The sequence below is a fragment of the Ranitomeya variabilis genome, chromosome 4 (assembly GCF_051348905.1).
Source record: "Ranitomeya variabilis isolate aRanVar5 chromosome 4, aRanVar5.hap1, whole genome shotgun sequence".
NCBI lineage: Eukaryota > Metazoa > Chordata > Amphibia > Anura > Dendrobatidae > Ranitomeya > Ranitomeya variabilis.
This window is the reverse complement of record NC_135235.1, coordinates 703,778,938-703,923,116: the sequence shown is the minus strand read 5'-3', so window position 1 is coordinate 703,923,116 and position 144,179 is coordinate 703,778,938. Positions and strand designations below refer to the sequence as shown.

The 144,179-nt window shown below is 45.8% G+C and overlaps 2 protein-coding genes across 8 annotated transcripts in view; both read left to right on the top strand.

Annotated features, from left to right (window-relative positions):
- Positions 1-21,268, top strand: part of LOC143766431 (uncharacterized) — a 22,331-nt gene extending 1,063 nt beyond the window's left edge. The window contains exons 1-7 of one of the 4 annotated variants that reach the window (XM_077254112.1): positions 3,846-4,224; positions 12,137-12,286; positions 12,404-12,583; positions 12,667-12,790; positions 12,874-12,971; positions 13,167-13,257; positions 18,340-21,268. In XM_077254112.1, the coding sequence (XP_077110227.1) occupies positions 12,209-12,286; positions 12,404-12,583; positions 12,667-12,790; positions 12,874-12,971; positions 13,167-13,257; positions 18,340-20,204 (2,436 nt within the window). In that variant the 5' untranslated portion in view covers positions 3,846-4,224; positions 12,137-12,208 and the 3' untranslated portion in view covers positions 20,205-21,268. Of the gene's footprint in view, positions 1-3,845; positions 4,225-12,136; positions 12,287-12,403; positions 12,584-12,666; positions 12,791-12,873; positions 12,972-13,166; positions 13,258-18,339 lie in introns of those variants that run through there. The other 3 variants (XM_077254114.1, XM_077254115.1, XM_077254113.1) reach the window with 3 other exon arrangements.
- Positions 21,269-49,848: 28,580 nt separating this feature from the next.
- Positions 49,849-113,153, top strand: LOC143766430 (uncharacterized). Of its 4 annotated transcripts, none has more exons than XM_077254108.1 (8): positions 49,849-50,011; positions 79,247-79,397; positions 81,497-81,601; positions 81,731-81,910; positions 81,993-82,116; positions 82,200-82,294; positions 82,493-82,583; positions 110,936-113,153. In XM_077254108.1, the coding sequence occupies exons 3-8, from the start codon at positions 81,524-81,526 to the stop codon at positions 112,957-112,959; spliced, it is 2,592 nt and encodes an 863-aa protein (XP_077110223.1). In that variant the 5' UTR covers positions 49,849-50,011; positions 79,247-79,397; positions 81,497-81,523; the 3' UTR covers positions 112,960-113,153. The 4 variants fall into 4 exon arrangements, with proteins under 4 accessions (XP_077110223.1, XP_077110222.1, XP_077110226.1 ...); XM_077254107.1 differs by lacking the exon at positions 49,849-50,011 and adding an exon at positions 55,997-56,133; XM_077254110.1 differs by lacking the exons at positions 49,849-50,011; positions 79,247-79,397 and adding an exon at positions 79,456-80,470.
- Positions 113,154-144,179: the final 31,026 nt, after the last annotated feature.

Here is a 144,179-nt window from a genome sequence, read left to right as displayed (position 1 = left end):
AGCCCTACAGAACATATAACAGATCACAGCACAGTTACAGATAATGACTTACCGCTGATGTTCTCTCTGATGGAATCATTCACATTTCTTGTCTTTTCCATCTGGCCCAGACCGACATGACAACTTCTTCCAGCCAGGACTCGTCTGCAGAGAATACAACAAAGACACATTTCACTTCTCATATTTCAGCCCCATCACCATCTATTCCCAACCTGCACCAACTCCTCATCCTGCTGAAACCCCAATACTGAGCCGCTGCTGCCATATGTGTCCCTATTACTGCCCCTGATACCCCAATACTGAGCCGCTGCTGCCGTATGTGTCCCTATTACTGCACCTGATACCCCAATACTGAGCCGCTGCTGCCGTATGTGTCCCTATTGCTGCCCCTGATACCTCAATACTGAGCCGCTGCTGCCGTATGTGTCCCTATTACTGCAACTGATACCCTAATACTGAGCCGCTGCTGCCGTATGTGTCCCTATTACTGCACCTGATACCCCAATACTGAGCCGCTGCTGCCGTATGTGTCCCTATTACTGCCCCTGATACCCCAATACTGAGCCGCTGCTGCCGTATGTGTCCCTATTACTGCACCTGATACCCCAATACTGAGCCGCTGCTGCCGTATGTGTCTTTATTACTGCCCCTGATACCCCAATACTGAGCTGCTGCTGTATGTGTCCCTATTACTGCACCTGACACCCCAATACTGAGCCGCTGCTGCCGTATGTGTCCCTATTACTGCCCCTGATACCCCAATACTGAGCCGCTGCTGCCGTATGTGTCCCTATTACTGCACCTGATACCCCAATACTGAGCCGCTGCTGCCATATGTGACCCTATTACTGCCCCTGATACCCCAATACTGAGCCTCTGCTGCCATATGTGTCCCTATTGCTGCCCCTGATACCTCAATACTGAGCCGCTGCTGCCGTATGTGTCCCTATTACTGCAACTGATACCCTAATACTGAGCCGCTGCTGCCGTATGTGTCCCTATTACTGCACCTGATACCCCAATACTGAGCCGCTGCTGCCGTATGTGTCCCTATTACTGCCCCTGATACCCCAATACTGAGCCGCTGCTGCCGTATGTGACTTTATTACTGCCCCTGATACCCCAATACTGAGCCGCTGCTGCCGTATGTGTCCCTATTACTGCCCCTGATACCTCAATACTGAGCCGCTGCTGCCGTATGTGTCCCTATTACTGCACCTGATACCCCAATACTGAGCCGCTGCTGCCGTATGTGTCCCTATTACTGCCCCTGATACCCCAATACTGAGCCGCTGCTGCCGTATGTGACTTTATTACTGCCCCTGATACCCCAATACTGAGCCACTGCTGCCGTATGTGTCCCTATTACTGCACTTGATACCCCAATACTGAGCCGCTGCTGCCGTATGTGTCCCTATTACTGCACCTGATACCCCAATACTGAGCCGCTGCTGCCGTATGTGTCCCTATTACTGCACCTGATACCCCAATACTGAGCCCCTGCTGCCGTATGTGTCCCTATTACTGCCCCTGCTGTGTGGTTCTCTGTGCCTTCTAAATTCTAAAGCAACCCTCTAGAATATAGTAATGCCAGGTGCAAGTGCCCTAGAAAACAGTGCCCATATTTTGCCCCCTATAAAGTAATAATTCCCCCTGTGTGCCCCTTTGACAGTCACAGTAACCTGAGTTCCCCTATAACAATAAGTGTCCACTTTACATTTTATAATGTTCCTAGTTTTCCCCTGTACAGCTCCCCTATGCAGTATGATGCTCTTATACACAGTATAATGCCACCTCACTGTATATACTGACCCCTTAGTATCCTCCAAACGGTTTGATAACTCCAACAGTGTAATCTCCACACTGTATGATGGCAATCTAAATAGCCTCCATATAGTATAATGCACCAGACAATCCTCAATATAGTATAATGTACTCCCCATAGGCCTCCATATAGTATAATGCACTCCCAATAGGCAGACTCTATTGTATAATGCAGCTCTCCATTAGGAAGACTCTATATAGTATAACACACTTTCATAGGCAGATTCTATATAGTATAATATACTCCCCATAGGCAGACTCTATAGTATATTGCAGCCCTTAAAGGGAACCTGTCACCAGTTTTGGCCTATATAAATTATGGCCATCACCATTCAGGGCTGATATAAAGCATTCTATAATGCTGTATATCTGCCCCCAAGCCGACCTGTAAGAGAAGAAAAAGACCTTTTATTATAATCATTTGTATGGCAGGCCAGTCTGAGGGATGTCGCAGGTCAAAGAGCCCCGGCATCTGCGCACTGCAGTACTTTGCTCTGCCCTCAACACGGCAGATAAGTACGCCTTGCCAGGAGCGTGATGCCGAGGAGCCTGTGTGGATGATGCAATGACGCATCATCCACATGAAGCAAACAGGAGGACGGTGATCATAAGAAGATGGGAGGCGCTGGACCAAGAAGAGCGACACCCCTCGGACCAGACCACCCCACAGGTGAGTATAATAAAAGTTATTTTTCTTCTCTTACAGGACGGGTAGGGGGGAGATATACAGCATTATAGAATGCTGTAGATAAGCCCAGAAAGGTGATGGCCGTATCTCATTGGCCAAACCTGGTGACAGATTCCCTTTAATATAATGCACCCCCATAGGCCACCTCTATAGTATATTGCAGCCCCAAATATAATGCACCCTCATAGGCAGCCTCTACAGCATATTACAGCCCCTAATATAATGCACCTCAATAGGCAGCCTTTACAGCAGTGTTTCCCAACTCCAGTCATCAAGAGCCACCAACAGGTCGTGTTTTTAGGATTTCCTTAGTATGGCCCAGGTGATGGAATTGTTGCCTGTCTAGATTATGGAGTTCTCACCTGGGCATTACTAAGGAAATCCTGAAAACATGACCCATTGGTGGCTCTTGAGGACCGAACTTGGGGAACACTGCTCTATAGCATAATGCAGCCCCTAATGCACCCCCATAGGCAGCCTCTATAGCATAATTCAGCCCCTAATATAATTCACCACATAGACAGCCTCTATAGCATAATGCAGCTTTTACTATAAAGCACCCCCATAGGCAGCCTCTGTAGTACAATGCAGCCCCCATGGGCAGCCTCTTTAGTATAATTCAGCCCCTTATATAATGCACCCCCACAGGCAGCCACTATAGCATAATTTAGCCCCCAATATAATGCAGCCCCTAATGCACCCCCATAGGCAGCCTCTATAGTATAATTCAGCCCCTAATATAATTCACCACATAGACAGCCTCTATAGCATAATGCAGCTTTTACTATAAAGCACCCCCATAGGCAGCCTCTATAGTATAATGCAGCCCTTAATATAATGCACTCCCATAGGCAGCCTCTATAACATAATGCAGCCTTTAATATAATGCACCCCCATAGTCAGCCTCTAGCATAATGCAGCCATTAATATATTGCACCCCCATAGGCAGCCTCTATAGCATAAAGCAGCAACTAATATAATGCACCCCCATAGGTAGCCTCTATAGTATAATTGAGCCCCTAATATAATGCACCCCCATAGGCAGCCTCTAGCATAATTCAGCCACTAATATAATGCACCCCCATAGGTAGACTCTATAGCATAATGCAGCCCCTAATATAATGCACCCCCATAGGCAGCCTCTATAGTATAATGCAGCCCTTAATATAATGCACTCCCATAGGCAGCCTCTATAACATAATGCAACCTTTAATATAATGCACCCCCATAGTCAGCCTCTAGCATAATGCAGCCATTAATATAATGCACCCCCTTAGGCAGCCTCTATAGTATAATGCAGCCCTTAATATAATGCATCCCCATAGGCAGCCTGTATAGTATAATGCAACCTTTAAAATAATGCACCCTGTGACACAGTGAACCCTGTTACAGCTAGTGGGCGCTGTGTGTGCGCTTCAGGATGAGCTTGGAGGCACAATTATGATGTTGAATTAGGGACTGGCATTATTGTTGTAGGTGTTGTAGGTCCTGAAAGAGGTCAGGTCTGTCTTGGAAGCTCCGGCGAGTGGAGACTTCCTGAAGAGGACGTGGAGAGACTGTGGACCTGGATGGTCGGTGTTGGAAGCTCCTGTGAGTGGAGACTTCCTGGAAGCACCTGGTGAGACCATGTACCTGCAGAGCCTGGGATGGCTTCTTTGTTTGCGAATCCAAGACTGACAAGGAGTCAGCTTGTGGAGCAGAGCTCCTGAGAGGTAACCCCAGGTATGGGGAAAGAACTATGTGCACTGACAAAGGTCATTTACTGAACTGCGCCATCGCCCAGTGACTGGAGAGAGACAGGCTTGACTAGTGAATGCTTTGTAAAGCCATACGTGATGAAGTAATGGACTATGTGTAAGCCGGTGATAAGCAACCTGGCTTACGGAGGGGTTTATGACGTTTCAATAAACCATATGGACTGTTTTGTGTGAAAGAACTGTGCCTGACTACGTTAATCCGCTGCCAAGCGAGTGTTCCCCAACACAAACAGTAGGTGCAACACCACAACCCCCATAGGCAGCCTCTATAGTATAATGCAGCCCTTAATATAATGCAACCCCATAGGCAGCCTCTATAGTATAGTGCAGCCCTTAATATAATGCACCCCCATAGGCAGCCTTTATAGCATAATTCAGCCCCACTAAAAAAAATTAAACCAATACTCCCCTATCTTCCAGGTTCCTCCGCTGCTCTGAGCGCACGCACATCTCCAGACAGCGGGCGCCAGGTAGTGATGTCACCGTGACCCCCTGTCAGTGTCGGCGTTGGTGATATCAGACGCTGAAAGGGGGATAATGGAAGAGGGAGCATAACACTCCTCTCATTATTGTGGTTAGCTCTATCGGAATCTAGCCGATACAGTTGAACTTGCGATGATGGGCGGGGGGCACACTGCTGGCACCAGGCCCCCCCCCGTCTGCTTTAAGGGCCCCATAGCGGCCGGGCAGCAGAGCTGGGAGATCTATTGCCCCTGCACTGCTGCAGAATGTAACTGTATGGGCACACTGTGCACGCCGATACAGTTACAGTAGCATAGCTTCGGGTGGGCCCCTTCAGAGCACAGGGCCTGGGGCGACCACCCCCTCTGCCCCCCCGGTAGCTACACTGCTGCAAAACAGCTGTGGACAGGTTGCAGCTTAGCTGGATCCCAAGCCCACATTAGATCCATTCAAACAACTGCAGGATGAGAGGACAGAAGTCCAAAGAAGTTCTCACAAAATGCAATTATTTCTCTCCTAATTCCAGCACAATAATGTAGATACAAGTGATGAGTGAGCCGCTCTCCACTACTCGATCAGACATCGGGAGCTCAGACAAGCTTGTTACTGGAGTGAGTATCGCAGGTGATGGAGCGCCATACTCGAGTTCCCAGCCAATAAACACGCTGGGATTGCCTGCCATACACGGTAATGCCGTAGCCATGTTGGCTACTGGCGTTACTGTGACTGTCCGGCTGCATCTCGACATCTATACAATGTGCACAGCCAATTTTTTTGTACCATACTTTGGCTTTTCTCATGGCACTGTAGGGTTTGGGGACCTGATCTGAGAGTTCTGAACCACCCATGTACCGATTGTAATCCAAGTTACAATCTGGCTTTGGGACTTGTATTGTGGTACCACGAACAGTGACAAGGGACCTGTTGTCACAGTGTATAGTGGTGAAGATAAGGACATCCCTTTTGTCCTTATAATTGACCACCAGCATGTTGTCGATGCACTGGGCTCGGCTTTTGCCTTTTCTCTGCGTTTTCCCAATTAGTGGCTTATGCAGGCCTCTCTGAATTTTTCGCATGGCGCCGCAGGCAACTTTACCTCTCGCAGAAAGGGTCTTGAAGAGGGGGATGCTGGTGTGAAAGTTATCAATGTAGTGATGATAACCCTTATCCAGCAGTGGGTGCATCAATTCCCACACAATTTTCCTACTCACCCCCAGGACAGGGTGGCATTCAGGGGGGTAATCTGGGTGTCTTTTCCCTTGTAGACCCTAGATCTGTTTACCGTATGGTACTCTCGTACAGTTTAATTCCATACCTGGCCCTCTTACTGGGCAGGTATTGTTGAAATTTTAGCCTCCCTTTGAAATGAACCAGAGATTCATCTATAGTGATGTCCCTTTGGAGGTTGTACGCCTCAGCAATTTTTCTGCTGAAGTGTTCAACCACTGGCCAGATTTTATATAGACGATTAAAGTTCGGATCATCTCGGGGAGGACACTGCGCATTATCACTATAATGCAATCATTTTTGGATCTCTTCAAATCGTGTCCTTGTTATGGCCATACAGAATATTGGTACTGTAGAGTATATCGTACTCCAGTATCGCCAAAGCTCTGGTTTTTGGATTATTCCCATATGCAGCACAATTCCCCAAAAGGTCATCATCTCTGCTGCATTTACTTGGGTCCATCTGGCATATGATGACGTGGGATTTTGGGTGAAAAATAGATTGGCATACAAGTTTGTCTGGGCCAACATAAGATTTATTATTTCCTCACTGAAAAAGAATTTAAAGAATTCACTTTCAGTGAGGCCAGTGGTGTCAAACTGGATTCCTTAACTGCTGATCAAATCCGGAATGACGGGCTGATAATTTTCGGGAGATGCAATCTATATAGGATCGATTGTTGGAGGGGTTGCCTGGGTCCTAGGGTGCCTTGTTGGGGTTCATTCCTAACTAGATGAGGAGGACTAAATGAATGTGGGATCTTCCTCACTGGCTGAATCCGTCTTGGAGGCAAGGAAAGCGTATGCCTCCTCTGGTGAATACCATCTTGACGAATGGGCCATTTTTATTTTATCTTTCAAAACCCTGGGGATGTTTGTGCAAGTGGTGCTTTACATGTGTAATATGTGGAGCTTATGTATAGGATACTATTTATTAAATAACAGCAGGTTAAGACCCCAATATCCACAGGTGTCCCTTCTAATTGGGGGAAACTATCACCTCTAATAATCCTCGGACAGTTCTGACAAACACGGAAAAGTGCCCCTTTATGGAGGTGACAGAAAGTCTGTTTAGTCACTTTAGCTTCATAGTATCAGCTCTAATCCAATGGTGAGAGAGCGATTTACCCTGAAGAGTCACAGATTGTGGGGTTGTTATAAAATGTTATATTTAGGTTTTTTCTGTTGTCTCCTTATAAGAATCACAATGGTTTTGTTGCTTTTCAACTCATAGATACAAACGACCCAACTATGAAAGACGGGAACCAAGGAAACATGTATTACTCTCATTGTATGGTGCCCCTTTTTTGGTCCCCACACACAGTATAATGTTCCCACAGTACCACCATCCTCAATATTATTTTTGTATTCAAGATAACAGAATGGAGAAAGTCAGCACTCACCCCTTTTAGAAGATGCTTCAGTTCTTCTACTGGTCCATGCTCATAGTCCAGTGGAACATGCACAAGTAGAAGTGCAAATTAAGTCTGAACCGTTCATTGTTCGTCAGGTCTTTTTTTTATTTAAATCACTGAACCTGCCGCCACGCTGCTAGCACTGTTGCACATTTTGTCATTGTCCTGAATCAAATGAAAATTAGAAAGGACTGAAGTATCTTCTAAAATGGGTGAGTGCTGATTTTCTTCATTCCATTGTCTTGATTATAAATAGCCTCACGGATATGAACCACCCTGAAGATTTAATATACTGGAGGTTGTAACATTGGTTCAATGTGTCCATATACTGGGAAAAAACTTTCTATTTGGTGCCTCGACACTTCACTATAGTTATTTAAGGAGTATTTTCACACCTTTTTTTGAAGTTTTTCATGTAATATATGGAAGCTTACATGGAGACTTTGGCATCAAATAACTCCTGTCTTGGTGTTTTTATAAAAAAGCTTTTTAACCCCTTCACCCCCAAGGGTGGTTTGCACGTTTATGACCAGGCCAATTTTTACAATTCTGACCACTGTCCCTTTATGAGGTTATAACTCTGGAATGCTTCAACGGATCTTGGCAATTCTTACATTGTTTTCTCGTGACATATTGTACTTCATGATAGTGGTAAAATTTCTTCGATATAACTTGCGTTTATTTGTGAAAAAAACGGATATTTGTCGAAAATTTTGAAAATTTTGCAATTTTCCATCTTTGAATTTTTATGCCCTTAAATCACAGACATATGTCATGCAAAATACTTAATAAGTAACATTTTCCACATGTCTACTTTACATCAGCACAATTTTGGAACCAAATTTTTTTTGTTAGGGAGTTATAAGGGTTAAAAGTTGACCAGAAATTTCTCATTTTTACAACACCATTTTTTTTTAGGGACCGCATCTCATTTGAAGTCATTTTGAGGGGTCTATATGACAGAAAATACCCAAGTGTGACACCATTCTAAAAACTGCACCCCTCAAGGTGCTCAAAACCACATTCAAGAAATGTATTAACCCTTCAGGTGTTTCACAGGAATTTTTGGAATGTTTAAATAAAAATGAACATTTAACTTTTTTTCACACAAAATTTATTTCAGCTCCAATTTGTTTTATTTTACCAAGGGTAACATTAGAAAATGGACCCCAAAAGTTGTTGTACAATTTGTCCTGAGTACGCTGATACCCCATATGTGGGGGTAAACCACTGTTTGGGCGCATGGCAGAGCTCGGAAGGAAAGGAGCGCCATTTGACTTTTCAATGCAAAATTGACTGGAATTGACATGGGACGCCATGTTGCATTTGGAGAGCCCCTGATGTGCCTAAACATTGAAACCCCCCACACGTGACACCATTTTGGAGAGTAGACGCCCTAAGGAACTTATCTAGATGTGTGGTGAGCACTTTGACCCAACAAGTGCTTCACAGAAGTTTATAATGCAGAGCCGTAAAAATAAAAAATCATATTTTTTCACAAAAATGGTCTTTTCGCCCCCATTTTTTTATTTTCCCAAGGGTAAGAGGACAAATTGCACAACAACTTTTGTGGTCTAATTTCTTCTGAGTACGACGATACCCCATATGTGGGTGTAAACCATTGTTTGGGCGCAGGGCAGAGCTCGGAAGGGAAGGAGCGCCATTTGACTTTTCAATGCAAAATTGACTGGAATTGAGATGGGACGCCATGTTGCGTTTTGAGAGCCCCTGATGTGCCTAAACACTGAAACCCCCCACAAGTGACACCATTTTGGAAAGTAGACCCCTTAAGGAACTTATCTAAATGTGTTGTGAGAGCTTTGAACCCCCAAGTGTTTCACTACAGTTTATAACGCAGAGCCGTAAAAATAAAAATTCTTTTTTTTTTCACAAAAATGATTTTTTAGCCCCCAGTTTTGTATTTTCACAAGGGTAACAGGATAAATTGGACACCAAAAGTTGTTGTACAATTTGTCCTGTGTACGCTGATACCCCATATGTGGGGGTAAACCACTGTTTGGGCGCATGGCAGAGCTCGGAAGGGAAGGAGCGCCATTTGGAATGCAGACTTAAATGGATTGGTCTGCAGGCGTTACGTTGCATTTGCAGAGCCCCTGATGTATACAAACAGTAGAAACCCCCCACAAGTGACCCCAAATTGGAAACTAGACCTCCCAAGGAACTTATCTAGATGTGTTGTGAGAATTTTGAACCCCCAAGTGTTTCACTACAGTTTACAACGCAGAGCCGTGAAAATAAAAAATCCTTTTTTTTCCTACAAAACTTATTTTTAGCCCCCAGTTTTGTATTTTCCCAAGGGTAACAGGAGAAATTGGACCCCAAAAGATGTCGTCCAATTTGTCATGAGTACGCCGATACCCCATATGTTGGGGTAAACCCCTGTTTGGGCACATGGGAGAGCTCTGAAGGGAAGGAGCACTGTTTTACTTTTTCAACGCAGAATTGTCTGGAATTGAGATCGGATGCTATGTCCCGTTTGGAGAGCCCCTGGTGTGCCTGAACAGTGGAAACCCCCCAATTATAACTGAAACCCTAATCCAAACACACCCCTTACCCTAATCCCAACGGTAACCCTAACCACACCCCTAACCCTGACACACCCCTAATCCCAACCCTATTCCCAACCGTAAATGTAATCCAAACCCTAACTCTAGCCCCAACCCTAACTGTAGCCTTAACCCTAGCCTTAACCCTAGCCCTAACCCTAGCCCTAACCATAGCAATAACCCTAGCCCTAACCCTAGCAATAACCCTAGCCCTAACCCTAGCAATAACCCTAGCAATAACCCTAGCCCTAACCCTAATGGGAAAATGGAAATAAATACATTTTTTTTTTTTTTCCCTAACTAAGGGGGTGATGAAGGGGGGGTTTTATAGCGGGTTATTTAGCAGACTTTTATGATTGGCAGCCGTCACACACTGAAAGACGCTTTTTATTGCAAAAAATATTTTTTGCGTTACCACATTTTGAGAGCTATAATTTTTCCATATTTGAGTCCACAGAGTCATGTGAGGTCTTGTTTTTTGCGGGACGAGTTGACTTTTTTATTGGTAACATTTTCGGGCACATGACATTTTTTGATCGCTTTTTATTCCGATTTTTGTGAGGCAGAATGACCAAAAACCAGCTATTCATGAATTTCTTTTGGGGGAGGCGTTTATACCGTTCCGCGTTTGGTAAAATTGATAAAGCAGTTTTATTCTTCGGGTCAGTACGATTACAGCGATACCTCATTTATATCATTTTTTTATGTTTTGTCGCTTTTATACGATAAAAGCTATTTTATAGAAAAAATAATTATTTTGGCATCGCTTTATTCTCAGGACTATAACTTTTTTATTTTTTTGCTGATGATTCTGTATTGCGGCTCGTTTTTTGCGGGACAGGATGCCGTTTTCAGCGGTACCATGGTTATTTATATCTGTCCTTTTGATCGCGTGTTATTCCACTTTTTGTTCGGCGGTATGGTAATAAAGCGTTGTTTTTTGCCTCGTTTTTTTTTTTTTCTTACGGTGTTTACTAAAGGGGTTAACTAGTGGGGTAGTTTTATAGGTGGGGTCGTTACGGACGCGGAGATACTAAATATGTGTACTTTTATTGTTTTTTTTTTAATTTAGATAAAGAAATGTATTTATGGGAATAATATATTTTTTTTTCTTTATTTAGGAATTTATTTTTTATTTATTTTTTTACACATGTGGAAAAAATTTTTTTTTACTTTGTCCCAGGGGGGGACATTACAGATCGGTGATCTGACAGTGTGCACAGCACTCTGTCAGATCACCGATCTCACTTAGAGTGCAGCAGGCTTACCAGCGCCTGCTCTGAGCAGGCACTCGGTAAGCCACCTCCCTCCCTGCAGGACCCGGATGCCGCGGCCATCTTGGATCCGGGACCTGCGGCGAGGAGGGAGGTAGGAGACCCTCGGAGCAACGCGATCACATCGCGTTGCTGCGGGGGTCTCGGGGAAGCCCGCAGGGAGCCCCCTCCCTGCGCGATGCTTCCCTATACCGCCGGTACACCGCGATCATGTTTGATCGCGGTGTGCCGGGGGTTAATGTGCCGGGGGCGGTCCGTGACCGCTCCTGGCACATAGTGCCGGATGTCAGCTGCGATATGCAGCTGACACTCGGCCGCGCTCCCCCCGTGAGCGCGGCCGATCGTTTATGACGTACTATCCCGTCGGTGGTCATACGGGCCCACCCCACCTCGACGGGATAGTACGTCAGATGTCAGAAAGGGGTTAAAAGCCTCAAACTTCTGTGTGTGGATCAGACATGAGATCTAACGTGATAGAAGATTACAGCACAGAGAAGATGGGAAACATTCATATAGACGGCCGGTGGTGATGGAGTCAGTGACAGACTCTGGCCAAATATGTTTTTGGAGCCATAGTAGAAGATGAAGATGTCGTCCTCATCATGAAGTCGTTATTTCTCCTGTCCCGTGTAATGAATATCTCCTGCAGTATTACTAATGCCGATTCCAATGTCGGTAAATGAGACGAGAATTAGCGTTATGGAAGATGAGTCTATGAGGAACGTATTCAGCTGCCGACTCTGAGGAAGAAGCTGCTTGTTGTCTGTGGCCTAAATATATAGGTTTTATTAGTAGATGTAAAGAAGGAAACTAAATACTGTAAAATAACAAATCTCATATGTTTCCCTTATTATCTCCAGTAATTGTATTATTACACAGGATTCTTTATGATGTTACATCGGCTCATCTTCTTCTTATTCAGATCTCTACAATATCGGATCCTCTCAGTGAAGATCTTCTATAAAAGAGAATTTTCCTCATTTACCCATCAAAGATGGATATGGACAGAGACAAGAAGGCGGAGAGGATATTACACCTCACCCTAGAGATCCTCTTCCGGCTTACTGGAGAGGTGAGAGATTCTGATGATGTCACATTACATCATTCTTATGGGAATAACAGATGGACAGAACTGGAGAGGTGAGGACTCTCTGTAGTGAGAATTATTAATGTGTCTCTCCATAACCAGGATTACACAGTAGTGAAGAAGACCTCTAGTGAACGCTGTCAGGACCCTGTGTTTGAGGGATGCGGAAAACCCCTCAACCCAATCACGGGACCTCCACCTCACCCGCTGATACATGAGGACATCAATGACGAGAAGATCCTAGACCTCACCTACAAGATGATTGAGCTGCTGACTGGAGAGGTGACACTGCTGGGAATGCTGGGACATTGTACAGTAACACTATGAAGGGATTGGGGAGATGACAGTATCACTGTATGTGTCAGGTTCCTATAAGGTGTCAGGATGTCGCTGTTTATTTCTCCATGGAGGAGTGGGAGTATTTAGAAGGACACAGAGATCTGTACAAGAACGTCATAATGGAAGTTCCCCAGCCCCTCACATCTCCAGGTAATAGACAGGACTAAATACACACGGCCTATAATTATCTGTATGTAAAGAATGAATTTACTGCCTGTATGTGTTTCCTCCAGATCTATCCAGTAAGAGGACAACACCAGAGAGATGTCCCCGTCCTCTTTTTCCACAGGACTGTAAACAAGAAGATCCCAATGTTCCTCAGGATCATCAGGTAGATGAGAGGGTGTCATGAGATCTCCCCTATGATGTGTAGACGGCTGTGAAGGTCTTGTGCTCAGTCTTGTTTTATCCACCAGTATTATATGTTTTATACTTGTGTAATGAGAACGGTGGAGATGGCAGGATTAGAGCTGACCATAGATGGGACTTCTCCATCTTTCTGTGACTTTTACTATATTTGTTTCAGGACAAAGATCTGACCCATATTAATACTACAGAGACATATGTGAGGAGTGATAAGCGGTGTAAAGAGGAGATTCCCACATATGACTACTCAGGTGAGTGGTAACCATTAAATACAGAGAAGTCACAGATTCTTCTGAGACATCGGCTGTGGCTGCTTTATCGGTAGTATAGTCCGTCCGTATTACCATGGTCACCATTTTGCCTTTAGACCACAGCCCTTTTCTATATAACTTACAACCTGGAGGATCCACAAACCCCCCAGGATTAGAAGACCGTTTCTTGCCAAGATCTGTAAATCACAAAGTCAAACAGCATACGTAGAATTTGCTGATAAAAACAGAAATCGGAGGATAATGATGCTGTTGGCTTCCTAGAACCCTGATATCTTATTGGATGAATCTTCCTTCTCTCCCTTCTGTGCTGCTGAATGTGCTCATATGGTCCCTACAAGACCAGGTCCAGTCTTTCTGATCAAACTTCACTTTTATGATCGACAACATTAAATGTGCAGTAAGGCCGGGACCCGTAGAAGCGCTGTTGAGCGCGAAACGGCCGTCGTCAGCACTGGCTCACACACTCCTTCATCTGTTCTCCTGGCCATGATGCTTTATACGTTGAAATAAAGCAAGATTTTTAAGTATCGGTGAGTGCTATCCATCCTTACTATTTTTTGCTTACTCATTGTTGATAATGCCTATAATATTGTGGCTATTGTGAGGCTTAGAAAAAAAAAATTAACATCCAGCAAAATGACACTGGTGGCGCCTGTCCAGTTGCATCTGTCTCTTACTTATAGGTGCTACTGCGCAGGTGCCGCCACCGCCGGTGATATTTTGCTGGCTGTAATTTTTTTTCTAAGCCTCAGAATAGCCACAATATTTTAGGCATTATCAACACTATTATATGCATTATATAAAAATGGGGGGCAGGTCACTGAAGGATCAGTGACCTGCCATAAGCCAATACAGATGAATATGTAATCAGGGCACCATATAAAGCCCCACCTACAGCCCCACCCCAAAGCACGAGAATCTCATTAACTGAAAACTATGAATACAGATTAAGCAACAACCACAAGAAGAATTTAATCTACCAAGGTATCATTGAAATCAGTATAATGGTGCCGACCTGACAGTGTCTGTAGGTTACTGTGCACAATCCTGCTGACAGGTTCCCTTTTAGACATCTCAGCTCTGCACTATTATACACAGTTCTGTTTTAAATGTGTAATATTTCTTCTTGAAACTCATCTGACCGAAAATATTGACCCTTACAGTAGTTTACAAAAATGGGGAAAAAGGAAAAAATGGGAATAAAATAAGTCAGCTCACCAATCCCTCAACAGTGCAATGATGTCCACGCACGGAGCCGCCTTGGTCAAGGGCGGTCCAGAGCCAGCAATGAAAAAGAAAAAATAATCTCCAGCATGGATCTTCTAAAAAAGTCAATTTATTAGCAACACTTTAAAATGCAAACATTTGCAAAAAAGAGATGGGGGTCCCAGGTGGTCAACGCCGACGCGTTTCGACCATCAGGTCTTAGCCATTGCATGAAAATGGAACCACATATTAACATTTTATACAACACAGAACACTAAAACAACAAGTGCTTAGATTTAAACTCAGGTGGGCAATCAGAACATTCATTATATTAACCCCCTGTGATCCGCAAAAGAGAAAGACATGTCCATGGAAAAAGAACCACATCGGTGTATCAAAAAATTGTATTAGCCGGAATAATAGACCCAATTCACAGTGTGTAATATTAAATATCACCTTCTTATGGAAAAAAAAAATTATATTAAATACAGACATGAGATTATTACATTAATCTAACTGCAAAATGAGGTCAAGACGTTTGTTCAGCCCTAAGGACACCCTTAACTGCGGAGAAAATATCCAAAAGGATTCATGATTTAATATCTTACGTCTATGATCACCACCTCTAGGGGGTTTATGCACTTTTTCAATAGCAGTCACTTTAATCATGCTGGTGTTACCTGCATGGATTGTTTTGCAGTGGTGAGAGACTGCAGAAATGTTATGTGATGTATTATTAAGTGCAGATTCTGAGAGATGCTTACAAAACCTTCTTTTTAGAGGGCCCACTGTGTAGCCCACATATTGCAGTTTACATAAATCGCATTCTATCAAGTAAATGACACCTTCTGAGTTGCAATTCATGTGCGTTCGAATCGGGTAAGTAATGCCTGTCACACTAGAGGTGAAACTAGTAGTTTTTCTTACGAAATTACACGTTTTACACGGGTGGTGACCACATTTAAAAAAACCCTTATATGTCAACCAGGCACTATTTCCTGCAGTCAATTTACTATTGAGATAGAGACTAGGAGATAGGATGTCACGTAAGGAAGGTGCTTTTTTGGCAAGATATCGTATGTGAGTACGATCTAAAATATGTGCTAGCTTCACATCACTGTATAAAATGGGAACATACTTTTTCACAATTTGAATTATTTCTGCATACTGCTGACTATAAACTGTGGAAAAATTTATCGTACTCAGTGAGAGGCAGACTGTGTGTTTATTCTCATTAAACCTTTTTCTTTTAATTTTTTTAATTTTATTTTTGTTGGGGTTCATAGAAACAGGCCCTGAATCCTCATTATCACTCCATAATAAAGACTTCCTATCAATGTCTTTTGTCACTGATTTTGCTCTGTGTAGCATCCAATTAGGATAACCGCGATCTTTAAGTCTGAAAACTGCAGACTCAGTTTCCTGTGTGAATTGTGCAGCTGAACTACAATTTTGAGCCTGATAAATTCACCCACTGGTATATTCTTAATGACATGTTTTGGGTGACAAGAGTGTGCCTCCAAAATTGAGTTGCTGTCAGTAGATTTTCTATAAGGGGAAACAGCAACTAAGTTAGTATTTTCATTTACTGATAAGGAAATATCCAAATAGTTAATAGAAATCTTGGAGGTATTAGAAGAAAAGGAGAGATTAAAATTATTATTATTCACGTATTTTATGAAGTCTGTAATCAGCATATCATCCCCCTTCCAAATTATAATCAAATCGTCGATATAGCGACCAAAAAATACAATGTTGTTAGAAAAGGGATTATTCTCATTGAAAATATATTTTTCTTCCCAAACCGCTACTGTAATATTGGCTAATGAAGGGGAACATTTCCCTCCCATACTAACGCCCATTTTTTGGAATAAAAAACAACCTGTCAAATGAAAAATAATTATGGGTCAACAAAAAAGAAGCTGAATCTATAATAAAAAATTGAATCTCCTGTTTGTACGTGCTGTACTTATTGAGAAAATATGACAGGCTGGTTAGAATTATATATATAAATATATTATGTGGTATGGAAGGATTACAAGGATTACAGTAGTTTAGATTGTGAATAGTGATGAGCGAGTATGCTTGTTACTCGAGTTTCTCCGAGCACGCTCGGGTGGTCTCCAAGTATTTGGGAGTGCTCGGAGATTTAATTTATGTCGATACAACTGCATGATTTGTGGCTGCTAGACAGCTTGAATCCCCAATACTCGGAGACCACCCGAGCATGCTTGGAGAAACTCAAGTAACGAGCATACTCGCTCATCACTAATTGCGAAGTCACCGAGCCCCATACTCTAATTACCCTAGAGAGGTTTCACCACTAGTTACTCATTTATTACTGATGATGACTGTTGAATTTCATCATTTCAGTAGATGTGTTATTGTCTTTAGTCACAGTTTTCAACTACAGTAGTGTGCAAAATGCTCTGATTTAACCTCTTCCCGCAGCCAGTTTTGTGTTCCTAATCAGGCTCCATTTTTAGAATCTGACGTGTGTCACTTTATGTTGTGATAACTTTGGAATTATTCACAAAGGATAATGGAAAACAAATGGATCTTACAAATTATATTCCAAATTCGCACAATACCCTATATACGGTTGTACACTACTGTCTGGGAGAATGGCAGTGTTCAGAAGGGAAGGAGCGCTATTTGAATGCAGATCTAACTGGAATAGTTTGAAAGCACTGTTCGTGGTCACCTGGCATCTCAAAAGATGTCCACTATGAACATGCTTGGCACTATCTTCTCTGCTTTCCATATCCCAAGCATTGCCTTGCTCATTGCCCTTTAACACACTTACATGGATCTGGACTTACACAGAGACCCCAAGGCTTGGAGGTGTTACCTGCTGTTCTGTGGTGTTAGATGTCAAGAAGAATAGTCAGGCAGCTGAGTCAGAACCAGAAGGACAGAATACAGAATCAGAAGACACAAGAGTAGTCAGTAAACAGTCCATGGTCACATCAGAAAACAAAAACACAAGCCGCAAGCTGAGCACAAATAACGGGTCCAGAGGAGAACAATGCTGTATCTGGCAAATTGCGGCAATATGCTTTGAGCTTTAGTGGGATGTTGGACTTTCCATTTGGCTGAAGTATTGAGCAGATTACTCCAGCTGGACAGCGGGAACAGATCCCAGATGAGATTGGACACAGAAATTACAGAAAACCAGAATAGTCAAAGTCCCCATAAAGTGATTCCATTTTATAAATTAATTCATTGAGTGTTATAATCTATAGGAGTGCATATTTTGACTCCACAGCCACTTTCCAGAAATTAACAGGCAGTGGATGTTGGAGAGTGAAAATTACACATTTGCCATTTTATTACCCAACACATAGTGCCCAGATTGTGCTCCAGGAGACACACACACCATAAATTAAGTGGGTTATTCTCACTATAGTATTGCTAAATGCAGGGATCCTAAATGTTGTTTGAGCACACTGCAAGACTCCGAAGTGAGAGCGGATTTTGCTGGATTGGTTTAGAGAAACCGTATTGGTTTTCAACAGCCTTTGAGCCACTAATAGTGTGCGAACCTCTGTTTTTCCATTGACAGATGATGGACCTGAGTGGAGACTTGTTTTTTTGTGAGATAATTGGTATTATTTTCACCTACATAACATTGGTTTCTTTTTATTCGATATTTGGGAGGCAGAATAAACAAACAGTTTAACACCACACACTACTGGCTCACCCAATAAGGTTTTCTATTAGACTGAACTGTCATTGTCTTGGTAAATAATGAAATTCTATTACACAGCTTGCCATTTTTATGGAAAGTAGAAATGTTCAAAAATATGAAACTCAAGGATATTTTATTAAAAAAATAATTGTTTTTTGTCTTAGCAGATGACTGTACCTGGAGATCAGAGGGACAGATGACATCTTCAATTTTTAAATCGGATGATCTTGAGATCCTACAAGATACAACTGAAGTGAATGCTATTACTCCAGATATACCATCTTCCATTCACAGCAAAGATCTGTCATTTGATCCTATGAAACCGGTCCCATCTTCTGATTCATTATCGACTACAAAGGAAAACCAAATTCATAACAGAGGCATTAAAAAACAAACTTCTTCTAAAGCAAATAAGTCATTTTCATGTTCAGAATGTGGGAAATACTTTACACAGAAATCACATTTTGTTAACCACCAGAGGACTCACACAGGGAAGAAGCCTTTTACCTGTTCAGAATGTGGGAAATATTTTGCACATAAATCAAATTTTGTTATCCACCAGATGACTCACACAGGGGAGAAGCCTTTTACCTGTTCAGAATGTGAGAAATGTTTTAATCTTAAATCAAGTTTGTTTAGGCACCAGAGAATTCACACAGGGGAGAAGCCTTTTTCATGTTCAGAATGTGGGAAATATTTTGCACATAAATCAAATTTTGTTATCCACCAGATGACTCACACAGGGGAGAAGCCTTTTACCTGTTCAGAATGTGAGAAATGTTTTAATCTTAAATCACGTTTGGTTAGGCACCAGAGAATTCACACAAGGGAGAAGCCTTTTTCATGTTCAGAATGTGGGAAATGTTTTCAACAGAAATCGGAGCTTGTTACTCATCAGAGAATTCACACAGGGGAGAAGCCTTTTTTATGTTCAGAATGTGGCAAATGTTTTAATCTTAACTCAAGTTTGGTATGTCACCAGAGAATTCACACAGAGGAGAAGGCTTTTTCATGTTCAGAATGTGGGAAATGTTTTAATAATAATTCAAACTTGGTTAGGCACCAGAGAATTCACACAGGGGAGAAGCCTTTTTCATGTTCAGAATGTGGGAAATGTTTTCAACAGAAATCGGAGCTTGTTATTCACCAGAGAATTCACACAGGGGAGAAGCCTTTTTCATGTTCAGAATGTGGGAAATATTTTGCACATAAATCAAATTTTGTTATCCACCAGATGACTCACACAGGGGAGAAGCCTTTTACCTGTTCAGAATGTGAGAAATGTTTTAATCTTAAATCACGTTTGGTTAGGCACCAGAGAATTCACACAAGGGAGAAGCCTTTTTCATGTTCAGAATGTGGGAAATGTTTTCAACAGAAATCGGAGCTTGTTACTCATCAGAGAATTCACACAGGGGAGAAGCCTTTTTTATGTTCAGAATGTGGCAAATGTTTTAATCTTAACTCAAGTTTGGTATGTCACCAGAGAATTCACACAGAGGAGAAGGCTTTTTCATGTTCAGAATGTGGGAAATGTTTTAATAATAATTCAAACTTGGTTAGGCACCAGAGAATTCACACAGGGGAGAAGCTTTTTTCATGTTCAGAATGTGGGAAATGTTTTCAACAGAAATCGGAGCTTGTTATTCACCAGAGAATTCACACAGGGGAGAAGCCTTTTTCATGTTCAGAATGTGGGAAATATTTTGCACATAAATCAAATTTTGTTATCCACCAGATGACTCACACAGGGGAGAAGCCTTTTACCTGTTCAGAATGTGAGAAATGTTTTAATCTTAAATCACGTTTGGTTAGGCACCAGAGAATTCACACAGGGGAGAAGCCTTTTTCCTGTTCAGAATGTGGGAAATGTTTTAACTGGAAATCGGTTCTTGATCGCCACCAGAGAACCCACACAGGGAAGAAGCCTTTTTCCTGTTCAGAATGTGAGAAATGTTTTAATCGGAAAACGCATCTTGTTAGACATCAGAGCATTCACACAGGGGAGAAGCCATTTTCATTTTCTTAATGTGAAAAATATTTTACTTGGAAATCAGCTGTTAATAAACATCAGAGATATCACATAGGGGACAAGCCTTTATGTTCAGAATGTTGGAATCGATTTAACCAAATTGGATCTTCTTAAAGGGGTTGTCTCTTGTCATTCCTCATGTTTGATGACAAAAGGAAAAACTAAACTTATTAATTCCAATTGTAAAACTATACCCATAATTTATCCCCTGAAGGTTAGTCAGAAGGTGACTAATAGAAAAAACATATACCCCACGTTTCAGTATACAGGGTGCGGTGAGGTACACACACTCGCTCTCCAAGCCTCTCATTTCTATGGGATTTGTCGTCCTCACAAAGGCGACTCATCGGGAGACTTTATTTAATATTGACCTAAAATCATGTATCATGTTATGCGAAACAGTCAGAAAACTAGCCACATATAGGCAGATCCCAGACTTCAAACTATATACTTCATAAGTTTATAAGCCACTCCAGTGGTGGTCAGTCAGGAATAGGACGTAGTGAAGGTACAGTATAATTATTGTGTTTTTTCTCTTATAGGGACTGCCCTAGTTTGGTATTGTAACAGCTGTCAATTATTAGTGCAGACAGGTTGTCCTAGACTAAACTCAGTTTTCAGGTGACCCAATATATACCACTCAGGGAACACTTACCTGCTACAGAGATCATTAGCGGCTTATAACTAATGGCCATGCTGCGGTCTGTCAAGGAATGAGTGCAATATGGTTATAAAGACTAGGGATATGTGCAACCATAATGTCTGGGAGTATGAATATGGAAATTATATCTGGAAGTTAAGTGTTCACTGAGCGGTATATACTGTATTTTCACATACAATCTATTCCTGACACATAAACTTACGAAGTACCGTATTTTCCGCTTTGTAAGACGCACTTTATTTCCCCCAAATTTGGGGGGGAAATGGGGGTGCGTCTTACAAAGCAGATATACCGCTTACCGTTACAGGCTGGGATGAGGGGGTGTCCGCTGCCGCCCGAAGCTGCTGCCGCCCACCACCGCTGCTGCTGCCGCCCGCCACCGCGGTTGTCCGCTGCTACTCCGGTGCTGCGGGGGCTCTGGCGACATTTTGTGAAAGACCAGAGCCCCCCGGCAGTTCGTCCATGCTTTCCTTCCTGTATGACTGACTCCGGGAAAATGGCCGCCGAAATCTCGGGAGATGAGATTTCAGCGCTGAGATCTCATCTCTCGAGATTCCGGCGGCCATTTTCCCGGAGTCAGTCATACAGGAATACATGGACGAACTGCCAGGGGGCTCTGGCCTTTAACAATATGTCGGCAGAGCCCCCGCAGCAACGGAAACAGCCCTGCGGCCCCGAAGCCCCCCTGCAGCACAGGAGCCCCCCCCGCAGACCGCCTCATCCCAGCCTGCAGCACAGGAGCCCCCTTGCAGACCCCCTCATCCCAGCCTGCAGCATAGGAGCCCCCCTGCAGACCTCCTCATCCCAGCCTGCAGCAATGATCCACTCCTGCCTCCAGCAACGACCCTGGGACCCTGATCCACCGTAGCCACAACCCCTGGTAAGTAGTAAGACGCATGGATTATAAGATGCCCCACCAATTTATTAAAAAAAGTTTTTTCCTATTTTTCTCCTCAAAATTTGGGGTGCGTCTTATAATCCGGAGCGTCTTACAAAGCGAAAAATACGGTATATATCAAAAACATATTCTAATATGGTGGGTGCCATAAAAGAAGAGAAGTGATGAGTACAATTAAAAACTGTGTATTTATTTATAAATAGATAAAATAGTAGATAATACATAAGACAAAAATGGGGGAAAGAGAAAACTTCCAAATACAGGGGGAGATAGCCCAGCACAGATCCAACAAGTGGTGTAACTATAAGTATTCTAATTTAGGTATAGATAATAGTTATAGTAGTTACAACAACATTTAGATAAAGTACACAGTTACAGTATGTATAAGCGCAAGAGACAGTTATTATATAAATATGATCAAATTGACTGTATTCCCTAAGAGAGAAAGGCAGATGAAGGTATGCCCAGCAAGGCAAGATTTGTTGCTAATAAAACTCGGGAGTGGTGCAACTATATACAGCCTGAAAAGTAAGAGGAGGGAAGAAAATGCACTGTAATATATCAATTACCTGCTGTGTAGTTGATAATATAGCAGGTCCGTGCGCTATGTGTGGAGTGCTGGTACTGCTCCCCCGGGCTCGATGAGCGCCGTTTCGCAATAGCTTCTTCAAAAGGACTGTGGACGAAGTATATAGCATAAAGTCTGGGGTCTGCCTATATATGGCTAGTTTTCTGTTTCGGATAACATGATACATGATTTTAGGGTTTCTTCTAGTCTCATTTGAATATAGGTCAATATTAACTAGTCTCTTCAGGAGTCGTCTTTGGTGAGGACGATGAAACCAGTAGAAATGAGAGGCTTGGAGAGTGAGTGTGTATACGTCACCACACCCTGTATACTGAGACGTGGGGTATATGTTTTTTCTATTAGTCACCTTCTGACTAACCTTCAGGGGGTGAATTGTGGATATAGTTTCACATTTGGAATTAATAAAGTTTAGTTTTATCCTTTGTCAATGAATCTTCTAATCAAGATATATATTATATCATTTTTTTTCTCAGTGAACTCCTTCCTCATGTTTGGCCTCATTAAAATAAAAACACTCATACTTCACTGGCGTACGGCCTCAGCTTCAGTGGTGTCGAGACTTACTGTCATGGGGCTTATGTGAAGTTATTACATCACACGAGCCATACACCCAATTAACGCCTTCGGATGTCCTATCAGTGACTGACAGCGTTCTCGTATAACAGTGTACACAGAGATAACTGCCAGTCACAGATAGGACCGCCCACTGGACCAAAAATCCCAGAAAAAGCAGAAGTTTAAGGCTACTTTCACACTAGCGTCGGGAACAACCCGTCGCTGTGCGTCGGGCCGCCGTTCCCGACGCTAGCGTGGTCTCCGCCGCACAACGGGGGCAGCGGATGCATTTTTCCCACGCATCCGCTGCCCCATTGTGATGTGCGGGGAAGTGCGGGGAGGTGGGGGCGGAGTTCCGGCCGCGCATGCGCGGTCGGAAAAAGCGGACCGTCGGGAGCAAAAAACGTTACATGTAACGTTTTTTTCTCCCGACGGTCCACTACCACACGCCCAAGCGTCGCAAAACGGACGCGACGTTTTGCATTGCGTCGCAAATGCGTCGCTAATGTTAGTCTATGACGAAAAAACGTATCCAGCAAGAACTTTTGCTGGATGCGTATTTTCGGCAAAACGACGCATTTGCGACGTATTGCAGTTAACGCTAGTGTGAAACTAGCCTAACAGATTAAAACACAGGTTCATCTGAATCTTTTCTTACAAAACTATATATCAATCTACTCGGATCCTCCTGCTCTATAACATGGTGCCTGCAGATTAGACTGCATTTTCATGGTGACAGGTTAACTTTAAGTGTTGATTTCTGGTTGGTCAAGAAAACACTTTAGTTTGTTTAAGCCTGTAATATCGACTTTTATTGTGCACTTATCCTTAACCACTACTGATGTTCGCTGATATGCTAATTATGCATTTTATTATTTAGCCAGTTTGTTGACTTTTAAAGCAGAGAGGGAAAAACTATACAACTAGTTAAAATAATCAAGTAATCCTACTTGATCTTGTCTACATTCTTACCCTTTATGTAAATACTGAATGAGGGACACTTGTTAAGTCTAAACATAGGTTACATGCCTCTGTATGGAGAGACTGAGATAGAGAAACAGCCAGAGAGATTCTGCCAAGACAAACATACATCCCAAAAGGACCAGAGACAAGACGGCAGCCATTTCACATTATGGCTCCATCACGAGGATCACGGATCTATCATTCTATAGGAAACAACCTAGGGGTTTTCAGCCTCAGTTGGAAGAATACAGATCTGCTCCATTGACCTTCGCTGAACCATGGATACGTTTGGAGAAGCCAAGTTATGATCCTCGGATCAACTGACCTTGTATGGACTCAATGGACTGTCATCTTCCTATACTTGTTGTTCCCTCCTCTCTGTGTGCATACCACAAGTGGAGCAGTCACCCCTGGAAGATGAAGCCAGGTTGTGATCCTCGGATCAACTGGCCTCGTACCTTGTATGGACTCATTGGACTGTCATCTTCCTACACTTGTTCCTTCGTCTCTGTGTGCATGCTACAGGTGGAGTAACCAACCCTGGAATATGAAGCCAGGTTGTGATCCTCAGATTAACTGGCCTTGTATAGATTGAATGGACTGTCATCTTCCTACGCTTAGCATATATCAATGGTTAGCACTCAACAAGACAATATGGGTATATGGTGCTAGTAAAAAGGGACCATTGGCCCCGTAGATACAAGTTCAATATAGAATCACTGCACTCATACAATGGAAAAGGTCGCTTTACTCATCACTGTTAATAAATATTCACCTGAAGCATACCTTTTCCATTGTATGAGTGCGGTGATTCTATATTGAACTTGTATCTTCCTGTCGTTACCTCCTCTCTGTGTGCGTGTCACAGGTGGGGTAGCAACCCCGGAAGGTCTGAAGTCATGGCTGCTATTATCCCGGCGAGTCAGCGGAAGGGTGAGACTCTAATGTGTACCATCTTGGGTATTTTGCTGGGACTGTTCCATGTGTTATCTGCCTGTTTTGCGGTTCAGTAAAGCATTGCCACACTGTTTTACCCTCACCCTGTGTTGTCGAAGTAGCATTTTGCCAATGTTAAAAAGAGAGCAGCAGTTCGGCGGGACGATCCTTGGTCCATGTGGTTTTGGCTAGCGGACGGCGCTTAGTACAGTCCGGCAGGGACAACCATAGAGGTCTGCTGGAGACCTGGTTGTCATGCCAACCCATTGGTGACCCGCAATCACGTAACTGGGTCACCGATGGGTGGGATTTCCAGCATGCTTCTCCATTACTAAGCCGTGGGCTTGAGGTCACCGGTGACATCAACCCCACAACTATTTCCCCACTTGCCACCGCTACAGGGCAAGTGGGAAGAGTCGGGCAAAGTGGCAGAATTGGCACAACTAATAGATGTGCCTTATCTGGGCAGCTGTGGGCTGCTATTTTTAGGCTGGGGGGTCAATATCCATGGCCCCTTACCAGCCTGAGAATACCAGCCCCTAGCTGTGAGCTTTAGCAAGGCTGGTTGTCAAAAATAAGGGGGACCCCACACCGGTTGTTTTTTTTTTATTTGTGGGGATCCTCTATTTTTGATAGCCAACCTTGCTGAAGCTGACAGCTGAGGGTTGCAGCTTACTGTAACGCTCCTTCCCAGGCACCCGTCCATGTGGTACTGATGCTGGGCATGCATGCCACACATGTTCCGCAAGTATTACACACACAGACACTGACATCTCCGGTACCGGAAATATCAGGACATGTGAAAGAGACTTTATAGCGGGTTTTTATACCAGTTTTTTATGTTTGGCTGCTGTCACACACTAACAGATGCTTTTTATTGCAAAAAATAGTTTTTCCATCACCACATTTTGAGAGCTCTAATTTTTCCGCATTTTGGCCCACATAGTCATGTGGGGTCTTGTTTTTTGCGGGACAAGTTGATGTTTCTATTGGCACCATCTTTGGGCACATGACTTTTTTTATCGCTTTCTATTCCGATTTTTGGGTTGCAGAATAAACAAAAACACTTCATGAATTTCATTTGGGGGGGCGTTTATACCATTCCGCATGTGGCAAAATTGTTAAGGCAGTTTTATTCTTCGGTTGAGCACGATTACAGCGATACCTCATTTATGTTTTGGCACTTTTATATAATCTATTTTACATTTAAAAAAAAAATAATTTTTGCATCCCTTTATTTTGAAAGCTATAACTTTTTTATTTTCCGCTGATGGAGCTGTATTGGGGCTTGTTTTTTACGGCACAAGATGACGTTTTCAGAGGTACCATGTTTATTTATATCCGTCTTTTTACGTGTTATTTCACTTTTTGTCCGGCGGTATGATGATAAAGCCTTGTTTTTTGCATTTTTTATGGTGTTTTCTACAGGGGTTAGCTAGTGGGCCAGCTTCATAGGTTGGGTCGTTGCGGACGTGGCGATACCAAATGTGTACTCTTATCGTTTTTAGATTTTTTTTATCCAAATATTTATTTAGTGATAGACTATATTGATGTTTATATATATATATATATATATATATATATATATATATATATATATATATATATATTACAATTAAAAAAAAAAATTTAACTTTTTTATTTTGTCCCACTATGGGGCAATCACTTTTTGCAGGCTGATCGCTTCTATAGCATGAAGATGAAGCTGTCAACACTTCACTCAGTGCACTGACACTGAGAGACTTCCTGATCATGCACTGCGCATAACCAGGAAGTTTTTTTAGCTCTGGTGACCCAGATATCGACATGATGACATCTGGTTACCATGGCAGCATCGGGACCCCGGGTCATGCCGTGGGGTCTCCGATGCAAAGGCAGAGTGGCTGTCAGCCCATGTGCCGGCTCCCGGAATGCTGTGATCTTGTTGGATCGCAGTATTTTGGGGGTTAAAGTGACGGGAGTGGTCTGTGACTGCTCCTGGCACCTAGTGTCGGGTGCCAGCTGTTAGAATCAGCTGACACCAGCAGCGATCGGCTGCGCCCCCATTGATCGCAGCCGATCGCTGAGACGTACTAATCAGTCCATGGTCAAATTGGCCCAGGTCACATGGAAGGAATAGTACGTTTGATGTCAGAAAGGGGTTAAAATTCTATTATTTCTTTTTGAAACTCATGATAAAAAATATTGGCCTTTACGATAGTTTTTATTGGCAAGAGCCACAGGGCCTCATACTGAAATTACCCCAGAAAGGTTTCACCATTAGTCACTTATTTTTTATAAATAAAAAGAATGTTCATCTTGATCATTTCAGTAGATGTATACTGTCCTCATACACGTTAGCAGGGTGTGCAATGAGACATGTAGCTAAACCCCCTGCCTTCTTAAAAAAAAAGAACCTGTAAAATTGTAACCTTGTTTTATTGATTGCAGATGTGACAGGAAAGGGTGAAACTATAGGATGCAATAACAGGAGCATTTCAGATTATATCACTGCATAGTGCATGAAGCACAAATAGTCTGCAATACACAGGTAACATGAGGTAATATACAAACTGATGATTACCTACTTAGTACAACAAACGTATTGATTAATCACAGGATTGTGACACATAGATAGTGCTTACCAACTATGCTTAGGGCAGGCTGACTCTGTACTTGTCTCCATCGACTCCTGTAATGGTCTTTAACATTAAATTATCCAGGTGGAGAGCAATTAGGGTTGGTCTTCTGCGTAAGCAGCAGGGCTGGGGTGAGAACAGTTGGGTCATCAGGATCACTGGAAATTGGAGTCAACGGTCTGGCGTTTATGATGGATGACACTTCGGCCATGAATGTTGTCAAGCTTTCGTGTGTCAGTTTTGCAGATCCTTCCTATAAGAAGATTGAATCGAGGATTCTCCTTGCAACACCTATCATTCTCTCCCATACACCTCCCATGTGTGAAGAATGTGGTGGGTTAAAAGTCCAAGTACACCCATGTACACTTAGGTATTTTTCTACGTCCTTGATATCCAAGTTGCAAGAGAGTTGCAGTTCTCTTGCTGCTCCAACAAAGTTCCTGCCTCGGTCTGAAAGAATATGTTTGATGGGTCCTCTGATGGCAATGAAACGCCGGAGAGCATTTATGAAGCATGAAGTGTCCATAGATTCGATTACCTCTATGTGGACGACTCTAATGGATAGACAAGTGAACATAATCGCCCATCGTTTCCCATTTGCGTGGCCTCCTCTGGTTTGTCGGACAACCACAGACCGAGGACCAAACACATCTAGACCGATCGTTGCGAAAAAAGATAGGTATGATACGGCACCGAATGCTGTGCTTCGCATTGGAATATATAGGGTTAATCGATCCTTAGATGATCTGGGAGTTACGAGGCTAGTTACTGACATGGGTGGTGCACAACTTTAGAAAGAGAACAATCCATGAAGCAAGTTAAAGATGACTACAGTGGCACTCACCCTTCTGAGCAGTATGAAGTGTTGTCCTTTATTTACGATTAGCAGGTTACAGACATTTTTCTGCGGCAGCAGGTATGGAAAAGAGAGGGGTGCGGGGAGTGAACAAACGAACGACGGCCGTTTCGCACACTTACGCTTCTACGGGTCCATGTGTGTTTCAGTGGTGATGTCACTTCCTATATATAGAATGTGACTAATACAGGTGATAAATCAAAATATACATTTAATATACCACATTAAAAACAATGTATCAAATTCTATAAAGCAGACTGCATATAAATATAAATTATAAAAAATTTGCCATATCCAATTTATCATTTAAGCCCAAAGGGCCCTTGGCATTAGCACGCATTATCCATTTGGCCTCGCATGGCAGTTGTAGTTTATTATGGATTCCTCCTTGCGGTGGAAACTTTACTGTATCCAAGCCTGCAAAACGCAATTGGCTGGGATCACCGCAATGTTTTTCCTGCATATGTTTAATAAATCGTACTTTGCCTGTTAATACTGAGTTATAATGCTCACGAAATCTGGTGAACATAGGTCTAATTGTCTTTCCAATGTAAAAATGGTCGCACGGGCAGAAAATTACATAAACTACAAAGTTACTTCTACAGGTGATAAAATCTCTGACATAATGCTCTATTGTACCAATTTTTATGGGATTATCAATTTTATGCAAATGACAGAAGCTGCAGTTCCCGCATTTATAATTCCCTGTGGTAGTTTTTTTTTTAACCAATTATTATTATGCGGTTGAAGGTGATTTTTAACCAAAATATCGCCCAAATTTGTTGTCCTTTTATAGGCAAACTACGGTGCTAGTGTCGTAAATTTGCTTAACCCCTTTCTGCCATTGGACGTACTATTCCGTCCATGTGGGGTGGGCCCTAATTCCCAAGGATGGAATAGTACGTCCAGCACGATCGGCCGCGCTCACGGGGGGATCGCGGCCGGGTGTCAGCTGCCTATCGCAGCTGACATCCGGCACTATGTGCCAGGAGCGCTCACGGACCGCCCCCGGCACACCGTGATCAAACATGATCACGGTGTGCCAGCGGTACAGGGAAGCATCGCGCAGGGAGGGGGCTCCCTGCAGGCTTCCCTGAGACCCCCGGAGCAACGCGATGTGATCGCGTTGCTGCGAGGGTCTCTTACCTCCTATCCCTGCAGGCTCCGGATCCAAAATGGCCGCGGGGCTGCATCCGGGTCCTGCAGGGATTACTTCCGGGTGCAGACCAGGCTCTGGTAAGCCTGCAGCACTGGAACTCAGATCGGTGATCTGACAGAGTGCTGTGCAAACTGTCAGATCATCGATCTGTGATGTTCCCCCCGGGACAAAGTAAAAAAGTTAAAAAAAAAAATTCCACATGTGTAAAAAAAAAAAGAAAAACAAATTCCTAAATAAAGAAAAAAATATATATATATATTATTCCCATAAATACATTTCTATATCTATATATATAAAAAAATCAAACAATAAAAGTACACATATTTAGTATCGCCGCGTCCATAACGACCCCACCTATAAAACTATATCACTAGTCAACCCCTTCAGTGAACACCGTAAAAAAAAAAAAGAGGCAGAAAACAGCGCTTTATTCTCATACCGCCAAACAAAAAGTGGAATAACACGTGATCAAAAAGACGGATATAAATAACCATGGTACCGCTGAAAACGTCATCTTGTCCCGCAAAAAATGAGCCACCATACAGCATCATCAGCGAAAAAATAAAAAAGTTATAGTCCTCAGAATAAAGCAATGCCAAAATAATTATTTTTCCTATAAAATAGTTTTTATCGTATAAAAGCGCCAAAACATAAAAAAATGATATAAATGAGGTATCACTGTAATCGTACTGACCCGAAGAATAAAACTGCTTTATCAATTTTACCAAACGCGGAACGATATAAACGCCTCCCCCAAAAGAAATTCATGAATAGCTGGTTTTTGGTCATTCTGCCTCACAAAAATCAGAATAAAAAGCGATCAAAAAATCACCCGTTCCCGAACATGATACCAATAAAAACGTCAACTCGTCCCACAAAAAACAAGACCTCACATGACTCTGTGGACACAAATATGGAAAAATTATAGCTCTCAAAATGTGGTAACGCAAAAAATATTTTTTGCAATAAAAAGCGTCTTTCAGTGTGTCATGGCTGCCAATCATAAAAGTCTGCTAAAAAACCCGCTATAAAAGTAAATCAAACCCCCTTCATCACCCGCTTAATTAGGGAAAAATTTAAAAAATGTATTTATTTCCATTTTCCCATTAGGGCTAGGGTTAGGGTTAGGGTTAGGGTTGGGGCTAGGGTTAGGGCTAGGGTTAGGGCAAGGGTTAGGGTTGGGGCTAGGGTTAAGGCTACAGTTAGGGTTGGTGCTAAAGTTAGGGTTAGGGTTGGGGCTAAAGTTAGGGTTAGGGTTTGGATTACATTTACGGTTGGGAATAGGGTTGGGATTAGGGTTAGGGGTGTGTCTAGGTTAGAGGTGTGGTTAGGGATACCATTGGGATTAGGGTTAGGGGTGTGTTTGGATTAGGGTTTCAGTTATAATTGGGGGGTTTCCACTGTTTTGGCACATCAGGGGCTCTCCAAACGCGACATGGCGTCCGATCTCAATTTCAGCCAATTCTGCATTGAAAAAGTAATACAGTGCTCCTTCCCTTCCGAGCTCTCACGTGCACACAAACAGGGGTTTACCCCAACATATGGGGTATCAGCATACTCAGGACACATTGGACAACAACCTTTGGGGTCCAATTTCCCGTTACCCTTGGGAAAATACAAAACTGGGGGCTAAAATATAATTTTTTGGGGAAATTCTCTTTTTTTATTTTCTCGGCTCTGCGTTATAAACTGTAGTGAAACACTTGAGGGTTCAAAACTCTCACAACACATCTAGATGAGTTCCTTAGGAGGTCTACTTTCCAAAATGAGGTCACTTGTGGGTTTTTTTTACTGTTTAGGTACATTAGGGGCTCTGCAAACGCAATGTGACGCCTGCAGACCATTCCATCTAAGTCTGCATTCCAAATGGCGCTCCATCCCTTCCGAGCCCTCCCATGCGCCCAAACAGTGGTTCCCCCCACATATGGGGTATAAGCGTACTTCGGACAAATTGGACAACAACTTTTGGGGTCCAATTTCTTCTCTTACCCTTGGGAAAATAAAAAATTGGGGGTGAAAAGATAATTTTTGCGAAAAAATATGATTTTTTATTTTTACGGTTCTGCATTATAAACTTCTGTGAAGCACTTGGTGGGTCAAAGTGCTCACTACACCTCTAGATAAGTTCCTTAGGGGGTCTACTTTCAAAAATGATGTCACTTGTGGGGGGTTTCAATGTTTTAGGCACATCAGTGTCTCTCCAAACGCAACATGGCGTCCCATCTCAATTCCTGTCAATTTTGCAGTGAAAAGTCAAACGGCGCTCCTTCCCTTCCGAGCTCTCCCATGCGCCCAAACAGTGGTTTACCCCCACATAAGGGGTATTGGCGTACTCAGGACAAATTGTACAACATCTTTTGGGGTCCATTTTCTCCTGTTACCCTTGGTAAAATAAAACAAATTGGAGCTGAAGTAAATTTTGTGTTTGAAAAAAGTTAAATGTTCATTTTTATTTAAACATTCCAAAAATTCCTGTGAAACACCTGAAGGGTTAATAAACTTCTTGAATGTGGTTTTGAGCACCTTGAGGGGTGCAGTTTTTAGAATGGTGTCACACTTGGGTATTTTCTATCATATAGACCCCTCAAAATGACTTCAAATGAGATGCGGTCCCTAAAAAAAAATGGTGTTGTAAAAATGAGAAATTGCTGGTCAAATTTTAACCCTTATAACTCCCTAACAAAAAAAAAAATTTGATTCCAAAATTGTGCTGATGTAAAGTAGACATGTGGGAAATGTTACTTATTAAGTATTTTGTGTGACATATCACTGTGATTTAATTGCATAAAAATTCAAAGTTGGAAAATTGCGAAATTTTCAAAATTTTCACCAAATTTCTGTTTTTTTTTCACAAATAAACACAGGTAATATCAAAGAAATTTTACCACTATCATGAAGTACAATACGTCATGAGAAAAGAGTGTCAGAATTACCGGGATCCGTTGAAGCGTTCTAGAGTTATAACCTCATAAAGGGACAGTGGTCAGAATTGTAAAAATTGGCCTGGTCATTAACGTGCAAACCACCCTTGGGGGTGAAGGGGTTAAATCATCATCCTTTTGTAATATGTGCCAGTTCTTGCGTATAGAGGCCTGGATTTCTTGGTCCATGGGGCTGTGTTTAAACACAAGCGAAAATCTTTGATTAATGTTTGAATTTTTTCCGACATTACTAAGAGTTCCTCTTTTGCCTTTTTTTACTTTTTTAAGGAGGTTGATTTCGGTGAGATTTACCACGCGCAATTCAGCTTGCTCTAATAAGTTTGGAGGATAGCCCCGATTAATAAAGCGCGTTTTTAATTCTGTAATTTGTTTTTTATAATTATCCTCACTGCTATTAATTTTTCTTAATCTCACCATTTGGCTGTAGGGGATACTTTGTTTCGTGTGCATAGGATGTGCACTCTGAAAATGTAAAACATTATTTGTGGCTGTCAGTTTTCTGTGAACAGTTGTGATAATTGTGTCCTCTTTAATTTCAAGGCTTACATCTAAGAAGTCTAATTTATTTTTACCAAAAACTGAAGTAAACCGCATATTCTCATCATTATTTTAATTCAAGAATGTTACGAAATTATTAAACTCCTGTTCAGACCCGTCCCAAATTATAAAAATATTGTCCACAAAGCGTAAATACATCCGTAAATGTTTCAAATATGGGTTTTGGGACCCGGTGACATGCTTCTCCTCAAATGCTGCAAGGTTTGCATAAACGCATGCCACCGGCGTACCCATCAATCTTTTGAAGGTACCATTTCTCCATAAATTTAAATGCATTGTGGGAGAGCACAAAGTCCAAACTCTCCATTATAAATGAGATGAAATCTAGATCTTTATCTGTATGCGATAGAATTCGGTGTATAGCTTCCAAGCCTTTGGTCTCTGGAATTCGGGTATACAGATTCACTATATCAATGGAAGCTAATGAGAAATTTGGTTGCCAATGGAAGTCTTTTAGGACTAATAAAAAATCTCCCGAGTCTTTAACAAACGAAGGGATTTTTGACAATAGAGGCTTCAAAAGCCAATCTAGGAATTGGGATAATGGCTCCGTCAGGGAATCTTTTCCCGATATGATCGGGCATCCTGTCGGTTGTTTAGGGTTCTTGTGGACCTTAGGTATGCTGTACCAATGGGGGAAATTTGGGTATTCTGGTAGTAATTTCTCTGCTTTACTTTTAGTGATGGTTCCCCTCTCTACATATTTTCTCAAAAGTGTTCTCTTTCTTTCAACGTTCTTTTTATTAAGTAAAAGATAACAAGGAACATAGAAAATACAGTAATATTGATCATAACAACAGAGGATTTTAAACATTGGTGGAGAAAGTGTCAGAGCAAAGTCCTCCTTAAAAAGCTCTAACATCCATTATAGGTCCAGGAGTTATGAAAACCAGTAGTATCAAAGGAATTTGATTAGATTTCCTGGAACAGTTGGTGATATTAATGGTAATATATAACAAGACATTCAAGAGGTAAGGGTAACGAACAGGGAGTAAACAGATAAAGAAAGAAAGGGAGGTAAGAAGGGGGGGGGGAGGAGGAAGACAATAGGGGGGGAGGGGGGAGGGGGTAGGGGGTAGCCCGGTGGAGAGTAATCAGGAACCAGGTAAAGGTAGGGTGAGAGATTTTAATTATCAGAACAACTATCAGATATAGCTAGCATAAAGTTAGGATGGGATCTGAATTGGGTCCAGGGTTCCCATGTTTTGCGGAAGAAGAATGATGATTCTTGTGTGAAGGCTACTAATTCAGCTGTGTGGAACAGTAGATCAATTTTTTCCAGTACTTGTTTTTTGGAGGGGGTTTGGGTTGATTTCCATCTAGTGGGAATTAAGTATTTGCCGGCAGCTATAATAATATTAGCCATCTTGGAAGCTGAGGGATTTTCTGGCCATAGAGGTAGATTGAGGAGAGCGGATTGAGGTGTCATCAAAGGGGTACGGCCAAGAACCTCCATAATTATTTCACCAATCAGTTTCCAAAAGGTCATAATCACTGGACATGTCCACCATATGTGAAAATAGGTGCCTACGTCTGCCTTGCATCTCCAACATTCATCCGAAATGGAGGGATGCCATTGATGCAGTTGAGCTGGTGTACGATACCACCTAGTCACAATTTTATAAGAATTTTCTTGAATTTTCACACACTGGGAAGGGCCGTGAGACCTCCTATATATAGAGGCTATTTGATCTGGTGTAAAGTGAACATTCAAGTCATTTTCCCAAAGTCCAACAAAAGCTCTCTTAATGTCGGCTTTTTCTGTGACCAGAGAGTTATATAGTTTGGATAGAACTTTTTTTGGAGGTTTGTGATGGGCACAGAGTTGCTCGAAATGAGTGGACGGACGGGGTAGAGCAAGCTGAATCTTATATTTGGTGCAGTAATCCCTAATCCTATTAATATGGAGAAAGGAGATGTTGAGGTGAGGTTTAAAAGCTTGAAGTTCTGAGATGGTCATCAAAGAGCCATCTGAGAATACTTGGTCCATTGAAATTGGAAGATCTTCTGAGTTAGAAGGTACAGCATCAGAGATTTTAGGCAATTTAAGGGGGATGGGGCCAGATACATCTTGAAGGGTCAGAATTGGAGAAAGAGGGGGGGTGGTTTTAGGGAATTCTGTCCTCCATAATTTAAGTGTTGCCAGGGTGATTTCGTTTGTAACTAAATGAGGTAGTTTAATGTAGTCATGCAGAAGAGCCATAGATCTCAGAGGTGCAGGAGCTAGATGTTCCTCAATAGATAGCCAAAGTTTATTGGGTGGGTTCCTGATCCAATCCACAATCCTAGTTAACATTGCAGCTCTGTAATATTTAAAAATGTCTGGAACCCCCATTCCGCCCTCAGATCTGGGAAGAGTAAGTGTTCTGGTGTTTATTCGAGGGTGTTTATTATTCCAAATGTAGTTAACAAAAAAGGAGTTAATTTTAGATAAATAATGGTTGGGGATGTGAATGGGGAGCATCTGGAAAAGGTAAAGAAATTTGGGAAGTATTATGCTTTTTAATAGGTTTTTTCTCCCCATCCAAGATAGGAAGGGAGCTCTCCAGGAGCTAATTGTTGAAGTTGCCTTGTTTAGCATAGGTATAATGTTGAGGTCAAGAAGCTCGCCTGCAGATCTTCCAATTTTAATGCCTAGATTTGTTATGAATTTGGGCGGCCAATTAAATGGATAGAGTCGTTTCAGATTGTCTGTTGCAGACATAGATATGTTAAGGCTAATTGCTTCAGATTTAGATGGATTCACCTTAAAGTTAGAAACTTTTCCATAAGCATCTAATAGACGGACGAAGGCAGGGATCCCTCTATGAGGTTCCGAGAGGAATACAAGGAGGTCATCAGCAAACGCTGCAGATTTGTGGTGGAGACCACCTATTTGAACTCCTTTAATCTCTGTGTCTTGTTGGATACTCTGAATAAGAGGTTCCATGGCAAGCACGTAAAGAAGCGGGGATAGAGGGCAACCCTGCCTCGTACCGTTTCGAATTTGAAAAGGTTCCGATAACATATTATTAATTTTTAGACGAGCTGAAGGACAAGAGTACATTTGGAAAATAGCATCGGCTAATTGTTCAGGTATTCCAAATCTGATAAGCGTTTCATACAGATATATCCAGTCCACCCTGTCGAAGGCCTTCTCCGCATCAGTTCCGACCAATACCAGAGGTGTTTTATTGATTTTTGCGTATTGAATCAGGTGTAAGATTCTACTAGTATTATCTTTCCCTTCCCTTCCAGCTACAAAACCTGTCTGATTGAAAGAAATAAGGTCCGGTAGTATTGCGCCAATCCTCTTGGCTACAAGACCTGCATAGATTTTTAAATCGACATTCAGCAAGGAGATAGGTCTGTAGCTTCCACAGCACTCAGGGTCTTTGCCTTCTTTATGGATGAGAGAAATATGGGCTTCTAGAGATTGAGGGGGAAATGATTTCCCACTTAAGACTGCATTGCACATACTTAACAAATGAGGCCTCAACTCATTTGCGAAAGTTTTGTAGTAAGTCTTTGTGAACCCATCAGGTCCAGGGGACCTCCCTTTGGAACACCCCGACAGGATGGACTGGAGTTCAGAAACGCTAAAAGGTCTGAGTAGGTTCTCTTGTTGGAGATCTGATAATTTAGGGAGGTGTAAAGAGGAAAGGAAAGCCCTAGAGGCGTGTTTCTGTTGAATGCTATCTTCAGTTGAATCATTTTGGCGTAATTGGTATAGATTTTTATAAAAGGATAGGAAAGTATCAATAATCTGATTATATTGCTGTGTAACTAGGCCGGTTTTAGTTTTGATTTGATGAATATAGGTACAGGATTGGCGTTTTTTAATTAGTGAAATCATGAGTTTAGAGGCTTTGTCACCATGGGCAAAGATTCTGTTCTTCCAGGAGATATATTGCCTGGAAGATCGTTTATTTAATAGGTCCTTGAGAGATTGTCTTTTTTCCGTAAGTTGGGTGAGCGTCTTTTGTGTTAGCTCTTTTTTTGTGGAGAGCATCCAAGGCAACTATGTCATTGTATAAGGATTCTACTGTCCGCTTCCTCTGTTTGTTTAGATAGGAAGCTATTGATATGAATATCCCTCGTATCGTGGCCTTGTGTGCTTCCCACAAAACCGTGGGGTTTATCTCTGGGTCAGAATTTATAGCAAAATATTCTTGGAGAGAGTTCCGTATACGGGTTTTTATCTCTTCATGTTGTAGTAGTGATTCATTAAGCCGCCAAGTTCTGAAGTGGGTATAAGGTTTATGGAATTCAAGGTTCAATAGCACTATAGAATGGTCAGAGTGAAGTGCCGGGATTATATCCGCTTTTAGGGTGTTGGGCAAAACCGACCTGGAGGCTAGGATGTAGTCCAGACGGTGGTAAGAGTTGTGTGGATGGGAGTAAAAGGTGAAATCAATATCAGAGGGGTGGTGGTATCTCCATACGTCGATTAGTTCAAGGGAGTGTAGGAGAGTTTTAAGTCTAGCTAAATCTTTCAAGGAGATAGAACTTTTTTTTGTTGATGTGTCTAAGAGGGGATCTAGTGCTATATTTAGGTCTCCGCCCAAGACAACTTCACCCTCTTGGAAAGACCGAAGTTTGGACAAGGTCTTGCGCAACCACGTGAAGTGGTGTCTATTTGGGGCATATAAGCTACTTAGGGTCACCATATTCCCAGCTACCAGACCTTTAATAAATATGTAGCGACCATCAGGATCGTATAAGCTGCCTGTGAGAAGGAAAGGGATGTCTTTCGCTAGAGCTATGGAAACACCTCTAGAACCTTTTTGTGGAGAGCTGGCGTGATACCATCTATCGTAGAAACATTTCTCAAATGATGGAATTTTGTCTAAAGTAAAGTGGGTTTCTTGTAAAAATAAGATGTCATAGCCTGATTTTTTAAATAAGTTTAGGGTTTGCGACCTGGGAATTGGAGAATTAAAACCATGCGTATTGTGGGAGATAACCTGGAAAGACTTACGGTTTGACGTCATAGCTGTTGTAAGAGAAGGTGAATCACATGAGTAAGGAAGTCCTCCACCGGGCCTAAGAAGATAGGGGGACAAACATGAAATAGAGGGGGTAAGGGAGGAAAAGAGTTTGAGGAGAGGGAGAGATGGAGGGGGGGAAAAGGGGAAAGGAAAGGTTCCAACAAGGAAAGATAAGTGAAAACAAGTATTATTATTTGTAATAAACCCATTTAGATTGAACTATTCAAAGGGGAAAGGGGAGGAGAGGAGAGCCAGCTGGAACACAGCCTGGAGATCGAAAAAAGAGAAAAGGCGAAAGAAAACATTGTAGTGCGATCTGTGTAAATGAAAGACATTTCTACACAACTAAATGTCACAACGGTCAGACAACAGAGTTATGAGAATTGAGACAGCAGGAGGTATACTATAAAATAAGAATCAGAGGAATTATAGCAGACGAGGGCATGGCCCCACACGGGACCTCAGTCCCCTGGACCTTCAGCCACAGCTCTTGGAGATGATGATTTGGACGATCTACGTTTTGTCTGCGAGGATCTTGAAGTCGGAGAGGACTGCCATGGAGATGGAAGCGGAAGGTGCTTCAGGCGGTGAGCGTCGTAGGATGTCTCCAGAGTCGGAAATTGGTCGAGGTGAATCTCAAGTTCTGAGCAGACTTCTTTGATATCTGATGTGGATCTTATAAGAAGCCTCTTGTCTTTGGCCGAGATAGACAGGCCGAATGGAAACAGCCAGCGGTAGGGGAAGCGCTTCTGCTGGAGAATTGAAGTGAGAGGCCTAAGGAGTCGGCGTTTGTATAATGTAGAGGCCGAGAGGTCTTGGTAGATCTGTATTGAATGTCCATCATGAGTAATCTGGTCGGCCTCTCTTGCTCTCTTTAGAATGAGGTCTCTGGTTCTAAAATCTAAAAAGCGACAGAGCACGTCTCGGGGAAGTTCGTCAGGTTTTGGTTTGGGTCTTAAGGCTCTGTGGATTCTCACTATCTCTAGATCTGTTGGGTCAGTGGTGACCATGATGTTACGGAAGATTTCAGTTACTGTGGTTGAGAGAGCATCTGGCGAGACCGACTCCGGGATACCTTTTAGTCGCAGGTTGTTCCTCCTCTCTCTATTCTCGTGGTCCTCAAGGATAGTATAGATTCGGTTAATATGCTCTTCCTGTTGCTTATGGCAGTTGATAGAGGAGTTGGTACTCTGTATGATCTCTGTTTGGGTAGATTCAACAGATTCAATTCTGTGGCCTAAATGGTTAAGGTCATGTTTTATAGCTGTAAGGTCCTTTCCCAGAGGATCCAACGCTTTTTCCAGGATCCGTCTAATGAAAGACCTAGTGACCTGGGGGCCCTTGTCCAGATCCTCTGACTCTCCTTCGCTTTCAAGCTCAGATTCTGAATGGTCCTCTTGAGCCGTCTCAAGCGAACGGGAGGATTTTGGAGTGTTTGTGGAATGCCCTTGTTTTTTCAGAAATTTGTCCATTTCTGGTTGAGGTTTTGACCTGTTGGACTTAGAGTTAGATCTAGTTTGGGAAGTTTTAACCATTGCTGGCAAGCTGTGCAGATTAAAGTAGAAGTCTTATAGCTCTCCTCAAGGTCCCCGTGGAACGTTATTACATCTTACGTGGCCCCATATAGAGGTTTATGTGGGTAAAGGTTTTTCAGAGTTGTGACTCTCTATGCAGGAGGGTAATGTGTGTGTTTTTTCAGCCCAGTGGAGCTGAGGGCGAGTCACAATGTGTGGGCACCGCCTTGTCCCAGGTCTGGAAGTGTCAGGTTCTTTTACTCTATCTCCTTTGGCTATTGCCTTTTCCAGAACAGAAGGACTCTTTAACAGTGCCCAGGTCTTAAAAAGTTAATGGGTCGGAGCTGTGTTTGCAGAAAATGTCGTCCACAGCCTAAGCTCCTCTATCCCCCTGATGGTCAAAACTGCCTTTCTCCAGCAGATGACCAATAACTGTTTTTCTTTTTCCAGCGACAGAGTAGTTTATAACAGTTCGGACAGTAGGTGTCGCTATTGTGCTGGGTTGGAGCTATGTAGAATATGCCAGACAAATATTGTGAAATACTGGTGAGAAAAAAAAAAAAAAAAGAGAAAAAATAAAAAGAGAAGAAACTAAGTAAAATAAACTAAAATGGGATTGAGCTCACTGGATTTAGGCAACAGTCTCGTGGCCTCACTGGAGTTATGCGAACAGGTTCTTAGTGAGAGATAAGTTGTTGGACAGCAATCGTCCTTTGTAAGTATAGCACTATATAACGCTTGTATGGAGGTAAGGGAGGGAGGGGCTGCTATTTATGAGGACTTTGTGTTACAGCCAGGGTGATAAAAGGGACCAGGGTGCTGCACTCCCTCTGATATCTACGTCGCAGCTCAGCTCTTCCTCGGTAAGTGCTGAGGGGGGGAGGGGAGGGAGACGTCTCCTGCTTCTTCACTTATATGTAATGGTAGTCCTTAGGGGGAGGGATAGCAAGATGGCGCCGACCTCATGGAAGATTCAGGGAAGGGACCCCCGCTTTGACCACAAGTCCTCACCTATAAAAAGAGGGGGATTCCTGCCCTCAGCCGACCGCTGTGTAGCCTCAGGTAAGTTCAGTCGTCCCCCCTGCACTCAGGACCAGGCGCCAGCAGCCCCCTCCAGGGATCTGATGAGCGCTTCAGCCGGCTGCAGTGAAATCAGCGTGAGGCAGGTCTGCTGGAGCGGCATACCTCCCAACCGTCCCGATTTCAGCGTGACAGTCCCGCTTTGGCACCGGGGTCCCGCTGTCCCGCTTCGGGCATTTAAAATCCCGAATTTGCGGCCGCCGGTGAAGCCCCGCCCACTTCCGGGACGTAGAGAGAGCCCGATTAGTACCCGCTGTTCGTTCCGTTCCCTGGGACTGCGTTGTAGCCACGCCCCCTTGAGTTGCCTCACCGCCCGCCTCCGGCTTCCTCCTCAACTATAGACGTGGGCGGACTCTGAGGACAGAGCGGCAGCACCCGGACTGGTTTCTGGCACGGGGGCAGAGTTGTGAGACACTCCGTGTCTGTGTGACCGCGGGAGCAGCGAGCGGATCTCCAGACTGTAAGTGAATGTATGTGTCTCTCCCCCTCTCCATGCAGCGCTGCCCTGCTGCGGTTACAGCAGAGACTCTGACAGCATAGGAGGACTGACAAACTAAACTTTGTCTCCCCATGGTGCGCGCACCCCGCTCCCACTCTCCCCCTGGTACCCATCCATCGGATTCTCCACCAACCTGGTGCAGCACCCCTTACATTCTATGGGGGCTGCCACCTGCCTGCGTTACATTCTATGGGGGCTGCCACCTGCCTGCGTTACATTCTATGGGGGCTGCCACCTGCCTGCGTTACATTCTATGGGGGCTGCCACCTGCCTGCGTTACATTCTATGGGGGCTGTGCAGCATTATATTCTATGGGGCTGTGCTGTATTACATTCTATGGGGACTGAGCTGTAATGCTGGATACAGCAGTCAGCGGCGCAGCTGGATGACACCATTCAGCGCCGTGGGAGTGGAAGCTGCCGGCTGCTGCGAGGGAGCGCGGTGAAAGGTGTTTGTGTGTACTGATGGAGAAGGCAATGATGGGGGTGGGGTAACCATGTGTGGCCATTATACTGCACCCAGCATTGTGTGGGGCCATTATACTGTACCCAGCATTGTGTGGCCATTATACTATACCCAGCATCGTGTGGGGCCATTATACTGTACAAAGCATCATGTGGCGCCATTATACTGTATGGACCATCACGTGGGGCAAGTATACTGTACGCAGCATCATGTGGGGCCATTATACAGTATGGAGCATAATGTGGCCAATGGCCATTGTACAGTATGGAGCGTCGTGTGTGGCCATATTTTTTTGTTCATAATTATTGTTAACGAAACATTGTGATCAGAAGTGCTAAATGGGTGTGGTTGGGGCGTGGCTAGTTGTGAAATGGGTGTGGCCTAAAATTTGCCGCGGCGCGCTACGCGCGCCGCTAACTTTGTCCCTCTTTCCCTTCCCCTAAAGTTGGGAGGTATGTGGAGCGGAGTAGTGCGGGTAGGGCTCCCGGCACACCAGGTTCTCCCCCACAGCCGCCTCTGTATCCTCAAAAGTGTTCTCAATTTGTTTTTAAACTTAGTTGTAGGATTATTATCCAAAATAAGGTAAGTATTGGAATCATTTAATTGAGAAAGGGCTTCACCTATGTAGTATTTTTTATCCAGAATTTTTGTATTTCTTTTTGCTTAAGCTCTTTGTTCACGGGATGATACATTTTCGATTGTTTTTTTGTACAGGATTGCCTGGAGGGATGTAATTTCCCCATAGTTCTCGTCTAAATACGCTAATAAAAGCACGTCTTTACATTAGTTGGTGGATATGCCATGAACCCCAAACTTCCGATGGTAGCGGGGCTGTCTGTGGAGGTAATGGATTTATTTCCCTCTTTATTTTTAACAAAATATTTGTGTAGATGTAATTTTCTTATGCTCTTAAAAAGATCAATTCTAAATTCACATAAATCAAAAGGTTCTGGCAAACAAAAATTGAATCCCCGTGATAGAATGCCAATTTGATCATTTGTAAGAATTCTTTTAGATAAATTGAGAATTTGTAGAACGTCTTTATTTAAATTCACTCCATCTTTTATTTTCTCCATGACACTTGTTTGCGATTTTTCTTTACGCTTTTTTCGGCCCCCTCTCCTGATCTTTCTCCTAAAGGGGCCGGTGTGTTTAAAACAGATGACGATGTTGCTATTTCTTCATTTTTATCTTCAACGATGCTGGAGTTCGAATCCGTTATCCATCCATCCCCCGATGGTTTTTGTTTTCTGGGAGATTTATCAAAGCATTTTTTATAAAAAAAAAAAAAAAAAAAATGTATTGTTATTTTTATTTTTATTCCAGGAGAAAATTTGTCCTGTTTCATAATCTCCTTTATCTCTAAGAAATTTCTCCTTTTTCTTTTCTTTGGTTTCCATTTGTATAATAATTAATTTTTTCTCTAATTTTTTTAGAAAGTTTTTATTTTGATTTTCTGTAATCCGTGAGGAAAGTTCTATTTTTGATTTATCCAATTGCTCCCCTTCCAGTACTCCTCTCCCATGCCTTCCACCATATCCCTCTAATGAAGGATCCTCAAGTAACTCCTTAAATTCAGCTGGGGTGGCCCAAGAAATGTGTCTGGCTATGGGAATACGTGTAGGGCTGGGGTGTCTTACCTGGGCCTCCTCTGAGTGTGATTCCGCCTCCGCAGCTCGAGCTTGTCTCCGGGTGGTCACAGGATATTTCTCAGGCAGAGGGCTGACCGAGAAGGCAGACAACATAGGCCCCAAGTCATTTCCCAGCAAGACATCTGCAGGCAATTCATCAAGCCGACCTCAACCAGGCCATCCCCGACTCCCCAGTTCAGGTGAATCCTGGCAGTGGGCAGTCGATGTATGGCTCCCCCTGCTGCCCCAGAATCTCTTAGTCCCTGCATACGTTTCCCATTAACCCACACGACCTGTCGATGCTGTTGTCGATTATCTGGCCAGGCTGCCTGCACGGGGTCTACTTCATGCAGCACTTCCTCCATCTCTTCCATCCCCTGGTTAGTCATAGCCCCCAATGCCGGATCAGCTTTGCCTTGGTAGCAGTGTACAGCGGCCCAGCTGAAGGTAGCTGTTCCCGCCTTTGGCCACTGGGTACGCTGAGTCCGGTTGGGACATTATCTTTGCAGGTGGCCCAGCTGACGGCAGGTGTGGCATCGCGCCCCAGGGGGACTGTGGTAGGTCGGGTTTTGAGCTGGTCCCTCGACAATCTTCTGTGGTTTGAGGGCTTCCAGACCCATGGGAGGACCCCTAGTGACCATCTTTGATCCGGCTGACTGAGACCTCCTGGCATCATGGTGTTCGTCGGCCAGACGAGCGGGCTCCTCAAGAGTCATTGGTCGTCTGTCCCGAAGCCATTCCTGTGTCTCAGGGGTTAGTCCATTAAAGAATCGCTCTAACAAGAAGAGCTGGAGGACGTCCTCCTTAGTGGTTGCTTGGCTCCCTTGTACCCACTGTAGCAGTGACAGCCGTAATTTACAAGCCCATTCAGCGTGGGTATCGGTTACCCGTTTTTATAAGTCCGCGGATCTTTTGGCGGTATGTGTTGTGAATTCTGCTCTTTGGCTCCCTCCGGTGGTTATAACTGGTAGCGCTGCTGTTTTTGGATCACAGCAGTCATCAGGTGTGTCCACTTATTGCAATTCTGACTGGGCTATTTAGTCTTGCTTGACCCTTTAGTCAGTGCCAGTTGTCCATTGTTCCTGGAGGGTTCACATCTCTGCTTGGTGTCTCCTGCTTTGCTGTTCATTTCAACAAAGATAAGTTCTGGCTTTGTTTTTTGCAGCCCACATGCTGTGGGCCTATAGTTCAGTACTTTTCCATGTTATGTCTTGTCCAGCTTGGTCTGTATAAGGATTTGTTCAGCCAAGCTGGTATCTCTGGAGATGCAGATATACCCTCCATATCTTTAGTTAGATGTGGAGATTTTGTATTTTCTGTGGTGGATATTTTCTAGTGTTTTAATACTGACCGCATAGTACTCTGTCCTATCCTTTCTGTTTAGCTAGAGGTGCCTCCTTTGCTAAAACCTGATTTCAGTCTGCGTATGTTATTTCCCTCTCCTCTCACCGTCAATATTTGTGGGGGGCTGTCTATCCTTTGGGGATTTTCTCTGAGGCAAGATAGTTTTCCGTTTCTATCTCTAGGGGTATTTAGGCTACGTTCACATTTGCGGTCCTCGCCGCGGCGTCGGGCGCCGCATGCGTCATGCGCCCCTATATTTAACATGGGGGCGCATGGACATGCGGCGCACTTGCGTTTTGCGCCGCATGCGTCGCTGCGGCGCCCGCGTCCGGGCGCAGAGGACGCAGCAAGTTGCATTTTTGCTGCGTCCAAATTCAATGAAAAAAACGACGCATGCGGCGCAAAACGCAGCGTTGTGCATGCGTTTTGCTGCGTTTTTATTTGCGTTGTGCGTTGCGGCGCCGACGCTGCGGCGCACAACGCAAATGTGAACGTAGCCTTAGTCCTCCGGCTGTGTCGAGGTGTCTAGGGAGTGTCAGGTACATCCCACGGCTACTTGTAGTTGCGGTGTTAAGTTCAGGGTCTGCGGTCAGTACAGGTACCACCTTCTCCAGAGTACGTCTCATGCTGCTCCTAGGCCACCAGACCATAACAGGTATGCCTCTGGTGTCAGCGCATACCGGGCCAAGATCACTTCTTTGATTCGCTCATAGTCCATACAGTCCTCCAAGGGACCGTGCGATAGGCGTCCGCTGCCCGGCCTGTCAGCTTGCTGGCCAGAATCTGAACCTGTTCCTCCGGCTTCACTTGATGCAGGGCACACTGCCACTCAAAGTCCTGCAGAAAGCCATCAATGTCTTCCTCTGCCTCCCCCAACTGTCGGAAGGCATTATACTGGATCTTTTTGTGGCTTACTGTTGAAGGTACCTGGGCGGAGGCCAGAGCTCCCTCTGTTCGCTGACTCTCCTCTCTCTCCGCTCTGCCATCCCCACCTTGGCCAGCTCTATTTTGGTCCGCTCTGCCATCTCCATCTTTGCTAGCTCTATCCTGGTCTGCTCTGCCATCACCTCTGGTATGAGCTGTACTGCAGGGTTTGGGCCATAGAACACCAGTCTGTTCTTTACCTCCCTCTGGAATTCAGTCTCCTCCACGTTCACATTGGAAGGCGCTGCACTGTCGTGTTCCATGATGGCTGCTATCAAATCCGCTTTTGTTTTGTTGCTGGCGATTAACTCTCGAGCTACCACCAGGTCTTTTAATGTAGTCCTCTTTAACTTCTGGTAGTTGTTTTCCATTCATTCCTTTCCTCCTGTAGATGGGGTATCACATCCTGCTGTCTGCCACCAGTGTAACGGGATCTGCTGTGCTGGAGTACCTCTTTCAGTAACACCCCGTGTTTTAGGAGGTCCACTCTGCTTTGGCTGGATTCTGAATTAAGGACGCTGACTGGAATGGCTTCATTATATGGGCGCATATAAAATATCACTGCTTCTCCACGTATTTCCAGTGTGACAACTCTTTACTCACAGGACACATAATATATCACACAGATACACAGGGCGGCCAATTCAAAAGTGGCAGGCCAGACATACATTACAATAGCCACAGGTGGCCGGAGCCTGCCGATATTTACTGTGGGAATTACAAAGGTGGGGGAGGTCAGAAGGAGAATATCTTGTCCCCTCTGCCCAGGGGCGCAGCCTGTGGGCTGATGCATTAAGGTACCTTCACACGAAACGACGCTGCAGCGATAGCGACAACGATGCCGATCGCTGCAGCGTCGCTGTTTGATCGCTGGAGAGCTGTCACACAGACCGCTCTCCAGCGATCAACGATGCCGAGGTCCCCGGGTAACCAGGGTAAACATCGGGTTACTAAGCGCAGGGCCGCGCTTAGTAACCCGATGTTTACCCTGGTTACCAGGGTAAAATGTAAAAAAAACAAACAGTACATACTCACCATCTGATGTCCGTCAGGTCCCTTGCCGTCTGCTTCCTGCTCTGGCTGAGCGCCGCCGTACAGTGAGAGCACAGCACAGCGGTGACGTCACCGCTGTGCTGTACTTTCACTTTCACTTTACGGCGCACAGTCAGTGTGGGAAGCAGACGGCAAGGGACCTGACGGACATCAGATGGTGAGTATGTACTGTTTGTTTTTTTTACATTTTACACTGGTAACCAGGGTAAACATCGGGTTACTAAGCACGGCCCTGCGCTTAGTAACCCGATGTTTACCCTGGTTACCAGTGTAAAATATCGCTGGTATCATTGCTTTTGCTGTCAAACACAACGATACACAGCGATCGGACGACCAAATAAAGTTCTGAACTTTATTCAGCGACCAGCGATATCACAGCAGGATCCTGATCGCTGCTGCGTGTCAAACTAAACGATATCGCTAGCCAGGACGCTGCAACGTCACGGATCGCTAGCGATATCGTTACAAAGTCGTTTCGTGTGAAGGTACCTTTAGGGACATGAATCTCACATGGAACCTATTATACATACATATGACTGCACAACATATTCTGGGTGCTGGGGGGTTCTGTAACAAGGGCTATCTCCAGCGACTAAGATAAGGGTGCTTGGGACCAATAGTACCATCTAGTCTGGCAGTATGAGTGTGTGTGCTGTCCAGCTGAAGTAATCTGCTCTCTGCTTCAGCCATTTGTAAAGCACCACACCATACTAAAGCTCACAGCTTATTGTTGGAAGCTGCCAAATATAGCCTTATTTTACTCGGGTTCAGTCCTCTGTGCTCAGCTCCCGACTTGTGTAATTGTTTCCTGTTGTGACCCCAGCCTGTTTACTGACTGATCTTGCATCTTGATTTTGTACTTTCTCTGCCCTCCTGGTTCTGACCCGGCTACCTGAGTATTCTTCTTGCCATCTCACATTACCTAGCATAATATAACACCATGGCCCAAGCCTAGGGGTCTCTGTGCAAGTCCAGATCCATGTGCATGGGTCAGGATGATGAGCAAGGCAAGCCTTGGGATCTGGAAAATAGATTAGATAAACATCAAGCCCGTTTGTGGTGGCCATCTCTTCAGCTGCCAGATGACCATGAACAGTGCTCCCAATGCAGTGTGCCTGCAAACTATTCCAGCAAGATTTACATTCAAATAGCTAAATGGTACTCCTTCCTATGTTAACCCTGCCATGTGCCCAGACAGTAGTGCACATCCATATACAGGGTATTGTCGGATTGAAGAGAATGTGGAAAATAGTTTGTAAGGTCCATTTGTTTCCTAGAATTCTTTGGGAAGAATTTCAAAGTTATCACCACATAAAGTGAGACACGTCAGATTTGAAGAATCAGCTCTGGTTAGATCAGAGTATTTTTGACACCGACTACAGTAGTCGATAGTCACAGTTTTTGACAATAACATCTACTGAAATGATCAAAGTTAACAGTCTTCATCAGTAAAAAATGAGTAACTAGTGATGAAACCTCTCTGGGATAATTACAGTATGGGGCTCGGTGGCTCTTGGCAACTTAAACTATCGTAAGGGCCAATATTTTCTGTCAGAGAAATTTCAAGAAGAAATGTTAGACAAAATTTCATAGAAAATGTTTTTTAATACTGCAGAGCTCCGGTGTCTTAAATTTAGATCTCGGGCACGTCCCCAACAACAATGCAATGTATGTACGAGGGAGAACTAAACTGGAGTCACACTCATTTATGATGGACCATTGGAGCTACTGTGAATCCTGACCAGAAGAGTAGAGAAAGTATTAGTGCTCTACATTTCAGGAGAGATTGGGCAGTAATCTGAATTCCTTAGGATCGAAAACATTATATAAGGTAATTTATGACATGGAGTGAATCTATGAAACCAGGACTGGAGCCAACACATCTCCTGCAGGCGTGAATAAATGTATATTACAGCCATCAGCCACGCACAGCTTAGAGATATAGCATGGCACAGGGGTAATGTGTTTCATGTAGTTTATCAGAATTCTGTTTGAAGTTAGTCAGTTTTGAAAGAAAATGAAAAGTCAGGATAAAGGGAAACTCTGCTGTTATTGTACAGAGATTCACACTTGGCCTCACTGCACATTTAATGTTATAGATCATAAAAGTGAAGTTTGGCCAGAAAGACTGGACCTGGTCTTGTAGGGACCATATGAGCACATTCAGCAGCACAGGAGGGAGAGAAGGTAGATTCATCCAATATCAGGGATCTAAAAACGACCCAAGCGATCCATAATAGGATTACCAGCCATAGACATAATATTAGGAAAGGTGTAATCTGTCTGTTTAGGCATTTCGCTTTAGAATATAAACGAGATCCCACCAGTTTAAGACTCATTATATTAGAACAAATATCAGAACATGTGTCTAATAGGTTTCTGCCGCAGGGCGGTATACCGTGTATTAATTATTAATGTCAGGCTTGACCATTAATAATCAATATTCAGCTAATAGTTCGCATGTTGCTATTCAGATTCCCTTGAACTATATTCTACACAAGGAGACAAATCCGTGTACTAATAAAAGGGATATTTATTATACACAACCAGTAGTCGACTGTAATTAATGACCACTACAATCGCACAATTATACACACAATAATATAGAATTTAACCCACAATAACCTTAATATTTCCCTAATATTATTTCCTTCCCAACTATCTAAATTACATGCACACGCACTTACAGCCTATCACTCTTTTCCTATGGGAAAGGGTTAACAAAAAGAAGTGATACTTAGCAGTCTTGAAGATGAGGCTGTTTGGCTGTTGGTTCTTGCAGGGATGAATGGAAGGGGTTAACAGCAAGGGCTGATAAAGGAGAGGGCAGGCAGAAACAGCTGCCTGCAGAACACAGAATAGCACATCAGAGAGGAGAGATGCAGGGACACAGGGGGCAGCAGGCAGGGCAGAAGCTGCTGGGAGAGCAAAGGAGATGCAGGGGCTGGTGCAGGAGAAGAGAGGACGGGGCAGTGAGGGCAGGAGAAGAGAGGACGGGGCAGTGAGGGCAGGAGAAGAGAGGATGGGGCAGTGAGGAGAGATGCAGGGACACGGTGGAACAGGGCCGCCATCAGGGCATTACTGCCCTTACTACAGTATGGGGCCCGGTGGTCAGAGGCAAAAAGGGGAGCCCGAACATTCTGGCAACTCACTCCGCTCGGGCCCCCCTCTCTTTGTTTCTGTTCATCAGGCCCCTGGACATTTTGTTCTATTCTGCCGAACTCCCGATGCATAACAACACTGTGGGATTTAACACTAGGACTACTGGTATAGTAATTTTGACTACTTGCACATTCAGTAGTTCTAGTCGTGGTCACGAGTCCAGTAGTCCTAGTGTTAAAGATACACCTACAGTGTTGTTAATGCATCGGGCGGCCGAAAATGGCCTCTGTACCTTTAAGTTGCGGCGGCCGGCCTGGGTGCATCATTGTCCTGACGTCACGCTGCTCGTGATCGCACTTCCTCATTCCGAGCAGAGCAGCGTGCGATGTGCCAGGTGTCGGTGGGCAGACAAAGTAGGCTGAGGAGGCAGCAGCGGGCAGTCAGGCAGAGTAACGTGAGGAGACTGTGGCCTGTCTCTCTGAATCTGGTAAGCTGAAGATGCTTCAGGTGGCTGCGCCTGGCAGCGTGTGGCTGATGAGGGAAGGCGAGTGGTGACTGGGGTCTGCATCCAACAGGGTTCAGGGGAGGATAGTGGGGACTGCCAGCCCCCACTAGCCTTGCCCCTGAACCCTGCAGCCCCCACTAGCCTCCCCCTGGACCCTGAAGCCCTACCAGCCTCCCCCTGGACCCTGAAGCCCCCACTAGCCTCCCCTGGACCCTGAAGCCCCCAGTCCCCACTATCCTCCCCATGGGCCTTGCAGCCCTTGCCCCCACTAGCTTCCCCCTTTGCCCTGCAGCCCACCACTAGCCTCTCCCCTGAATCCGGCAGCCCCCAGTCCCCACTAGCCTTCCCCTGGGCCCTGCAGCCCCCACTAGCCTCCCCCCTGGACCCTACAGCTCCCACTAGCCTCCCCAGTCCCCACTAGCCCCCCCTGTACCCTGCAACCCCCAGCCCCCACTAGCCTCCCCCTGGACCCTGCAGCCCCCACTAGCCTTCCCCTGGGCCCTGCAGCCCCCACTAGCCTTCCCCCCTGGACCCTACAGCTCCCACTAGCCTCCCCCAGTCCCCACTAGGCTCCCCCTGGACCCTGCAGCCCCCAGTCCCCACTAGCCTCCCCCTGGACCCTGCAGCCCCCACTAGTCTCCCCCTGGGCCCTGTTGGACATGGCCCCCAGTCATGGACTGGGGCTGCATCCAACAGGGCCCAGGGGAGGCTAGTTGGGACTGGGGGCTGCATCCAACAGGGTGAGGGGAGGCTGCTCAGTGGAGTGAGGGGGGGCTAGTAGGGGATGGGTGCTAAGGGGAGTGTGCTTCCAGCAGGTGGAGATTGCTAGGGTGAGTCTGCGTCCTGCAGGGGGAATCTGTTGCGGGGAGTCTGCGTCCCATTGGTGGAGGCTGCTAGGGTGAGTCTGCATTCCGCAAGAGGAATCTACTGCGGGGAGGCTGAGGAGATGGCGAGGACAACCAGGGCTAGTCGATGATTGCATTTCAAGAGGGTGCCAACCTCTACGAACAGGTAGCAAACAAGAATAGATGACAAGTGTAAAGAGTTGTGGAATTAATGGTGCTATAAAAGTGAGTAAAATAAACAATAATAATAATATTGTATTTATTTAGATCCAACATATTCCGCAGCGCTTTACATTATAGAGGGGACATGTACAGACAATAGACATTACAGCATAACAGAAATCACAGTTCAAAACAGATACCAAGAGGAATGAGGGCCCTGCTTACAAACTATGAGGAAAAGGGGAGACACGAGAGGTGGATGGTAACAATTGCTTTCGTTGTTCGGACCAACCATAGTGTAAGGATCAGGTGCTCATGTTAAGCTGCATGAACCGGTTAACAGCCTAAATATGTAACAGTACAGACACACAGGCTATTAACTGCATAAAATGTATGAGAACATGATGCGAGGTGTTATGGACCTGGTGGTTAGGAGCACCCAGAATGACCTGATGAGTAAACTAGAAATCGGGACAAGCTCTGGGGAGTGGGAACTCTGCTGACCGCAAACCCTACTCCTATCACACACAATAGAAATAGCCGTGGAGCGTACCTAACTCTCCCTAGATGTCTCTTCGCAGCCTAAGAGCTAACTACCCCTAAAGATAGAAATAGAAGCCTAACCTTGCCTCAGAGAAATTCCCCAAAGGAAAAGGCAGCCCCCCACATATATTGACTGTGAGTCAAGAGGAAAGTCACAAACACAGGAATGAAACAGGTTTTAGCAAAGGAGGCCAGACTTCACTAAATAGTCAGAGGATAGAAAAGGGAACTATGCGGTCAGCACAAAAAACTACAAAAACCACGCAGAGTATGCAAAAAGGCCCCCACACCGACTCACGGTGTGGAGGTGCAACTCTGCACCCCCAGAGCTTCCAGCTAGCAAGGGAATATCATGATAGCAAGCTGGACTAGAATTTAGCAGTACTAAGAAATATATTCATGAAGCAGTAACAACAAATGAACTAGCAAGGACTTAGCTTCTGCTGGAGTAGACAGGTCCTCAGAGAAGTCCAAGAGAGATCTGAACCAATACTGAGACATTGACAGCTGGCATGAAGTAACGATCTGAGTGGAGTTAAATAGGAAAGCCAGCATAGCAATAACGAGGGCAGCTGAGAAAGCCAACCTCAGTGACCAGCAGTTCCGCTCAAAGCCACCAGAGGGAGTCCAAGAGCAGAACTAACCAAAGTACCATTCATGACCACAGGAGGGAGTCCGAGAACGGAATTCACAACAGCGAGGAACCTGATTATGGTTTAAGGTTTTTGAATGGGCCACACAGGGAGAGTTAGGTTAAAGGGAACCTGTCACCCCGTTTTTTCAATATGAGGTAAGAATAGTGTTCAATAGGGCCTGAGCTGTGCTGTACAATAGTGCCTTTATTATCCCCTGATTCCCCACCTTTGCTGCCAAAATACCTTAGTAAAGTCGCCGTTTTCGGCTGTCAATCACGCAGGTCTGGTCAAATGGGCGTGGTGAAATCACTGTTTCTCCCCCACCTCTTGCTTTTCTTCCTGGCGTTGGCTTAGTGGTTCGCGCATGCGCAACTACCGAATGCACTGCACAGCGGCAGAAAAAGAGCGCGATCTGCGCTATTCACCGGTTTATCGGTGGCGGCGGCCATCTTCCTGAGGCCGCGCGTGCGCAGATGGAGTGCTCTGCTTCCCAGGGCTTCAAGAAAATGGCCGCGGGATGCCGCGCGTGCGCAGATGGAGATCGCGGCGGCCATTTTCCTGAAGCCGAGATGCAAACTCGGCTTCAGGAAAATGGCCGCCGTGATCTCCATCTGCGTATTAACCTGGGTAGTAAATAAATGGGGTGATCACCCCTTTACCGTTGACTACTTTTTATTTTTTATATGATCACTTTGAGTTAAGTTTTGAGGTGTATTTATGTTCTAGAATTTATAGATTTGTAATAAATACCAATAAAGATATTTTTTAGTTTTGCATAATCAGTGATTATATATATAGTTACATACTTATTAAGGTTGAAGGAAGACTTTAAGTCCATCTAATTCAACCCATAGCCTAACCTAACATGCCCTAACATGTTGATTCAGAGGAAGGCAAAAAAAAACCCATGTGGCAAAGAGTAAGCTCCACCTTGGGGAAAAAAATTCCTTCCCGACTCCACATACGGCAATCAGACTACTTCCCTGGATCAACGCCCTATCAAGGAATCTAGTGTTTATACCCTGTAACATTATACTTTTCCAGAAAGGCATCCAGTCCCCTCTTTAATTTTAGTGATGAGTCCCTCATTACAAGATCATACGGCAGAGAGTTCCATAGTCTCACTGCTCTTACAGTAAAGAATCCGCGTCTGTTATTATGCTTAAACCTTCTTTCCTCCAGACGTAGAGGATGCCCCCTTGTCCCTGTCTCAGGTCTATGATTAAAAAGATCATCAGAAAGGTCTTTGTACTGTCCCCTCATATATTTATACATTAAAATAAGATCACCCCTTAGCCTTCATTTTACCAAACTAAATAGCCCCAAGTGTAATAATCTATCTTGGTATTGCAGACCCCCCAGTCCTCTAATAACCTTGGTCGCTCTTCTCTGCACCCGCTCTAGTTCAGCTATGTCTTTCTTATACACCGGAGTCCAGAACTGTGCACCGTATTCTAAGTGTGGTCGAACTAGCGACTTGTATAGAGGTAAAATTATGTTCTCCTAATGAGCATCTATGCCTCTTTTAATGCCTCCCATTATTTTATTTGCCTTTGTAGCAGCTGCCTGACACTGGCCACTGAATATGAGTTTGTCATCCACCCATACACCCAGGTCTTTTTCATTGACGGTTTTGCCCAGAGTTTTAGAATTAAGCACATAGTTATACATCTTATTACTTCTGCCCAAGTGCATGACCTTACATTTATCTCCATTAAAGCTCATTTGCCATTTATCAGCCCAAGCTTTTAGTTTACATAAATCATCCTGTAATATAAAATTGTCCTCCTCTGTATTGATTACCCTGCAGAGTTTAGTGTCATCTGCAAATATTGAAATTCTACTCTGAATGCCCCCTACAAGGTCATTAATAAATATGTTTAAAAAAAGAGGGCCCAATACTAAACCCTGTGGTACCCCACTGCTAACCGTGACCCAGTCCGAGTGTAATAACCACCCTTTGTTTCCTATCCCTGAGCCAGCTCTCAACCCACTTACACATATTTTCCCCTATCCCCATTATTCTCATTTTATGTAACAACCTTTTGTGTGGCACCCTATCAAAAGCTTTTGAAAAGTCCATATACACTACATCTACTGGGTTCCCTTGGTCCAATCCGGAACTTACCTCTTCATAGAAGCTGATCAAATTAGTCTGACATGAACGGTACCTAGTAAACCCATGCTGATACTGGGTCATGAGGTTATTCCTCTTCAGATACTCCAGTATAGCATCCCATAGAATGCCCTCCAGGATTTTACCCACAGTAGAGGTTAAGCTTACTGGCCTATAATTACCGAGTTCAGTTTTTGCCCCTTTTTTGAATATTGGCACCACATTTGCTATACGCCAGTCCTGTGGTACAGACCCTGTTATTATGGAGTCTGTAAAGATTACAAATAATGGTCTATCAATGACTGTACTTAGTTCCTGCAGTACTCGGGGGGTGTATCCCATCCGGGCCCGGAGATTTGTCAATTTTAGTGATTTTTAGATGCCGCCGTACTTCCTGCTGGGTTAAGCAGGTGACATTTAATGGGGAATTTTTATCACTAGTCATTTTGTCTGCCATGGGATTTTCTTTTGTAAATACTGATGAAAAAAAGTTATTTAGCATATTTACTTTTTCCTCATCCTCATCCACCATTTCACCCAGACTATTTTTAAGGGGGCCAACACTGTCATTTTTTTAGTTTCTTACTATTTATGTAGTTAAAGAATATTTTGGGATTATTTTTACTCTCTGTGGCAATGAGTCTCTCTGTCTCAATTCTTGCTGCCTTGATTTGCTTTTTACAGAATTTATTTAATTTTTTGTATTTATTTAATGCCTCCTCACTACCTACTTCCTTTAATTTTTGTCACTTATAGCGCCCCTTACAGCTCTATTTAGCCATATTGGTTTCCTCCTATTTCTAGTATGTTTATTCCCATACGGTATATACTGTGCACAGGTCCTATCCAGGATGCTAATAAACGTCTCCCATTTTCTTTGTTTATTTTTGTGTCTCAGGATATTGTCCCAGTTAATTGCACCAAGATCCTCTCTCATCCGTTGGAAATTTGCCCTCCTGAAGTTTAGTGTCCTTGTAACCCCCCTACTACACATCTTATTAAAGGATACAGGAAAACTTATTATTTTGTGATCATTGTTCCCCCAGTGACCCCCAACCCTTATATTTGATATGCGGTCTGGCCTGTTTGTTAATATTAGGTCTAGCAGTGCCCCTCTTCTTGTTGGGTCCTGAACCAGTTGTGAAAGGTAATTGTCTCTCATAGTTGTCAAAAACCGATTACCTTTGCTGGAACTTCAAGTTTCTGTTCCCCAATCTATTTCAGGGTAGTTGAAGCCCCCCATAATAATGACTTCTCCTTGAATCACAGATTCATCCAGGGCCACCATCAGGGCATTACTGCCCTTACTACAGTTTGGGGCCCGGTGGTCAGAGGCAAAAAGGGGAGCCCGAACATTCTGGCAACTCACTCCACTCGGGCCCCCCTCTCTTTGTTTCTGTTCATCGGGCCCCTGGACATTTTGTTCTATTCTGCCGAACTCCCGATGCATAACAACACTGTGGGATTTAACACTTGGACTACTGGTATAGTCATCTTGACTACTTGCACATTCAGTAGTTCTAGTCGTGGTCACGAGTCCAGTAGTCCTAGTGTTAAAGATACACCTACAGTGTTAATGCATCGGGCGGCCGAAAATGGCCTCTGTACCTTTAAGTTGCAGCGGCCGGCCCGGGTGCATCATTGTCCTGACGTCACGCTGCTCGTGATCGCACTTCCTCATTCCGAGCAGAGCAGCATGCGATGTGCCAGGTGTCGGTGGGCAGACAAAGTAGGCTGAGGAGGCAGCAGCGGGCAGTCAGGCAGAGTAACGTGAGGAGACTGTGGCCTGTCTCTCTGAATCTGGTAAGCAGAAGATGCTTCAGGTGGCTGCGCCTGGCAGCGTGTGGCTGATGAGGGAAGGCGAGTGGTGACTGGGGTCTGCGTCCAACAGGGTTCAGGGGAGGAGAGTGGGGACTGCCAGCCCCCACTAGCCTTCCCCCTGGACCCTGCAGCCCCCACTAGCCTGCCCCTGGTCCCTGAAGCCCCACCAGCCTCCCCCTGGACCCTGAAGCCCCACCAGCCTCCCCCTGGACCCTGAAGCCCCCACTAGCCTCCCCCTGGACCCTGAAGCCCCCAGTCCCCACTAGCCTTCCCCTGGGCCTTGCGGCCCCCAGCCCCCACTAGCCTCCCCCTTTGCCCTGCAGCCCACCAGTAGCCTCTCCCCTGAATCCTGCAGCCCCCAGTCCCCACTAGCCTTCCCCTGGGCCCTGCAGCCCCCATTAGCCTCCCCCTGGACCCTACAGCTCCCACTAGCCTCCCCAGTCCCCACTAGCCCCCCCTGTACCCGCAGCCCCCAGCCCCAACTAGCCTCCCCCTGGACCCTGCAGCCCCCCACTAGCCTTCTCCTGGGCCCTGCAGCCCCCACTATCCTCCCCCCTGGACCCTACAGCTCCCACTAGCCTCCCCCAGTTCTCACTAGCCTCCCCCTGGACCCTGCAGCCCCCAGTCCCCACTAGCCTCCCCCTGGACCCTGCAGCCCCCACTAGTCTCCCCCTGAGCCCTGTTGGACATGGCCCCCAGTCATGGACTGGGGCTGCATCCAACAGGGTGAGGGGAGGCTGCTCAGTGGAGTGAGGGGAGGCTAGTAGGGGATGGGTGCTAAGGGGAGTGTGCTTCCAGCAGGTGGAGATTGGTAGGTTGAGTCTGCGTCCTGCATGGGGAACCTGTTGCGGGGAGTCTGCGTCCCATTGGTGGAGGCTGCTAGGGTGAGTCTGCATTCCGCAAGAGGAATCTACTGCGGGGAGGCTGAGGAGATGGCGAGGACAACCAGGGCTAGTCGACGATTGCATTTCAAGAGGGTGTCAACCTCTACAAACAGGTCGCAAACAAGAATAGATGACAAGTGTAAACAGTTGTGGAATTAATGGTGCTATAAAAGTGAGTAAAATAAACAATAATAATAATATTGTATTTACATAGATCCAACATATTCCGCAGCGCTTTACATTATAGAGGGGACATGTACAGACAATAGACATTACAGCATAACAGAAATCACAGTTCAAAACAGATACCAAGAGGAATGAGGGCCCTGCTGCTCGCAAGCTTACAAACTATGAGGAAAAGGGGAGACACGAGAGGTGGATGGTAACAATTGCTTTCGTTGTTCGGACCAACCATAGTGTAAGGATCAGGTGTTCATGTAAAGCTGCATGAACCGGTTAACAGCCTAAATATGTAACAGTACAGACACAGAGGCTATTAACTGCATAAAGTGTATGAGAACATGATGCGAGGAACCTGATTATGGTTTAAGGTTTTTGAATGGGCCACACAGGGAGAGTTAGGTTAAAGGGAACCTGTCACCCCGTTTTTTCAATATGAGGTAAGAATAGTGTTCAATAGGGCCTGAGCTGTGCTGTACAATAGTGCCTTTATTATCCCCTGATTCCCCACCTTTGCTGCCAAAATACCTTAGTAAAGTCGCCGTTTTCAGCTGTCAATCACGCAGGTCTGGTCAAATGGGCGTGGTGAAATCACTGTTTCTCCCCCACCTCTTGCTTTTCTTCCCGGCGTTGGCGTAGTGGTTCGCGCATGCGCAACTACCGAATGCACTGCGCAGTGGCAGAAAAAGAGCGCGATCTGCGCTATTCACCGGTTTATCGGTGGCGGCGGCCATCTTCCTGAGGCCGCGTGTGCGCAGATGGAGTGCTCTGCTTCCCGGGGCTTCAGGAAAATGGCCGCGGGATGCCGCGCGTGCGCAGATGGAGATCGCGGCGGCCATTTTCCTGAAGCCGAGATGCAAACTCGGCTTTAGGAAAATGGCCGCCGCGATCTCCATCTGCGTATTAACCTGGGTAGTAAATAAATGGGGTGATCACCCCTTTACCGTTGACTACTTTTTATTTTTTATATGATCACTTTGAGTTAAGTTTTGAGGTGTATTTATGTTCTAGAATTTATAGATTTTTAATAAATACCAATAAAGATATTTTTTAGTTTTGCATAATGAGTGATTATATATATAGTTACATAGTTATTAAGGTTGAAGGAAGACTTTAAGTCCATCTAATTCAACCCATAGCCTAACCTAACATGCCCTAACATGTTGATTCAGAGGAAGGCAAAAAAAAACCCATGTGGCAAAGAGTAAGCTCCACATTGGGGAAAAAAATTCCTTCCCGACTCCACATACGGCAATCAGACTAGTTCCCTGGATCAACGCCCTATCAAGGCATCTAGTGTTTATACTTTTCCAGAAAGGCATCCAGTCCCCTCTTAAATTTTAGTGATGAATCCCTCATTACAACATCATACGGCAGAGAGTTCCATAGTCTCACTGCTCTTACAGTAAAGAATCCGCGTCTGTTATTATGCTTAAACCTTCTTTCCTCCAGACGTAGAGGATGCTCCCTTGTCCCTGTCTCAGGTCTATGATTAAAAAGATCATCAGAAAGGTCTTTGTACTGTTCCCTCATATATTTATACATTAAAATAAGATCACCCCTTAGCCTTCATTTTACCAAACTAAATAGCCCCAAGTGTAATAATCTATCTTGGTATTGTAGACCCCCCAGTCCTCTAATAACCTTGGTCGCTCTTCTCTGCACCCGCTCTAGTTCAGCTATGTCTTTCTTATACGTCTGAGACCAGAACTGTGCACAGTATTCTAAGTGTGGTCGAACTAGTGACTTGTATAGAGGTAAAATTATGTTCTCCTCATGAGCATCTATGCCTCTTTTAATGCATCCCATTATTTTATTTGCCTTTGTAGCAGCTGTCTGACACAGGCCACTGAATAGGAGTTTGTCATCCACCCATACACCCAGGTCTTATTCATTGACGGTTTTGCCCAGAGTTTTAATTATGCACATAGTTATACATCTTATTACTTCTACCCAAGTGCATGACCTTACATTTATCTCCATTAAAGCTCATTTGCCATTTATCAGCCCAAGCTTCTAGTTTACATAAATCATCCTGTAATATAAAATTGTCCTCCCCTGTATTGATTACCCTGCAGAGTTTAGTGTCATCTGCAAATATTGAAATTCTACTCTGAATGCCCCCTACAAGGTCATTAATAAATATGTTAAAAAGAAGAGGGCCCAATACTAACCCCTGTGGTACCCCACTGCTAACCGTGACCCAGTCCGAGTGTAATAACCACCCTTTGTTTCCTATCCCTGAGCCAGCTCTCAACCCACTTACACATATTTTCCCCTATCCCCATTATTCTCATTTTATGTAACAACCTTTTGTGTGGCACCCTATCAAAAGCTTTTGAAAAGTCCATATACACTACATCTACTGGGTTCCCTTGGTCCAATCCGGAACTTACCTCTTCATAGAAGCTGATCAAATTAGTCTGACATGAACGGTCCCTAGTAAACCCGTGCTGATACTGGGTCATGAGGTTATTCCTCTTCAGATACTCCAGTATAGCATCCCTTAGAATTCCCTCCAGGATTTTACCCACAGTAGAGGTTAAAGGGAACCTGTCACCCTGTCGCCATTTTCGTGAAGCAGAGTTCGCATCTCGGCTTCACGAAAATGGCCGCCGCGATAGCCATCTGCGCACGCGCGGATGCCCGCGGCCATTTTCCTGAAGCCGCGGCCAGCAGAGCGCCGCTTCTGCGCACGCGCAGCCAAAGCAAGATGGCCGCGCCCACGACCACCAATGGAATAACGGACATCGCTGCTGTTTTCACACCCCTGGCAGAGGATTCGGGACCTTGGACATGCGCACACCACTACGCCACCAACGGAAAACTACGCAAGATCTGGGGGAGGACACCACACCCTTTTGACCTGACCAGCCTGATTGACAGGCGAAAACGACTACTTTGGTAACGTATTTCGGCAGCATAGGTGGGGAATCAGGGTCCACAAACTACACTATTGTAATGCACAGCTCAGGCCCTATTTAACGGTATTTTTATCTCATACCGAAAAAACGGGGTGACAGGTGCCCTTTAAGTTTACTGGCCTATAATTACCGAGTTCAGTTTTTGTCCCCTTTTTGAATATGGCACCACATTTGCTATACGCCAGTCCTGTGGTACAGACCCTGTTATTATGGAGTCTGTAAAGATTACAAATAATGGTCTATCAATGACTGTACTTCATTCCTGCAGTACTCAGGGGTGTATCCCATCCGAGCCCGGAGATTTGTCAATTTTAGTGATTTTTAGATGCCGCCGTACTTCCAGCTGTGTTAAGCAGGTGACATTTAGTTGGGAATTTTTATCACCAGTCATTTTGTCTGCCATGGGATTTTCTTTTGTAAATACTGATGAAAAAAAGTCATTTAGCATATTGGCTTTTTCTTCATCCTCATCCACCATTTCACCCAGACTATTTTTAAGGGGGCCAACACTGTCATTTTTTAGTTTCTTACTATTTATGTAGTTAAAGAATATTTTGGGATTATTTTTACTCTCTCTGGCAATGAGTCTGTCTCAATTTTTACTGCCTTGATTTGCTTTTTACAGAATTTATTTAATTTTTTGTATTTATTTAATGCCTCCTCACTACCTACTTCCTTTAATTCTCTAAATGTTTTCTTTTTGTCACTTATTGCGCCCCTTACAGCTCTATTTAGCCATATTGGTTTCCTCCTATTTCTAGTATGTTTATTCCCATACGGTATATACTGTGCACAGGTCCTATCCAGGATGCTAATAAATGTCTCCCATTTTCTTTGTGTATTTTTATGTCTCATGATATCGTCCCAGTTAATTGCACCAAGATCCTCTCTCATCCGTTGGAAATTTGCCCTCCTGAAGTTTAGTGTCCTTGTCACCCCCCTACTACACATCTTATTAAAGGATACAGGAAAACTTATTATTTTGTGATCACTGTTCCCACAGTGACCCCAACCCTTATATTTGATATGCGGTCTGGCCTGTTTGTTAATATTAGGTCTAGCAGTGCCCCCCTTCTTGTTGTGTCCTGAACCAGTTGTGAAAGATAATTGTCTCTCATAGTTGTCAAAAACTGATTACCTTTGCTGCAACTGCAGGTTTCTGTTCCCCAATCTATTTCAGGGTAGTTGAAGGCCCCCATAATAATGACTTCTCCTTGAGTCACAGATTCATCTATTTGCTTTACGAGGATATTCTCCATTGCTTCCATTATTTTTGGAGATTTATAACAAACCCCCATCAGTAATTTATTATTTTCTCCCCCTCCCCTTATCTCCACCCACAGGGACTCTACATTTTCATTAAATTCACCTATACTATCACGCCGGATGGGTTTTAAGGACGATATTACATATAGACACACACCTCCCCCTCGCTTATCTGTACGGTCATTTCTGAACAGACTATAACCCTGCAAGTTAAAGGGAACCTGTCACCCCCAAAATGGCTGGTGAGGTAAGCTCACCGGCATCAGGAGCTTATCTACAGCATTCTGTAATGCTGTAGATAAGCCCCCGATGTTACCTGAAAGAGGAGAAAAAGACGTTAGATTATACTCACCCAGGGGCGGTCCCGCTGTGGTCCGGTCGGATGGGTGTATTCGGTCCGCTCCGGCTCTCCCATCTTCATTCCATGACGTCCTCTTCGGGTCTTTACGCCGCGGCTCCGGCGCAGGCGTACTTTGTCTGCCCTTTTGAGGGCAGAGCAAAGTACTGCAGTGCGCAGGCGCCGGGCCTCTCTGACCTTTCCATTTTGGGGGTGACAGGTTCCCTTTAACAGCCCAGTCATGGCTCTCATCCAGCCATGTCTCAGATATCCCCACCATGTCATAATTATGCTCTAACAACATTAGTTCTAATTCGTTCATTTTGTTGGCGAGGTGTTATGACCCCAATGGCGAGGGTCTCAGAGGAACGTGGAAGTCTGCAGAATACAAAAATCCAGCTCATAGGGCAGTGGTAACTGGGTTGACCATATATCTACTCCTAACGCCAACACTAGCAGTAGCCGGGGATCATTCCTACGTTGATTCTAGATGACACGCGCCAGCCGGAGAATCTAGCTACCCCTAGTAGAGGAAAAACAAAGACCTTTCTTGCCTCCAGAGAAGGGGACCCCAAAGCTGGATAGAAGCCCCCCACAAATAATAACGGTGAGGTAAGAGGAAATGACAAACACAGAAATGAACCAGGTTTAGCACAGAGAGGCCCGCTTACTGATAGCAGAATAAAGAAAGGTAACTTATATGGTCAACAAAAACCCTATCAAAATCCACACTGGAAATTCAAGAACCCCCGAACCGACTAACGGTCCGGGGGGAGAACACCAGCCCCCTAGAGCTTCCAGCAAAGGTCAGGATATAGATTTGGAAAAAGCTGGACAAAAATACAAAACCAAAACAAATAGCAAAAAGCAAAAGGCAGACTTAGCTGATATAACTGGAACCAGGATCAGTAGAGAAGAGCACAGCAGACTAGCTCTGATAACTACGTTGCCAGGCATAGAACTGAAGCTCAAGGGAGCTTATATAGCAACACCCCTAACTAACGACCCAGGTGCGGATAAAGGGAATGACAGAAAGACCAGAGTCAAAAAACTAGTAACCACTAGAGGGAGCAAAAAGCAAATTCACAACAGCGAGGCTTCTGGCATTAGTATACATGAACTTGATGTTCCTCTCTGTACCTCTATTCTTTCTTAAATTATTAACTGTTCTAACCCCACCCCCCATGCCACCGCCACCCCGAACTTCCTTATTTGTGCCCAGGTCTCTATCTGCACTATCTTCCCCTCCTATAAATTGAATACCCTCCCCCCCAATCCCTAGTTTAAACACTCCTCCAACCTTCTAGCCATTTTCTCCCCCAGCACGCTGCACCTTCCCCATTGAGGTGCAGCCCGTCCCTAGCGTAGAGCCTGTAGCCAACTGAGAAGTTGGCCCAGTTCTGCAGGAACCCAAATAATGCAATTATATACACTGTTTCCATTTATTTGGTGGGCAGGCTGAGGCGACCAATAGATTCTTCTTGACTGGGTGGTGGGTTCGGTGGCAACATCGGCTGTGTGAGTAAATAACAAGTCCATGTATTCATTTGTCCACCATTTCAGAATGTGATTGTATGATACAATCATTCCTTCCCCCTCCCACTCCCCAACAGCAATGTATATATGTTACTGGATGAGCCTGAGCTGATGCAAAACCTAATGCCCAATTACAACATCAGGCAGCTGCTTAGGATCATCCAGTAACTTAAAAGTTTTGGTTGGCGTTGGGAAGTGGGGTGGAGAATTATTGATGCAAGTGAGTATATATGATTGGAAAGCATCATTATTATTATGGCAGTGTAATTTTTGAAATGGGGAAATCGGTCTACGCTCGCACAGCAGTGCATGGACTGTGCACCGATCACCTGACCAGCATCCTCATACGTGCTGTGAGGCTGCCGTGTTCAGGTCAGGAGACCCGCAGCCGGTCCATGCACCGCGGTCCAAGTGCAGACCGATAGTCACCAACGGTTCCTTTAGTCAGATTCCTCTAGTTAGAGCAAGAGTCTACCTTGTCGTGGTGGCAGGCTTAAAACATCTTTTGGTTAAAACAAAAGCTGATGGCTATGTATGTGATCAGCGTCGGACTGGGGTGTCTGGGGCCCACCAGAGGAATGGACTCTAGGGGCCCACCCTACAGCTATATGCAAATATCTGTCATTATAGTGGAGCATTGGCTGTAAAACACCGGCGGCTGCTGCACATCTACTGTGCGCCCCAATAACTGGGATGTATAATTACGGTAGTTTACATTAATGGGGTTCTTGGTTAAAACAAGTTATCACTGATCCATGGGCTCCACAGGATAGGTGATCGCTTAGATCCGACCATTAGAAACTGCACCGATTGGAAGAATGGGGAAGTTTTATCCCTGACAGGACACTTTTATGACTATTTTAAAATGCAGCGGCAGGTGGGATTCCTGACCGCAGCTCCATTCATTCTCTTTGGGGCTTCCAGAAAAAAACAAGTGCAGCCACAGAGTGAATGGATGGATCAGTGATCTAGTCGGACATACCACTCCAGTCTAATGGGGATAAAAAGTTCCACATTTTGCTCAATGGGTCCAAGCAGTCAGACCCCCACCAATCAATACGTTATCACTTATCCTGTGGAGAGGTGATTACTTTTTTCCACAGGAAACCCCCTGTAAGTGCATCTCCGCCGCTGTGTACAAAGTATTAAAACTCTAATGGAAATAAAGAATCTTCTCCTAATTATTATCAGAGAGCACAAATGACCGCCATACACAACACAATCCACTATACCAAGACCAATAATACCACATACAGGAATAAATACCACCACACCATGACCAGACCACATAGTGACTAGGGTTGAGCGAAACGGGTCGGCAATTTTCAGAAGTCGCCGACTTTTGGCAAAGTCGGGTTTCATGAAACCCGACCCGACCCCTGTGTGGGGTCGGCCATGAAGTCGGCGATCTTCTGAAACTGGAATCGGAATTCCGATACCGATTCCCGATATGTTTAAGATATCGGGAATTGGTATCGGAATTCAGATTTAAGTGTAAAATAAAGAATTAAAATAAAAAATATCGCTATACTTACCCTCTGATGTGCCCTGGTACTAACCGGGAACCTTCCTTCCTTAGAATCAGCCTTCCAGGACCTTGCGGTGACGTCGCGGTGACGTCGCGGCTTGTGATTGGTCGCGCGGCCGCCCATGTGACCGCTCGCGCGACCAATCACAAGCCGCGACGTCACCGTGACGTCACCGTGACGTCACCGAAGGTCCTGGAAGGGCTGATTCTTAGGAAGGAAGGCTGCCGGAAAGAAGCAGTGCGCGTCCGAGGGAAAGTATATACCTAATAGGAATATGCTCACCCTCGGCTTCTTTCCGGCAGCCTTCCTTCCTAAGAATCAGCCCTTCCAGGACCTTCAGTGACGTCACGGTGACGTCGCGGCTTGTGATTGGTCGCGCGAGCGGTCACATGGGCGGCCGCGCGACCAATCACAAGCCGCGACGTCACCGCGACATCACCGCAAGGTCCTGGAAGGCTGATTCTAAGGAAGGAAGGTTCCCGGTTAGTACCAGGGTGCATCAGAGGGTAAGTATAGCGATATTTTTTATTTTAATTCTTTATTTTACACTTCAATATGGATCCCAGGGCCTGAAGGAGAGTTTCCGCTCCTTCAGACCCTGGGAACCATTGGAAACCCAATGCACTGCATTGGGTTTCGAGTTTCGGCCGACCCCGACCCCGACTTTTTTATAGGATCGGCTGATTTCACTCGACCCGACTTTTGAAAAAGTCGGGTTTCGTGAAACCCGACCCGATCCTATAAAAGTAAAGGTCGCTCAACCCTAATAGTGACCGAATAATACTACATACAAGGGACAAATACCACCGCACCATATCAAGACCACATATTACCACCACTTGGTGACCAAATAGCACATAAAAGGGACAAATACCGCAACACCATTTCCAGACCACATATTACCACCACATAGTGACTGAATACTACAATACTGATCAGTAATAAAAAAACAAACAAAAAAAACCACAATACTATCACCACTATCACCATAAGTGCCAGTATTCACAGGAGATCTGTACTTAGTATGCAGTGTCTGTGTAGAGGTTATACAGAGATCACTGGTGGTATTATACACAGGAGCTCTGTATATAATGTATAGGTAATACAGTGATCACTGGTGACATTGTACACAGGACCTCTGTATATAGTATACAGTTTATAGTGTCAGTGTATAGGTAACACTGACTCACCAGTGACGTCTCTAGGTGACGTCCTTCATCTTTCATCCAGCACAGACCGCCATCATTTCTTCCAGTCAGGACTCATTTCTGCAGGAAATAACAGTTTTTACTCTTCGCCACGACAGCACCCCACTGGAGAGAGAGGGATCCGCCCCGCAGGAACAGGAAACCTATTGAGAAATAAAAGGGGGCGGTCCGCCTCTCCTCCTCAGTTTAGGTTTCCTGTTCCTGCGGGAACGACAGGATTTCTATGAAGAGAATACCTGGGCATGCACGCCGCCTGTGCGGTATCTTTAAGAACGGCAGGGGCTGCAGTCCAGAGGCAGCGTCGGGGGAGATCCGTTTGACGGCTCCCTCCTCGCCTGACAGAAGCCCCGGATGATGACCTGGTCCGGGTGAGGCCGCCGGGCATCATTTCCGAAAGCGGGTGGCAGAAGCAGGCGCCGGAATCCTCGCCGATCAGGTGGGTCCGAGGCTGGATCCCGGACTGCGCATGCGCCGACCACCACCAATGATTCACCCGGAAGTATAGTAGAACTTCCGGAGTGTCCGAGCTGCGGCCAGCAGGCGGGGGGGAGGCGCGGCCCTTGCGCATGCGCAATACGGAGGACGCTTAGGCGCCATATATAAATCAAAACAGCACCATTATTTGGCGATGCAAGATGTCATCCCCAGGTGCCATGGACCCTGAAACAGGAGACCAAGTACCCCCCGCCAAGGATCGTCCCAGCAAAGGATCTTCAGACACCGGTCATAAGAGCGGCTCGGTGGTCAGATCCAGGACAGGATCTCGGGCTTCTGATCCGGTATTTTCAGCTTCACTGGGTGAGTGTGAGTGACTCTACCTATTAAGCTAATGCTATTTCCCCTCTCTCTCTCTCTTCCTCCTTCTCTCGTCAGCACACCTCGGGTCAGGTTAAAAAGCGACAAAAAACAAAACATAGGGAATGCGCTTTATGTAGCCAGCCCCTACCCGACTCATACCCCAAAAAGCTCTGCCAGGACTGCATAACCGAAACCACACAAGGAGCGGCAATGTCCGTTACGGACTTGCGTACCATTATAAGGGAAGAATTAAGAGCTATGTCCCAAGATAAGCCTCCTAAAACCAAACCTAAAATACCAACACCCTTGTCAGATTCAGATAGTGACCAGGTTGTATATTCAGACGCCTCCCTATCATCATCATCATCATCATCATCTTCATCGTCTGAAATTGAGGGACGTCCTTGTTTCCCAGTGGAGAGTGTGGACAATTTAGTAAAATCGATACGAGACACTATGGGGTGTGAAGAGTCCAAAGGGGCACAAACCACGCAGGACATAATGTTTGCGGGTTTGGCGGAGAGAAAAAGGAGATGCTTTCCGGTCATACCAGCAGTAAAAGCATTAGTAAAAAGGGAGTGGGAAAAGCAGGATCAGAGAAGCTTTCTACCCTCATCGTCAAAACGTAAATACCCGTTTAGTGACGACGAGCTTCTTACATGGACAAACGTCCCTAAAGTTGACGCAGCTGTAGCCTCTACCTCGAAGCAGTCAACCTTACCTGTAGAAGATGCGGGACTGCTCTCTGACCCTCTGGATCGTAAAGCCGAGTCCTCCCTTAAAAGATCCTGGGAGGCAACTACAGGAATATTTAAGCCAGCAGTCGCAAGCACTTGCACAGCCAGATCGATGCTTATATGGATCGATCAACTGGACCAGCAAATTGAGAATAAAATCTCAAGAGATAAATTACGGGCAGCTATCCCCCTGATACGGGGCGCAGCAGCCTTTATGGCAGACGCATCCGCGGACACCCTTCGGTTAGCAGCAAGATCTGCAGGTCTGGTAAACAACGCAAGGCGTGCACTATGGATGAAAAGCTGGAAAGGCGATGCGCAATCAAAATCTAAAATATGCGCCATCCCATGTGAGGGTGAGTTCCTCTTTGGTAAAACTCTAGACGACATACTAAAGAAAGCAAATGACAGGAAAAAGGCTTTTCCTGACTCTTCTATTCACTTTTATAGGAGGGCCTTTAAAAGGAGACCGTTTGGCAAAAGAAGGCAAACGGATAGGTCTACAACATGGACCACTAAAGACGACAAGCAGAGAGGTACCATGTTTAGAAAACCTAACCCCTCAAAAGACAACAAATACTGAGGATATACCAGTTGGGGGCAGACTGAAATTTTTCGCCACTCAATGGGAAAAAATAACATCTAGCTCGTGGGTTTTAAATATCATCCGAGATGGAATCAAACTAAAATTCTCTCGTGTTCCCCACGAGTCTTATATTATAACATCTCTCAGCTCGCCTATACAGCAACAGGCACTAGAGCTTGAGATTCAAACCCTATTATCAAAATGGGTCTTAGTCCAAGTTCCGGTGGGACAGGAGGGTAGGGGATTCTACTCTCCCCTATTCCTAATTTCTAAACCCGACGGCTCCTTTAGGACAATCATAAACCTTAAAAAACTCAACTCATTTATCGAAAATTATACTTTTAAAATGGAATCCATTAGATCCACCATAAAGCTCCTCTTCCCAAACTGTATGATGGGGGGCATTGATCTAAAAGATGCATATTATCATCTCCCTATTCATAACAGATACCAGAAATTCCTCAGGGTGGCAGTAAAAATCAACAACGAGGTTCATCATTTCCAATATGTGGCCCTGCCCTTCGGCCTCTCAACAGCGCCGAGGATCTTCACCAAGATAATGCTAGAGGTGATGGCCTACCTTCGCCAGAAGGAAACCTTGATTGTGCCCTATCTGGATGACTTTCTGGTAATAGGAAATTCAGCTACTCAATGTACTGACCGTTTAGCTCACGCAATTTCCTCTCTACAGGGCCTGGGCTGGATAATCAATACCGACAAATCCAGACTCACTCCACTTTCCCGTCAAGCGTTCTTGGGGTTCCATTTAGACTCTATATCTCAAAAGTGTCTTCTGCCACAGGTAAAAATTCCGCTGATCAGACACAAAGTCCTAGCCGCAATAAACAATCCACGTATATCCATAAGACAGGCTATGTCACTATTAGGGTCTCTTATCTCTTGTATACCTGCAGTAAGATGGGCTCAACACCACACTAGAACACTGCAACATCAAGTTTTACAAGAGGGTAAACGGTTATTGGGTCACCTAAATGCAAAAATAACCTTATCTCAGGAGGTTTTAACATCCTTAGAGTGGTGGCTAGACTCAAACCATTTGATGAGTGGGGTTCCATGGGTAATAACGCCATCTCATACCATAACCACTGACGCCAGTCCTCATGGATGGGGCGCTCATATGGGGAATGATTATTGCCAGGGATCATGGAGCATAGAGGAAAGCTGTAGCTCCTCTAACTTCAAAGAACTAAATGCTGTAAAGTACGCCTTATACCATTTCCTCCCACAGCTTCGGGGGAAAGACGTCAGAGTCCTGTCCGACAATACCACCACCGTGGCGTATCTAAACCGTCAAGGAGGTACGCGATCAGAGACTCTGATGTCTTCTGCTACGGAAATTTTAAATCTAGTAGAAAGTCATCTAGCATCCCTTACTGCGCTGCACATAAGAGGAGCAAACAACCAGCAGGCGGACTTTCGAAAGTCGACACACCCTAAGACAAGGAGAGTGGTGTCTAAACCAGCAAATTTTCCTGGACATAGTATCTCTTTGGGGCCGTCCTCAGATAGATCTCTTTGCCACAAGAAGAAACAGAAAAGTTCAGAGATTCGCCTCCCTATCTCCAGCGGATCATCCGGACATTCTGGACGCTCTCCAAGCCCCCTGGCAGTTCAGTCTGGCGTACGCATTTCCTCCGATCATATTGCTACCTCAAGTTATACGCAAAATCAGAGAAGAAGGAGCGAGAATTGTTCTGATAGCTCCATTCTGGCCCAAGAGACCATGGTTCTCATGGCTACAGACCATGTCGGTCTCAGATCCCTGGGTCCTCCCCTCAACGCCCAATCTTCTCTTCCAAGGTCCGTTTTTCCACCCTCAGGTGGACAATCTTCACCTGACGGCCTGGAACTTGAGAGGCAGATGCTAAGATCAAGAGGGTTCTTGGGGGGTTTGGTTGATACACTTCTCCATAGTAGGAAACCCTCCACCACAAAAATCTATACGAGAGTATGGAAAAAATTCCTGAAATTCCATACATCTACCAACACATCAGAAATTCCTATATATTCTATGCTGGAATTTCTTCAAAAAGGGAGAGAACTGGGTCTAACTGTAAATACCTTAAAGGTTCATGTATCAGCACTGGGAGCCCTCTATGGCTATAACATTGTGGGGGATAGATGGGTATCCAGATTTATTACGGCCTGCGAGAGAATGAATCCAGTTAACATACCTAGGATTCCTGTCATGATTCCCCAATGGCAGGGAAATAAAAAATAACAAAACGGACTAGCTCTCGGGTGATGGAAACTAAAGTTGACCGTGACCTGAACCTGACACAACACTTGAAGTAGCCAGGGAGTGTTCCTACGATGCCCTAGACACCACGCGCCAGCCGGAGATCTAACTACCCCTATCAGAGGAATATACAGGCCTGTCTTACCTCCAGAGATGTACCCCAAAAGGAGATAGCAGCCCCCCACAGATATTGACGGTGAGTTCAGAGGAAATGACATACGTAGGATGAACAGCAGGTTTAGCATAGAGAGGTCCGCTTTCTAGATAGCAGAAGGATAGGAAAGTGTTACTTCACGGTCAACTTAAAACACTACTCAAAAACACCATCCTGAAATTACTTTAAAACTCCAGTGACAACTCATGCCACTTGGAGTGGCAATTTCAGTCCACAAGAGCTTCCAGCTGCAGAGAGTCACATTACTGCTAGCTGGACAAGAAGTTAGCATAAACTCAAAACAAAATTCAACTTAGCTGAACAGGAACTTGAGGCAGGAGAATGCAACAGAATGCTACTGATACATTGTTGGCCGGCATGGGACTAACAGCCAAGCAGCCTTAAATAGGAAACTCCCCTAATGGGTGGCAACAGGTGAGCAGGGATAGCAGAAAGCACACAAGTGGCACTACCATCAAACACCACCGGGGGAGCCCACAAACAGAATTCACAACAGATTCCTCCCTGGGATTTAAATCTAGTCTTACAAGCCCTGACAGACTCTCCATTCGAGCCAATAGACTCAATACCCATTAAATGTCTATCACTAAAAATGGCCCTCTTGGTAGCACTGACCTCAGCTAGGAGAATAAGTGACATCCAAGCACTCTCTGTAGATCCACCTTTTTTGGTAACCTTTCAGGATAAATTAATTCTTAAACCAGACCCTTCCTACCTTCCCAAAGTAGCGAAAAAATTCCACAGATCGCAAGAAATAATCCTGCCCACTTTCTTCAGTAATCCATCCACTCCTGAAGAACAGAAATATCACACTCTAGACGTTAAAAGAGTAGTGTTAAAATACATTGAAAGGACCAGCAGCTGGCGACAGGATAGGGCTCTGTTTATTTCCTTCCAGGGTCACAAGAAGGGTCATGGAGTAACAAAGAGCACCTTATCCCGGTGGATCAGAGAGTCTATCAGACTGGCTTATTCCGCGAGGAAAGAAAACCCTCCGGAAGGCATAACAGCACACTCTACCAGAGCGATGGCATCCTCCTGGGCAGAGAGGGGAGACGTCCCGATTGAAACTATATGTAAGGCGGCAACTTGGTCAAATCCTTCTACATTTTATAACCACTATAGGCTAGACCTATCGTCAACTTCTGACCTAGACTTTGGCAGGACTGTCCTCAGCACGGTGGTCGCCTCCCTAGGTGATGGTCTCTGAAAGATCTCCAGTGGGGTGCTGTCGTGGCGAAGAGTAAAAAGCTGGATTACTCACCGGTAATGCTCTTTTAGTGAGTCCACGACAGCACCCTCTTACATCCCGCCCTAGATTAATATAATACTGATTGAGTAAAATCCTTTTAATCATAAGCAAATAAGTTTAAAGAATGAAATAAATGATATTTGCCTAACACTGGCGGTCCTCCGGGTACTCTGAAATCAAAACTGAGGAGGAGAGGCGGACCGCCCCCTTTTATTTCTCAATAGGTTTCCTGTTCCTGCGGGGCGGATCCCTCTCTCTCCAGTGGGGTGCTGTCGTGGACTCACTAAAAGAGCATTACCGGTGAGTAATCCGGCTTATCTCAAGCTCCGCTTGCAGAACACATTACTTAATTTTTCACAACTTCTACATTACACCACATGAAGAAAAAAAGGCAACATAGTGTCACTACACAGTAACAGGACCGCCCCCCCATTTAAAACAGTATACTCAAAAAATAAAATAAATACATCACTGCAGTAATAATATCCCTTAATTAGTCCCTATGGTAATAATATTCCCCACCCTGGCCCCGTTTATCTCATTCCTGGCTCCAGCCATATGTTCTCGCATCCTGCCCTCATGAGTATCCATTCTACCCCATATGATCTCCCCATCCTGCCCCATCTGCCTCCATCATATCCATCCTGCCTCATGATCCAATGCTGCCCCATGTCTTTCATGCTGCCCCGTGTCTCCAATCATGCCCCGTGTCTACATTCTGCCCATGCCTCCAGTCCTGCCCCCAGTGTGTCCAGCAATCTGCCCCAGTGTGTCCAGCATATTACCCCTAGTGTGTCCAGCATATTACCCCCAGTGTGTCCAGCAATCTGCCCCAGTATGCCCAGCATATTGCCCCAGTGTGTCCAGCAACCTGCCCCAGTGTGTCCAGTATTGCCCCCGGACAGTGTGTCCGGCAATCTGCCCCAGTGTGTCCGGCAATCTGCCCCAGTGTGTCCGGCAATCTGCCCCAGTGTGTCCAGCAATCTGCCCCAGTGTGTCCAGCAATCTGCCCCAGTGTGTCCAGCATATTACCCCCAGTGTGTCCAGTATATTACCCCCAGTGTGTCCAGCAATCTGCCCCAGTATGTCCAGCATTGCCCCCAGACAGTGTGTCCAGCAATCTGCCCCAGTATGTCAAGCATATTGCCCCAGTGTGTCCAGTATTGCCCCCAGACAGTGTGTCCAGCAATCTGCCCCAGTGTGTCCAGCAATCTGCCCCAGTGTGTCCAGCAATCTGCCCCAGTGTGTCCAGCAATCTGCCCCAGTGTGTCCAGCAATCTGCCCCAGTGTGTCCAGCAATCTGCCCCAGTGTGTCCAGCAATCTGCCCCACTGTGTCCAGCAATCTGCCCCGGTGTGTCCAGCATATTACCCCCAGTGTGTCCAGCATATTACCCCCAGTGTGTCCAGCATATTACCCCCAGTGTGTCCAGCATATTACCCCCAGTGTGTCCAGCATTTCTCCAAGTGTGTCCAGCAATCTGCCCCAGTGTGTCCAGCATATTACCCCCAGTGTGTCCAGCAATCTGCCCCAGTATGTCCAGCTTTGCCCCCAGACAGTGTGTCCAGCAATCTTCCCCAGTATGTCAAGCATATTGCCCCAGTGTGTCCAGCATATTACCCCCAGTGTGTCCAGCAATCTGCCCCAGTATGTCCAGCACTGCCCCCAGTGTGTCCAGCAATCTGCCCCAGTATGTCCAGCACTGCCCCCAGTGTGTCCAGCAATCTGCCCCAGTGTCCAGCTTTTTCCCCAGTGTGTCCAGCAATCTGCCCCAGTGTCCAGCATTGCCCCAGTGTGTCCAGCAATCTGCCCCAGTGTGTCCAGCATTGCCCCCAGACAGTGAGTCCAGCAATCTTCCCCAGTATGTTAAGCATATTGCCCCAGTGTGTCCAGCATATTACCCCCAGTGTGTCCAGCAATCTGCCCCGGTGTGTCCAGCATATTACCCCCAGTGTGTCCAGAATATTACCCCCAGTGTGTCCAGCATATTACCCCCAGTGTGTCCAGCATATTACCCCCAGTGTGTCCAGCATATTACCCCCAGTGTGTCCAGCATTTCTCCCAGTGTGTCCAGCAATCTGCCCCAGTGTGTCCAGCATATTACCCCCAGTGTGTCCAGCAATCTGCCCCAGTATGTCCAGCACTGCCCCCAGTGTGTCCAGCAATCTGCCCCAGTATGTCCAGCACTGCCCCCAGTATGTCCAGCAATCTGCCCCAGTGTCCAGCATTGCCCCCAGTGTTCAGCATTGCCCCAGTGTGTCCAGCAATCTGCCCCAGTGTGTCCAGCAATCTGCCCCAGTGTGTCCAGCATTGCTCCCAGACAGTGAGTCCAGCAATCTTCCCCAGTATGTTAAGCATATTGCCCCAGTGTGTCCAGCATATTACCCCCAGTGTGTCCAGCAATCTGCCCCAGTATGTCCAGCATTGCCTTCAGACAGTGTGTCCAGCAATCTGCCCCCGTGTGTCAAGCATATTGCCCCAGTGTGTCCAGTATTGCCCCCGGACAGTGTGTCCGGCAATCTGCCCCAGTGTGTCCGGCAATCTGCCCCAGTGTGTCCGGCAATCTGCCCCAGTGTGTCCGGCAATCTGCCCCAGTGTGTCCAGCATATTACCCCCAGTGTGTCCAGCATATTACCCGCAGTGTGTCCAGCATTTCCCCCAGACAGTGTGTCCAGCAATCTGCCCCAGTGTGTCCAGCATATTACCCCCAGTGTGTCCAGCAATCTGACCCAGTATGTCCAGCACTGCCCCCAGTGTGTCCAGCAATCTGCCCCAGTATGTCCAGCACTGCCCCCAGTGTGTCCAGCAATTTGCCCCAGTGTCCAGCATTGCCCCCAGTGTGTCCGGCAATCTGTCCCAGTGTCCAGCATTGCCCCAGTGTGTCCAGCAATCTGCCCCAGTGTGTCCAGCATTGCCCCAGTGTGTCCAGCAATCTGCCCCAATATGTCAAGCATATTGCCCCAGTGTGTCCAGTATTGCCCCCGGACAGTGTGTCCAGCAATCTGCCCCAGTGTGTCCAGCAATCTGCCCCAGTGTGTCCAGCAATCTGCCCCAGTGTGTCCAGCAATCTGCCCCAGTATGTTCAGCACTGCCCCCAGTGTGTCCAGGAATCTGCCCCAGTGTGTCCAGCATGGCCCCAGTGTGTCCAGAAATCTGCCCCAGAGTCTCCAGCATTGCCCCAGTGTCCAGCAATCTGCCCCCAGACAGTGTGTCCAGCAATCTGCCCCAGTGTGTTCAGCATATTACCACCAGTCTGTCTGAGTCAGACATAAAGAAAAAAAAAAGTAAAATCCTCACCTCTCCCATTCCCAGCGCAGGTCCGGTGCATTCAGCGTCTCTCCGGCTCTGCAGCGCTCAGGACAGAGACACTGAGTGCGCAGTGATGACGTCATCGCACCCTCTGCCCTGAGACGTCGCAGAGTCAGAGGGCGCTGAAGATGCTGCAGCTGCTGCAGGAACCAGGAGAGGTGAGTATTAGAAGGGGGGCCCAATGCCAGCGCTGGCATCGGGGGGGCCCTGGTCGTGGCGGTGGTCGGCGCCGCCCGAAGATTTAAAGGGCCCGCGTCTCTCTTTTTTTTTTTTTTCCTTCCTCCTCCTCCTCTCTGGGTCGGAGCCCACCGGGCATTTCACCGGTATCTCGGTGGGCCAGTCCGACGCTGTATGTGATATGGTGTTAAAGGGAACCTGTCACCCCCAAAATCGAGGGTGAGCTAAGCCCACCAGCATCAGGGGCTTATCTACAGCATTCTGGAATGCTGTAGATAAGCCCCCGATATATCCTAAAAGTTAAGAAAAAGAGGTTAGATTATACTCACCTAGGGGCGGTCCCGGTCCGATGGTGTCGCGGTCTGGCGCCTCCCATCTTCATCAGATGACGTCCTCTTCTGGTCTTAGTTCTGCGGCTCCGGCGTACTTTGTCTGCCCTGTTGAGGGCAGAGCAAAGTACTGCAGTGCACAGGCGCTGGGCCTCTCTGACCTTTCCCGGATCCTGCGCACTGCAGTACTTTGCTCTGCCCTCAACAAAGTACCCCTGCGCCAGAGCCGCAGCGTGAAGACCAGAAGAGGACGTCATCCTTTGAAGATGGGAGGCCCTGTGTAATAATTATAGGGGATAACTCAGGAGACTCTTTGTGTGGAACAAGACAACTACAGGACACAGTTTTATAAGTGGTAAAGTCTATATTGTCACACGGTGATTCAAACAGGTGCAGAGAGAAACTCAAGTCCACAACACTTGGTGCAAATAATAAACGTAGATTAGCAGTCTATAGGAAACTTCAGAGAAACAAGCAATCAAGCAGAAAGTCTATGAAGTACAGTTATACTTGAGGATACTTGACATGAATATATCCTTGACTTAGTCCAGACACAGATAGATATGCTTATAAGGCAGTTCAAATCATATCTTAGCTCAACCAGGGTGGCCTGGTTAATAGGCTCAGGTTATTGCAGCAGCAGCAGCTTACATGTTCAGCAAATGCAGATGGAAGTAAACACGAGCAGCAGATGAAGGAGGATTACTGGAGACTTGTGTATGCAGCAGGAACTCAGAGCAGAGTAGCAGGATCACCACACAGGTTCACAGGAGCAGGTGTATAGCCAGGGAGTAATCAGAGGTCACGAGCTGGATGCAAGGCAGAATAATCTCCTAATACCTTCCAGGGACGTGTTGTGCCACCTCCGCAGCCTGTGGTGATTGATGGGCAAGAAAAATTTGTGGTGGAGAAAATTATTGATTCCAGGATTCGCAGGAATCGGCTCCAATATCTGATAAGATGGCAGGGATATCCCCCTGAGGAAGACTCTTGGGAACCTGTGGAAAACATCAATGCCCAACAGAAGATTTCTCATTTTCATCAGAGATTCCCTGAGAAACCAGGTCCAGGATCATCCTGAGGCCGCTTCTAAGGAGGGAGTAATGTCAGGACTCTGAACATTTTTTACCTTTTGTGCATAACTGCCCTTTTCCAACATGACGTCTTTGGTCTCATGTGCACACTTGTCTTCCTGCTATAAAACTCCACCCCAGCCTTCAGTCTGTGCTAGAGTATTCTGCCTTGCATCCAGCTCCTGACCTCTGATTACTCCCTGGCTATACACCTGCTCCTGTGAACCTGTGTGGTGATCCTGCTACTCTGCTCTGAGGTCCTGCTGCATACACAAGTCTCCAGTAATCCTCCTTCATCTGCTGCTCGTGTTTACTTCCATCTGCATTTGCTGGACATGTAAGCTGCTGCTGTTGCAATAACCTGAGACTATTAACCAGGCCTCCCTGGTTGAGCTAAGATATGATTTGAACTGCCTTATAAGCATATCTATCTGTGTCTGGACTAAGTGAAGGATTTATTCGTGTCAAGTATCCTCAAGTATAACTGTACTTCATAGACTTTCTGCTTGATTGCTTGTTTCTCTGAAGTTTCCTATAGACTGCTAAGCTGCGTTTATTATTTGCACCAAGTGTTGTGGATTTGAGTTTCTCTCTGCACCTGTTTGAATCACCGTGTGACAATATAGACTTTACCACTTATAAAACTGTATCCTGTAGTTGTCTTGTCCCACGCAAAGAGTCTCCTGAGTTATCCCCTATAATTATTACAGGGGCTAGATTATCCTGTAATAATTATAAGTTATAAATAATTAAAATTTATAAGTGGTAAAGTCTATATTGTCACACGGTGATTCAAACAGGTGCAGAGAGAAACTGAAGTCCACAACACTTGGTGCAAATAATAAACGCAGCTTAGCAGTCTATAGGAAACTTCAGAGAAACAAGCAATCAAGCAGAAAGTGCAGGGAGAGAAAAGGAGATGCAGGGCCTGGTGCAGGAGAAGAGAGGAAGGGGCAGTGAGGGCAGGAGAAGAGAGGATGGGGCAGTGAGGGCAGGAGAAGAGAGGATGGGGCAGTGAGGGCAGGGGGCAGAGAGGAGAGATGCAGGGACACGGGGGAGGCTGGATGGGGCAGAAGCTGCTGGGAGAGCAAAGGAGATGCAGGGGCTGGTGCAGGAGAAAGAGAGGACAGGGCAGTGAGGGCAGGAGAAGAGAGGACGGGGCAGTGAGGGCAGGAGAAGAGAGGATGGGGCAGTGAGGGTAGGGGGCAAAGAAGAGAGATGCAGGGACACTGGGGGAGGCCGGACAGGGCAGAAGCTGCTGGGAGAGCAAAGGAGATGCAGGGGCTGGTGCAGGAGAAGAGAGGACAGGGCAGCAAGGGCAGGGGGCAGCGAAGAGAGCGCAGGAGCACTGCCGCCGGATATTTAAATCTGGCTGGGGCGTGCTCCCATTTGCCCACGCCCCCACTCCCATTTGGCCAAGCCCCTGCCTGCACACATGTCGGCAGGGTGCATCACCTACAATCCCGGCATGCACACATCCCTGCTCGCACCATGGCATGGCGGCGGGGCGCTTTGAACTTCTGGACGCCTGTACTGATATGATTATATCAGCGCTGTCGCCTGGACCCCTGCAGCAGAACAAAGAATCTCATTGATCCTTTAACCTGATAGTGTGGCCATCTACAGACGTGGTAATTAACCATGTCAGCATATAGCCAGAGACAACAGATGGACATCCAGGGCATGTCTGCATGGCCTATGGAGGGGACACTGCCACATATGGGGGACATTATAAAAGGGAATATGGGGGAAAATTATATATATATATATATATAATATATATATATATATATACATACACACACATATATATATATACTGTATACATATATAAATATACAACCTTGGGCACTTCTCTTTACAGTTCCAAAGACTTTTGAATCGGGAATACTATGGATTCTTAAACTGCCCACACTTAAACCGCAGGGCCTGAATGAGAGCATTGACAATGCGACATAATAGGGGTATTCTTTTTTTAATAATCCTTAGATATTTTGGTTGTTGCCATGTATGTTTATTTTTCTTTATATGTATTTTATTGTGCATCCAATATGCATTTTACATTTATTTGTATTGTTTTGTATAAGAAGAAAGGTTTCAATTCCACCTCTCATGTCTCCCTTTTTCGTCATAGATTGTAAGCTTGCGAATCTATGTGTTTATTGTTATGCTGTAATGTATATTGTCTCTACAATTCTCCTCTAAAATGTAAAGTGCTGCGGAATATGTCGGCGCTATAGAAATACAATTATTATTAATACAAAAAACTGTGCATCATAAGCGCAGTTTAATTAATGAATTAAGCAACTGGATTAGCGACGCTGTTTTGGAGGATATAGAATATCCACAATGTATTATTTGTATATGCCTAAGGAAGGAGCTGGTTCACATCGGAAATGTGTAGAATTTTAAAATTAAAACCGTTTTTTACATTCATTTGTTTTGATACCCAACTTTATGGCTCAGCACTTGGCAGCCATAAATCTTAAACACTTCAATCTACACTCACTGTCTGAATCCCTTCTCCCTCTTACAGGCATAAGTTCTCTACACAATGCTGATGCCACAGCTGCTCTATATAACACCACAATAGCTGTAGTTTTGGAATCGGTTGCCCCTCTCACACATACCACAGCTTGCAGAATCAACAGACAGCCGTGGCACACCAGCCGGACCGAAGAACTGAGGTGAGCTTCCAGGGCTGCTGAGTGGAGATAGAAAAGATCCAACGAGCACTTTATCGCATTCAAACAGTCCCTCACTACTTTCAAGGACAAACTCGCCACAGCTAAATAAACCTACTTCTCATCTCTCATATCCTCCCTGTCTCACAACCCTAAACAGTTATTCAACACCTTCAATTCTCTCCTTCGTCCCCCTGCACCTAGTCCCTCCCCACTTTTCTCAGCTGAAGACTTTGCCTCATTTTTCAAGCAGAAGATTGATAACATCAGAGACAGTTTTGGTCAACAACCCCCAGAGCCCTTCCTCCTAACTGCCCAGCCCTCCACCTCCAAAACCAACTTCTCCACCATTACAGAAGATCGACTCTCCACTCTACTCTCAAGATTGCATCTCACCACCTGTGCACTTGACCCATCCCACTTCATCCCAAACCTCACCACAGTCTTCATCCCAAGCCTAACCCATCTCTTCAACCTATCACTAACAATTGGTGTTTTCCCCTCAAGCTTTAAACATGCCTCAATCACACCTATCCTCAAAAAGCCCTCTCTTGACCCATCCTCTGTATCTAGCTATCGCCCTATATCACTTCTCCGCTATGCCTCAAAACTACTGAAACAACACATCCATCTTGATCTGTCCTCCCACCTCTCTTCTTGCTCCCTCTTCGACCGCTTATAATCTGGCTTCTGGTCACACCACTCCACTGAAACTGCCCTAACTAAAGTCACCAATGACCTATTAACCGCCAAGGCCAAGCGACACTACTCTGCCCTCCTCCTCCTGGACCTGTCTTCTGCCTTTGACACAGTGGACCATTCCCTATTATTACAGACCCTCTCATCCCTTGGCGTCACAGACTTGGTCCTATCCTGGATCTCGTCATACCTAATAGACCGGACATTCAGCGTCTCCCACTTGCACACCACCTCCTCCCCTCACACTGAGGCCCCTGATCATGTGACCCCTGACTACTCCCCTCCTGTGACCTCATCACAGGTCCTGTGCACAAAGAGCAGCCATATATGAGGATTGTGGCTCTGCAGGTGGAGGGTCCACACCAGAACTGTAGCAGGTAAAGACCCCAATATCCACAGGTGTCCCTTCTAATTGGGGGGAACTATCACCTCTAATAATCCTCGGACAGTTCTGACAAACACGGAAAAGTGCCCCTTTATGGAGGTGACAGAAAGTCTATTTAGTCCCTTTAGCTTCATAGTATCAGCTCTAATCCAATGGTGAGAGAGCGATTTACCCTGAAGAGTCACAGATTGTGGGGTTGTTGTAATATGTTATATTTAGGGGGTTTGTGTTGTCTCCTTATAAGAATCACAATGGTTTTGTTCCTTTTCCGCTGAAAGAAACAAACGACCCAACTATGAAAGACGGGAAACCTGTATTACTCTCATAGTACGGGGCCTCCACACAGTATTGTCAGGAAACCTTCATATAGACGGCCGGTGGTGATGGAGTCAGTGACGGACTCTGGACAAACAGGTTTCTAGAGCCGTAGTAGAAGATGAAGATGTCGTCCTCATCATGAAGTAGTTATTTCTCCTGTCACGTGTAATGAATATCTCCTGCAGTATTACTAATGCCGATTCCAGTGTCGGTAAATGAGACGAGAATTAGCGTTATGGAAGATGAGTCTATGAGGAACGTATTCAGCTGCCGACTCCGAGGAAGAAGCTGCTTGTTGTCTGTGGTCTAAATATATAGGTTTTATTAGTAGATGTCAGGGAAGAAAGCGGTATATAGTAAAATAATAAAATACCATTACTGCTTGGGTCCTCACCGGTCTCTGTATTTCTTGGTCATTCCCAACGAACTTGTAATTCCTATAGTCATTCAGTTGCTGAAGCAGTGAGTAACATAGCCAGTCATTGGGAACATGGAGGAGATGTCTTAGTCAACAATTCAACCTATGTTCCAGTCCATACAAGAGAATACAACATCTACACGATCTATTTCCTCATTTGTTTCCCTTATTATCTCCAGTAATTGTATTATTACACAGGATTTTTATGATGTTACATCGGCTCATCTTCTCATTCAGATCTCTACAATAGTGGATCATCTCAGTGACCATCCTCTTTTTTAGAGAATTTTCCTGATTTACCCATTAAGGATGGATATGGACAGAGACAAGATGGCGGAGAGGATATTACACCTCACCCTAGAGATCCTCTTCCGTCTTACTGGAGAGGTGAGAGATTCTGATGACGTCACATTACATCATTCTTATCTATGGGAATAACAGATGGACAGAACTGGAGAGGTGAAGACTCTGGAAATGTCTGTAGTGAGATTTATTAATGTGTCTCTCCATAACCAGGAATATACAGTAGTGAAGAAGACCTCTAGTGAGCGCTATCAGGACCCTGTGTCTGAGGGATGGGGAAGACCCCTGAGCCCAATCACGGGGCCTCCACCTCACCCCCTGATACATGAGGACATCAATGACCAGAAGATCCTAGAACTCACCTACAAGATGATTGAGCTGCTGACTGGAGAGGTGACACTGTTGGGAATGCTGGAACATTAAACTGTAACACTATGAAGGGATCGGGGGATGACGGTATCATTGTATGTGTCAGGTTCCTATAAGGTGTCAGGATGTCGCTGTCTATTTCTCCATGGAGGAGTGGGAGTATTTAGAAGGACACAAAGATCTGTACAAGGACGTCATGATGGAGGTTCCCCAGCCCCTCACATCTCCAGGTAATAGACAGGACTAAATACACACGGCCTATAATTATCTATATGTAAAGAATGAATTCAGTCCCTGTATGTGATTCCTCCAGATCTATCCAGCAAGAGGACAACACCAGAGAGATGTCCCCGTCATCTTCCAATGGACTGTAAACAAGAAGATCCCAATGTTCCTCAGTATCATCAGGTAGATGGAGAGAAGGTGTCATGAGATCTCCCGTATGATGTGTAGACGGCTGTGAAGGTCTTGTGCTCAGTCTTGTTTTATCCACCAGTATTATATGTTTTATACTTGTGTAATGAGAACGGTGGAGATGGCAGGATTAGAGCTGATCATAGATGTGAATTCTCCATCTGTCTGTGACTTTTACAATATTTGTTTCAGGGTGAAGATCTAACCCATATTAATACTACAGAGACATATGTGAGGGGTGATGAGTGGTATAAAGAGGAGATTTGTACATATGACTACCCAGGTGAGTAGTGCCTAGAGATGAATGAGTATTTCAATGTTCGGTTCGGATTACATTCGCCGAATTTGCAATATTCGCCGAACATTACCGAATGCACACATCAATGGGAGGCAAAAACAAACGGATGCACAACACCTTAGACTGGCCCTGAAATGCTGCCAAAACACATCAAATGAGTGACAGAAACCAGGAAAGTGGCTTCAATTCAACCACAGCACAAACTGCAGCATGGAACTGCAGCTATCAGCCAGGCATGAGGTGCTGGGGTCTGGGACAGCATTTACAGCTTTCAGTTATTAATAATAATAATAATAATAATCATCATGTTAATTGTATATAGCTCTAACATATTCCGCAGTGCTTTACAATTTGAACACATTATCATTGCTGTCCCCGTTGGGGCTCACAATCTAAATTCCCTTCCAGCATGTCTTTGCAATTGAATGTCACAGTAAGATGAGGTGGGTTAGGGGTCGGTGTAGAGCCACTTTGCTGGGAGTCCTGATGCCACATGCAACACCTCTACCTACTTTCATGCTGAGGCACACTCAGGTGGCACAAATGTCATAGTAACATGGTGACATAGTTAGCAAGGCAGAAAAAAGGCATTTGTCCATCCAGCTCAGCCTATATTCCATCAGAATAAATCCCCAGATCTATGTCCTTCTAAAGAACCTAATAACTGTAAGATACAATATTGTTACGCTCCAAGAAGACATCCAGGCCTCGCTTGAACCCCTCGACTGAGTTAGCCATCACCACCTCCTCAGGCAAGGAATTCCAGATTCTCACCGCCCTAACAGTAAAGAATCCTCTTCTATGTTGGTGAAAAAACCTTCTCTCCTCCAGACGCAGAGAATGCCCCCCTGTGACCGTCACCTTTCTTGGTATAAACAGGTCCTCGGAGAGATATTTGTATTGTCCCCTTATATACTTATACATGGTTATAAGATCGCCCCTCAGTCTTCTTTTTTCTAGACTAAATAATCCTAATTTTGCTAATCTCTCTGGGTATTGTAGCTTCCCCATCCCCCTTTATTAATTTTGTTGACCTCCTTTGTACTCACTCTAGTTCCATTATATCCTTCCTGAGCACCGGTGCCCAAAACTGTACACAGTACTCCATGTGCGGTCTAACCAGGGATTTGTACAGAGACAGTATAATGGTCTGATCATGTGTATCCAGACCTCTTTTAATGCATCCCATGATCCTGTTTGCCTTGGCAGCCGCTGCCTGGCACTGTCTGCTCCAGGTAAGTTTATCATTAACGAGGATCCTCAAGTCCTTCTCCATGTCAGATTTACCCAGTGGTTTCCCGTTCAGTGTGTAATGGTGATATGGATTCCTTCTTTTCATGTGTATAACCTTACATTTATCATTGTTAAACCGCATCTGCCACCTCTCGGCCCAAGTTTCCAACTTATCCAGATCCATCTGTACCAGAATATTTTCTTCTCTTGTATTGATTTGCTTTACATAGTTTTGTATCATCTGCAAATAACGATATTTTACTGTGTAAACCTTCTACCAGATGGTTAATAAATATGTTGAACCGAATAGGTCCCAACACGGAGCCCTGCGGTACCCCTCTAGTCACAGCGACCCAGTTAGAGAATATATCATTTATAACCACCCTCTGCTTTCTATCACTAAGCCAGTTACTTATTCATTTACACACATTTTCCCCCAGACCCAGCATTCTCATTTTGTGTACTGTTATGAACTGGTGGTTAAGGAGCAACATGGGACGAGCTCTGGAGGAGGTGGTACCTGTACTGACCGCAGTTCCTGAGCTTAACACAACACTAGAAGTAGCCGTGGGATGTTCTTGTCACTCCCTAGACACCTCGTCACAGCCGGAGGACTAACTACCCCTAAAGATAGAAACAGGAAAGCTATCTTGCCTCAGAGAAAATCCCCAAAGGATAGACAGCCCCCCACAAATATTGACTGTGAGTGGAGAGGGAAATGACATACGCAGAATGAAACCAGGATGAAGCAAAGGAGGCCACTCTAGCTAGATAGAATAGGACAGAATACTGTGCGGTCAGTATTAAAAAAACTAGAAAAATCCACCACAGAGTTTACAAAAATCTCCACACCTGACTAAAGGTGTGGAGGGTAAATCTGCTTCCCAGAGCTTCCAGCTTAACTGAATAAATCCATACTGACAAGCTGGACTAGAAAAAACATAGAAAGTGCAGAACGATAAAGTCCACAAAATGTGGACTGCAAAAGAACAAAGCAAGGACTTATCTTTGTTGAACTGGTCAGAACATCAGGGAAATCCAAGCAGAGATGTGAATCCAACCAGGAACCATTGACAACTGGCACTGGCTGAAGGATAGAGCCAGGCTTAAATAGCCGAGCCAGAATAGACGATCAGTGAAAGCAGCTGCTGACTGCTAAATCCAAGGAGCAGCCGTTCCACTTAAAACCACCGGAGGGAGCCCAAGAGCAGAACTCACAAAAGTGCCACTTACAACCACCGGAGGGAGCCCAAGAGCGGAATTTACAACAGTACCCCCCCTTGAGGAGGGGTCACCAAACCCTCGCCAGAGCCCCCAGGCCGATCAGGACGAGCCAAGTGAAAAGCATGAACCAAATCGGCGGCATGAACATCGGAGGCAACAACCCAAGAATTATCCTCCTGGCCATAACCCTTCCACTTGACAAGATACTGAAGCCTCCGCCTCGAAAAACGAGAATCCAAAATTTTCTCAACCTCATATTCCAACTCCCCCTCAACCAACACCAGGGCAGGAGGATCAACAGAGGGAACAACGGGCACCACATATCTCCGCAACAAAGATCTATGGAAAACATTATGGATGGCAAAAGAGGCTGGAAGGGCCAAACGAAAAGATACCGGATTGATAATCTCAGAAATCTTATAAGGACCAATAAACCGAGGCTTGAACTTAGGGGAAGAAACCTTCATAGGAACATGACGAGAAGATAACCAGACTAAATCCCCCACCCGAAGCCGGGGACCAACACACCGACGGCGGTTAGCAAAACGTTGAGCCTTTTCCTGAGACAACGTCAAATTGTCTACCACATGAGTCCAAATCTGCTGCAACTTGTCCACCACAGAATCCACACCAGGACAATCAGAAGGTTCAACCTGCCCCGAAGAAAAACGAGGATGAAAACCAAAATTACAAAAGAAAGGCAAACCAAAGTAGCCAAACTAGCCCGATTATTAAGGGCAAACTCGGCCAACGGCAAGAAAGCCACCCAATCATCCTGATCAGCAGACACAAGGCATCTCAAATAGGTTTCCAAGGTCTGATTAGTTTGCTCAGTTTGGCCATTTGTCTGAGGATGAAACGCCGAAGAAAAAGACAAATCAATGCCCATCCTAGCACAAAAGGCCCGCCAAAACCTAGAAACAAACTGGGAACCTCTGTCAGACACAATATTCTCCGGAATGCCATGCAAATGAACCACATGCTGAAAAAACAATGGAACCAAATCAGAGGAGGAAGGCAATTTAGGCAAAGGTACCAAATGGACCATTTTAGAGAACCGGTCACAAACCACCCAGATAACAGACATCTTCTGGGAAACAGGAAGATCCAAAATAAAATCCATGGAAATATGCGTCCAGGGCCTCTCAGGGACCGGCAAAGGCAAAAGCAACCCACTAGCGCGGGAACAGCAAGGCTTGGCCCGGGCACAAGTCCCACAGGACTGCACAAAAGAACGCACATCCCGCGACAAGGAAGGCCACCAAAAGGACCTACCAACCAAATCTCTGGTACCAAAAATACCAGGATGACCAGCCAACACCGAACAATGAATCTCAGAAATTACCTTACTTGTCCATCTATCAGGAACAAACAGCTTCCCCAAAAAACAAATCAGGAGTAAGAATTCTAGGCTCTAAAGCCGGAGTCTGAACAACATAATCTTGGATACTCTATACTCTTGCGGCAAGTTGATCCACACGAGAAAACAAACCCTGAACATCCATGCCAGCGCCAAAATCCTGAACCACCCAGAGATTAAGAGGAAAAAAAGACAAAACAGACTGCAGAAAAAAAAATGGCTCAGAACTTTTTTTTCCTTCTTTTGAGATGCATTTAATTCATTTTTGGCCAGTTGTACTGTTATGAACTGGTGGTTTAGGAGCAACATGGGACGAGCTCTGGAGGAGGTGGTACCTGTACTGACCGCAGTTCCTGAGCTTAGCACAACACTAGAAGTAGCCGTGGGATGTTCCTCTCACTCCCTAGACACCTCGTCACAGCCGGAGGGCTAACTACCCCTAAAGATAGAAACAGGAAAGCTATCTTGCCTCAGAGAAAATCCCCAAAGGATAGACAGCCCCCCACAAATATTGACTGTGAATGGAGAGGGAAATTACATATGCAGAATGAAACCAGGATGAAGCAAAGGAGGCCACTCTAGCTAGATAGATAGAATAGGACAGAATACTGTGCGGTCAGTATTAAAACTAGAAAAATCCACCACAGAGTTTACAAAAATCTCCACACCTGACTAAAGGTGTGGAGGGAAAATCTGCTTCTCAGAGCTTCCAGCTTAACTGAATAAATCCATACTGACAAGCTGGACTAGAAAAAACATAGAAAGTGCAGAACGATAAAGTCCACAAAATGTGGATTGCAAAAGAACAAAGCAAGGACTTATCTATGTTGAACTGGTCAGAACATCAGGGAAATCCAAGCAGAGATGTGAATCCAACCAGGAACCATTGACAACTGGCACTGGCTGAAGGATAGAGCCAGGCTTAAATAGCCGAGCCAGAATAGACGATCAGTGGAAGCAGCTGCTGACTGCTAAATCCAAGGAGCAGCCGTTCCACTTAAAACCACCGGAGGGAGCCAAAGATCAGAACTCACAAAAGTGCCACTTACAACCACCGGAGGGAGCCCAAGAGCGGAATTCACAACAGTGTACCAACCTCTTGTGTGGCACGGTATCAAACGCTTTGGAAAAATCAAGATATACCACGTCCGATGACTCACCTTGGTCCAGTCTATAGCTTACCTCTTCATGAAAACTGAGTAGATTGGTTTGACAGGAGCGATTCCTCATAAACCCATGGTGATATGGAGTTAAACAGATATTTTCATTGAGATAATCCAAAATAACATCCCTCAGAAACCATTCTAATATTTTACCAACAATAGAGGTTAGACTTAGTGGCTTATAATATCCAGGTTGACTTTTAGAGCCCTTTTTGAACATTGGTACCGTATTTTTCGGACTATAAGACGCACCGGACCATAAGACGCACCCCAAATTTGGGGTGAAAATTGCAGAAAAAAATATTTTTTATAAGATGGGGGTCCGTCTTATTGTCCGAATTTAGAGTATCTTACCTGAGGGCTGGTGGTGGCAGAGCAGGGTCACAGGAGGCATGGTGGCGGCAGAGGTGGGGTGATGCGGTACGGCGTGCACCTGAGCAGGGTCCCTTCCTGCTTAGGTGGGCGACGCCACGGCCTGGTGTCCATGGGAGGGTGGCAGCAGTGGTTACCGACAGAGGTGCTGGGATGAGGAAGCACAGTGAGAGGTATGGCGTGAGAGGGGTCCCTTTCCCCGGTGAGGTGATGGAAGGATCTCGTGGGCACATGGACTGGAGATGATGGAGGTAGTGGTGTACATTGTGAAGCGAGTATTCCACAGGAGCTCATATGTCTGAGTCCTTGCCGCTTCCCGGCGCTCCTCAGCGCAATAATTATTTCAGAAGCCGGTAATAAGTGAGGAGCTCCGCTACCGAGACACAGCCGCCATGACCGGACACTGTGGGAAAAGCGCCTCTGTACTGCTGCGAGCCCTGCTGGAGGCGGAGAGCCGGCCGTGCCATGCGGTGCTGAGGAGCGCCGGGAAGCGGCAAGGACTCAGACATATGAGCTCCTGTGGAATACTCGCTTCACAATGTACACCACTACCTCCATCATCTCCAGTCCATGTGCCCACGAGATCCTTCCTGAACCTTGCTGCACCCATCCTGGGAAGCAAAAGGATGGAGTATACAGAGTCCAAAGTCCCGGTGAGGTGATGCAGCAGCCGGTAATGCAGCAGAGCCGGGTGAATCCTGTTGATATCGGTGGGCGCGGCCATCTTCCTGAGGCCGCGCGTTCGCAGATGGAGCTCTGCTGCCCGGGGCTTCAGGAAAATGGCCGCCGCGATCCCCATCTGCGCACGCGCGGCATCCCGCGGCCATTTTCCTGAAGCCCCGGGCAGCAGAGCTCCATCTGCGAACGCGCGGCCTCAGGAAGATGGCCGCGCCCACCGATAACATCAGTATTCACCCGGCTCTGCTGCCTTACCGGGCTGCTGCATCACCTCACGTGGAAAAGGGACCCCGCTCACTGCGCCTCCTCATCTCCGTACCTCTGCTGCCACACCTCTGCCACCGCACATCTGCCGCCACGGTAAGCCTGCATTGCGAATATAAGACGCACCCCCCATTTTCCCCCTTTTTTGGGGGGGAAAAAGTGCGTCTTATATGCCAAAAAATACGGTACCACATTTGCTATGCGCCAGTCCTGTGGAACAGACCCCGTCGCTATAGAGTCCCTAAATATAAGAAATAATGGTTTGTCTATTACATTACTTAGTTCTCTTAGTGCTCATGGATGTATGCTATCCGGACCCGGAGATTTATTTATTTTAATCTTATTTAGCCGGTTTTGCACCTCGGGTTAGATTGGTGACCCTTAATATAGGGCTTCCTTGTCTCTCGGCATTTCACCTAGCATTTTATTTTCCACTGTTAATACCGTGGAGAAGAAGGTGTTTAATATATTAGCTTTTTCCTCCTCATCTAAAACCATTCTTTTCTCACAATTTTTTAAGGGGCCTACACTTTCACTTATGATTCTTTTACTATTGATATAGTTGAACAGTTTGGGATTAGTTTAGGGTATGTGTCCACTGGCCGGATTACATCCGGATTAGCTGCGGATTTAATGCTGCGTACAACCGCAGCGTTCAGTCCGCAGCATCCAGATGTTACAGCATAGTGGAGTGGATTTAATGAAATCCGTCTCCACTATGCGTGTGAACACGCATCCAGCGACCCTGCGTTTACGGACATGCAGGGCGTCTTTTTAGAACGCAGCATGTCCGTTTACCTTGCGGCAACGCTCTGTCACCGCAAGGTAAATAACAGGGTCCTATGTATTGGGTGCGGCGTTTCTTGAAGTGTGCAATGAACACGTCCATAATCACGGCACGTACAGAAGGGGACGGCGCTTTGGGCGAAGCAAGTTTTCCGCTCCTTCCAAAGTGCTGGCAATCCTGACAGTGGACACATATCCTTACTCTCCTTAGCAATGTGCTTCTCCTTTTCCTTTTTGGCAGCTTTAATTAGTTTTTTTAGATAATGTATATTTCTTCTTATAGTTTTTTTAGAGCTTCAATGGTGCCATCCTGCTTTAGTAGTTTAAATTCTTTCTTTTTACTGTTAATTGCCCATCTTACCTCTTTGTTAAGCCACATTGGGTTTTTCCTACTTCTTGTCCTTTTATACCCACAAGGTATAAACCACTTACAGTGCCTATTTAGGATGTTCTTAAACATTTCCCATTTATTATCTGTATTATTATTTCTGAGGACAATGTCCCAGTCAACCAGATTAAAGGCATCTCTAAGGCTAGTTTCACACTAGCGTTTATCTGGGCTGCGGAGGGATACGGACTTCCTCCGTGAAGCCCCGCCCACTGCCACGCCTCTTAGTTCAGCTCCGCCTACGGCTGCATGCGGCGTGCTCACCCTATCTTTAACATTGGGTACACAGGCCATGCCGCCGCTTGCATGGTTTTTACGGTGCGGCATCTGCGCGAAAATGCAACATGTTGTGTTCAGCGCAGGTCGTCGCACCGTCAAAACGACGCATGCGGCGGCATCCGCATACAGCGGCATGGCCTGCGTACCCAATGTTAAAGATAGGGTGCACACGCCGCATGCAGCCGTAGGCAGAGCTGAACAAAGAGGCGCGGCAGTGGGCGGGGCTTCATGGAGGAAGTCCGTATCCCTCCGCAGCCCAGATAAACGCTAGTGTGAAACTAGCCTAAGCTGGTCAAACTTTGCCTTAAAGTTCAGTGTTTTTGTGACTCCCTGACAGATCCCCTAGCGAAAGACAAGTGAAACTGTACAATATTGTGGTCGCTATTTCCTAGATGCCCGCGACCTGCAGATTTGTTATTTTGTCAGGTGTATTAGATAGTATTAGGTCTAAAAGTGCTGCTCCTCTGCTTGGATTCTGCACGAATTGTTAAAGAATTTTTCTTGATTATTAGCAGAAATCTGTTACCTTTATGGTTTTCGCAGGTCTATTTCCCAGTTAATATCCGGGTAGTTAAAGTCCCCCATAACAAGGACCTCATTATGGGTTGCAGCTTCATCTATCTGCCTTAGTAGTAGACTTTAAATGATTTCTGTTATACTTGGGGGTTTGTAACACACCACAATGAGAATTTTGTTACTATTTTTCCCTTCAAGTATTTGGACCCTATGGACTCGACATCCTCATTCCCTTCACTAATATCCTCCCTTAAAGTGGACTTTAGACAAGACTTTACATAAAGACAAACCCCTCCTCCTCTTCGATTTTTATGAACCTTTCTAAACAGACTGTAACCTTGTAAGTTAATCACCCTGTCATAACTTTCATCTAACCATGTCTCAGTTATTCCCACTATGTCATAGTTACCTGTAGATATTTCTGCTTCTAGTTCTTCCATCTTGTTTGTCAGGCTTCTGGCGTTTGCGAGCATGCAGTTTAGAGGATTTTGTTTTGTTCCAATCTCTTCCCTGTGGATTGTTTTAGAAATTTTCTTACCTCCCTTCTGAGTGTGTTGTCTTGGGTCTTCTTTGCCGTACCTCCTAGCCTTCATCAGTATATTTTCTGGCTTCATGTTCGTGTCTATCGTTTTTCTTCCCGTCCCCTCTTCTTCTAGTTTAACTCCCTCCTGATGAGTGTAGTGAGTCTTCTGGTGAATGTGTGTTTCCCAGGTTGGTAGAGGTGTAGTCTGTCTCTGGCGAAGAGTCTGTCATACAGGTAATTCACATCTTGGTCCAGGAATCCTAATCCTCAAACAGATATCACTGGCGCTCACCACTAGTGTCCACCAAACAAGTGGAAAAGGACCAAGGAATCTCCCAGCTGCTGGTATCCACAGAAAATGCGCCCCTTCTGTAAATAAACTAGTACATATAACAACTGATACCGCGCTTGGGAAAAAGGAGAGAAAAAGGCTGCCCCTTTCTGTAGGAACCCAGCCAAAACATGAATATATGCAGCAATGGATGATGTAATTAAAGATGACCCACTGAACTTTATGATGAGTCAATTAAACCTGCTTACTTACTCACTCAAAAAAGTGCCAAGCCCACCGATATATATGTACTTCCACAGGAGTAGCCTAAAATATCCGTTGTTGGTAGATTAATCACATTTATACACTGGAATGACTTTGGGAGAAAATAGCTCCTACCATGTGGGAGTATAGTCGGTGGACGATGGCTGTTGTGCCTCTGTTCGTGGTGGATGCCGGAAATAGTGTGCGGTGACTCACCGCTGCACGCTGCAGATGTATGGGTAGGATGACCTGCGGGTGGCACCTTGAGAGTGGGTGCACGGCTGCTCGTGCCGCCTGGACGGGTGCGAGGTGTGATTGCTCGGTGCAGGGCCAGGGAACGTCCCGGCCGGAGGCGCCCCTGGTTACACCGAGAGAAAAAAATGGCCGCCGCTGACAAGCAGCGTGTGACGTCATTGACCTATGGAGCCTCGCTAGGACCAAAAGAGCTGCCACCCGCATGTCATCCTACCCATACATCTGCAGCGTGCAGCGGTGAGTCACCGCACACTATTTCCGGCATCCACCACGAACAGAGGCACAACAGCCATCGTCCACCGACTATACTCCCACATGGTAAGAGCTATTTTCTCCCAAAGTCATTCCAGTGTATAAATGTGATTAATCTACCAACAACGGATATTTTAGGCTACTCCTGTGGAAGTACATATATATCGGTGGGCTTGGCACTTTTTTGAGTGAGTAAGTAAGCAGGTTTAATTGACTCGTCATAAAGTTCAGTGGGTCATCTTTAATTACATCATCCATTGCTGCATATATTCATGTTTTGGCTGGGTTCCTACAGGAAGGGGCAGCCTTTTTCTCTCCTTTTCCCAAGCGCGGTATCAGTTGTTATATGTAATCCTAATCCTCGTTGTCTGCACCGTTGTCTTAGCCAATTGTCCACATCAAGGATCCTGTTCCATCTCCTGGTGCCATGCCAGTCTACTGGAAGGATAGAAGAAATTCTACCTGTGCATCCAGTTCCTTTACTTTCTTCTCCAGCTCTTCAAAGTCCTTGCAGATTGTCGGTAGGTCCTTCCTTGCCATGTCATTGGTGCCATCATGTATCAGAAGAAATGGGTGGATGTCCTTGGAACTAATGAGGTTTGGTATCCTATCAATCAAATACTTGATCTTTGCACCTGGGAGGCAGCATACTTCTCTTGCTGTTATGTCCGGTCTGTAGATGGCTGTTTCTGTGCCTCTCAGTAGTGAGTCTTCCACAACTACCACTCTTCTTCACTTCTTGGCTGTACTTTTTGTTGTCACTTACGGGTGTTGTCCTTAGGTGTGCCATTTTCGTCCTCCACAAGGCCTTAGTATCGGTTTCTCAGTTGTGTGGTTGGTGATGTCTCCATGGTCTTTCTTCTTTTGGTCACATGCTTCCACTCTTCTGCTTTTGGAGGTTCTCTGACACTTTCTTCACCTTCTGTGACCAGTAGAGATGCTTCTGTTCTGTCTAGGAAGTCTTCATTTTCTTTGAGTTTCAATGTTGCAATTCTTTCTTCCAGACCCCCTCACCTTTTCTTCTGAAAGGGCCAGTAGTCTATACTTCTGACAGTGAAGTTGGATTCTTCTTCTGGTCAATCTGTGAACATGTAGCACATATTGCAGCTCACCATGTAGGTTGTCTACCATGCTGCTCCTGGATCTTGCTGACTTGCTATGTGCTTTCCTTCTTGTGTAATCTACTGTGTAACCTTCTTGTGTAATCTGCTGTATTTTTTATTTCTTGTGTAATCTACTCAATCAGCCAAGCTTTCTTGCAATAATGTCCTAGTGGCAAAAATTTCTCAAGCTTCAATTCCTCATTTGGCGATGCTTTCCAAGCAGCTGGTCCCTGCTGTACCCAACAATCTTCTTGCCTGAGGGAGACTCTTCGCTTTTCCCAGAAGGCAATTGGAACATGCAAATTGTCCCCCTCAGCCTCAGTTTTCTAGACTACTATTGTCAGAAAAATTTAAGGATATTAACATGGGTAGTTGAGTCCAATGAAGTGGAGGCCTGATGGTCTCGGAGGCCTACTGCTACAGGCAACACGCATGAAGGAGACCCAACCAGGAGTGTTCACATTTCCAAAAATTATTGGCAGACACAACAAAAGTGGCATCAATTTCACCACAGTAGAAATAGTATAATAGGGACTGACTTAGAGTACAGTTACATGACATTAATGCATCATGCTAAAAAATGCAATATCACCTAGTCTGTATAGTCTACAATTGGGGTACAAAAGTCCTTGGAGATCCATGACTTGTTCATCTTGATGAAAGTTAGGTGGTCTACACTTTCAGGGCACTGCCGGCTGCATTTATCCGTCACGTTCTAAGAGAACTCTGGCTGCCGGGCACGGTAAAACCTCCAAGGCAGGTAATTCAAGCTCAGGCCACTCATCAATTTTAGAAGACCAAAATGTGAAAGGGTCCAAACCCTCCCTGGTGTTATTGATATTTAGTTTTAGATACTCCTGCACCATCCTCTCTATTTGTTCACCACGTGTAAGACTTGGACTCTGTTGCACGAGTTGGTCTAAAAAAAAGTCTCAAAGGACTCACAGAAATTGCTTCTTCCACTTCCACCTCTGCTGCTGCTAATGTTTTGGTGTTGTCTAACTGACATGCCGGAGGTTGGAAGTCTACAGTTGCGATGGGAACTGTGTGCTTCATTGCTGTCTTGGGGAAAAGCTCTCTTAAGGTTGTGTAGAAGCATTTTTTTATACTCCAGCATTCGTGGGTCCCTTTCTAGGGCGGGAATCATCTTTCAAAATTTGGTTTTATAACGTGGATCTAATAAAGTGGCAACCTAGTAGTCAGCATTATTCTTAATCATAACTGTACGGGGATCATGTTGCAAATAGTGCAGCACGAAGGCACTCATATGACTGTCTCTACCATGAGGTCCAAGCCCATGCTGTTTTGGTGGCTGGGTAACAATGAGACTCGTTTCCTCCATCCCCTCCTGCCAACCACGAACAACAGAGAGGAGAGGATTATCCTCTTCATCTGACAGTTGCTCGCCCATCACCTCTTCCTCCTCCATTTGTTCTTCGGATCATGCACCTTTGATAACAGTTTGTCTGTTATCACCAGCTGCTATCGATCACAGTAACCCACCCTCCCTTGGCACCCACCTGTGTGATGACAGTCTTTAAACTTAGAGACAATGTTATCCCTTCTCAATCCTCCTCTGCTTCCTCCTCTTCTTCTGGGACCACCATCTCCTCCCGCAGGCTATTCAAAGTCTGCTCCAGCATATAGATGAGCGGAATAGTGATGCTGATGACGGCATCATCAGCGCTAACTCTCAGTAGCCATTTCAAAACTGTGCAGTAGGGTCCAGAGGTCCTTAATTTGTTCCCACTCTGTAAATGTGATATGCACCACGTCCATACTGCGTTGGCCCAGGCTATACGACATGACATACTGTGTCAGGGCTTGTTGCTGCTGCCACAGTCGCTGCAACATGTGCAGAATAGAATTCCACTGTGTCGGCATATTGCATATCAACCTGTTAACTGGCATGCACAAAGACCTTTATATCGATGCAAGTCGATGACCAGAGGGGATCTAAACGACAGAAATGAGCACACAGATTACGGACTTTCTTTTCTCACCCAGGATAGGATAGTGGCTGAGAAAACGCTGCACCACTAGGTTGAGGACGTGAGCTACGCAAGGCACGTGTGTGAGCTTGCCTCGCCGTAGTGCCACCACCAGGGTTGCACTGTTATCGGACATGGCCTTCTCTGGATGCAGGTTCAGAGGAGACAGCCATTGATCAAACTCGGCCTTGAGAGCTGTCCACAATTCTTCAGCTGTATGATTGCGATCTCCAAGCCATATCAATTTTAAGACTGCCTGATTGCAGTGAGCCCTGGCTGCGCAGTACAGAGATAGTGGGGGTTCACTCTGCACTGTTGGGACACGTGTCTCATGAAGGCAGAGGTTGAGGGCGCAGGTGGAGGCCCTAGAGGAGATAGAGGAGGCAGAAGCAGTGAAGGAAGTGTTAAATGTAGAGGTTTGTCCTGCAAGCCTTGGGGATTCCAAGACTTGTGGATCAGTGTCTGTACCCACAGCCACCAGAGTCACCCAGTGCCCAGTCAGTGAGTTGTAATGCCCTTGGCCTTGCTTTCTCGTCCAAGTGTCTGTTTTGAAATGAACCCTGGCAGACAGAGATTTTATCAAGGAACCTGTGATGTTGTCTGCGACATGCTGGTGTAGCGCAGGTACAGCTTTCTTAGAAAAGTAATGGCAACTGGGTAATTGCTACTGGGGGACTGCGACGGCCATCAGCTTTCCGAAACCATCTGTGTCTACCAGGTGGAAAGGCAGCATTTCAATGGCCAACAAATTGGAGATGTGGAGTTCAACCTCTTAGCTTTGTCATGCATAGGAGGAAACAATATTATGTCACCACAACTGTTTAACCATAGGCAAGCTACAGTGCTGTGGGAGGGCGAAGTACAGTGAACTGGACAAACTGCTGGACCATGAGAGAGGTGCAGGCGGAAATGTTACTGTGGATTGAGAAACTTGTGGTGTGATTGCTCTCTGAGATCAGTTAAAAACAGTTGGCATGTCCGCTTCTGTTACAGCTCAAGGCAGCCTCTCAGTCAGCGTGACTCAAGTGGGTAAAGTACTCAAGGTTCTGTGGTCAAAGACCTGGGTCTTAATAGTTGGCAAGGCAGCAGAGGAGGAGGAGGAAAGAGAAGCTGCGATTGATGGGGCACCTGATGGTGGTTGATATCCGCTGGTCCTTATTTTTGCGCATTGGGATTCCCACAGTAAAGCATGTTGATTGTGCTTGTGAAGGTACATACATGTGTTAAATTATTGCTACTACAATGTTGGCAGATTACATGATATGGCTCATCCTTTGCAGTGTCAATAAAGGTCCAGGCTAGGCAACCCTTGCCACCCCTGTGAGCTACAGACCCACAGACGCTGCTGGTCAGAGGCACAGTTGTGGCTGAAGATGCATCATGTGTCGCGGCTGCCTCACTACGTGTTTGGTACGTACGGTGCAATGCAACCGCATCATCTTCCTCCTCAGATGACCTACTCAGCTGTGTGCCTCTATGTTCACACCAACTGGGATCTAACACCTCATCATCATTCTCTGTTTTATCACATTCCTCGCCATCGGAGTCACCTTTCTCTTCTTCTTGCCCTGACAACACAGTACACTCCACATGAGCCTCAGATATCTGAGTCACATCAGGATCACCTCCCCCCGGGGTTAACGTCTGATGACGAGAGTCAGGATTCTGTTCGGACCCAAATTCGTCCTGCCCCATATCCAAGTTAAAAAAATGTGGGCAATGGTGCAGACTTCCTCCTCTTGACTCTGCAAAGCTTTAGAGTACACTTCTGATAAACATGGCATAGAATGTGTGAACAGCTCTTCAGACTCACCCATCTGTGGTTCTGTATAGTCAGTTGAATGGTTGGATAGTTGGGACCCCGGGGGGAAGGAAGGGGAATTTGGTTCCCACATCTGTGGACTGTACTGGGTGTGATGTTGAGGTGGAGGAAGAGGAGGAGAGGCCACTTGAAGCTGCACTTGCCATCCACTTGAGTACATGCTCTTTCTGTGCATCATTGATAAGGTAGTGGTGTAGTCTGTCCAGTAACATAAGTTGTCAGTTGTCTTAGCATAGGACATGATGTTGCTTCACTAGTGCCTTCGCAAACATTACCACCTACCCCACATACACCTTGAATCCCAAGTCTAATTCCCCTTCCAACATGGCCTCGCTTTTTCCCAGTCATGTTGCTCAGATAATGTGGTAGGAGCACAGTATTAGCAACAAAAATTTGATTTTGAACTCTGCACCACCTCTGCAAACAGCTGAATTCCAGGGACAGTAAATTCAAAGTTGAAATATGTCGTGCTGTATCGTGTTAGTTACATAAAAAAGAAGTGAGTGTGGATGAGGCCTGTTTGACAAAGAAGTTATGCTGCAAACAATTTTAAAGTCAGAACCCTTACTGTATCATGTTAATAACAGAAGAATTTTGTTTCTGGCCTCTGGATCAGGCCTCAACAGCTTAATTTGAACCCAAACAAATGACAAAATGTGATACGGGTTGTCTAACTTTTTGCAATGGACAAATTATTATTTTTTTAATATGGACCTGACTCCACTCCCATAGGGGTGGAGCCGCATATTCATTACTTTAATGAGTGGTACCATGTGACCGCTCAAAATACAGGAAGAAGCTGGCGCCCTTAGAACCAGGGACGTGCAGGGACCGCCGGGAGCAGTATGACGGGGGGCAGTGCACAATATTCACCCGTCAACGCCGCTGTGTCTTCTGCGCCCTCTGCAGTGACGCTCAGGTCAGAGGGCGCGATGACACGATTAGTGTGCCCGCCTCCCTCTGCCTGAACACTCAGTGCAGAAGACGTGGAAGACGGAGCGGTGCCGACAGTGGAATGTGGACCGGTGAATATAGCAAGTGCCGGGGGCCTGAGAGGCGAGTATGTCATTATTATTTTTTTTTAATCACAGCAACAGCATATGGGGTATAATAGTCTATGGACCATCTTATGGGGCCATAATCCGCATTTGTGCAGCATTGTATGGGGCAAATATTTCTATGGAGTATCTTATGGGGCCATAATCAACATTTGTTCAGCATGATATGGGGTAAATATCTCTATGGAGCATCTTATGGGGCCAGCGTCAGACTGGGGTGTCTGGGGCCCACCAGAGGAATGGACTCTAGGGGCCCACCCTACAGCTATATGCAAATATCTGTCATTATAGTGGAGCATCGGCTGTAAAACACCGGCGGCTGCTGCACATCTACCGTGTACCCCAATAACTGGGATGTATAATTACAGTAGTTTACATTAATGGGGTTCTTGGTTAAAACAAGTTATCACTGATCCATGGGCTCCACAGGATAGGTGATAGCTTAGATCCGACCATTAGAAATTGCACCGATCGGAAGAATGGGGAAGTTTTATCCCTGACAGGACACTTTTATCACTATTTTAAAATGCAGCGGCAGGTGGGATTTCTGACCGCAGCTCCATTCATTCTTTTGGGGCTTCCAGAAAAAAACAAGTGCAGCCACTAAGGGAATGAATGGATCAGTGATCTAGTCGGACATGCCACTCCAGTCTAATGGGGATAAAAAGTTCCACATTTTGCGGAGTGGGTCCAAGCAGTCAGACCCACACCAATCAATACGTTATCACTTATCCTGTGGAGAGGTGATTACTTTTTTCTACAGGAAACCCCTGTAAGTGCATCTCCGCCGCTGTGTACAAAGCATTACAACTCTAATGGAAATAAAGAATCTTCTCCTAATTAATATCAGAGAGAACAAATGACCGCCATACACAACACAATCCACTATACCAAGACCAATAATACCACATACAAGAATAAATACCACCACACCATGACCAGACCACATAGTGACCGAATAATACTACATACAAGGGACAAATACCACCGCACCATGTCAAGACCACATATTATCACCACTTGGTGACCAAATAGCACATACAATGGACAAATACCACAACACCATTTCCAGACCACATATTACCACCACTTGGTGACCAAATAGCACATACAAGGGACAAATACCACAACACCATTTCCAGACCACATATTACCACCACATAGTGACTGAATACTACAATACTGAACAGAAATAAAAAAACAAACAAAACACAATACTATCATCATAAGGCTGCCGTCACACTAGCAGTATTTGGTCAGTATTTTACATCAGTATTTGTAAGCCAAAACCAGGAGTGGAACAATCAGAGGCAAAGTATAATAGAAACATATGCACCACTTCTGTATTTATCACCCACTCCCGGTTTTGGCTTACAAATACTGATGTAAATTACAGACCAAATACTGAATGTGTGACGGCAGCCTAAGTGACATTATACACAGGAGATCTGTACTTAGTATGCAGTGTCTTTGTAGAGGTAATACAGAGATCACTGGTGACATTATACACAGGAGCTCTGTATATAATGTACAGGTAATACAGTGATCACTGGTGACATTGTACACAGGACCTCTGTATATAGTATACAGTGTATAGTGTCAGTGTATAGGTAACACTGACTCACCAGTGACGTCTCTAGGTGAAGTCCTTCATCTTTCATCCAGCACAGACCGCCGTCACTTCATCCAGCCAGGACTCGTCTCTGCAGGAAATAACACAGTTATCTCGAGCTCCGCTTGCAGAACACATTACCTAATTTTTCACAACTTCTACATTACACCACATGAAGAAAAAAAGGCGATATAGTGTCACTCTGCACACTAACAGGACCTCCCCCCCATTTAAAACAGTGTCCTCAAAAAATAAAATAAATACATCAATGCAGTAATAATATCCCTTAATTAGCCCCTATGGTAATAATATTCACCACCCTGGCCCCGTTTATCTCATTCCTGGCTCCAGCCATATGTTCTCGCATCCTGCCCTCATGAGTATCCATTCTACCCCATATGATCTCCCCATCCTGCCCCATTCTGTCTCCTTCGTATCCATCCTGCCCCATGACCCAATCCTGCCCCATGTCTTTCATTCTGCCCCGTGTCTCCAATCATGCCCCGTGTCTACATTCTGCCCATGCCTCCAGTCCTGCCCCCAGTGTGTCCAGCAATCTTCCCCAGTATGTCAAGCATATTGCCCCAGTGTGTCCCGCATTTCCCCCAGTGTGTCCAGAAATCTGCCCCAGTGTGTCCAGCATATTACCCCAGAGTGTCCAGCATTGCCCCCAGACAGTGTGTCCAGCAATCTGCCCCAGTGTGTCCAGCATATTACCCCCAGTATGTCCAGCACTGCCCCCAGTGTGTCCAGCAATTTGCCCCAGTGTCCAGCATTGCCCCCAGACAGTGTGTCCAGCAATCTTCCCCAGTATGTCAAGCATATTACCTGTTGTGAATTCTGTTTCTGGGTTCCCTCTTGTGGTCACGGCTGGTACTGAATGACTTTAGTTTTTGGCTCCCTCTGGTGGCTTTGTGTGTTTTCTACTGATCTCTGGCCTCCACCTGTTTTCATTAGTTGCAGGGAGGTTCCTATATAACTCTGCTTCTCTGACATTCATTGCCGGCTGTCAATGTAATCAGTGCTTTTCTGTTTTCTGCTGACTACCTGCTCCCAGATTCTTCAGGACAAGCTAAGTTTTGTGTTCTCAGTTTTTGAGTTTTTGAATAATTATGTTTTCTAGTCCAGCTTGCTAAAATGTGAATCCTATGCTTGCTGGTTGCTCTAGTGGGCTGTATTTCTCCCCATGTACCATGAGTTGGCACATGGATACGTGAAATGCAGGATGGATTTTTACTAAGGGTTTTCTGCTGACCGTCTAGCTCCCTGTTGTATCTTTCTACTATCTAGCATTAGCGGGCCTCTTTTGCTAAACCTTATTTTCATCCCTGCGTATGTGCCTTCCTCTAGCTTCACCGTTAATATTTGTGGGGGGCTTCTACACTCACTGGCCACTTTATTAGGTACACCATGCTAGTAACGGGTTGGACCCCCTTTTGCCTTCAGAACTGCCTCAATTCTTCGTGGCATAGATTCAACAAGGTGCTGGAAGCATTCCTCAGAGATTTTGGTCCATATTGACATGATGGCATCACACAGTTGCCGCAGATTTTTCGGCTGCACATCACCACCACCAGCCTGAACCGTTGATACAAGGCAGGATGGATCCATGCTTTCATGTTGTTTACGCCAAATTCTGACCCTACCATCCGAATGTCGCAGCAGAAATCGAGACTCATCAGACCAAGCAACGTTTTTCCAATCTTCTACTGTCCAATTTCGATGAGCTTGTGCAAATTGTAGCCTCAGTTTCCTGTTCTTAGCTGAAAGGAGTGGTACCCAGTGTGGTCTTCTGCTGCTGTAGCCCATCTGCCTCAAAGTTCGACGCACTGTGCGTTCAGAGATGCTCTTAGGCCTACCTTGGTTGTAACGGGTGGCGATTTGAGTCACTGTTGCCTTTCTATCAGCTCAAACCAGTCTGCCCATTCTCCTCTGACCTCTGGCATCAACAAGGCATTTCCGCCCACAGAACTGCCACTCACTGGATTTTTTTTCTTTTTCGGACCATTCTCTGTAAACCCTAGAGATGGTTGTGCGTGAAAATCCCAGTAGATCAGCAGTTTCTGAAATACTCAGACCAGCCCTTCTGGCACCAACAACCATGCCACATTCAAAGGCACTCAAATCACCTTTCTTCCCCATACTGATGCTCGGTTTGAACTGCAGGAGATTGTCTTTACCATGTCTACATGCCTAAATGCACTGAGTTGCCGCCATGTGATTGGCTGATTAGAAATTAAGTGTTAACAAGAAGTTGGACAGGTGTACCTAATAAAGTGGCCAGTGAGTGTATATCTTTGGGGTGATTTCTCTGGAGGCAAGCTAGGCCTTTGTTTCCTCTTCAGGGTTAGCTAGTTTCTCCGGCTGGCGCGAGACGTCTAGAATCAACGCAGGCACGTTCCCCGGCTACTGCTAGTTGTGTTTGGCAGGATTAGGGCCTCGGTCAGCCCAGTTACCATCTCCCTAGAGCTCGTCCTATTTTTGACACTATTGCTTGTCCTTTTTTGCGATCCCCAGCCATTGGGATCACAACAATTACCCCCAGGTTGTCCAGCAATCTGCCCCAGTATGTCCAGCAATCTGCCCCAGTGTCCAGCAATGCCCCCAGTGTCCAGCACTGCCCTCAGTGTGTCCAGCACTGCCCCTAGTGTGTCCAGCAATCTGCCTCAGTGTCCAGCATTGCCCCCAGTGTGTCCAGCAATCTGCCCCAGTGTGTCCAGCAATCTGCCCCAGTGTACAGCATTGCCCCAGTGTGTCCAGCACTGCCCCCAGTGTGTCCAGCAATCTGCCCCAGTGTCCAGCACTGCCCCCAGTGTGTCCAGCAATCTGCCCCAGTGTGTCCAGCATTGCCCCCAGTGTGTCCAGCAATCTGCCCCAGTGTCCAGCATTGCCCCCAGTGTGTCCAGCATTCTGCCCCAGTGTCCAGCATTGCCCCCAGTGTGTCCAGCAATCTGCCCCAGTGTCCAGCACTGCCCCCAGTGTGACCAGCAATCTGCCCCAGTGTCCAGCAATCTGCCCCAGTGTCCAGCATTGCCCCAGTGTCCAGCATTGCCCCAGTGTACAGCACTGCCCCCAGTGTGACCAGCAATCTTCCCCAGTGTCCAGCACTGCCCCCAGTGTCCAGCACTGCCCCCAGTGTGTCCAGCAATCTGCCCCAGTGTCCAGCACTGCCCCCAGTGTGTCCAGCAATCAGCCCCAGTGTCCAGCATTGCCCCCAGTGTGTCCAGCAATCTGCCCCAGTGTCCAGCACTGCCCCCAGTGTGACCAGCAATCTGCCCCAGTGTCCAGCAATCTGCCCCAGTGTCCAGCACTGCCCCAAGTGTGACCAGCAATCTGCCCCAGTGTCCAGCATTGCCCCCAGTGTGTCCAGCAATCTATCTGTCCCATTGTCCAGCAATCTACCCCATTGTCCAGCAATCTGCCCCAGTGTCCAGCATTGCCCCACTGTACAGCACTGCCCCCAGTGTGACCAGCAATCTGCCCCAGTGTCCAGCAATCTGCCCCAGTGTCCAGCATTGCCCCAGTGTACAGCACTGCCCCCGGTGTGACCAGCAATCTGCCCCAGTGTCCAGCATTGCCCCCAGTGTGTCCAGCAATCTATCTGCCCCATTGTCCAGCAATCTGCCCCAGTGTCCAGCATTGCCCCAGTGTACAGCACTGCCCCCAGTGTGACCAGCAATCTGCCCCAGTGTCCAGCATTGCCCCCAGTGTGTCCAGCAATCTATCTGTCCCATTGTCCAGCAATCTACCCCATTGTCCAGCAATCTGCCCCAGTGTCCAGCATTGCCCCACTGTACAGCACTGCCCCCAGTGTGACCAGCAATCTGCCCCAGTGTCCAGCAATCTGCCCCAGTGTCCAGCATTGCCCCAGTGTACAGCACTGCCCCCGGTGTGACCAGCAATCTGCCCCAGTGTCCAGCATTGCCCCCAGTGTGTCCAGCAATCTATCTGCCCCATTGTCCAGCAATCTGCCCCAGTGTCCAGCATTGCCCCAGTGTACAGCACTGCCCCCAGTGTGACCAGCAATCTGCCCCAGTGTCCAGCATTGCCCCCAGTGTGTCCAGCAATCTATCTGCCCAATTGTCCAGCAATCTGCGCCAGTGTCCAGCACTGCCCCCAGTGTGTCCAGCAATCTGCCCCAGTGTCCAGCATTGCCCCCAGTGTGTCCAGCAATCTGCCCCAGTGTCCACCATTGCCCCCAGTGTGTCCAGCAATCTGCCCCAGTGTCCAGCATTGCCCCAGTGTCCAGCAGTGCCCCCAGTGTGACCAGCAATCTGCCCCAGTGTTCAGCAATCTGCCCCAGTGTCCAGCATTGCCCCAGTGTACAGCACTGCCCCCAGTGTGACCAGCAATCTGCCCCAGTGTCCAGCATTGCCCCTAGTGTGTCCAGCAATCTGCCCCAGTGTCCAGCATTGCCCCAGTGTCCAGCACTGCCCTGTTATGATCCCAGTGGCTGAGGATCGCAAATAGACCAGCAAGCAACCAAAAAATAGGACAAGCTCTAGGGAGATGGTAACTGGACTGACCGCAAATCTGAACCTATCCAACACAACTAGAGGTAGCCGGTGAACGTGCCTAAAAAATTCCTAGACGTCTCGAGCCAGCCTGAGAAACTATCTACCCCTAAAGAGAAAGAAAGACCTCGCTTGCCTCCAGAGAAATAATCCCCAAAGATATAGAAGCCCCCAACAAATATCAACGGTGAAGTAAGAGGAAGGCACATACATAGGGATGAAATAAGATTCAGCAAAAGAGGCCCGCTAATACTTGAAAGCAGAAAATAGAACAGGGATCTATGCGGTCAGTTAAAAACCCTTACACAATATCCATCCTGAGATTTCAAGAACCCATGCAACAACTAACGGTGCATGGGGAGAAACTCAGTCCCCTAGAGCAACCAGCAAGCATGGGAATCACATTTTAGCAAGCTGGACAAGAAAACATGATGAACACTGATGAACAAAAAATGAGCAAACAAACTTAGCTTGTCTTGGAGAGACTGGGAGCAAGGTAGTCAGAAGGAATCTAAGTAGCACTGATTACATCGACAGCCGGCAACAAGTGGAAGTGAAACAGAGCTATAAAGGAACCTCCCAGAGGATAACGAAACAGCTGGTAACCAGAGACCAGCAGAATAACACACAAAGCCACCAGGGGGGCCCAAAGCAAAAGTCACACAGTACCACCTGTGACCACAAGAGGGAGCCCGAAAACAGAGTTCACAACACTGCCCCCAGTGTGACCAGCAATCTGCCCCAGTGTCCAGCATTGCCCCAGTGTACAGCACTGCCCCCAGTGTGACCAGCAATCTGCCCCAGTGTCCAGCAATCTGCCCCAGTGTCCAGCAATCTGCCCAGTGTCCAGCACTGCCCCCAGTGTGACCAGCAATCTGCCCCAGTGTCCAGCATTGCCCCCAGTGTGTCCAGCAATCTATCTGCCCCATTGTCCAGCAATCTGCCCCATTGTCCAGCAATCTGCCCCAGTGTCCAGCATTGCCCCAGTGTACAGCACTGCCCCCAGTGTGACCAGCAATCTTCCCCAGACTTACCCCCACACACCCTACCCCCGCCGCCGCCTTATCTCCTCCTTCAGCCTCCAGTACCCCCGTCCTCATACTCACCTGTCCCACACACTGCACGGCCATGCCGACATCCCTTGCGCTCTGTCCCGACTCCCGGCGGCGGCGCAGCATCCCATCTGCTTCCTGCTTGTGTGGTCATGTGATACTGTCATTAAGGTCATGAATATGCACATATTCATGGCCTTAATGAGCGGTACCACGTGACCGCACAAGCAGGACGAGCTGCAGTGCAGACGCCGAGACCATCGCTGGAGCAGGGTCCTGGTGAGTATCATCTTCAAGGGGTTCCCAGGAGCAGTGGGGGCCCTACCAGCAGGTGTCTGTGCCTGGGCCCACCGGAGGATCCTCCGGTTCTCCGGTGGGTCAGTCCGAGCCTGTATGGGGCCATAATCAGCATTTGTGCAGCATTATACGAGGCAAATGTGTCTATGGAACATTTTATGGGGCCATAATCAGCATTTGTGGAGCATTATACAGGGCAAATGTGTCTATGGAGCATCTTATGGGGGCCATAATCAGCATTTATGCAGCATTATATGGGGCAAATATCTCTATGGAGCATCTTATGGAGCCATAATCAGCATTTGTGCAGCATTATATGGGCCAAATATCTCTATGAAGCATCTTATAGAGCTATGTGCAGCATTATCTGGGGCAAATATCTCTATGGAGCATCTTATGGGGCCATAATCAGCATTTGTTCAGCATTATACGAGGCAAATGTGTCTATGGAGCATCTTATGGGGCCATAATCAGCATTTGTGGAGCATTATACGGGGCAAATATCACTATGGAGCATCTTATGGGGGCCATAATCAGCATTTGTGCAGCATTATATGGGGCAAATATCTCTATGAAGCATCTTATAGAGCTATGTGCAGCATTATATGGGGCAAATATCTCTATGGAGCATCTTATGGGGCCATAATCAGCATTTGTGCAGCATTATATAGGGCAAATATCTCTATGGAGCATCTTATGGGGCCATGTGCAGCATTATATGGGGCAAATATCTCTATGGAGCATCTTATGGGGCCCATCATGAACTGTATGGAGCATTATATGGGGCTCCTGATTCAATATGAATGTTCAAAAACACTTAACCTACTGATGTCTCAATTAATTTTACTTTTATTGGTAGCTATTTTTATTTTTGACATTTACCGGTAGCTGCTGCATTTTCCACCCTAGGCTTATACTCGAGTCATTAAGTTTACCCAGTTTTTTGTGACAAAATTAGGGGTCTCAGCTTGTACTCAGGTCAGCTTATACTCGAGTATATACAGTATTTAGAATGCTATACTTATGCACTGATTCTTTTGTGCTCCATGCACAACACACTTGTAGGACATGTGCCCTGCTGACTTTGTGAACCTCAGTAATGTTCCCGCCCCAAAATTCCTGAAGGTTAATTTTACAGCCAAACTGAACACTGTCTAGCTACACTATCTGATTAATATACAATCGCCTAACTAACTAGCTGAAATCTTGATGTTAACAATGGCAGTGTCAGGAGCAGCCTCTCTGCACTGTTAGTGTCAAAATGGCGCTAAAAAAGATGTCTGCTGTTTATATGGAGAGGGACATGTGATTTGAGTAGCCAATGACACAAGTCGTGGTGTCAGGACATTGTGGGTTTTTCCTGCGCACTTGTTGGCTAGCTGCATTGTGCACACATAAATTTAGGAAGAAAAATTAAAAGACTGCTGTGCTTACAAGAACCGCCGCGCTTCTGAGCTCTGCAAACCCCCTCCACCCATCAAACACATGCCAAACGCTCATGATGCACCACCATTATCATTGCTAAAGTGCTGAAAATATTTTTGTGGCAACGCAAATATTTTCCCGCACTTTTACCGAATGTTACCGATTTTTATATATTTTATAAAATTTTGCTCGGGTTTCCGATCACAAATTCTAATGTGCCATATCCGTGCCAAATTTATGTTTGGTGATCATTTCCGAACAAATTCGCTCATTTCTGGTAGTGATCACTAAATGCAGAGAAGTCAAAGATTCTTCCTAGTCACGGCTAGTCTTTTCCAGTCTTTTCCCAATCGTGTGATCACCATTTTGCCTGTAGACCACAACATTCTGATCCATATGGAAATGTTGAAATTACTTTGTGAAATTGTTAAAGGGAATCTGTCACCCCAAAATTCGCCTATAAGCTAAGGCCACCAGCATCAGGGACTTATCTGCAGAATTCTGTAATGCTGTAGATAAGCCCCCGATGTCACCTGAAAGATAAGAAAAACAGGTTATATTATACTCACCCAATGGCAGTCCCGATGTGGTCTGATCCGGTGGGCATCGCGGTCCAGGTCCAGCACCTCCTATCTTCATATGATGACATCCTCTTCTTTGCTTCCTGCCACGACTCCTGCGTAGGCGTACTTTATCTGCCCTGTTGAGGGCAGCGTAAAGTACTGCAGTGCATAGGCGCCGGGCCTCTCTGATCTTTCTTGGCACCTGCGCACTCAGTACTTTGCTCTGCCCTCAACAGGGCAGATAAAGAACACCTGCGCAGGAGCTGTGGCAGGAAGCAAAGAAGAGGACATCATCGTATGAAGATGGGAGGCGCTGGACCTGGACCATGCCGTCCATCGGACCGGACCGCACCGGGCCCACCCCTGGGTGAGTATAATATAGCCTATGTTTCTTATCTTTCAGGTGACATCGGGGGCTTATCTACGGCATTACAGATTGCTGTAGATAAGCCCCTGATTCCGGTGGCCTTAGCTTATAGGCGAATTTTGGGGTGACAGATACCCTTTAAATCCTTTTCTATAGAACTTACAACCTGGAGTATCCACTTACCCCCGGGATTAGAAGACGCTGACCGTTACCTACCGAGATCTGTAAACTAGAAAGCCAAATGACGTAGAAAATCACTTGAATAAAAAATTATGATGGGCCTGTAAGACGAAGCAGAGGGTAATGATGCTGTTGGCATCCTAGATCCCTGATATCTTATTGGATGAATCTACCATCTCCCCTTACTGTGCTGCTGAACATGCTCATATAGTCCCTACAAGACCAGGTCCAGTCTTTCTGCCCAAACTTCGCTTTTATGAACGACAATGGTAAATGTGCAGTGAGGCCAAGTGTGAATTTCTGTACAATAACAACAGAGTTTCCCTTTGTCCTGACTTTTCAATTTCTTTTAAAACCGACTAACTTCAAGGAGGATTATGATAAACTGCATAAAAAGCATTATACTTGTCCCAGGATATATCTCTAAGCTGTGCGTGGGTGATGGCTGTAATATACATTTATTTATGCCTGCAGAAAATGTTGGCATGGCTTAAGCCCTGGTTTCATGGATTCACTCCACATCATAAATTCCATTATGTTTTCAATTCTAAGGAATTCATATTACTGGACAATCTCTACTGAAATGGGGAGCACTAATACATTCTCTACTCTTATCAACGACTGCCTAATATTTATTTTTGAAACTGACCTGACAGAAAATATTGGCCTTTATGATAATTTAGATTGCCAAGAACCACAAAGCCCCATACTGTAACTACTCCAGAGAGGTTTCACCACTAGTTACTCATTTTTTACTGATGAAGATTGTTGAGTTTGATCATTTCAGTAGATGGGGTACTGTCTATAGTCACAGTTTTTGACTACAGTAGTTAGTTCCCAAAAGACTCTGATAACCAGTTCCTGCAGCCAGTTTTGTGTTCCTAATCAGGGCCCATTTTTGAAATCTTTATGGTGTTAAATTTTAGAATTCTTCACAAAATAGAAGCCTCATTTTTTTTTCACTTTCACAAAGGGTAATACCAAACAGATGGACCGCACAAATTATTTTACAACTTCTCTTGTATCGGACAATACCCTATAAACGGTTGTACATTACTGTCTTGGCACATTTCAGGGTTGAGAAGGGAGGGAGCTCCATGTAGCTATTTGAATCCAGATCTTACTGGAATAGATTGCAGACACAATATATTAGGAGCAGTGTTTGTGGCCACCTGGCAGCTCAAAATATGGCCACCATGAACAGGCTTGGCGCCATCTACTCCATTTTCCTGATCCCTGGGATTGTCTTGGGCATCACCATTTAACACCTCTACATGGATCTGGGCTTACACAGAGACCCCTAGGCTTGGGCCACAGTGTTGCCTTCTGTTCTGTGATGTGAAATGGGAAGAACAATAGTCAGGTAGCTGGGTCAGAACCAGTAAGGCAGAGAAAATACAAAATCAGAAGATGTAAGAGTAGTCAACAAACAGGTCGGGATCACAACAGGAAACAAATACACAAGCCATGAGCTGAGCATAAAGGACTGAACGAGAGGAGAACAAGGCTGTATCTGTCTGCTTCCTTCAATATGCTTCGAGTTTTTGAAGAATATGGTGCTATCCAATTGGCTGAATCAGGGAGAAGATTACTTCAGCTGGACAGCACATATACCCATACTGCCAGACTGGATGGTACTACTTGTCTCAGGCACCCTAATCTTAGCCTATGTCGTCCAAAGCTTTTGGTTCCAACGCCTACTTCATTACCAGCGCCCCCTGCCATATGATTAAGGACATGCCTGGTGACGTCATAGGAGCAGATGACAGAAGAGATGTGACACACCATCTGCAGAAGCCCTAATATGACAAAATTTCAGAAAATCAGAGCTGAAGAAATCCCCATCAAATGACTCCATTTTGGAAATTATAACCCTCAGAGAACTAAACTATTGGAGTAGTGACTATTTTTGATTCTACAGGCCCTTTTAGAAATTAGCACACAGTGGATGTGGGAGAAAAAAATTGCAAGTATGCCATTTTATTACCCAACACATAGTGCCCTGATTGTGCTCCAGGAGACACACACACCATAAATTAAGTGGGTTCTTCTCACTATAGTAATGCCAAATACATGTGGTTTGGGCAAACTGAAAAGCTCAGAAACTAGGGGAAAATTTGACTTTGGCAGAGTGGTTATTGCTGGATTGGTTAATGGAAGCCATGTTGCTTTTCAAGAGCCTTTGAGCCACTAATAATGTGGAAACCTCTGTTGGAGGACCTGAGTGGGGACTTGTTTTTTGTTAGATGAATAGAAGTTTTTATTGGTATTATGTTCGTCAACCTAATGTTTCATTGTGGCTTTTTATTCCATATTTTGTAGGCAGAATGAACAAACAGTTAAATACCACACTCCACAGGTTCATCATATGAGATTCTCTATTAGACTATGAACTGTCATTGTCTTGGTGAAGAATTCAATATTTTTACATAACTTGCAATTTTTGCAGACAGTTTAAGTAAAAATGTTAAATGACATTCAAGGCTATTATATTAAAAAAAAAATAATTGGTTTATATCTTGCAGATGACTACCAGAGATCAAAGGAACAGCTCACATCTTCAATTTTTATATCAGATGATTTTGAGGTCCCACTGGATACAATTGAAGTTAATGCCATTACTCCAGATATACCATCATCCCTTCGCAGCAAATATATCTCATCTGATCCTTTGAAACAGGTCGTGTCTTCTGATTCATTAGTGACAACTAAGGAAAATCAGAGTCACAAAATAAGTATTAAAAACAGAAATACTCCTAAATCAAAGAAGACATTTTCATGTTCAGAATGTGGAAACAGTTTTCTCATCGAAAAGTCTTTTCTTAAAAATCCAAAAATTCACACAGTGGAGAAAAGATTTTCTTGTTCCAAGTGTGGAAAATGTTTTAAACACAAATTACATCTTGTTATACACCAAAGAACCCACACAGGGGAGAAACCTTTATCCTATTCAGAATGTGGGAAATGTTTTAACGAGAAATCAGATTTGGATAGGCACCAGAGAACTCACACAGGGGAGAAACCTTTTTCCTCTTCAGAATGTGGGAAATGTTTTAAACAGAAATCCAATCTTGTTATACACCAAAGAACCCACACAGGGGAGAAACCTTTTTCATGTTCAGAATGTGGGAAAGGTTTTAAGGAGAAATCAGATTTGGATAGGCACCAGAGAACTCACTCAGGGGAGAAGCCTTTTTCCTGTCCAGAACGTGGGAATTATTTTAGCGAGAAATGCAGTCTTGTTAGACAACAAAGAACCCACATAGGGGAGAAACCTTTTTCATGTTCAGAATGTGGAAAATGTTATAATGGGAAATCAGCTTTGGTTAAGCACCAGAGAACTCACACAGGGGAGAAGCCTTTTTCCTGTTCAGAATGTGGGAAATGTTTTAAAGTGAAATGCAATATTGTTATTCACCAAAGAACCCACACAGGGGAGAAACCTTTTTCATGTTCAGAATGTGGGAAATGTTATAATGGGAAATCAGCTTTGGTTAAGCACCAGAGAACTCACACAGGGGAGAAGCCTTTTTCCTGTTCAGAATGTGAGAAATGTTTTAAACAGAAATACAATCTTGTTCTACACCAAAGAACCCACACAGGGGAGAAACCCTTTTCATGTTCAGAATGTGGGAAAGGTTTTAAGGAGAATTCATCTTTGGTTAAGCACCAGAGAACTCACTCAGGGGAGAAACCTTTTTCCTGTTCAGAATGTGTAAAATGTTTTAACCAGAAATCACATCTTGTTACTCACCAAAGAACCCACACAGGGGAGAAACCTTTTTCATGTTCAGAATGTGGGAAATGTTTTAACGAGAAATCATCTTTGGTTAAGCACCAGAGAACTCACACAGGGGAGAAGCCTTTTTCCTGTTCAGAATGTGGGAAATGTTTTAACGAGAGATCATCTTTGGTTAAGCACCAGAGAACTCACACAGGGGAGAAGCCTTTTTCCTGTTCAGAATGTGGGAAATGTTTTAACGAGAAATCATCTTTGTTTACGCACCAGAGAACCCACTCAGGGGAGACACCTTTTTCATGTTCAGAATGTGGGAAAGGTTTTAAGGTGAATTCATCTTTGGTTAAGCACCAGAGAACTCACTCAGGGGAGAAACCTTTTTCCTGTTCAGAATGTGGGAAATGTTTTAACCAGAAATCACATCTTGTTACTCACCAAAGAACCCACACAGGGGAGAAACCTTTTTCATGTTCAGAATGTGGGAAATGTTTTAACGAGAAATCATCTTTGGTTAATCACCAGAGAACTCACACAGGGGAGAAGCCTTTTTCCTGTTCAGAATGTGGGAAATGTTTTAACGAGAAATCATCTTTGGTTAAGCACCAGAGAACTCACACAGGGGAGAAGCCTTTTTCCTGTTCAGAATGTGGGAAATGTTTTAACCAGAAATCATCTTTGGTTAAGCACCAGAGAACTCACACAGTGGAAAAGCCTTTTTCCTGCTCAGAATGTGGGAAATGTTTTGTAAGGAAATCATATCTTCTTAGTCACCAAAAAATTCACACAGAGAAGCCTTTTTCATGTTCATAATGTAAGTAATGTTTTATACTATAATAACTCTTTAACATCAGAAAAGTCACAAAGGGGGTGAAACCTTTTCATGTTCAGACTGTTGGAAATGTTTTAACATAAAAATGTATTTCTTAAAGGGGTGGTCCATTACCAGGACAACCCCTTGTCATTCTTCATTTTGGTCTATTTCAAATAAAAATATTCATACTCCCTTTCCGTGCCAGTTTCGTTTCAATAGTTTTTGCACTCATGTTCCCGGGGCTCATGTGAGGTTGTTACAAAATCAGTGCTGTCTTCACTGTTCCTGCCTTTGGATGTATTGAACATCAAGATGAAGCTAGGGCCACCGCTGCTGTCTGACTTACTCTTATTGTTTGATATGTCCAAAAGTGGAGACAGTGAACCAAGTTTAACAACGCACTTGCTTTCTAAATGCATTTTGTATTCTATGAGTCTTTTCCCTATGATCTTTAAATACATTTTCTTACAGGTTTCAACCAAGAAATGAAAAAAAAGACTTTTTGATATGACTATATTTTAACTTTAAAAAAAATAAAGAATTCATCATTTTAAACATGTTGTGGATTTGTAGAGTAGAAGCTGGATCAATCTTTCCTTTTCCAATGAGAAGGCTTTGTCCAAGTAGTGGACATCACTTTTCACAACAAAAATCCCACACAAAGAGAAACCGTTATCATACCTACAGTAGAGTGTGAAAAATAAATTACTAGAAAATCGTATTTTGTTGACCATTAAAAATAATGACTGGGAGACACTACATATGTTATTGACAAATTGCACAAAAACATAACAGTCATATAATTAAATGAGAAAGGATAATTGTTAGGGATGAGCAAACGTGCTCAGTGATACTTAGATATCACTTGAGTATCTGGGTGCTTGGAAATACTTGATGAGCATTAGCTGTTGCTCAGTCAAATTCCCCACTCCGCATGTTTGGTGTCTGGTACACAGCCAATAAGTATGCATGGGATTGTCTGCCAGTCACTGTAATGCCGTAGCCATCTCAGCAGTGGCATTACTGTGATTGGTAGTGTTGAGCGATACCTTCCGATATTCAAAAATATCAGTATTGGATTGGATCGGCCGATACCAAAAAAATATCGGATATCATCGATACCCGATACCAATGCAAGTCAATGGGACAAAAATGTCGGAATTAAAATAAACCCTTTCTTTCTTTGTTGGTTAGTTCTACATGAAGGAAAACAACTAAGAATAATGTAGAATGTATTGGGGGAGGTGGAGGAGACATTAAAGGCATAGAGGTTTATCCCAATCAAATGGAATAGCAGGAATTAATTTTTTTTTTTAAGACGTTCGGAGTTACAAAGATATTGACTATGTTAAGCTTTTTTATATTATGTCAGATATTTATGTTTCACTAAATAACTCCATGCTCTTCACCTTTTTACTTCTCCCACACTGTCTTCTTCATCATCGGCAGCAGCAGCAGGATCTTTTTCATCAACTTCTTCACCTTATTCATCTTCTTCTCCTTCTTCCTATTATTCTTTTTTTTTACATTTTCATATTCTTTTTATTCAACTATTATTCTTCTTCATATTCTACTTCTTCATCTTCTTCAAATTCTTCTTCTTCATCATGTTCTTATTTGTGACAGGCATTCCTGTAGTTGTTATCTATAAAAGTTTGAAGATTACACCTTCTGTTCTGCCTCTCACAAAAGATTTACAACAGGATTTGTCCGCGTTCAGTTTGGCCTGCAGCAGCAGATTTTTTCCAGGTGCACCACGAGGAGGAACGGACACATCCCCATACACTGCTTAGTCTTCTTCTGCTTATTGTTTAGATAATATCTTTTGTTCTGATTTTTGGTCTTATGCTTAATGTTCTTCTGCCTTTTATACTGCAGCTTCTTGTTCTTCTGCTTCTTGGTCTTCTTCGGGGTGGTCTTCGTCTCCAGGGTCGTCGTCTCCAAGGTCGTCATCTTCTTCAGGGTGGTCTTCAGTGTCGTCGTCTCCAGGGTCGTCGTCTCCTGGGTCGTCGTCTTCTTCGGGGTGGTCTTCAGGGTCGTCGTCTTTAGGGTTGTCGTCAGGGAGATCCAGAGTGATTAGCAAAAACCATTTCTAAAACCTTGAACTTAGAAATGTAGCAGAAGGTACAAAAAGGCTGAGGAACTGCCGAGAACCAGCTGATGGTACTGGATGGCTACCGGAAGGTACAAGAGCCAATGGAACTACCGAGGACCAGCCGACGGTTCTGGAACCTGGTTACTAAGCAGGAGGTACCCGTGCCATAAAGCACTACCAAGGACCACCAGACATTGGTGGAACTCGGATACCAAGAAGGAGGCACCTAAGCCAAAGGTTCTGCCCACAATCCTACAGGGGGAGCTTGTTCTATTGGCACTACGGAACCAGCCTTGATTGCCAGTTCCTGCAGCCCACAGAGGAAGCACCTAAACTGCAGGCACCATAGAGTTGGCTAACCCGACTGCAACCCGACAGGACAACGTATTGGAGGCAAAGTGACCTTGACACTACCCGGAAACAGCTGGCATGCTGGAACCAGGCTGGGCAGGAGGGAGTACCCGTGCCAAACACACTGACGAGAATCAGCTGATGGTACTGGAACCCGGTTACTAAGCAGGAGGTACCCATGCCAGAAAGCACTACCAAGGACCAGCAGACATTGCTGGAACTCGGATACCGAGAAGGAGGCACTTAAGCCAAAGGCACTGCCGAGAACCAGCTGGCGGTGCTGGAACCCAGATGGGTAGCTGAAGGTATACATGAAAAAAAAAGTTGCAAGGCCGCGAGACGGCCGCAGTTACCAAAACCCACAGTCCTACAGGGGGTGCTTATCCTATTGGCACTACGGAACCAGCCTTCATTGCCAGATCCCGCAGCCCACATAAGAAGCACCTAAACTGCAGGCACCATAGAGTCAGCAAACCCAACTGCAACACGACAGGACAACGGATTGGTGGCAAAGTGACTTTGACACTGCCCGGAAACAGCTGGCGTGCTGGAACCAGGCTGAGCAGGAGGGAGTACCCGTGCCAAAGACACTTCTGAGCAGCAACTGGCGGTGTTGGAGCCCATGGATTACAGGAGAATCAGAGTGTAGGCAGAGGCCTAATTGGAGCAAGTTGAAAGGGAATCTGTTACCCCCCTGTTGTGAATTCCGTTCTCGGACTCCCTCCTGTGGTCATGAATGGTACTTCGGTGAGTTCTGTCCTTGGACTCCCTCTGGTGGCTTTGAGTGGAACTGCTGGTCCTTGAGGTTGGCTTGCTCAGCTGCTCTTGTTTATTGCTATGCTGGCTTCCCTATTTAACTCCACTCAGATCGTTACTTCATGCCAGCTGTCAATGTCTCAGTATTGGTTCAGATCACTCTTGGACTTCTCTGATGACCTGTCTACTCCAGCAGAACCTAAGTCCCTGCTAGTTCATTTGTTGTTACTGCTTCCTGAATATATTTCTTAGTACTGCTCAACTCTAGTCCAGCTTGCTTTCATGATATTTCCTTGCTAGCTGGAAACTCTGGGGGGGCAGAGTTGCACCTCCACACCGTGAGTCGGTGTGGAGTTCCTTTTGCACACTCTGCGTGGTTTTTGTAGTTTTTTGTGCTGACCGCATAGTTCCCTTTTCTATCCTCTGACTATTTAGTGAAGACTGGCCTCCTTTGCTAAAACCTGTTTCATTCCTGTGTTTGTGACTTTCCTCTTAACTCACAGTCAATATATGTGGGGGGCTGCCTTTTCCTTTGGGGAATTTCTCTGAGGCAAGGTAAGGCTTTATTTTCTATCTTTAGGGGTAGTTAGCTCTTAGGCTGTGAAGAGGCATCTAGGGAGAGTTAGGTACGCTCCACGGCTATTTCTAGTGTGTGTGATAGGAGTAGGGTTTGCGGTCAGCAGAGTTCCCACTTCCCCAGAGTTTGTCCCGATTTTTAGTTTAACCATCAGGTCTTTCCGGGTGCTCCTAACCACCAGGTCCATAACACCCCCCCCCCAGTAACTAAAAGAGCCACCTTGTGCAACACAAAATGCTGCACAAGGAAAAGGTGGCTCTTTTAGTTATGCTCCTTGCACACGCTGAAGTTAACACTTATAAAATGTGCCCCCTCATACCGTGAAACCGTCCCAGAGGTGGGACTTTCCTTCTTAATGAGACGCAGCATAGCCATCATTCATAGCCCCTTGGTGCCGTGCGACGCCTCCTCAGCGTTGTTTGAATCTGTCCCGGACCCTGCGCTGTTATGTTATCCCTTGGCCATGCGCAGTTAGCGCTGCCAATCTTCTGGCATCATTTGATGTCACGCTGACTGTGCCTGTGTGGCCGCGCTGCTTGAGATCCCGCCCCACAGTGTCTTCTGATTTATTCACACTGCGGGGCTGGGATTCATGGGCATGCACTGTGCATATCTTCGCCTCTCACTCATCTCCTTCCGCCTTCTTCAGACTGCGGCGTCAGCTGATCCCTAAGCGCATGCCACGGCAATTAGGGATCAGCTGACGCCGCACAGTCTGAAGAAGGCCGTTGTGAGGAACCACGTAGCGCAGACTGTCCAGAAGCAGATGGCGTCTGTGACTCCTCATCCTCCACCTCTTCCACAACCTCGTCCTTTAGTGCTTGCAGTGTTTTTTCAAGCAGGCAGATAAGGGGGACAGTAATGCTGACTTGTGCATCATCTGCACTCGCCATCCGCGTGGAATCATCGAAGGTACGCAAAACGTGGCAGATGTCCTTCATAGAGGCCCACTCAGTGGTGATGAAGTGTGAACGGCACCCAGTGCGACTTGTTTGCGCCTGATGCAGCTGGTACTCCATTACTGCTGCCTGCTGCTCACACAACTGCTCCAACATATGTAACATTGAATTTCACCTGGTGGGTAGGTCACATATGATGCGATGTTCCAGAAGGCGGAATCGGCGCTGAAGAGCTGCAATGTGGGATCTTGCCATGCTGGAATGCTGCAAGTGAGTGCACTCTAGGCAGGCCTTGTGCAGCAGTGCATCAAGATCCGGATAGTCCCTCAAAAAACTCTGCACGACCAATTTGAGCACGTGTCAGACATGGGATGTGAGTGAGGTTGCCTAGGGCCAGAGCTGCCACCAGATATTGGCTATTGTCACACACTACCATGCCTGGCTGGAGATTCGCTGGCACAAACCACACGTCGCTCTCCTGCTTGATGGCATTCCACAACTCCTGTGCTGTGTGGCTTCGATTCCCCAAAGAAATTAATTTCAATATGGCTGTCAGGACTCTGAACATTTTTATTACCTTTTGTGCATTACCGCCCTTTTCCAAGATGGTGTCTTTGGTCTCATGTGCACTGTGTCTTCCTGCTATAAAACTCCACCCCAGCCTTCAGTCTGTGCTAGAGTATTCTGCCTTGCATCCAGCTCCTGACCCTGTTGACTCCCTGGCTGTATACCTGCTCCTGTGAACCTGTGTGGTGATCCTGCTACTCTGCTCTGAGTTCCTGCTGCATACACCAGTTTCCAGTAATCCTCCTTCATCTGCTGCTCGTGTTTACTTCCATCTGCATTTGTTGGACATGTAAGCTGTTGCTGCTCTGCAAAAACCTGAGAGAATTACCCAGGCCTCCCTGGTTGTGCTAAGATATTATTTGAACTGCCTTATAAGCATAGCTATCTGTGTTTGGACTAAAACAAGGACTTATTCGCGTCAAGTATCCTCAAAAATAATTGTGCTTCATAGACTTTCTGTGTGATTGCATTTTCCTCTGAAGTTCCCTATAGACTGTTTAAGCTGCGTTTAATAATTTAGTGTTATGGACTTGAGTTTCTCTCTGCACCTGTTTGAATCACTGTGTGATAATATAGACTTTACCACTTATAAAACTGTGTACTGTAGTTGTCTTGTTCCATGCAAAGAGTCTCCTGAGTTATCCCCTATAATTATTACAGGACACTAGGGTTGAGCGAAACGGGTCGGCCATTTTCAGAAGTCGCCGACTTTTGGCAAAGTCGGGTTTCATGAAACTCGACCCGACCCCTGTGTGGGGTCGGCCATGAGGTCGGCGATCTTCTGAATATGGTATCGGAATTCCGATACCGAGTTCCGATATGTTTGCGATATCGGAACTCGATATCAGAATCCACATTTAAGTGTAAAATAAAGAATTAAAATAAAAAATATTGATATACTCACCTTTCCGACGCAGCCTGGACATCGCCGCTGGTAACCGGCATCTTCCATTCCTAAGAATGGCGCTTGAAAGACCTTTCGATGACGTCACGGCTTGTGATTGGTCGCGGCGGCCCACGTGACCGCTGAGCGACCAACCACAACAAGCCGTGAGCGTGACGTAATTCTCAGGTCCTAAATTCCTCATTCTAGGAATTTAGGCCATGAGAATTACGTCACGGCTTGTGATTGGTCGCTGAGCGGTCACGTGGGCCGCCGCGACCAATCACAAGCCGTGACGTCATCGAAAGGTCCTTTACGCGCTGATTCTTAAGAAGGAAGGCTGCCGGAAAGAAGCAGGGTGCGTCCGAGGGTGAGTATATACCTAATAGGAATATACTCACCCTCGGCTTCTTTACGGCAGTCTTCCTTCTTAAGAATGAGCGCGTGACGGACCTTTCGATGACGTCACGGCTTGTGATTGGTCGCGGCGGCCCATGTGACCGCTCAGCGACCAATCACAAGCCGTGACGTAATTCTCATGGCCTAAATTCCTAGAATGAGGAATTTAGGACCTGAGAATTATGTCACGGCTTGTTGTGATTGGTCGCTCAGCGGTCACATGGGCCGCCGCGACCAATCACAAGCCGTGACGTCATCAAAAGGTCTTTCAATCGCCATTCTTAGGAACGGAAGATGCCATTTACTACCAGGGCACGTCCGAGGGTGAGTATATCAATATTTTTTATTTTAATTCTTTATTTTACACTTAAATATGGATCCCAGGGCCTGAAGGAGAGTTTCCTCTCCTTCAGACCCTGGGAACCATAGTATCCCATTGCACTGCATTGGGTTTCGCGTTTCGGCCGACCCCGACTTTTTTATAGGATCGGCCGATTTCACTCGACCCGACTTTTGAGAAAGTCGGGATTCGTGAAACCCGACCCGATCCTATAAAAATAAAAGTCGCTCAACCCTACAGGACACTCTAGCCAGAAAAGAGGAGACTGCTGGAACAATGACTGCAGAAAGCAGATTAGAGCAGGTGTTTTCCATAATTAGATCACTGCAGAAAGATGTGGAAGGTCTGCAAAAGAAGTTTGTAAGCTTTGAACACAATCAACAAGTGTTTGGACAAACTTTGCAGGACTTAAGCACCCGCATGGCAGCCCAGGAAAACAAACTTGCTGGCATAGAGTCCCAGTATGGACGGGCTTTTCAGGACATAAGCACGCAAATAGCTGCACAAGCAACTTTACCCTCTGGGCAACCGCCACCAGCTAGCCCATCAACGTTGCCCCATTCAGATTTAATGGTGATCGCGACAAATTTCATGGCTTTGTGAATCAATGTATGTTATATTTTGATGTGCATGCTGACCGTTTTCCTACTGATAGATCCAAAGTATTGTGTGTAATAATGCTGCTGACCTCACGAGAGCTCGCCTGGGCGAATCCGATGATTGAGCCTCGTGACCCACTGTTAAATAACTTGGATGATTTCTTGGCCGCTATGGCATTAATGTTTGATTATTCTAATTGCCGTGCAACCGCTGAATCTGCTTTGTTGTCTTTATGCCAGGCTAAACGTTCTGTTATTGTGTATGCTACTGAATTCAGGAGATTAGCGGTAGATACCAATTGGGACAGTTATACACAATTGCCTATTTTTAAAAGGGGTCTGTCTAGTATTGTAAAAGACGAATTAGCTCACTCTGAATGACCACAAGAGCTAGAAACGTTAATACAGCATTGTTTGTGCATAGACATTCGCCTTACTGAGTGTAGGCTGGAGAAGTTTGCTGCATATAACCGTATTTCTAACTTTTCCCTTCCTTCCAAAGAGCCTGCAGGTAAAACCTCTCGGGAGGTGGAGGAGGTGCCCATGCAAATTGATTCCGTTCAGAGGCGCGAGATTAATGAGCGCTGGGAGCATCTCCTTCGTGAAAGTCTGTTTCTACTGCCGTCAGTCTGACCACTTTTTAATCAACTGTCCCAAGTGTCCCAAGCGGCCTAACAAGGTGCCAGCAGCGGTAGGAGAATATGACAACTGTGATGATGAATCTGACATCTCTGAATGTACCTGCCTTTAAACACTGTATTCCATTCACTTTCTATGACTTCACCCCCCAAGGAGCTTAAGGAAAAGAACTCTCACTGTTCTCTCTGTTGTGAATTAGGTTTTTGGGCTCCCTCTTGTGGTCACAGGTGGTACTGTGTGACTTTGGTTTTGGGCTCCCTCTGGTGGCCTTGTGTGTTGTCTGCTGGTCTCTGGCCTCCACCTGTTTCATTAGTTGCAGGGAGGTTCCTATATAGCTCTGTTTCTCTGACATTTGTTGCCGGCTGTCAATGTAATCAGTGCTACTCAGTTTCCTTCTGACTACTTGCTCCCAGAACCTTCAGGACAAGCTAAGTTTTGTGTTCTCAGTTTTTGTGCTTTTGCCGCCTTATGTTTTCTAGTCCAGCTTGCTAAAATGTGAATCCTATGCTTGCTGGTTGCTCTAGTGGGCTGAGGTTCTCCCCATGCACCATGAGTTGGCGCATGGGTTCTTGTAATCTCAGGATGGATTTTTAATTAGGGTTTTCTGCTGACCGCCTAGATCCCTGTTGTATTTTTCTGCTTTCTAGCATTAGCGGGCCTCTTTTGCTAAATCTTATTTCATCCCTATGTATGTGCCTTCCTCTCGCTTCACCGTTAATATTTGTTGGGGGCTTCTATATCTTTGGGGATTATCTCTCTGGAGGCAAGCTAGGTCTTTGTTTCCTCTTCAGGGGTAGTTAGTTTCTCCGGCTGGCGCGAGACGTCTAGAACCAACGCAGGCACGTTCCCCGGCTACTGCTAGTTGTGTTTGTCAGGATTAGGGCCGCGGTCAGTCCAGTTTCCATCTCCCTAGAGCTTGTCCTATTTTTGCATCAGTGCTTGTCCTTTTTTTGCGATCCTCTGCCATTGGGATCATAACATCTCTCCCTATTAAGATCCTGTGTTCAGGACAGTGGATCTCCAGTGCAGCTATGATTGACTCTGGTGCAGGTGGCAATTTCGCATTTGCCAAGGAACATGGTATTGAAATTCAGCAAAGAGCCTCTCCAATTACCATGGAAACAGTGGATGGGTCACCTTTAATCTCTGGACCTGTGGATCAGGAGACCGTACCCCTTAAAATTTTGTTGGAGCCTAATAATCAGGAGCAACTTTCTTTCTTGCTAATATCTTCTCCTCATTTTCCTGTGATTTTAGGCATTCCTTGGTTGCGTTCTCAGAACCCAATTCTCAACTGGGAGACCAAGGAGATTATCTTTCCAACAAGGAGCAACTCAGCATTAACTGAAGCTGTCCCCGAGTCCCCAGCTACGGAACCACCTGTACAGGTATTTACTTTACCTTCAGCATATAAAGAGTTCTCTGACATCTGTGGCAAGAAGAATGCAGATCAGCTTCCTCCACACAGGCATTATGACTGTCCCATTGAGCTGCTTCCTGGGGCAGCTATTCCTTTTGGTAACGTATACCCTTTGGTGGCACCTGAGCTTCAAGCCTTAACGGAGTATATTGTTGAAAATCTGGCCAAAGGCTTCATACGTCCTTCTTCCTCACCAGCAGGGGCACTTATATTTTTTGTAAAAAAGAAGGATGGGACCCTGAGACCCCGTGTTGACTATCAGGAACTCAAGAAGGTAACCATACGAAACAGTTACCCTTTGCCTCTGATTCCCGAATTACTGGAAAGAGTCCGCATGCTAAGGTGTTCTCTAAACTGGATCTTTGTGGGGCTTATAATTTGGTGCATATTCGTCTAGGGGATGAGTGGAAGACAGCATTCAGATGCCGGTATGGACACTTTGAATCTCTTGTGATGCCCTTCGGGCGTTGTAACGCCCCTGCAACGTTTCAACACCTTGCTAATGACATTTTCAGAGATTTGTTGGACCAGTTTGTAGTGATCTATTTGGACGATATACTAATCTTTTCTGACTCTCTACAGGAACATGAAGAACATGTCAAGACTGTTTTAAGACGTCTGAAAGAGAACCATCTGTATATTAAGCCGGAGAAATGCTAGTTCCATCGTTCTGAGATACAGTTCTTAGTTTATATCATCTCTCCCCAGGGGCTGAACATGGAATCTGGTAAGATTCAGGCTATCCTTGACTGGCCGGTACCCAAGAACGTTAAGGAGGTCCAACGTTTTATTTGTTTTGCAAATTTCTACAGATGCTTCATTCGAAACTTTTCTGATATTGTCCATCTGATTACTTCCTTGACAAAGAAGGAAAAGCCCTTTAAGTGGTCATCACAGGCTCAAGAAGCTTTTGATCGGCTTAAGATCTGTTTCACGTCAGCACCGCTGTTGATACACCCAGATCCAACACTTTCTTTCATTGTGGAGGTGGACGCTTCTGATAATGCTTTGGGGGCTATTCTCTCCCAAAGAACTGGAGAGAAGGGTCTGCTACATCCTTGTGCTTTCTTTTCCCATAGACTAACCTCAGCAGAGAAGAATTATGACGTGGGAGACAAGGAATTGCTGGATATTATTGCGGCTTTCAAAGAATGGAGGCATCATCTGCAAGGAGCTGCACAACAGATCATAGTGCTAACTGACCATCGCAATTTAGAGTTCCTTAGATCCGCTACATGTCTTTCTCCTCGTGAGGCTCGTTGGAACTTATTTTTAAATCAATTTAACTTTGTAATCTCGTACCATCCAGGTTCTCGTAATGGGAAGGCTGATGCTTTATCCCAAATCCATGCTGCGGATTCCATACCTGGAGCCCTGTCCAAGACCATTCTATCTATCCAATTTCATCGGAGTTATCCACAATCGGGACTTGTGGAAGGAGTGCAGGGAGGCCTATGACGGTGATGTATTTCTGGCCAACCCACCTGTGGATATTAATCTTGTCTTTAAGGGTGGCATGTGGTTCAGAGATCGACATATCTACGTCCCTGAGGTCGTTCGTCTGCAGATCCTCAAGTTGGTACATGACTCCAAGTTGGCTGGTCACAGGGGGGTACAGAAGACACAAGAGTTCCTGAGCCGATTCTTCTGGTGGCCAACTTGCCTGAAGGATACCAAGCACTATGTTCTCTCTTGCGAGGTATGTGCTCATTACAAGACTCCTCATGTGGCACCTACGTGTCTTCTACAACCATTACCTGTTCCGTTCCGCCCTTGGGGGTCTATATCAATGGACTTTATTGTGCAGCTGCCTACATCGGGGGGCATGAATACAATCATGGTGGTAGTTGATCGCCTGACTAAAGCTGCTCATTTTCTTCCATGCACCGGCCTCCCCTCAGCTAAAGATACAGTGAACTTGGTTATGCAGAATGTCTTTTGGTTGCATGGGGTTCCGGATGAGATCATCTCTGTCCGTGGAGTACAGTTCACTTCAAGATTCTGGAAGGGGTTTTGCTCTGCACTCAATATTAATGTCTGTCTCTCTTCCGCTTACCATCCCCAGACAAATGGTCAGACTGAGCGTACCAACCTGTCATGATTCCCAATGGCAGGGACTCAGGCAAAAACGGACTAGCTCTAGGAAGATGGAATCTCAGATGACCGCGATGCTGAACCTAACACTCAAATAATAGTAGCCGGGGGGCGTGCCTACGGTTTATCCCTAGACGTCTCGCACCAGCCGGAGATCTAGCTACCCCTAGTAGAGGAATACACAGACCTGGCTTGCCTCCAGGGAAACCCCAAAAGTGATAGTAGCCCCCCACATATAATAACGGTTAGGTAAGAGGAAAACACGTACGCAGTATGAATATAGGTTCAGCAAAGAGAGGCCCTCTAACTAGATAGCAGAAAATACAAAAGAGGACTTCGCGGTCACCTCAAAACCCTAAAAAGCCATCCTTAAATTACCTTAACTCCGTTATCAACTCATGACACCGGAGTAGTAATTTAAGATCACTAGAGCTTCCAGCAGCAAGAGTCATATAAATGCATGCTGGACAAACAAACACAAAAAATGCCAAAGATCCAACTTAGCTGAATTGCAGACTTGGAGCAGGTAGCAAGTAACAGAGATGCTCTGGTAACATTGATTGCCGGCACTAGAATGACTGAGAAGCCAGACTAAATAGGAAACTCCCAGTTCCTGATGGAAACAGGTGGACTGGAAATACAAGACAAAAGTCAGCCAGTACCACCAGTAGCCACCAGAGGGAGCCCAAAAACAGAATTCACAACACCAACCAGACGCTGGATGTTGTGAACTCTGTTTTTGGGCTCCCTCTTGTGGTCACAGGTGGTACTGTGTGACTTTTGCTTTGGGCTCCCCCTGGTGGCTTTGCATGTTATTCTGCTGGTCTCTGGCTACCACCTGTCTCGTTATCTTCTGGGAGGTTCCTATATAGCTCTGTTTCACTTCCATTTGTTGCCGGCTGTCAATGTAATCAGTGCTACTCAGATTCCTTCTGAATACCTTGCTCCCAGTTTCTTCTGACAAGCTAAGTTTGTTTTTCTCAGTTTTTGTGCATTTTGTTCATCATGTTTTCTTGTCCAGCTTGCTAAAATGTGATTCCCATGCTTGCTGGTCGCTCTAGTGGACTGAGTTTCTCCCCATGCATCATTAGATGGTGCATGGGTTCTTGTAATCTCAGGATGGATTTTGTGTAAGGGTTTTCTGCTGACCGCTTAGATCCCTGTTCTATTTTCTTCTTTCTAGTATTAGCGGGCCTCTTTTGCTGAATCTCTTTTCATCCCTATGTATGTGCCTTCCTTTTACCTCACCGTTAATATTTGTTGGGGGCTTCTATATCTTTGGGGATTATTTCTCTGGAGGCAAGAGAGGTCTTTGCTTTCTCTTTAGGGGTAGACAGTTTCTCAGGCTGGCTCGAGACGTCTAGAACCAACGTAGGCACGTTCACCGGCTACCTCTAGTTGTGTTGGATAGGTTTAGGTCTGCGGTCAGTCCAGTTACCATCTCCCTAGAGCTTGTCCTATTTTTGCTAAACTTGCCTGTCTTTTTGCGATCCTCCGCCACGAGGATCATAACAGCTGGAACAATATCTAAGATGCTATGTCAGCCATCTCCAGGATGATTGGTTGGAGTTGCTGCCATTAGCCGAATTTTCAAATAACAATTCTCGGACCGCCTAAACTAAATTTACACCTTTCTTTGCCAATCTGGGTTATCATACGTGTATCTTACATACGTCTCCAATTAATTCTCCTGTTCCGGCAGTGGAGGAAAGGCTGACTGCGATGAGGCAAAATCTGGAGGCTCTGAAGGAATCCCTGACCACAGCTCAAGAACGTTATAAGAGATCGACTGATAGATTCCGTAAACCTGCACCCCTGTTCAAGGTAGGAGTTTCCGTGTGGTTAGCAACTAAGAATCTGAAGTTAAATGTTCCTTCACAAAAACTTGGACAGAAATTCATTGGCCCTTTCAAGATCAACGGTATTGTGAGTAGGGTTGAGCAAAAAGGGTCGGCCATTTTCAGAAGTCGCCGACTTTTGGCAAAGTCGGGTTTCATGAAACCCGACCCGACCCCTGTGTGGGGTTGGCCATGAGGTCGGCGATCTTCTAAATCTGGTATCGGAATTCTGATACCGAGTTCCGATATGTTTGCGATATCGGAAATCGGTATCGGAATCCACATTTAAGTGTAAAATAAAGAATTAAAATAAAAAATATTGATATACTCACCTCTCCGGAGGCCCCTGGACATCGCCGCTGGTAACCGGCAGCCTTCTTTGCTTAAAATGAGCGCGTTTACGGCCTTCCATGACGTCCCGGCTTCTGATTGGTCGTGTGCCGCTCATGTGACCGCCACGCGACCAATCACAAGCCTTCCTTCCTAAGAATGAGCGTGTTCAGGGCCTTAGATGACGTCACGGCTTGTGATTGGTCGCGGCCACCCATGTGACCGCCACGCGACCAATCACAAGCCGTGACGTAATTCTCAGGTCCTAAATTCCTAGAATTAGGAATTTAGGACCTGAGAATTACGTCACAGCTTGCGATTGGTCGTGTGGCGGTCACATGAGCGGCACGCGACCAATCAGAAGCCGTGACGTCATGGAAGGCCCTGAACGCGCTCATTTTAAGCAAAGAAGGCTGCCGGTTACCAGCGGTAAGGTCCAGGCTGCGTCGGAGAGGTGAGTATATCAATATTTTTTATTTTAATTCTTAAGATGGCAGGGATATCCCCCTGAGGAAGAGTCTTGGGAACCTGTGGAAAACATCAATGCCCAAGAGAAGATTTCTCATTTTCATCAGAGATTCCCTGAGACACCAGGTCCAGGATCGTCCTGAGGCCGCGGCTGTGCTCATATCGGTCCTAACAGATAAGCGTTCACGGGTCCATGTGGAGGTAGACTGTGATGGCTCCTGCAGCAATGATTCTGAGGAACTGGAGTATGAGGAGGAGTCAATGTGTACAGACTGGATTCCTGCAATCCTTGGAGTTGGCAGAACACATACAGCGCCACTCTCAAGATCTTTCCCCGGCTTCATAACATTTCCCCAATGGGCAGTGAGGGAGAGGTACAGTCCCTGTCCATGGTGACTGGTCCACGCATCGGTGGAGTGGTGGACCTTGCTGCTGACGGCATTTAGTAGTGCATGTTTAATGTTTCCCTCCACATGCTTTTGCAGGGCAGGGACGGCTTGCCTGCTGAAATTAAAGCGGCTGGGCACATTGTTTTGTGGGACTGCCAATGCCATGATGTTACGGAAGGTGTCAGTCTCCACCATCCTGAATGACAGCATTTCAAGGGACAGTAGTTTTGCAATGCCAGCACATCGCATCATATGTGACCTACCCACCAGGTGGAAATCAATATTACATATGTTGGAGCGGCTGTGTGAGCAGTAGTCAGCAGTAATGGAGTACCAGCTGCATCAGGCGCAAAGAAGTCGCACTGCGCGCCGTTCAGACTTCACGACCACTGAGTGTGCCACTATGAAGGTGCAGCGCCCCAGAGTCCTGGTCGTGCAGTATTGTCACTCTGCCACTAAGGGGAGTGATGGTACGTCTGATTGTACTAAAAGAGTTCACCTGACCAGGTATCACAGTCACACATTACACTTCACACTCCGGCCACCAGTGGGAGCAAAAGGTTCTATTTACTAGGCCACTCCTCACACTCTGGTAAAACTGGGGGTTGGATAGGAAGTTAGGGAGAAGCTGACTGGGTTTCGCCCAGGCAACATCCAGTGAGAGAGGGAGTTGCTGGGAAGATTCAGGGGGGTCCCTGTCAGGGGTGGGATCCTGACAGTGGCCTAGCAAGAGACAGATCGTTACGGAGCCGTGCCTGCACTACCTTGCGGCGGCATCCTAAGAAAGGACAAGAAGCGGAGTATATTGTGGAGAAGTGAGAAACGAGATCACAGCACTAGGAGATAATACCGGGAGAAGTCGTGCCCTAAGATCGTGTCAACATCCTTCTGAGGCGCATAGACGGTGGCCGGAACGCCGAGGGAGTATTGGCTCTACGCATTACTCTGAACTACGGCAGGGCAGTTGACTTTAGGATGGCTGTCTCACCTTTTCACCTAAGCAGACAACGGAGGCAATTGTGGGAGAGGGGCGTCTCTAGGGTCCCTATAAAATAACTCCAGGCCTACCCCGTCATACGGGTGCATTCTATCCATATCATCTGGGGAAGGGAGAGAGTGAACATCAGAAACAGATACGACAGTTGTGATGACTATCCCGTGGTGCTCAGCAGGGAGGTACTACAACACACAGGCGCAAGTAGGAAGGCTACTGATTTCCACCTGCAAAGGGGTAAAAGGTAAAGAGACTGCTACCCTGTGTCCTCGTTATTTACTGCGACCTACACTATTACTATCTACTCATCAAGGGAAGCCCTGGGGACATACTTCACCTGTGGGAAGGTATACCATCTAGCTGCCATAACATCACCCCAGCGGACCCCCAGCAGTGTCGGTCATCCTGACCGAACACCACAGGTGGCGTTACGAACACTTGACAAACTTTCACCTACACCTTTTAATTGGATGCCCCTTAGCAGGGCCACGGACTGGGTCGGGCCACCGTGACAACCCCAGAACTGAGACCGAGGGACCCGGTACCGAGTACCCCATTGCCCTGAGTCTGGGGGCACTCCAAAGGACATCTGCCAGGTTTTGCGTGCCTTCGATGATTCCACGCGGATGGCAAGTGCATATGATGCACTAATCAGCATGACTATCCCCCTTATCTACCTGCTTGAAAGAACACTGCAAGCGCTAAGGGATGATGCTGTGGAAGAGGTGGAGGATGAGGAGTCACAAATGCCATCTGCTTCAGGACAGTCTGCGCTACGTGGTTCCTCACAAAGGCCTAGGCAGGGGACACTTTGTGAGGAGGATGAGGAGTCAATGGAGGAGGAAGACATCTGTCCAGAGAAGAGAGTTACACAATTCTCCAGTAGTCAGTATGTAGAGCGAGGGTGGGGTGATGCAGAGCAGGGAGAGATCACGCCTCAAGCAGGGGACAGCGCTTCTTGGCCAGTTGGCAGTCTGCAGCACATGGTTGATTTCATGCTGCAGTGCCTGAGAAACGACCGCCGCATCGCCCACATTCTCAACACAGCTGATTATTGGGTGTACACCCTCCTAGATCCTCCTAGATCCTCGCTACCGGGACAACTGTCATAGCCTTATAACACTGTTGAACCAAAAGCATAAAATGCGGGAGTACCAAGACACACTGGTGCAGTCCATCATCTTCTCCAGTCCAATCGAGAGCAGTGCTGCTAGTGCTTTACAAAGCAGCTCAGTGCGTCGAGGCAGTGGAGGAAGCTCTGCACAAAGAGGGAGCAGAAGCAGTGCCTCAGCTCCAGGCAAGACCAGTGTGGCCCAAATGTGGCAAAGTTTTGTGTGCCCGTCACAAATGTCTACACCATCACAGACGGCTCCAGTCAGCAGGAGGCAACGTTTCCGTCAGATGGTGACAGACTAAATGTCTTGCCCTCTCAGTGTACTCCCAGACGGCTCTTCCCCCTTCAAGTTTTGGGTCTCTAAGCTGGATACATAGCCAGAGCTTAGCCAGTATGCATTGGAGGTGCTGCCTTGCCCTGCTGCTAGTGTATTATCAGAACGCGTCTTTAGTGCCACAGGTTGTGTACTAACAGACTGTCGCATGCGACTATCCTACGTGTTGTGAATTTGCGTTTTGCTCCCTCTAGTGGTCATTAGTGATTTGACTCTGGAGCTTCTGTCTTCTCCTATATGCTCACCTGGGCCGTTAGTTTAGGGGCGTTGCTATATAAGCTCTCTGGACCTTCAGTTCAATGCCTGGCATCGTTGAAATCAGAGCTAATCTGTTGTGCTCTAGACTACTGATCCTGGTTCCTGCTTGTTAAAGCTAAGTCTGTTTCCTTGCTTTTTGCTTTTGTTTTGTTTTGTATTTTTGTCCAGCTTGTTCAAATCTGTATCCTGACCTTTGCTGGAAGCTCTAGGGGGCTGGTGTTCTCCCCCCGGACCGTTAGACGGTTCGGGGGTTCTTGAATCTCCAGCGTGGATTTTTATAGGGTTTTTGTTGACCAGATAAGTTATCTTGCTATATTCTGCTATTAGTAAGCTGGCCTCTCTTTGCTGAACCTAGTTCATTTCTGTGTTTGTCATTTCCTCTTACCTCACCGTTATTATTTGTGGGGGGCTTGTATCCTGCTTTGGGGTCCCTTTCTCTGGAGGCAAGAGAGGTCTTTGTTTTCTTCTCCTAGGGGTAGTTAGATTCTCCGGCTGGCGCGAGTCATCTAGCGATCACCGTAGGCATGATCCCCGGCTACTTCTAGTGTTGGCGTTAGGAGTAGCTATTTGGTCAACCCAGTTACCACAGCCCTTTGAGCTGGATTTTTGTATCTCGCAGACTTACACGTTCCTCTGAGACCCTGTCCACTGGGGTCATAACACCTACGGTAACGTTGACCGGCTTACTTTTCTGAAAATGAACAAGGCCTGGATCTCGCAGGAATTTACCACTCCTCTTCCAGATTAAATAATTGGTTGGCAACAGTATCCAGGTCTCCTGTTGTGTTCATGTTTCTACCACCTGAACTGTAATCGCTGGGCTCCAATACCGCCAGTTGCTGCTCAGAAGTGCCGTCTGCAAAGTCAACACATGACCCAGTGTTATTGGGTTTCAGTAATGTCAGCTGATCCCCAGCTGTGTATCCAGCAATTCCTCCTGCTACCTCCACACTCACACTACTACAGAAATTAAAGGGAACCTATCCCCCCCTCCCAGGCATTTGTAACTGAAAGTGCCACCTTGTGCAGCACTAATGCTGCACAAGGAAAAGGTGGCTCTTTTAGTTATGCTCCTTGCACATGCTGAACATAACACTTATAAAATATGTCCCCTCATACCGTGAAACCGTCCCGGAGGTGGGACTTTCCTTCGTAATGAGACGCAGCACAGCCGTCATTCAATCCCCCCTTGGCGCCGGGCGCCGCCTCCTCAGCGTTGTTTGAATCTGTCCCGGAGCCAGCGCTGTTATGTTCAACCTTGGGCATGCGCAGTTAGCGCTGCCCGTCTTCTGACATCATTTGATGTCAGGCTGACTGTGCCTGTGCGGCCTCGCTGCCCAAGATCGCGCCCCGCTGTGTCTTCTGATTTACTCACACTGCAGGGCTGGGATTCCTGGGCATGCGCAGTGCATACCTTCACCTCTCACTCATCTCCTTCTGGCTTCTTCAGACTGTGCACCGTCAGCAGATCCCTAATCGCATGCCATGGCCGTGACGCCGCACAATCTGAAGAAGGCGGAAGGAGATGAGTGAGAGGCCAAGATATGCACTGCGCATGCCCATGAATCCCAGCCCCGCAGTGTGAAAAAAAAAATCAGTACACACTGCGGGGCATGATCTCGGGCAGCGCTGCCGCACAAGCGCAGTCAGCCTGACACCAAATGATGTCAGAAGACGGGCAGCACTGACTGCGCATGCCCAAGTTTAACATAACAGCACAGGCTCCGGGACAGATTCAAACAACGCTGAGGAGGCGGCACCCGTCACCAAGGGTGTATGAATGACGGCTGTGCTGCGTCTCATTGTGAAGGAAAGGCCCACCTCCAGGTTTCACGGTGTGAGGGGACACATTTTATAACTGTTTAGTTCTGAGTGTGCAAGGAGCATAACTAAAAGAGCCACCTTTTCCTTGTGCAGCATTTTGTGTTGCACAAGGTGGCTCTTTTAGTTACAAACGCCTAGGGGGGGTGTTATGGACCTGGTGGTTAGGAGCACCCGGAATGACCTGATGGTTAAACTAAAAATCGGGACAAACTCTGGGGAAGTGGGAACTCTGCTGACCGCAAACCCTACTCCTATCACACACACTAGAAATAGCCGTGGAGCATACCTGACTCTCCCTAGATGCCTCTTCACTAAAAGAGCCACCTTTCCTTGTGCAGCATAGTGCTGCACAAGGTGGCTCTTTCAGTTACAAACGCCTGGGGGGGGTTAAAGGTTCCCTTTCAACTTGCTCCAATTAGGCCTCAGCCTACACTCTGCTTCTCCTTCATTCCGTGGGCTCCAACACCGCCAGTTGCTGCTCGGAAGTGCCGTCTGCACAGACAACTGTTGCTCCTCTGTTATAGGGGTTCAGTAACGTCAGCTGCTCCACTGCTGTGTATCCGGCAATACCTCCAGTCTGCTCTTCCTGCATTCCCTGGGCTCCAACACCACCAGTTGCTGCCCGGAAGTGCTGTCTGCAGAGTCAACAGTTGCTCCTCTGTTATTGGGGTTCAGTAACACCAGCTGCTCCCCTGCTGTGTATCCAGCAATACCTCCACTCTACTCCTCCTGCATTTCCTGGGCTCCAACACCGCCAGTTGCTGCCCGGAAGTGCTGTCTGCACAGTCAACAGTTGCTCCTCTGTTATTGGGGTTCAGTAACACCAGCTGCTCCCCTGCTGTGTATCCGGCAATACCTCCACTGTGCTCCTCCTGCATTCCCTGGGCTCCAACACCGCCAGTTGCTGCCCGAAAGTGGTTTGCCCAGTCAATAGTTGCTCCTCTGTTATTGGGGTTCAGTAACGCCAGATGCTCCCCTGCTGTGTGTGTGGCAATTTCTGCCATCAGTCAGCATTGACCCTGGGCTCCAACACCGCCAGTTGCTGCCCGGAAGTGCTGTCTGCACAGTCAACACCTGCTCCAGTTATTCGGGATCAGTAACGCCAGCTGCTCCCCTGCTGTGTGTGCGGCAATTTCTCCTGCTCCCTCCACACTAAGACTATAACTAATATTAAACTCGCTCCAATTAGGCCTCGGCCTACACTGCTTCTAGCATTGACCCTGGGCTCCAACACCGCCAGTTGCTGCTCGGAAGTGCTGTCTGCACAGTCAACAGTTGCTCCTCTGTTATTGGGGTTCAGTAACGCCAGCTGCTCCCCTGCTGTGTGTGCGGCAATTTCTTCTGCTCCCTCCACACTCACACTACTACAGAAATTAAAGGGAACTGGCCCCCCCCCAGGCTTTTGTAACTAAAAGCCACCTTGTGCAGCACTAATGCTGCATTTGGACAAGGTGGCTCTTTTAGTTATTCTCCTTGCACACGCTGAACTAAACAGTTATAAAATGTGGCCCCTCATACCGTGAAACCGTCCTGGAGGCGGGACTTTCCTTAATGAGACGCAGCACAGCCGTCATTCATACCCCCTTGGCGCGGGGCGCCACCTCCTCAGCGTTGTTTGAATCTGTCCCGGAGCCTGCGCTGTTATGTTATCCCTTGGCCATGCGCAGTTAGCGCTTCCAGTCTTCTGACATCATTTGTTGTCAGGATGGCTGCGAGTGTGCGGCCGCCCTGCCCGAGATCCTGCCCCCTAGTGTCTTCAGATTTATTCACACTGCGGGACTGGGATTCCTGGGCATGCGCAGTGCATATCTTGGCCTCTCACTCATCTCCTTCCGCCTTCTTCAGACTGTGCCACGTCACGGCCGTGGCATCCAATTAGGGATCAGCTGACGCGGCACAGTCTGAAGAAGGCGGAAGGAGATGAGTGAGAGGTGAAAATATGCACTGCGCATGCCCAGGAATGCCAACCCCGCAGTCTTCTGATTTATTCACACTGCGGGGCTGGGATTCCTGGGCATGCGCAGTGCATATCTTGGCCTCTCACTCATCTCCTTCCACCTTCTTCAGACTGTGCCGCATCACGGCCGTGGCACGTGATTAGGGACCAGCTGATGCCGCACAGTCTGAAGAAGGCAGAAGGAGATGAGTGAGAGGCGAAGATATGCACTGCGCATGCCCAGGAATCCCAGCCCTGCAGTGTGAATAAATCTGAATACACTGCGGGGCAGGATCTCGGGCAGGGCGGCCGCACAGGCGCAGCCAGCCTGACAACAAATGATGTCTGAAGACAGGCAGTGCTAACTGCATATGGCCAGGGATAACACAACAGTGCTGGCTCCGGGACAGATTCAACCAATGCTGAGGAGGCGACGCCCGGCACCAAGGGGGTATGAATGACGGCTGTGCTGCGTCTCATTATGAAGGAAAGTCCCGCCTCTGGGACGGTTTCACGGTATGAGGGGACACATTTTATAAGTGTTAACTTCAGCGTGTGCAAGGAGCATAATTAAAAGAGCCACCTTTTCCTTGTTAAAGGTTCCCTTTCAACTTGCTCCAGTTAGGCCTCAGCCTACACTCTGTTTCTCATGTAATCCCTGGGCTCCAACGCCGCCAGTTGCTGCTCAGAAGTGTCTTTGGCACGGGTGCTCCCTCCTGCCCAGCCCGGTTCCAGCACACCAGCTGTTTCCGGGTAGTGTCAAGGTCACTTTGCCTCCAATACATTGTCCTGTCATGTTGCGGTCGGGTTAGCCGACTCTATGGTGCCTGCAGTTTAGGTGCTTCCTATGTGGGCTGCGGTGACTGGCAATGAAGGCTGGTTCCGTAGTGCCAATAGGACAAGCTCCCCCTGTAGGACTGTGGGTTTTCGGTAACTACGGCCGGCTCGTGGCCTAGCAAATTTTTTTTCCTGTGGACCTTCTGCTGCCTATCTGATTTCCAGCACCATTACCTGGTTCTCGGAAGACAAGCTTGAATAGGCCCCCCTGGTTCCAGTAACGTCAGCTGGTTCCAGGCAGAGCCTTTGGCTTAGGTGCCTCCTTCTCGGTATCCAAGTTCCACCAACGTCTGGTGGTCCTTGGTAGTGCTTTCTGGTACCTCCTGCTTAGTAACCTACCTTTCTGGTAGTCCTTGGTAGTGCTTTCTGGTACCTCCTGCTTAGTAACCGGGTTCCAGTACCGTCAGCTGGTCCTCGGTAGTTCCATTGGCTCTTGTACCTTCGGCTACCCATCCGGGTTCCAGTACCGTCAGCTGGTTCTCGGCAGTGTCTTTTGCTCTTGTACCTTCTGCTCCCCATTCTGGTTGCAGTACCGTCAGCTGGTTCCGGGCAGAGCCTTTGGCTTAGGTGCCTCCTTCTGGGTATCCGAGTTCCACCAACGTCTGGTGGTCCTTGGTAGTGCTTTCTGGCATGGGTACCTCCTGCTTAGTAACCGGGTTCCAGTACCGTCAGCTGGTCCTCGGTAGTTCCATTGGCTCTTGTACCTTCGGGTAGCCATCCGGGTTCCAGTACCATCAGCTGGTTCTCAGCAGTTCCTCAGCCTTCTTGTACCTTCTGCTACATTTCCAAGTTCAAGACCCTAAAGACGACGACTGTCATGATTTCCCAATGGCAGGGAAATAAAAAATAACAAAACGGACTAGCTCTCGGGTGATGGAAACTAAAGTTGACCGTGACCTGAACCTGACACCACACTTGAAGTAGCCGGGGAGTGTTCCTACGATGCCCTAGACACCACGCGCCAGCCGGAGATCTAACTACCCCTATCAGAGGAATATACAGGCCTGTCTTACCTCCAGAGATGTACCCCAAAAGGAGATAGCAGCCCCCCACAGATATTGACGGTGAGTTCAGAGGAAATGACATACGTAGGATGAACAGCAGGTTTAGCATAGAGAGGTCCGCTTTCTAGATAGCAGAAGGATAGGAAAGTGTTACTTCACGGTCAACTTAAAACACTACTCAAAAACACCATCCTGAAATTACTTTAAAACTCCAGTGACAACTCATGCCACTTGGAGTGGCAATTTCAGTCCACAAGAGCTTCCAGCTGCAGAGAGTCACATTACTGCAAGCTGGACAAGAAGTTAGCATAAATTCAAAACAAAATTCAACTTAGCTGAACAGGAACTTGAGGCAGGAGAATGCAACAGAATGCTACTGATACATTGTTGGCCGGCATAGGACTAACAGCCAAGCAGCCTTAAATAGGAAACTCCCCTAATGGGTGGCAACAGGTGAGCAGGGATAGCAGAAAGCACACAAGTGGCACTACCATCAAACACCACCGGGGGAGCCCACAAACAGAATTCACAACAGTACCCCCCCCTTAAGGAGGGGGCACCGAACCCTCACCAGAACCACCAGGGCGATCTGGATGAGCACTATGAAATGCACAAACCAAATCAGGAGCATGAACATCGGATGCTGTCACCCAGGAATTATCCTCCTGACCATAGCCCTTCCACTTAACCAGATACTGAAGTTTCTGTCTGGAAACACGGGAGTCCAAGATCTTTTCCACCACATACTCCAATTCACCCTCAACCAGCACAGGAGCAGGAGGATCAGCAGAAGGAACAACCGGTACCTCATACCTCCGCAACAATGACCGATGAAAAACATTATGAATAGTAAAAGATGCTGGGAGGTCCAAACGAAAGGACACAGGATTAAGAACTTCCAGAATCTTATAAGGGCCGATAAACCGAGGCTTAAACTTAGGAGACGAGACCTTCATAGGAACAAATCGAGAAGACACCGCTTTCTAGATAGCAGAAGGATAGGAAAGTGTTACTTCACGGTCAACTTAAAACACTACTCAAAAACACCATCCTGAAATTACTTTAAAACTCCAGTGACAACTCATGCCACTTGGAGTGGCAATTTCAGTCCACAAGAGCTTCCAGCTGCAGAGAGTCACATTACTGCAAGCTGGACAAGAAGTTAGCATAAATTCAAAACAAAATTCAACTTAGCTGAACAGGAACTTGAGGCAGGAGAATGCAACAGAATGCTACTGATACATTGTTGGCCGGCATAGGACTAACAGCCAAGCAGCCTTAAATAGGAAACTCCCCTAATGGGTGGCAACAGGTGAGCAGGGATAGCAGAAAGCACACAAGTGGCACTACCATCAAACACCACCGGGGGAGCCCACAAACAGAATTCACAACAGACGACCCTGAAGACCACCCCGGAGACGATGACCCAGGAGACGACGACCCTGGAGATGACGACCCTGGAGACGACGACCCTGAAGACCACCCCGAAGAAGACGACGACCCCGGAGACGACGACCCTGGAGACAACGACCCTGAAGACCGAGAAGCAGAAGAACAAGAAGCTGCAGAACAAAAAGCAGAAGAACATTAAGCATAAGACTAAAAATCAGAGCAAAAGATATTTTCAAAATTATAAGCAGAAGAAGACTAAGCAGTGTATGCGGGTGAGTCCGTTCCTCCATATGGTGCCCCTGAAAAAAGCCTGCTGCTGCAGGCCAAACTGAACGCGGACAAATCCTGTTGTAAATCTTTTGTGACAGGCAGAACGGAAGGTGTAATCTTCAAACTTTTATAGATAACAACTACAGGAAGGCCTGTCACAAACAAGAATATGATGAAGAAGAAGAATATGAAGAAGATGAAGAAGTAGAATAGGAAGAAGAATAATAGTTGAATAAAAAGAATATGAAGAATGTAAAAAAAAGAATAGGAAGAAGGTGAAGAAGATGAATAAGGTGAAGGAGAAGTTGATGAAAAAGATGCTGCTGCTGAGGATGATGAAGAAGAAAGTGTGGGAGAAGTTAAAAAGAAGGTGAAGAGCACGGAAGTAGTGAAACATAAATATCTGACAAAATATAAAAAATCTTAACATAGTCAATATCTTTGTAACTCTGAACGTCTTAAAAAAAAATTAATTCCTGCTATTCCATTCGATTGGCCTAAACCTCTATGCCTTTGATGTCTCCTCCACCTCCCCCAATACATCCTACATTATTCTTAGCTGTTTTCCTTCATGCAGAATTCACCTACAAGGAAAGAAAGGGTTTATTTTAATTCCGATATTTTTGTCCCATTGACTTGCATTGGTATCGGGTATCGGTATCGGCGATATCCGATATTTTTTGAATATTGGCCGATCCAATCCGATACCTCTGGATATCGGAAGGTATGGCTCAACACTAATGACGAGTCACTGGTGCCCGAAGCAGGCACAATCCCCTCGTCCTCTCCCTGCAGAAACTCCATGCCCACGACCACATGCCTTACTCCCTGCCTTCTTCATCTTGGTAGACTGATAAAGTTAGGCAGAAAAGTTCTAAGGGCTTAGTGTGCTTATTCCTGAACAGCTGCTAACAGGTATAAGAAACACTAATTTTATAAGGTGTGGACTAGACTTTAATATGAGCTAATGTGGCCTACACAACTATAAAGTGGAGTGTTTGGTGAACTTTATTAACTTTTTGTTTTTTTCACAAAAAGACACCGAATGTGCCCAAAGATGTAAAACTGATCGTATCACAAACTTTTTGAAGCGATTACAATGCAGGAAGGTAACCTACAATGCAATAGATGAGGCTCAAAAAATAGGCTAATACTAATCTGGCTGGTGCTGCAGGACACAAGGCTGCAGAAAGGCTCCTCTATGTACTCCTATATAGTGTTTTTCGCAATCTAGCACGATACGGATGGAAACACTAATAGGATAAATCTGGAAAAATGTGCAGCAGGCAGCACTAATTGAAAAAAGGACAATGGAACAGTATGAGGTAGTGACGCACGCTGAGCTGACTACAACCAGCTGTGGCTGTAGAACAGACTACAGCGTGAGCTGCACTCACAGAGAGACCTTGCAGACAGCCGTGAACAGTGCTGCAAGGCCAAAAAAAGCTCCTCTATGTACTCCTATATAGTGTTTTTCCACAATCTAGCAGGATACGGATGGAAACCCACTAATAGGATAAGTCAGAAAAAATGTGCAGCAGGCAGCACTAATTGAAAAAAAGGACAATGGAACAGTATGAGGCAGTGACGCACGCTGAGCTGACTACAACCAGCTTTGGCTGCAGAACAGGCTACAGCGTGAGCTGCACTCACACACAGACCTTGCAGAGAGCCGTGAACAGCGCTGCAAGGCAAAAACAAGGTTCTCACACAGCGGTTGCTAAATTAGCCTGGGTAAAGTACAATGAAGCAAATCGCTATCTCAAACTATCCCTCAGTCAGAACAGCAGCGTCCTGTCCCTAACTGAATTCACAGCAGAGTGAACCCAAAATGGCGGCGTCTTTTATAGTGCATCATGACATTTCAGCAGCCAATCACAGTCATGCCCTTACATAACAGGATGTGCCCACACTTCTTAGGATTCCTCATTGGCTGAATTAAATCAAACTGGCTCATTGCACTATGGGAACTTCCGATTCCGGTATTCGATATACTGAAAGTATCGGAACTCAGTATCGGAATTCCGATACCGCGAATATCTGCCGATACCCGATATTTGCAGTATCGGAATGCTCAACACTAGTGATTGGTGACCGGCTGGCCATATTATATAATCAGGGGTTATAAAAGAACAGGTGTCGCCACGCTCAGCACACTGATGCCAGTGCATAGTTCAGGGACAGTTCTTATTGGAGAAAGAGAGTGGTTGTAAAGGCCTGTGTGTGCACAGTATAATGAATCAGAGTCATGTAGTGTTGATACTGGTGCTGAAGCTGAACCATCATATTAACTGTCCTTGTAAGGGCTGATCTTGTGCTTTGTTGTTTGTATCAGATACATTCTGCATTTAGCCTAGTGAGGGATAGTTGCATGAGCAGGGGGATTGGCTGAATACAGGCACTTAGTGCTTTGCAGTCCTTTGCTAAATATATAGCAGGGACGGCTGACCACATTCTTTTTTAAGGGGGTGAAAAAATAGACTATAGTGTTATCCATAAAGTATTATGTGCTTTGTTGGGCATTTTGGTAGTATGAATTTGAACGTATATATATGAAAAATTGGGATAACTAAATACAGTAATCATATAAAACCCAAAATGTTTAATTATAGATAGCTAAAATGCCACCAACCTGTGGCTGCACCAAAAAGAAAAACCAAAACACACAGTGAAAAAAACTAGTGTTGGGGGATGAGAATACCCCTATAACATTGGCTGCACTGATGGCTACCTGTCAGTGGGGGTTGGCGCCCTAGGGGAAACATTGCGGCGCCCCCATTCCTCGTAGGCTTGCCCTATAATCCTGTTAGGCCCTGACGGTGGCCCTGGGTCCCCTACCCACACAGTATAAATATCTAAAGGTGCCCCTGTACAGCTAGACAGAGATAATCCTACACTACATGTACTCCAATGTTTTTATATTGCACAGTGTTGGGGCCTAGGATTCCCTATTTGTAGGATTATCTCATATATATACGTTCAAATTCAGCCAAAGATAGACGGAGCATGGCCAGTTTTTTGTCAGGTCCGGTCAATTTAGATTTCTGGTTAGAGGATGCTATTCAGGCCTTCAACATAGACGGGTCACAGGATAAGAACACTGAGGTTATAACACTCAAAAATACCTTTAATGAAGTATATATCGGATACAAAGCCTTTCTTAAATCTTGGTGGGAGATCCGAACCCTAGAAAATTATATAAAAAAATAGAATCATTCCTCAAGGCCTTAGGATCAATATTTCTCCTTCCCCTCGCACATCCTCCCCGGCACTTTTAGATCTGTGGCTCAAAGAATCAATCGATTCATCAATACGCTTTATGCAACTCTTGCTAGTTGAGGAGAAGAAATTATTAGAGAAATCGACAAGTGATCTGAATTGCTTGATAGAAAAAGTGCTTAAATTCAAATCAGATCCAAATTTCAATAGACGGGAAGGTTTATTACAGACCTCTGTTGAGAAATATCAGGCTCTATTGAAGGAAAGAAAGCAGGTACAGTTCCAAAAGGACCTCAGAAATTTCGCTGATAACCAAGCCTTTAATTTCCAAACAGGCAGAGCAGGCGAAGTATCATCGTCAGACATCGATACTTCAGACAAAGAAAGAACTGAGGTTTCTGGGAGAGGAGGCTTTAACAATAGGGAACAGCCATTTAGATATAAAAAATGGCAGTACCAAAGGGCCAGACATGGGAGGAGGGGAAGGGGAGGCCACAGGACCGGCGAAGGAATGTCCAATACCCCTCCATTGAAAACAAGAGATTTGCAGGCACAGGCCTCCTCCTCTTTACCATCATCCTCTTCTTTTTTAGAACAAGGGATGAGAACGGGATATTTCCTCAGACCAAAAAACAGCTAGATAGAGGACACATTATCAACCTGTCGACTCATACACTGTCCATTGATGAACATCAAGTCCTGCAAAGGGGACTGAACTTTGTACCTACTGGTGGATTTAATTGTTTTAACTGGATAAAGGATTTGAACCTGTTTTGCAGGAAATTAAAGTGGAAAAAGTTCTTTTTGTATAACAATAGGGAGGAGTGCCTGCAACAGGGGCTACAAGAGGAGGACTTGGAGAGCTTTGAAGCTCTAGTGGGTCTATTGGATGAAAATGAACGGCACATTAGTCCTGAGAGGGGCCCATTTACCAACCTTAGAAATAAGAGCACCAAAATGCCACCTCAAGGTGATACAAAAAATATTGATATTTTTCTTCAACTTGTAGAGAGAGACCTTAAAAAGATCAAGTATATGGATGCTGACACTGTTTACAATCTTAGTGATAAAGAAAGGGTGGCCTTGGATACGCTTAAAAAGAATGACCAATTGGTCATTAAGGCATCCGATAAGGGTGGTAACCTGGTCTTAATGGACCATAAGGTTTATTGTGACATGTGCAATGACATACTGCTGGATCGGAGTACGTATGAAACCCTCGGCCTGGATCCCTCTGAGGCATATAAGACTCAACTCAGAGGAATATTGGAGGAAGCACTAATAAGGGGACTTATATCTAAATCTGAATATGAGTTTATGTTTCCCACTTTCCCACCACAGGCTACCTTTTATACACTACCCAAGATACACAAGGGTCTGCACCCATTGAAGGGGAGACCCATTGTGTCAGGGGTAGACTCCCTTACACAAAATTGTGGCTTATATGTCGAGGAGATCCTAAGGCCTTTTGTGATGTCCATCCCGTCATATCTTAGAGATACCACAGATTTATTGCAGAAAATAGAGGGCATACAGCTGGAGAAGGATTCTTTTTTGGCATCAATTGATGTGGAGGCCCTTTATAGCAGCATACCACACGAGGCGGGCCTAAGGGGAGTACATCATTACCTCCAACAAAGGTCGATAGCATGCAGGGAACATAACTCTTTTGTAATATCGTTGCTAGACTTCATACTCACCCATAATTCGTTTAAGTTCAATGGCAAGCACTACCACCAGCTCAGGGGCACTGCGATGGGGTGCCCATGTGCCCCATCGTACGCAAATTTGTTCCTGGGCTGGTGGGAAGAAACAACAGTGTTTGGGCAGGATACCAATTGGTGGAATGAGCTCTTAGCCATCTGGCTCAGGTTCATCGATGACGTTTTTGTTATCTGGCTGGGCACTGAGGATCAGTTTAGAAGCTTCATTGCGGAGCTGAATGTCAATAACCTTAGTCTAAGTTTCACTGCAGAAATCCAGAAAGAAGAACTGGCCTTTCTAGATGTCATGATAAGTAAGACTCCAGGGGGGGGCCTCACAACAAGAATTTATCGTAAACCTACAAGCACAAATGGCTTACTTAATTGGCATAGTCATCACCCGGTCCCACTTAAAAAAGGAATCCCGAAGGGCCAGTTCTTAAGACTGAGAAGAAATTGCTCTGATATCAAAATGTTCCATAGTCAGGCGACCGATATGTGTAACAGATTCAGAGAGAAAAATTATCCTTCCCACATCCTCAAGTCAGCTTATAATAATGCTACAAATTCAGATAGACAACAGCTGTTGCATAATAACGAGCCCAAAACAGCGGAGAATAAGATCAGGATTATAGGCACGTTTGACTCCCAGCATAATAAGGTCAGAGAAGTGATTAATAAACATTGGGATATACTCAAGATGGACCCAGATCTTACGGACCTCTTGGGGTCATATCCCGACATTACCTTCAGACGAGGGAGGTCCCTTAGGGACTCATTGGTCCATAGCCACTACATGCGACCCAAGGGGAGCCACACCTGGCTAGATAGGAAAACGTGTGGTTTTTTCAGATGTGGTGGATGCCAACTATGCAGGTACATGAGACCGAATAAATCCTTCATGAGCTCCTCAACGGGTAAAGTGTTCTTTCAGCGTGATTTTTCGAATTGCAAATCAACGGGTGTTGTATATGTGGCCTCTTGTTCATGTCCTAAAGATTATATAGGGAAGACGGTCAGAGAGCTCCGTAGAAGAGTTGGCGAGCATATATGGGATATAAGACACAATAGAGATACCCCCCTGGCCAGGCACATGAGATTACAACATCCGGATAATTTAACTGATGTAACCTTCACTGTGATTGAAGTAGTAAAACCGAACCCCAGAGGAGGGAATTTCGATAGAACTGTGCTCCAAAGGGAGTGTGAATGGATTTTCAGAATGGACTCAGTGACCCCTAAGGGCATTAATGAGAAACAATCATATATATGTGTTTCCTGTGAATCTCTATGTGATAGCATCCCTAGCGTAAACAAGCCTGGCCGTCATACCTGGCCTTAGAAACTAGATTTGATGAAACATTAATAATAGCATAGATCTCTGTGACCAAATGAACAAAACAGGGTCGATGTTCCTCTTTTTCAGTCATCTCCCCGGTGGTGGGGAACTGTGCACAGATAGATGTGCCCCTCATTTTTAAATTATCAAATACTCCTCAATTCTAAAACGCTGTTTACTTAATCTGAATTCAGATATAATTATGTACCCATTTGCCATGTAATTGATTTTTGATATTGTATATGGACATTCATGACCTTGAGGCTTGCCTCATAACGGGTACAGGCTGGGAGCAATAACTTTACTGAATTAGTGCCCCCTAGTGGCAGTGTTTTAATATGCTATAGAAAT

Excerpts from the sequence above, each read along its gene's own strand:
- LOC143766430 (XM_077254108.1), top strand. The coding sequence starts at position 81,524 with ATGGATATGGACAGAGACAAGATGGCGGAGAGGATATTACACCTCACC. Across the intron at positions 81,602-81,730 it reads TCTTCCGTCTTACTGGAGAG|GAATATACAGTAGTGAAGAA; the intron begins GTGAGAGATTCT and ends CTCCATAACCAG. Across the intron at positions 82,295-82,492 it reads ATGTTCCTCAGTATCATCAG|GGTGAAGATCTAACCCATAT; the intron begins GTAGATGGAGAG and ends TATTTGTTTCAG.